Below are 144,179 nucleotides of genomic sequence, written 5' to 3'. Positions count from 1 at the left end.
CTATCTAGACGGATATCATGACAACGGCCTAGAGAAACACGCTTTCGAATTTTACGGCTGCTTTTTCCACGGGTGTACAACATGTTACAAGGCCCATGATTTGAATCCTTTGACCCGTAAACTGTATGGAGAAATGTATACAGATAGTTTAGCTAAGATAGATGCTTTAAAAGCCACGTACGGCCTCGACACAACTGTGATGTGGGAACATGACTGGAAAAAATTGAAAGATACAGACGTACAACTTCAATCTTTCCTTAAACAATACCCGTACAGTCTGACAGAGGAATGTTTTGATCCTAGAGATGCTTTGTACGGAGGACGCACATCCGCTATTAGATTACGTTACACAACCACAGCCGATGAGTCAATATCGTATAACGATGTGTGCTCTTTATATCCCCACGTTATGCGAAGTTCAGAGTATTTCTACCCTACAGGCCACCCAGTTATTATACGCAGTGATTTCAAGGACCTAAACACTTATTTTGGACTGATCAAAGCAACTGTAATTCCTCCGAGGGGATTATACTTTCCGGTACTCCCTTATAGAGGAAACGGTAAACTCCTATTCCCATTGTGTCGAACGTGCGCTCTCGCAAACAATCAGGATAGTGATTGTCTCCACACTGATGTAGAACGCTCGTTAACAGGTGTATGGATTACCCCAGAGTTAAACAAAGCTATAGAGCTAGGCTATCGCGTAGCAGAAATCCACCAAGTATGGGATTTCCCTGAACGTAGTAACGATATCTTTGGCTCGTATGTTAAAGCTTTCTTGAAGGGCAAGACCGAAGCGAGCGGTTACCCCTCTGACGTGATCACAGAGGTTGATAAAGATAGATATATAGCTGAATACCATAGCCGCGAAGGGATACTGTTAGATAAGGCCTCAATCATATCGAACCCCGCAAAAAGGTGTCTGTTCAAATTGATGTTGAATTCTTTTTGGGGTAAATTTGCTCAACGCTCTAATTTAACAAACACTGTATTGTTAAGAGACCCTGCAGAGTTCTTCAAACTGTTATTCTCTGAAGAATATGATGTCAAGTACTTTTCATTCCTTAATGATGACGTAGCATTAGTACAGTGGTGTTATACGGAGTGTCATCTTCTCAGTCAAAGAAATACCAATATTTTCATAGCATCCTTTGTGACAGGCTACGGTCGTATGCATCTGTATAGCTATCTGCATAAACTTGGCGAAAATGTTTTATATCATGACACTGATAGTGTGATTTATAAGACAGATAAGGATGGTGAGAGTTTACCCTTAGGTTCCTATCTAGGCGAGCTGACTAGCGAGCTACGACCGGGCAAATCTATCATCGATTGGGTAACTTGTGGACCCAAATCATACGCCTATCGTACAAACCAAGATAATGTTGTCTTGAAAGCTAAGGGGATAACCCAGACTTATGATAGCTGCAGAACGGTTTCATTTGGGTCTATGTGTAATTTAGTTGAACATTATCTAAAACGTGACCCTTCATCCCCCGACCAGATCCTCTTTGCACCCCAGTTCAATATAAACAGATGTAAAAAAGATGTATCTCTTTCTAACGCCAACATCTTGAAGAAGGTCAGTGTTATGGTTTGTAACCGACCCCAATCGCACAACACAAGACAGGTATGAGAGTAAGCCAAGAACTGGGCATTTATTGAAAACAACAGAAAACGGCACTGTCCCTTTAAGGGAGAACACAAATTACAGGAAAACATGAACTTGGGAAAATAGGCACAGTGCCTTTAAGAGGCAAGCTGGCTAAGGGGAAGGCTAAGGGAAGGCTAACGGACTGGGCCAGGGCAAGGGACAAGGCAGGAAACAGGGAGGACTAGGAGGACTGGACAGGGAGGACTAGGAGGACTGGACAAGGAGGACTAGGAGGACTAGAAGGACTGGACAGGGAGGACTAGGAGGACTAGAGAGGGGAAACAGGGACAGAGGCCCGCGGAGGCGGGCTGGGGACAGGGAGGACTAGGAGGACTAGAAGGACTGGACAGGGAGGACTAGGAGGACTGGACAAGGAGGACTAGGAGGACTAGAAGGACTGGACAGGGAGGACTAGGAGGACTAGATAGGGGAACCAGGGACAGAGGCCCGCGGAGGCGGGCTGGGGACAGGGATAGAGAAAACAGGGTAAGGCCTTGGAACAGGGCGAGGGCTGGAGCTGCTTACAGGGAGGAGTAGGAGCGCGCAGGCTAGACGTCTGGAGGAGAGCGCATCTGGTGCGGAGGTCTGAGTGGTGCGCGTCTGCTTGGAGTACGCGCCGGTACGGAGGGCGCATCTGGCGCGGAGGTCTGAGTGGTGCGCGTCTGCTTGGAGTACGCGCCGGTACGGAGAGCGCATCTGGCGTGGAGGTCTGAGAGGTGCGCGTCTGCTTGGAGTACGCGCCGGTACGGAGAGCGCATCTGGCTCGGAGGTCTGGATGCGCGTCTGGATGCGCGTCTGGAGTGAAGAGCGCGTCTGGCTCGGAGGTCTGGATGCGCGTCTGGATGCGCGTCTGGAGTGAAGAGCGCGTCTGGCTCGGAGGTCTGGATGCGCGTCTGGATGCGCGTCTGGAGTGAAGAGCGCGTCTGGCTCGGAGGTCTGGATGCGCGTCTGGATGCGCGTCTGGAGTGAAGAGCGCGTCTGGCTCGGAGGTCTGGATGCGCGTCTGGATGCGCGTCTGGAGTGAAGAGCGCGTCTGGCTCGGAGGTCTGGAGTGGAACACTGGAATACCTCCCGTAGAGGTTTAGAGAGCGCAGTTCAGTGTCTCCCTCCAGGCAAAAGGCGACAGGAGGCGAAGGCTTGAGCGCATCTCACGCCGGAGATAAAACAGCATACAGACAGAAACAGAAACTCCCGTAGGAGCCTACAGACAGAGAACCTCCCGAAGGAGTTTGGTGATAGAGATATGATACGGAACGACCCGACCAGGACTGAGGGGAAGAGCGAGGTCTTAAAGCCCACAGGGGCACTAATTAGAATACACATCAGGTGCGTGAAGGTAATTGATACTTGAACTAGAAGAGTGTGTTCGGCACGAACCAATCAAACAGATAATGACAGATAGTCCAAGGGTGTGGCTGCTAAAGAGCAGACGAGACTAAACGAACGCGAGGGTGGGGGCTGGAGAGGTGAGGAAACAGGGAATTAAGGTCCAGGGAAGAGGCGAACCTCACAGTCAGAGTGGTTTACGATAAAAGAAGGTTATACTCTGACGGTACGACGAAACCTTTTGAGTATTGAGTGAAAAAAAAATTGAGTTTACAGCAGAATATGATTTTGATCCCCGTTTAGAGCTCCCAATGTCCACAATTATAGCGGGTCCAAGTGGTTGTGGGAAGACCTATCTTGTACAGAAAATATTAGAAAATTGTAATGAATCTTTGTCAAATGTACCAGATAATATTGTATGGATTTATGATTGCTATCAAACAATGTATGCTGAACTGTTGAAGACAATAAAAATCACTTTTGTCAAAGGGTTGCCAGAATCATTTAACGATGAGACACTATTCCCTAGCAGTATGAATCACCTAATTATCCTAGATGATATGGTTTTTTCAGCGGGTGAACATCTTGAAGTGGCCAACATTTTTACCCAATACAGACATCATAGGAATATGAGCGTCATAATGCTTACACAAAATCTATTTCAACAGGGTAAACATAACCGTACAATTAGTCTTAACGCAAGCTACTTGATTTTATTTAAAAACCCTAGAGATAGATTACAACTTTCGGTATTAGCTGGTCAAATGTACCCCGGTGAGCGCTCTATTCTACTGGACAGCTTCAAAGAGGCCACACGGCATCCGTATTCTTATCTATTAATAGATTTGCGACCGCACTGCCCTGACCAGTTGAGACTTAGGCCCCGTTTAGACGGAAACGCTAGCAGGTGAATCCGCAAAAATATTTTTGCTGATGTGCCTTTCGTTTATACGGAAACGGCGTTTTTACGGGGTGAAACCGCAAAAAAGTGAGACTACCTTCCAGGGTGGAATTCCTAGAAACGCAAAAGCTTTGCGATCTCGTCTAAACTATCAAAACGTATAAATCTGTTAAAACGATGACGAAAGGGTTGTCACGGCTCTGGTCGCGCGTACTGCTTACGTCACAGGTAGCAGGTATGCGCCAGTAGCCGAGACGTAAACAAAGCAAGTATGTCTGACTTATATCAACGGAGATCACCTGAAGGCTACATTGGCAGTACTTTTAACCCTTTCACTGCCACACGACAGAAGGTTAACCCTTACTATCACACAACCGGCTGTCGTGTGGCAGTGAAACGGTTAAATACACAAGAATCTGTCCCGCGGCGTGACTGGACCCTCTGTCTGTGAGTGACTCTGCTTTGGTGCAATCACATTCCCCATCCACAGTCTGCGAATCAGAGGCAGAGTAGGGCGGGTCTTCACAGCACGTCATGTGACATATGCGCCAATCGTGTGACAGTGGGGCTCCGTCGTCCTGAGTCGTTACAGCGTTGTCTGCATGCAGAATTCCATCCCAAAACGCTCGTCTAAACGTAAAATTTAAAGTGAAACCGCAAGATGACTTTTGCGGTTTCTGTTCACAAAACGCTCGTCTAAACGGGGCCTTAGAACCGGTCTAACACCTCAGGAAGGACCTCCAGTGGTGTACATAAAAAAATAAGGATCATGTCTTGTCGCATACGGGGTCATATGGATGTATTGAAGGCTTTATATAACAATCCTCCCATCATTCGAAAGCAGATGTTAACTAGGGCTTCACCAGATCTGTTGAGATGTGTGTGTGAGATAGCATTAAATGTCTTGAAAGGTGTTATTCCCCTTAAAAGCGTCCACATACATAAACTGAGAAGAAAAAAGAAGATCCTAAAGCTCTTGGCTGATAACAAAGTTAATCTGTCAAAGAAGAGAAAAAAGCGTATGCAGACTGGGGACGTTTTTTTTTCTACCATTACTCAGCGTAGCCATTCCATTTTTAACGTCTTTATTCACACAAAAAAAACTAATAATGACCAGCATGCAAAAAATTATCCTAATTCCTAAGAGTCAATGGAATCCTGTCTCCTCAAACAGGATGACAACTCCTATTAATATCACAGAGAAAGCGTCAGATAAATTACATACAGGAATGTATAATATTCTGAACGATATTACAGATAAAGAGGAACAGGTGTTGCCTCCAATTGACACCAATGCATCGCGATTACATAATCCAGCTGTCTATGCATCGGATTCGGATAAGGCTAAGAAAATGAATATTCTTCTACATCGTTATCTAGGTTTACTCAGACAAAAAGAACATGTTACCCCCAAAGTTTTACCTATGGATACACCGATAGAAGCGGCAGAGGTCAGAACCCCACAAGATATTGACCAATTAGTCTCTGCACTCCCCGTTAGAAGTAAAATAAAAGCACGCATGATTATGCAACAATAAAAAATTAAACCCACGGAATCATGGAATCTTAAAGGCGAGTTTATTCGCGACGGTATCCCCATAAAAGGATCGCATATGCTTGATTACTTAAAAGCGTTGACTACTACCTCTAAACATTCTGCACCAGGTCCTGGTTATGATGTTTTTCTACAAACCTTATCGGAGGTTAATATACCCCTATCCTATATTTGTAATAAAGATGCACGTTCCTCTTTGAATGCTCTAAAGACCCGCACAGGATTTTAAGAAGGAGACATGAATTCGCCTTCTGAAAATCTTTCCACTCAAAGAAAAAGGAGACGGAATAATGAACCGAATACAGATTGGCTCAGTTTGTGAAATGCATTAATGTTTTGTATTTTTTTAAATAAAAAACAACAACAAAGAAATACTTTCAACATGTGTGTTTTATTATATTTGTTACATACATTCATTTAACATTCTTAAACTACAACAATAATGAAATACTTTCAACATGTGTGTTTTATTATATTTGTTACATACGTTCATTTAACATTCTTAAACTACAGCACGCTTGTCTATGGATACCTCTGCATTTTAATATACATTTCTTATATTTTAAGACAAATTTACTGACTAGGAATACATTTTAGACTTTCTCTTTTTTTTTAACTTACATTTTTTTATTATCAGTTTTTTTATTTACAAACAAATCATCCACATACAATAATACAATTGGCGGTCAAAATAAGTCAACGACTTATAAACGACAGTACAATACAATTCGATAGATAAGAACTAAAAGATATAGCTGATAGTAGAAAAATGTATATCAAAATCGAATGACGAGTTGACCTAAAATAAATTCACTAAAGGGGAAAAGGAAAAAACAAAACAAAACAAAAACAAAGAAAAAAGATAACAATAAAAAAATACAAAAAAAGAAAAAGAAAAAAAGTGACATTGGTTCTTCATCGTTTATTTTCGTTTCGATTTTTCTTCTTGTCTCCTTTTCACTCTCCTGTGATGTTGTTTCTTTTTTTCCTATACTCTTCCCACTTCTCCCATTTTGACTCAAACCTCTCGTCTTGTAGCCTCAGCCTATGTGTGATTCTCTCCATTTCCTGTATCCCACCCACTATCTCTGTCCATTGTTCCCTCGTCGGTGCTTCTACTCTATACCAGTGGTTCCCAAAGTCGGGGTCGCGACCCAAAGGTGGGCCGCGAGCAGCCACGGATGGGCCGCGAGATGATTTAAAAAAAATATAAAAAAAATAAAAAAAAACATTTTTTTTATTTATTTTTTTTTTATTTTTTTTATTAAATTTTTTTTGTCAGGCCACTGAACTTAGAAGCAGGCCAGGACAGTGTTTCTAGTTGTATTCTAAAATTCTATTCTATTGTATTCTAAAATGTGACTATATGGTTTTATATTAACTAAATAAATAAACAAAAACGAAAAATCTACTTATTTCAACGAACATTTCAAACTAAATAACAGATTATGCACATAAAACGCTGAAAACAACCGAAGCAACAATAGTATTTTAATGAGGCTATTATTATTATCATTATTATTTTGCAACAAGTTAGCCCTCTCATAAATAGCACATATAAATGAATAACTAACTTGAACTAACTTAATAGGATTGAAGTGATATTTGGCTTAAAAATTCGGTCGCAAAAAAAAATAAAAAGCCAGACGATGTGCATTGGGCCGCGGCTCTCTGACGCCTTATTTTCTGGGCCCCGGCCTGAAAAGTTTGGGAACCCCTGCTCTATACCACATTTTGTCAGTGCTTTCTTGGCTGCTACTAGTAATATCTTAATCAAGTATATGTCTTTCCCCTGAATTCCTTCCTGTGTTAAGTTCCCTAAATACAATACTTGTCCTGTCTGGGGTATTTCATATCCTACTATTTCATTTATTATCCCTCCTATCTCTTCCCAATAGTTCTTTATTATCTGACACCCCCAAAATATGTGTGTGTGGTTTGCTATTTCCTGTCCACATTTTCTCCAGCATGGTTTCTGTGTTGGTGTATAGTTGCCCTGTATTTCTGGTGTTATAAAAAATCAAATTATGTTTTTCCACCCAAACTCCCTCCATATCCTTGACCCTGTGGTTGTGTGTTGTATCTTACTGTTATACCATTCTTCTTCTGTTATCTCCGTTTCTAATTCATTCTCCCACTTTTCCTTTATATATTTGGTTGTGATGTCCTTGCTGTCCATTATTGCCTGATATAGTGCTGATATCCCCCCCCCTTCCTTCCTTCGTATGCTTTTACCATTATCTTAATTATCCCATTCTGATCTTTGTCTTTGTCTAGTTTTATTTCCTTGTTGTAGTAGTCCCTAATCTGTAAATATCTAAAGTGGTCGCTATGTTCTAGACCGAATCTTTCTTTCAATTTTTGTAGAGTCTGGATCTCCCCTCCTTCTGTCATTGTACATATTGCTGTTCTATATGAGTTATGGCTTCGCTCAGCACCTGTCTGCATATATCTCGCTTCAGCGTATATACACTGAATACATTTCAAAATGTACCTTTACATGCCAGCATTCATCTGGCCACACCCCCATCCGCTTACCTACATAAGCAGGGGTGGGGCCACACACTCATCTCCTTCTCAAATTTCATCCACAAGCTACGTGCTGCTCACATGCCCACTTGACGTGGAGAAAAATATTTAGTCTGAGGAAAGGAAGAACAAGGAGATACGTTGACATCATATCTTTATTTTCTCTCTCACTATTTTCGAGAAAATACAGCGATATTGTCTTCATCACTGGAGTGTCTGGAAGATGATGATCATTCTAAACCTCCACCGTTTTTTTCGTATTAGGGGCTCGCGTCGCTAATATACTCCCCAAACTGCAGTCCTCCTTTGCTGCAGCTGGATGGGTTTGACCCTCCTGCTATGCAGCTGGACTGTGGAAGTCTGTTGTGAGGGACTGGTTGGTTTTCAAGCCTGGGTGAGTAATGTTTGCTTGCGAGCACCACTTGTCTGTTAGTGCTATGGGGGCTAGCTGACAATTTTTACGAAAGCCGGCCCCAGATTAGGGTCCTCTGTTCAGCCTCTTAGGCGACAGCGGGGGATCTTGGTCTGAACCACATTATAGTCAACTAGTGGGCCGCGACCAGGAACTGGTGGTCCCAGGATTCTCTGGACGAGCGGATGCTTCTCTGTCCCGTGCAGGCCCCAACTTTCATATACAAATGAGAGTATACCCTAACGAGGAAATGTGGGCATGGATGTTCGTTATCGGAAGATCCATGTTCAAGTCGGCTGCAGCCCAGATGGGACTTGTGCTGGCTCCGCCGGATGTCTGGTAAAATCACCGTTGTAAACTGTGTTGACATCTCTTTTTCTCTTCTCTCTTAAAGGATGCTTAGCTTGCGTGCTAGTTGTGGCCTACCTCTTAGCCAGTCAGCTGTTAGCTGCGGCGCTAGCCTGTTGTGTCACTAGGCTAGGAAACGTTAGCTTGGTGCTATCAGTCGAGAGCGGCTGTTAGCTTGATGCTACACTGTTGAACATTGCTATGACTATAACATGCCTTAAAACACTCTGACTACGACGTCATCTTTGACAGAGGATGTTAGTCGAACCTACACCGGGAGCCCTGCCAGCGAGGACTGCGTCAACATGGGGAACCGTAGCGGCTGGGTGGCGCAGACGGGGCGTCGTCGACACAGGAATGCTGTGTTCAACGTCGGTGCCCCGTTAGCCAGATTGCAGTTCGCCTGCGCTCAGGGTAGGAAAGGTCCCGACCGGACCTTAAACACTTCTTCTTCCTTCCCTTCTAAATGTTTTGTAATAACGATGTTTTCCAAAACGGGTGTTGCTGCAATACATTTAGGATACGACGCGTGTTGTGTGTGAATTGTCTTGTCACTGGTATAGCTTCTCTCTCCATACAAATCGGGTTGTTGTTTTACATGTGTAAAAATTATCTGGTTAGTTGTGTTGAGAACATCATGTGTGTTCAGGTACCGTGAACTCACAACTAAGGGGGTTAATTAACCTATAAAGCTATGCTTAGTGACATATGAGTGAAGAATGAATTCTTTTCTCAGCCTGTAATGACAATGAACAGTGTGTTCACATATTAACAGGGTTACCTGTTCAACTGGGCCGTATCAAGGGTAAGGTAGGAGGGGTGTTCCCCCCGGTTCCCTGGGGCTTCCCCACCCTCCTCTCAGACATGTTGTTTACAATATATTGTGTCACTGTGTTTGTGGGGATACGATGTAACCCTTAGCTTAGTTGCTGGGGTTGTGCTAACCGCTTGAGAAACTATATTTTCCTAAAGAAAAGATTGTTTGGTCGCTTTTCGTGTGTGCTTAGCAAGGCCTGTGGCCGATACTAATAGAGGATTCTGTATTCTCTCGTTATGAAAAACGGCGTTCCTCTGTAGCAAGAGTGTACTTGCCATTTTTTGTGGTGATAAAGGGTTTTGTGTGTCTTGTGATCTACAAGTGGGTTAGGTTGGCCACAGAAGCACATGTGTAAGTCTGGTACCGGAGCTCTTAAGGGGGCCCTCTCTATTCTGTGTTTTTTCCTTAGTAAAAATCAGATAGCAGGTTAGCACATGAGCTGTGTGAAGCTGTTAGACACTTCATGTAGTGGGGTCGTAAAAGGGGTGCACTGGTAATCCTTCCCTCCCCTTTTTGATGGGCAGGGGTTAAAACCTCCTGTCCTTCAAGGTTCCTGTCACGTTGCTGTTCGGCACGTTACAGGGTAAGAGGGGGGGGGGGGGGGGGGGGGAGTTTCCTGGTCCCACGCCCTGGAAGATTGGGCGTGTGCACCGCAGAAATTCCCCCGCCATTGTGGAATAATATAATTCCCTCATGTAAAGACATTCCCCTCCCCTTTGTCCCCTATCCTGTGTTCCCCCCCCCCACCCAATTGACCTATCAAATGGGACCCCCTCCTCCCCCTTTTAACTATATAATGCTCCTCCCAACAACGTTCCAGGTCGCTTTACCTGGGTCATTTCAGCTGATCACCTGGGGAGAGCCCCTCAGCCATTCTCTCTATGTACTATGTATATTTCTATCTGTTTGGTTAATAAACCTTTGTTATTAACTGAACCTCGGTTGACTGAGAACATTCTTCTTCAGGATATCCACGAATATCCCACAATTGGCGTCACGAAAAGACATTCCCCTTCCCTTTGTCCCCTATCCTGTGTTTCCCCCCCCACCCAATTGACCTATCAAATGGGACCCCCTCCTCCCCCTTTTAACTATATAATGCTCCTCCCAACAACGTTCCAGGTCGCTTTACCTGGGTCATTTCAGCTGATCACCTGGGGAGAGCCCCTCAGCCATTCTCTCTATGTACTATGTATATTTCTATCTGTTTGGTTAATAAACCTTTGTTATTAACTGAACCTCGGTTGACTGAGAACATTCTTCTTCAGGATATCCACGAATATCCCACAATTGGCGTCTACGAACTTGTGACGGACTCTTTGCGTCCCCCCGGCGTGCTGTATTGTTTCATCTATACAGAGAAAAGTGAGTATAATAGACTGGTCGACCAAAATGTATGGCAAGGAATTAAAACCTTCCCGCTTTTCTCTGTGCCAGGTGAATGTTACAGAATGTTGTCAAATATTGAGATCATGGCTGAGTAAGAATAATGTGCATTAATATATCTGATCTGTATTGAGAATCGTTACCGGGGAAACGCATGTACCCGGGTCCTTATCAGGCGGTTCTGAGAGGATTTGCGGGGTTGTAGTGCTATTCCCGGATCGAGCTGGTGCAGACCAAAAGCTAAGGCACACAATAAGGTTGTTGGATTGCTAACCCTAGCCTAGCTGATGCAGGCTAAAATATAGGCAACAAGGCAAGAAACGTGGGTTTATTAGACGTGATATCCTTGGAAAACGCTACTCTGTTAGAAACGTTCTGTGATTCCTCTGCAAAGAGGCGGGAAGTAGGACCGAGAAGCTGATAGAATCATAATTAGATTTACCAGAGTAACGTTGCAATATTCATAGTTCAAACTAAGCCCACAATCTCTTCCATTCCTGAAAACGATGTATTCGGATTAGGTGAACCAATTGATCATATAGATAGCGGGAAGCTGACTATGCGACGTCCCGGTGTAGTACGCCATACTATATTAAACGGGACATTAGTCGCGGGTTGAAGAGACCGAGAGTGTGATTAAACGGTATATTCAAATCTAATATATATCGAAGTTCAGGTTCGGTCGTTATGCGTTAATAACGGTGTATAGTGTATATCGAGGGTAATCAAGCCTTGTCGCAGCAGATGCTGGTCGATTAAACGAACAGCGATCCAATACAATCAGGTATACAAACACGTTAACTTATATGTATTATTGTTTGTTTGTCTGTTTAAGTCTTGTTTGTATGTGCACAGTATTAGAACCCGCCGCGGTGCTTTATTGAGTTAAGAACCGGCTGATATCGCGCAGAGCATTGGGAGACGAGTTAACATTATACAGGGAATAACATTGGGGTGCAACTCTCGCGACGTGCTAGGGAAGTGACGTCCGGTTGGGAATTGTAGGTTTATCGTTTCTGTTTGTTTACGTTTCACATATGCACAGGCGCGTTCATTCGGTTACAAAACGCTGGTTTTAGGTGAATTCCAAGCTATTGAGAGCTCGCGGAAGAGTACTGCATGGATTGCAAAGCGTTATTTCCAAGGCGAATGGGAACGCGTGAACGTCGCTTGGAGCGATGACGTCATACAAATGTGCGCCATGAAGTTATGATTTTGATATGAAGCTATCCATGGGCGAACATAAAGTTTAATATGCCCGAGGCGAAGGGTGTATGAAACCCACGTGTAGTATCTGTTATTAATAAAGGTTATTTAATAACTGAACTAAACTATGAAGACGATGTCAGCACAACAACTTTTTCCGGTGAGTATGAAAATCCTAAATATAGATGCATGACACAACTATCATCTCAGTTACAATAAATTACAACTATCTCAGATCACTTGAGTGTTTATGCTGCTTTAATGTACAAGTGTTTATGTTGCTTTAATGTACACGTTATAAGTCACATAAAGCTAGTTTTAAATATGATTCTAATCAATTGGATAGATTTGATCTAAAAGCTAAAGAAAGAATAACAACCTTTCTTTAGAGATAATGAATAAATGCAGATAATGTTTAGATGAGGCCAAATCATGCCTCTTTTCCACAGTAACATTGATGAGTGAGATGATGAAATAGAGAAGGACTAGCTAATGTTTGTTGAGCACACAGGCAGTCAAAGAGGATTCACCCAGACGAAAAGAAAAGAGTGGGAAATTAACATGTTTTTGTGATTACAGACAACCAAGAGATCTGGCTCTGGGTCAAGATGCAGAATGGGGTGTAAACACAAATTGTATCACAAAAGACGGAAACTCCAATGATTTGCATCTGAACACAGACATAACACAGACTGAGTGATAATCTACATTTGAACACAAAACAGTTTGGAGCTAAAGGGAAATCAATTGACCGTTCAAAACAAATCTACATCATGTAAATTGTGAGACGATAGAAGACACTATTCAGAAAACCGCAGGGCAGGAGACAGACAAAGCTATGCAACAGCCTGCACTCTGACCACACAAAGTATCATGATTAGATTTACCACACAAAAGGACTTGACTTAGCACCATGAGCTCTACAGAAACCAAGAACACTAAAGTATCGCTTTAGATGCAGATTTTCTCTTTGTTTACCACCGAGACTCACCTGACTGGATAACAACAGGGAACCACAAAATGCATCGAATGAAATGTTTTAAACCACACATGCCCCCTTCATTTAATTAACATGAATCAGACACAGGTGATGAATCTGCAGTCATGAAAGGCTACCATATTTCCCATACTAACAGAATAACTAACCAGTTGTTTTCATCTCTCTCTTTTCAAGAAGGCACACAAATTAGAGATATGATTTCTGAATAAAATCAGACAAAGTAGAAATGCCCAAAATGAAAGATTAATGATGAAAATAACATAACTTGCATGCTATCTCCTCCTTCTATCCTCTGCTTATAAACCACTAAATCCTTCTCTTTCAAGTACTTTCCATGACTGCAAATATCAAAACCACCAAATTGGAGCACAATTATCAACACGTACAAGATGTACATTTACATTGGTCATTTAACTGACACTTTTATCCAAAGCGACTCACAGGTTCTGTGCGACAGGACATCAGGAAGGGCACAACTCTATCAGCTGAGTAACAATGTTCATCAAAGTGTTGAGTGATACAGTGTAGGGTAGTTTATTAGGACAAGTGCATGACAGTAAGGTTAGTTAGGGTTAGATTTATTTGTATCAGTTGGAAGCAGGATAATCATTTACACAATGATTATCAAAATGCACAAGGTGTATTAGAGGTAATTAAATTAATGCTACTTAAGAGTAGACGAGAAAATGAATGGATGTATTTCATGCTAAATTAACTGGCTGCCTAGATTTTTATGTTTTTTCCCCATGCTAATATGATGAGCCACACTAAAGGTGAGAGGAAAGCCAGAGAAGTTGTGACGAGGTAAGTATCCTGAAGTACACCCACCGCACGCATCCTGAGGTAAGATCAACTTCAATTTAACATCACAGACTATGAAGATAAAGAGCTATTTTGTCTGATTCAAGACTTTGGCCATTCATTTACAATTTTATTTAAAGCCTAATGCTGTAAGATCTAGTTAGATACAAGATCTGATAGATTATAGTGAATATGACCTTCTTGGCATAAGGACTCACTGCTAATGCAATTGGCTTGCATTTCCTATTTTCAATTAAGCGATTTATTTACAATGAATTGAATTAACCCCAAAATGATTTTCCTCTTTAGCAGAAAGGCGTTGAATCATTTATGTGAGGAGTTTAATAAAAGGCAATTTTATCATCCTCAGATCACAAATTGGTGAGAGGACAGGACGAGTGAGACGACGCGTGACCTGAACCACGAACGACGGCGGGACCAGGCAAGGAGGAACACAACCCAGAGACCAGGGCGACCCATGGCAACAGAGGGCCACGAGGGACGCCGCCAAAGAGCTACGGACACAACCTGAGAGAGCGTCCTACTGACTGGCCGCTACACCGGCAAACCCTCGCCCTCCATCAAGTGGTACCGCAATGACGAGGAGTGGACAGCGAAGCCAACACAACACGTTCAAGAATGCCCTACAGCCATGTCTCTAGGCCTGATGAAGGTCAAGCGTGAGCACAGTGGCAGAACATGAGACATCAACAGAGACCTGTGGACCAAGAGGCATCCTAACATACATTGTCCACCTCGTTATGTATTTTTATTAAGTTTATAGAACCAGTTGGTTTGTTCCAAGACACCAAGTTTTGTTTTGACCATTGATAGTATGCACCACAGAACAATGCATAACGATTATCATAATCACCTTTTATATCAGTTTTTTTATACAAACCACTAGGTTGACGGTTTTTACATGTTTTTAATGGTCTGCAAAGACAATTGTCCTTATACATTAGCCAAAAGGTTAATGCTTATTTGTAAATCCTATTCCTGATAATTATGCACACAATTTTGTGTTTTCACCCTGTGCACTCTGACCACACAGAGACAATGTTCACATGTATTTAATTGGGTTATTACTATGTCTGTATGTACAACCATGATCTTAGCTTCCATAGATATTATCATGAAGACACATAGTTACCACTTAAATGTCTGAGTCACGACATGAACGACCGAAGGTATGCCAGATATATGCACAGCTATAGCTTCTAATGAGTATATTAATTGTTGTTTTATATCAGAGTTGAGGACCACTCATTGATATAGGTATTTGAGTGGCTAAATCAGACCATTATTAATAAAAGAAAAGGGTGATATTCCCACATCCCACATCTCTGATATCAAAATAACAAAGACTTTAGTCCAGTCAATCATGTCATGAATCACGTATGTTACATCGGTCCCATTCTTTTACCATATCTATTCACTCGTCAATATTTTACCTGTTCCAAATAATCCTGGTATAATATATATTAACCTCACCCAACTTATGAAGAGAAAAGTGAGTAACTGTGGAATAATATAATGATTCCCCAACTCTCATGTAAAGACATTCCCCTCCCCTGATAGTATACATTAATCTCACCCACATTATAATAGAGAAAAGTGAGTAACTGTGGAATAATATAATGCCCTCATGTAAAGACATTCCCCTCCCCTTTGTCCCCTATCCTGTGTTCCCCCCCCCCCCCACCCAATTGACCTATCAAATGGGACCCCCTCCTCCCCCTTTTAACTATATAATGCTCCTCCCAACAACGTTCCAGGTCGCTTTACCTGGGTCATTTCAGCTGATCACCTGGGGAGAGCCCCTCAGCCATTCTCTCTATGTACTATGTATATTTCTATCTGTTTGGTTAATAAACCTTTGTTATTAACTGAACCTCGGTTGACTGAGAACATTCTTCTTCAGGATATCCACGAATATCCCACACCATAGTGTACATCACTCTGTTGGTAAGACTTCCGTGAGTTGTTCAGGTCCATATGATGGATCTGTTTCAGGGAGTTGTCAGAGCTCCTCCTCACAAAGCTCCTAACTCATACTCGAGTTAGGACTCTCCTTCCCTGTGAGGGAGCCTCCTCAGAGTTCAGAGCCTCCTCCTCAGATTGTCAAGGTGAGTAGAACTTCAAAAAGGAGTCCTGCTCTATTGTGTGTGTATTCGATTCAATTCGATTATTGAGTGTGTATTGGTTCAGTGCCTCCTCCTCAGAGAGCCCTAACCCAAAAACTTTACATAGCTCAATGTTGCAATATATTCTTTTCAATCTATACAGCTCGCGTGGGAAGTCTCTCTGGGGATTTCCGTCTCCTCCCTATGGGAGGGTGGTGGGATGTAAAAATGTAAAAAAAATTTACCCTCAGCTGCGTCACAAGAGATTCATGTCAGTCTGTGTTCTTTCTTTTTTGAATAAAAAGAGGAAGGTACATGAAGTACGACGGCTCCGTGTCGTTCTCCCAGGCGACTTGGAGGAACAATGTTTGGTGTCTTGCTAGACTATCCATTGATGTGTTTGGGTCTCGACGCATACATAGTGCTGGCTCAGGTGTGTTTCTGTTACAGAATCACACAGGGGCTAAATGCGCCTTGGTTGCTTGTTAAAACAGCGTTTTTATAGGGCAACTGGGATGGAGTTTTGTCTCTTCCGAGCGCCAGTTTACTAGGTTGTCTCGATGAATTCTCATTCATATCTGGGGGATGTTAACGGAATAGATCAAAACATAGGTAGAGGGGTCTCACGCCTTTGGGGTGGGCCACTGAGCGCGGTCCAAATGGGGACCGTCTGGGTGGCGCCCTCTTTTCATGTTTTAGATCGACACGCATACCTACCCCCTCTTCTGGAGTGGGCATGTCGGCGTGGTTAGGACATGGGACAGGTCTGGTCGCGCTGGTCCAGGTCAGTTAACCCGTTGTCCACCGGGGATGCAGATCTGCTGTTCTGGTACCCTGAGGGACTTGTGCTTTTTTCGGGGGGAAAAATGCCGGGTCGGTCTGGGTGTCACAGGGTTAGGCGCTATGGAGACCCTTTGTTGGGTACATGTTGTACTCTGCACTATCGTAATGGCTTACGGCCATACCAACCTGTACACGCCCGATCTCGTCCGATCTCGGACGCTGCGCAGATTCGGTCCTGGTTAGTACTTGGTTGGGAGACCGCCTGGGAATACCAAGTGCGGTGTGCTTAGGGCTGGTTCTCCATTCTTTTCGCTCCTTTCTCACGCGTGGCGAAGAGGGGGCTGTTGGGGTGGTCTTGGACCTCCTCTGGTAACCCTGTGCTTCCCGTGCCGCCGGGCCCGGTCCGAAGTAAAGTTTTGTTGATACCGTAGGCCTGGGATAACCCTTTTTTGAAAACTGAAACACTTGTACTGCGGTATAGCCAGTGTATGCCTGCAGGTGTGTTTTGGAGTTTTTTCTTGAGGGGTTATAAGAACAACCACCGTCGGTACCAAGAGGGTGGTTGATTCCCTGGTGTGTTGGAGCAGTGTCAACTCCCGGGTTACCCGGTTGAGTGTGCCCCTGCACGTTCATGACGTCTGCCAATCATGTCAGCCTTCTCTGCCTCGACCCCTCTGGGTGTTTTTTTTTTAATGGAGGCTTTGTCATGCAACAACGCCAGCATATGACCCTTCCGCCGGGGGGGCTGTTTTCAGCTGACTCCTTTGGCGCCTGTCTCGTCCGCAGTGCTCCAGGCTCAGGTTACAGCCTGTTGCCTGGTTTCCCCGGTGCGCTGCCTGCTTCCGTTGGTTAACCTTTTTGTGTGCTTACGGCCATGCTGACTGCCTGTTCTGCAGGGTCAGTGTGCCAGGTGGTGTGCTATTGGGGGGAAAGGGCCCGCTCTTGGAGGGGCCTTATCCGAATACGCTGGCGATGTGGGGGGCGGTGTCACTAAGTGACCACCTAGTGGGGTCTTGATGCCTGGCGTCATTGACCTCTCCGGGCCCCCGTTTTCCAGGGGATCCAGTCCCTTCAGTGGGTCTGGGTCTTCCTTCGCGCTCCGCTGCTACGGCCTTGCCACAGGGTTGGGTTTGCTCCTGACCCCGTGATTTCTGGGGGCAGTAACGAGGTTGTTCCTTCCGTTCGTTCCCGGGTGGCATGCGGGTTGTGCGTGTGTGTAGTCGTGGGGTCAAGCCACGGTCTGCTCACCCTGTGCGATGAGTTGCTTGAGTGCCTCTTCGCACGGTCGGATCCGTCGCCCTCCCATGAACCTCCAATAGGGGGGGTATCCTCCATTAGGGAGGGTCGGGGTGGCTCGGTCCTCCCCGGTCTGATGGTTGTGGGGGGCCTCAGCGGGGTGTATTGGTCGGGCTATGGCTCCCGCTCATCCCCTGTTATGCAGACAGGTGCTGAGCGAAGCCATAACGCTATAGAACAAAGGGTTATGTATATAACCCAGTTCTATGAGTTATGGTGCGCTCAGCACCTGGACGCCGCTCTGGCCCTTGATTTTTCATTGTGGTGAAATTTGTTGCGAAGGAGATGAGTGTGTGGCCCCACCCCTGCTTATGTAGGTAAGCGGATGGGGGTGTGGCCAGATGAATGCTGGCATGTAAAGGTACATTTTGAAATGTATTCAGTGTATATACGCTGAAGCGAGATATATGCAGACAGGTGCTGAGCGCACCATAACTCATAGAACTGGGTTATATACATAACCCTTCGTTATGCCCCCCCTCTCCCATCTTTTGAACCCATGATCTTCTTTCCCTGGTTTAAATTTGTTGTCGTGCGTTATCCATCTCAGTATCTTGGTTTCTTTTTCTAGCTTGTATTTCTTTACTATCTTGTTCCATATATTTATAGTGAATTTGGTAATTGGGTCTATTAGTTGTTCCTTTCTTCTGTATAGTTCCCTGTCTCCTATTAGTGCCTGCACTTTGAGTCCCTCATTTTTTGTTTCTATGTCTTTCCATTTGGCTTCATAATTCTTGTTGCACCAACATGTTACTATTATCAGCTGTGCTAAGTAGTAATCTTCTAAACTAGGTATTGCCATTCCTCCTTTCTCCTTTGGTAATTGTAGAGTCACATATCTTATCCTTGGCCTTTTCCCCCCCCATATGAATCTTGATATCTGTTTATTCCATTCCCTGAACTGGCTTTGTGGTATTAATATAGGTAGAGCCTGAAATAGGTATAGTAACCTTGGTAATATATTCATCTTTATAATTTCGATCCTTGAGCTAAAGTCTAGAGGCATTACTGTCCATCTTTCTAGGTCTCGTTTGATTTTCTGATTAATCTGTGTATAGTTTGCATCATATAGTCCCTCCACCCCTCTTGTAATATTCACTCCTAGGTATCTGATCCTGTCCATATCCCATTTAATCTTGTATTTGTCTTTGATCTCTGTCGTTGGGGTGTAGTTCAATGTTAAGGTCTGTGTCTTTGTTACGTTAAGTCTATATCTTGAGCAATATCCATATTCTGTCAGTAAATCCATCAGTGTCGGGAAGCTTGTGTCTGGTTGTCTCATATATACTATCACATCATCTGCGAACAGTCCTAATTTATGTTCTGTTCCCCTTATCTCCACCCCTTTGATGTCCTCGGTCTGTCTAATTAGTTGAGCCAGTGGTTCGATGAATATATCGAAGAGCGTCGGCGAAAGACAACAGCCCTGTCTTGTAGCCCTCTCTAGTTTGATCCGGTCCGTCAAGTTGCCATTTACTTTAATCCTTGCCGTTGGTTCTTGATATAATGCCCTAATTGTTTTCATCACGTTTTTGTCTAGTCCAAATTTCTCTAATACTTTATATAGGAATATCCAGCTTACACTGTCGAATGCTTTTTCTGCATCCAGGCTAACTAGTACTGCACTTCCTCCTTCTTTTTGTATCTCCTCTACTATCTGCACTGTCTTTCTTATGTTGTCCTGTGTTTTTCTTCCTTTAATGAATCCGGTCTGGTCTTCGTCTATAATATCTGGCATAAATGTCTCAAATCTTTTGGATATTATCGATGTATACATCTTGTAATCTACATTAAGTATGGACACTGGTCTGAAGCTACTACATAGTTCCTTATCCTTCCCTTCCTTTGGAATCGTAGTAATTATGGCTTCTTTCCATGAGGGTGGCATTGTTCCTTTTTTCATTGTGTGTCTAAATGCTGCCTCTAATATGGGCCTCAGTTCCTGTCTACATGTTTTGTAAAATTCCGAAGGGAATCCGTTGCTACCTGGTGACTTATTGTTCTTTGCTTTACTGATCGCATTTCCCACTTCCTGTTCTGTTATCGCTGCATTTAATATTTTGTTCTGTTCCTTTCCTATCGATGGTAAATCAAATTTTTCTAAGAATGTCTCTATCTCTTCTTCTCCTGCCGCTTTCGGTTGTGTGTATAGTGTCTTATAGTATTCTACAAATGTCTATTTCAGCTGGTTCTCTTAGTAACCTGTTTGTGTTTGTGTCTTTTATTGTGTGTGTTGTATTTAGTTTCTGTTGTATTCTGATTCGTCTAGCTAAGAGTCTGGTCGCTCTCGTTCCTCCTTCATAGTATGTCTGTTTCACATATCTAGCCTTTTTCTCAATTTCTGTCAGTAATTCTTTGTTTATCTTTTCTCTAACGTCTTTTACTTCCCTAAGTGTCTCTTGGTTCTTTGAGTTTTGGTGTTTTTTCTCTAATTTTTTCAGTTTCTTTACTAAGTTCTGGTATGTCTCTATTCTGGCCCTCTTGAGTAGTGCTGCCTTTGCTATAAATTTTCCTCGTATTACTACCTTCATTGCATCTCATAGAATGTTTGGATCTACCTCTCCGTTATCATTTTCCTCTCTGTATCTTATTATGTCTTCTTTTACTTCGTCTACTAAGCCTTTGTTATTCAATAGACCTACGTTCAGTCTCCAGACTGTGTTTCTCCGTCTACTTTTCAGATTTACTGTCAGATATGTTGTGCTGTGATCTGATATGTCTGTTACCCCTATTCTACAATCTACTACTCTGTATCTGTCCCCTGTTGTCATGAGGAAGTAATCTATCCTTGAATATGTTGTGTGTGGATGTGAATAATGTGTGTATTCCCTGTCTAGTGTGTCTCATTTGTATATTCATATATTTGCTAATGTGTGTTCTCCATCTCTTTGTGCTTGTCGTGTCCATGTCGTAATTCAATACTACGTTGAAGTCTCCTGTACAGATTAAAACGCCTTCCTCTTCCATTGCTATAATATCAAAGATTGTTTCAAATAGGTATTTCTCACTGTCTCACTGGGGGTGCATATATATTCAATAATGTTACCATTTGGCCTTCCATTTTCCCCTTGGCCATTACATATCTCCCCTCTTTATCTCTCACTTCTTTAATCAATTAAAACTTCACTGCATTCTTAATCAATATAGCTACTCCTCTCCTAAGGTTCTGTTTAAAAGAACTATAAAACATATTCTCGTATCCGAATCTCTTCAGTTTTTCATGTTTGTTACGAAGGATCAGATTAAACCGAATATATATATTTATTTATGGATATATATTGAATAGTATTTGTATATCATTTGATATCCCTTGTATATTCCTTGTACATATACACAGAATATCCCTTTAGCCTACTATAGCCCATAATAGTTCATTCTCTTATTGGACAAAAGGACCAGGCGCCAGGGGACCAGCCCCTGACGTCAAGTTCAAAGGTACCGACGAGACATGTCCGTACTAGCCCCGGCTCCGCTCAGGGATACGGCTACCGAAAGGAGAGTGGCACTATTTGTTCACCGTGCATATAAATATGGCGCAAGTAAATGTAGAAGTTCTCTTATCCCTTAGTCCTTTACCCTTCTACCCAACTAAGTAACAGAACGTGAAGCCTCACCCACGATACCGCGTGCGGTGTAGTATGGCCTGTTTGGCCTTAGAATAGCATCGAGACCTCGTGCGAATTAATAGCTGAATTGTCAGAGTTTGGCACTGTACCGTCGAGTGCGACGTATTTCTATTAAGTAATAATAGTCTATCGTGTATGGTGCATCGTGCGGTTAGAGTTCTAAAGTGACCAGCATCTCCAACGCTTCCTCGTGTTATCTAGAGTCTTATCCAGGCTGGGGCCGACCACACATGGCGCTTTCTTCCGAGGAGATCTAGGCGAGGACCGAGGGACATGTACACTGGATTACCTACCCGACGACTGCTGAGCCCTATGCGGCTGGAATATATTTGCTTTGGTACTGTGATTTGTGGAGCGGATAATCGCCGACGCCTGTGAGTGTTGGATTTACCCCCGAGAGGAGTCAAGTTGAGTCGGCGCTCAGAGAGACTGAGGTCGCCTAGCTTCTTCTTCACTGTGGAGCTACAGCCTACAAGAGAACCAAGGTGTATTCATCTGCGGATCAAGAGTCTACTGCACTGTCTTCTGTACTTGAAGTCTCCCTAGATATCGTTGACCAGACGGTCTACTACCGACGGCTCTCCTACCCCCCCTACCGGCTTACAACCGGGAGGACCCCTTCCAAGAATATCCTGCTATATCATTAAGAGTACCATAGATCTAATTCCCTAAGAGCCAGGTTGTATACTTGCTTCCTGCGTAACCAGAGATTGGACATTCAGTGTTGATTTGCCTACGAGTACTCATTTGCCTTACAAGTGCATTCAAATCATAAATGTAATAGTAACTATTATATGTACCTTTTGCTATATATTAAATATTTGATTATTACCTTTGTGTGGACCCGATTTCATTGTGGGAAAGTGTTCATCATATTTAGATATCGTGTACTGTATGGCCAGTAGTTAAAGTACATAAAGCGGTAGTGGTTTAATGATACCATACTTATCAATACAGTCAGGGAATTGTACCCCTCAGTTACAATTGGTCCTTCGAGCCGGAGGGTAATTAGTGTAATATTAATATAGTGGTATTAATATTGAAATGGCCTATGATGAACACTCCACGAAACGGTCCTCCTAAAAGTAGAACGCCCGCAGCGTAGACGACAGCCACCTCAGTACTTAGAGGATTACGCTGCCAGTATACTACCTAGCCTTCTACAAACGGTAAACGCGGTAAAAGTAGAAAGTAAAATTATGTCCGACCCTATCAACCAGGATACCCCGACCACAGAGGCCCTAGTGGGTTCTAATGTAACTGACCAAGCTCACGGTGGGGACCAGGAGGGAACTGACACGACTTTACCCCCCGCCAAGACCGAAGAAGTAGTCCCCGAAGAGCTCCGGGAGGAAGACAACCCTCCAGAGATGGAACTCTGCACGGAACAAGATGAGGAGAGCGCCGAGGAGATAGAGCTCCAGGACTCCCCGCAGGGGAACGCATCCCCAACGGGTACTGCCAGGAGCGGATCACCTCAACCAGCGTCTTCCCCCAGCGAGGCAGAGAGGATGCTGGCACAGGCGTTCCTCGCCAGCCTAGCAGCCTCTACGGAGCGCGATCGACTCCAAGCACAGACGCTTAGCGAGCGCGAACAACTCCAGGTACAGACGCTTAGCGAGCGCGAACGCCTCCAAGCGCAGCAACGGGGCGACGAAGAGCGCATACGTCTGGAGATGAGACGCCTTCAGACGGAAGAGAATATGGCAAGAGACCGGGCCGACACCCAGCGTGCCGCTGCCGGTGCCCAAAGAGAAGCAGATCTCACCAAGCGCGAAGCCGAGCGCGACAGACTACAAGCCGAGCGCGACAGACTACAAGCGCAGCTAATGGAGCAGCTGATCACCAGGGCAACACCCCCTCCCTCCACAAGGGGTTCCAGGGCCTCGTCAAGACACGGGTCAAGGGCACCCTCCCCTAACCGATTAAGCGACCCTGAGCCCGACCACCAGAGAGCCTACACCCCCCTCCGAACTCCTTCCCCGACCGGTCCAAGTGAGACCCAGCTACAAGGAAGGAACGGCGGACACCGCGGAGAGGCTAAATAGACGACTACAGGATCTAGAAGACCTGGCAGAGGAAGAAGAGGGAGAAGAGGAGAGTCAAGCCCGACAGCAGCACATTACTCCACAGGACCAGGAGGTCCAGTACAGCCCAGGCTATACCCCCGCGGCTCTGCGCTACAGACCCCCGACTCTATTCACGGGTGAGCATGACGCACGACCAGTCCCGAGGAATAGTACCTGGACCAGCGGGCCATGGTACCCTGCCGGTACCAGCCCACCGAGAGGCGTAAGAGGAGACTCGCCCAGGAGGCCTCTCTTCCAACGCTCACCGATGTGCCAGCCATCCACGGCATCATACATTGGCACACCGACGTTTCCAGACTTCACCCATGAGAACCGAGCACAGTACACGGAGCTACGGATGTGCTTAGAGACAATGATGGTGGATGTAGCTGATGAACGCCACAAGTATGCTATCCTATTGAAGCACCTGAAAGTGCCCAGAGCGCACAACATAGCGCTGGCCTATGCCACCTCTATTACCCCATACACAGCGGCTCTAGCAGCACTAGACCAAAGATATGGACGTATATGGGATTACGTAATACAAGAGATAAGGCATATTGACCGCCTACCCCCAGCAACAGACAATCGCTCACTAGACGACCTGTCTATCAAAGTACAATCCCTGGTAGGGATGCTGGGGGCGCAACGAGAAAAGGGTATGCACGAACTATACGCAAACTCGAACGTCGAGAGGATTTTAGAGAAGCTGCCGCCCGCCCGACAGGAGCGCTTCAGGCGGCAAAGAGACCACCGTGATCCTAACGGTCCCGAGCCATCCCTCCTAGACCTAGCCGACTTCCTGGCGAGAGAAGTCAGCAGCCTACGGTTGGATACGTTCGTGCGGAGCACACCAAGCTCCAGAGAGGGACCTAGGAGAGCAAACGATGGCCGAAGATCGGTGACTGTCATGCACCAATCAGAATCAGTACCGAGCAGCAAGAACCACAGTACCCCCTCGATGAAAGAGAAGTGGAAGATGGTGTGCCCGTACTGCGAAAAGGAACACTGGTTGTCACAATGTGACCTGTTCAAGAAGATGACTGCTGAAGAAGTGAGTCAATGGATAAAGTCCAACAGGCGCTGTTACCGATGTGCGCGCAGTCACATGGCAGCCGAGTGCCGCCTCAAGAAGAGGTGTAGTCGGTGTGACGGAGCCCACCTAGATGTCCTACACAACAGTAACAGAAGAAAGCATGCACCATCCAGCAGCACAAAGGCAAGTGTTATGTACATTGACCCCGCTAGCAGCAGCGGCGCCCAGGTGCTCTTAAAGGTGGTCCGCGTAACACTGAGTTACCAAGATAAGGTCATGGACACTTACGCCGTCCTTGATGACGGGTCAGAGAAGACCCTTCTCCTCGCGTCCGCTGCGGCCCAGCTGGGGCTGCGGGGGAGCGAGAACCAGATGACGATTCGGACAATAAGAAGAGATCTAAAGACGATAAAGGGCGAGAATGTCTCCTTCACTATCGCAGCAAGCGGGCAGCCCGAGAGACGGTATAGGATTACTAATGCTTTCACCAGCCAAGAAATAGGACTATCGCAGTACACCTACCCCATCGCCAAGCTGATGGATAAATATGTGCACCTGCGTCAACTCCCTATCCCGCTCATAGACGGTGCCACCCCGACCCTGCTGATAGGCTCCGACCATGCAGACCTCATAGTCCCGATAGACCGGGTCCATACAGGACCCAGAGGTTGTCCTGCAGCAGTCGAGACCCGCCTAGGATGGACATTAAAAGGCCCCCTCGCCAAGTCTCTTAACCGAACAGCAGCCACTAGCTGCCTCCACTCCAGAGCGACAGAAGAAGACGCCACTCTCCTGCAGCATGTCGAGAGGCTATGGACACTAGAGACAATGCCCTTTAAGAACGAAAAGAAAGACATTCGTTCTAAGGAAGATATTTACGCTATAGCCCTCCTCGAGCAAGGGACAAAGAGAGTCACAGTCAACGGAGTGATGAGATACGCAACTCCACTCCTGAGGCGAGAGGGAATGCCCACCTTTCACGCCACAAAAGAGGCAACGGAGCGGTATCTATTGAACACAGAGCGGCGCCTAGCCAAAGACCCCGCTCAAGAGGCTGTGTACCGCGCTGAGATTAACAAGCGAATCACAGCGGGACACATAAAGAAAATTGACTGGCGACGTCGTGCGCTGCTCCGCGCCTCCCTGATCAAAGGCGGCTTTGATCTCAGGCAGTGGGCCAGCAGCGACCCGCAAGTACTGCGCAGCCTCTCCTCCGAGGACAAGGCAGCGAGCAGCGACACCTGGATGGCGACCATCCCAGGAGAAGCCCAAGAAATGACACTAGGACTAGTCTGGCGCTTCAAAACAGACTCGCTCCATTATAGACACAAACCCCTGACCAAGGAGCAGGGAAGGTCGACGGCAATACCGACCACCAGACGGAGTGTATACAGAACACTCGCCAGACAATATGACCCGTTGGGATGTATTCTACCTTACACCACCAGGGCAAAGATGATTGTAAGAGCGCTATGGGACAAGGACCAGGGCTGGGACGATCCCATACCCGAACACCTTGCATCCACATGGAGAGAGTGGGAGACGGAACTCCGCTCACTCCCAGGTGTTAATATACGCCGCAGCTACTTCCCACCCACAGTGAGGCCAGAGACATGCAAGATCGACCTGCACGTATTCAGCGACGCCTCCGAAGTAGCCTACGGTTCGGTGGCCTACTTGTGTGCCCGAGAGGAGGGAGGAGAAATACATACTGCTTTCATCCTGGCTCGTTCAAGAATAGCCCCACGAAAGCAACAATCTATCCCGCGTCTAGAGCTCTGCGCAGCCCTAGCAGGAGCGCAGCTCGCCATGTTAATCCAACGTGAACTCACCATCCCGGTGCAAAGAACAATCTTGTGGTCAGACTCCACGACCGTACTCACATGGATCCGGTCTGATTCGTGCAGATACAAGGTCTTCGTGGGAGTCAGTCACCGAGATTCAAGAGTTAACAGAAGTAGCGAGCTGGAGGTATGTGGACACCAAACACAACCCAGCTGACGTCATCACCCGGGGAATGTCCCTGGATGACCTCACCCGTCACAACCTCTACAGTGACGGGCCAGAGTTCCTCAAGCTCCCGGAAGAAGAGTGGCCTACACCCACCCCACGGGAGGCGAGTAAAGAGGAGGCCGAAAACAAGAAACCTATGTTCTGTGGATTGAACACACTCGTCTCCACAGACCCCGACATAGACGTTTGCCTCACCCTACAGAGTGCGCAGCTAAAGACATTTCTGTGGCACCACCCAGAGGTTCAGCCCACGACTGACATTTCAGCCGCTGACTACGAAGAAGCAGAACTTCTTCTACTACAACGAGCCCAGAGAGACTCGTTCCCCGATGAGCTAGCCTGTCTACAGGGAGCAAAGCCCGTCCCATCAGACAGACTCATTCCTTATGGCCTTCCGAAGATTCACATCACGGAAAGGAAAACCGTCTACATTATTGTCTGATCACGGGACAAACTTCAAAGGCGGAGAAAGAGAGCTGAGAGAGAGCTTCCAAGCTATGGGCCCAGAACTTAAGACCCACCTCGCTCCATCCCAGATTGACTTCCAGTTTAATCCCCCGAACGCACCTCACTTCGGTGGAACTTGGGAACGAGAAGTACGTTCCATAAAGACAGCCCTGTACGCCGTGCTTGGGGCCCAGACCGTAGCGGAAGAAGTCTTAATGACAGTCCTCACGGAGATCGAGGGAGTATTGAACTCAAAGCCCCTCGGTTACGTCTCAAGTGATGTAGCAGATGTCGACCCAGTCACCCCCAACACACTCTTGATGGGGCGGCTGGACCCCGCGCTACCCCAGACAATGTACAGGCCTGAAGAAGCGAACGGCCGAAGAATGTGGAGGTACAGTCAAGTACTGGCTGACAAGTTTTGGAACAGCTTCCTACTCCACTACCTACCGTCTCTACAGACCCGCCAGAAATGGGTGAAAGAGAGAGACAATTTGACAGAAGGAACAGTCGTCATGATTATCGACCAGTCACTACCCCAAGCTATGTGGCCGGCTGGCCGCGTAAGCAAAGTGATCACCGGTGCCGATGGAAATGTCCGAGCAGCTGAAGTGCTCGTCCAAGGGCGGACCTACACCCGACCCGTGGCGAGGCTAATAGAACTGCCAAGGCTCCCTGATACTATCGATGACGACCATGACCCCATGACTTTGTGAACTGACTGACCCTCACAGCGGACATTGAGTAGTGGACAGTGCGGTTAATCTGTCTCTGCTTAGCTAATTAGGTGGGACTAATTAGGGGGCGGCTGTTACGAAGGATCAGATTAAACCGAATATATATATTTATTTATGGATATATATTGAATAGTATTTGTATATCGTTTGATATCCCTTGTATATTCCTTGTACATATACACGGAATATCCCTTTAGCCTACTATAGCCCATAATAGTTCATTCTCTTATTGGACAAAAGGACCAGGCGCCAGGGGACCAGCCCCTGACGTCAAGTTCAAAGGTACCGACGAGACATGTCCGTACTAGCCCCGGCTCCGCTCAGGGATACGGCTACCGAAAGGAGAGTGGCACTATTTGTTCACCGTGCATATAAATATGCCGCAAGTAAATGTAGAAGTTCTCTTATCCCTTAGTCCTTTACCCTTCTACCCAACTAAGTAACAGAACGTGAAGCCTCACCCACGATACCGCGTGCGGTGTAGTATGGCCTGTTTGGCCTTAGAATAGCATCGAGACCTCGTGCGAATTAATAGCTGAATTGTCAGAGTTTGGCACTGTACCGTCGAGTGCGACGTATTTCTATTAAGTAATAATAGTCTATCGTGTATGGTGCATCGTGCGGTTAGAGTTCTAAAGTGACCAGCATCTCCAACGCTTCCTCATGTTATCTAGAGTCTTATCCAGGCTGGGGCCGACCACACATGGCGCTTTCTTCCGAGGAGATCTAGGCGAGGACCGAGGGACATGTACACTGGATTACCTACCCGACGACTGCTGAGCCCTATGCGGCTGGAATATATTTGCTTTGGTACTGTGATTTGTGGAGCGGATAATCGCCGACGCCTGTGAGTGTTGGATTTACCCCCGAGAGGAGTCAAGTTGAGTCGGCGCTCAGAGAGACTGAGGTCGCCTAGCTTCTTCTTCACTGTGGAGCTACAGCCTACAAGAGAACCAAGGTGTATTCATCTGCGGATCAAGAGTCTACTGCACTGTCTTCTGTACTTGAAGTCTCCCTAGATATCGTTGACCAGACGGTCTACTACCGACGGCTCTCCTACCCCCCCTACCGGCTTACAACCGGGAGGACCCCTTCCAAGAATATCCTGCTATATCATTAAGAGTACCATAGATCTAATTCCCTAAGAGCCAGGTTGTATACTTGCTTCCTGCGTAACCAGAGATTGGACATTCAGTGTTGATTTGCCTACGAGTACTCATTTGCCTTACAAGTGCATTCAAATCATAAATGTAATAGTAACTATTATATGTACCTTTTGCTATATATTAAATATTTGATTATTACCTTTGTGTGGACCCGATTTCATTGTGGGAAAGTGTTCATCATATTTAGATATCGTGTACTGTATGGCCAGTAGTTAAAGTACATAAAGCGGTAGTGGTTTAATGATACCATACTTATCAATACAGTCAGGGAATTGTACCCCTCAGTTACAATGTTCTTGTTGTATTAGATGGGTTTCTTGTAGAAAAATAACCTGTGCCTCCTCTTTTCTAAGCTTCGTCATCACCTTACTCCTTTTGATTGGATTATTCATTCCATTAACATTCAGCGACATCATCTTAATACCTTTAATTTGTGTCATCTTTCCATTCGAAATGATCTCCCGTTCTACCCATGTCACATAAAATAATATTTGTAGTTGTAGCCACTGCTAACTCTACTCGACTTACATTCAAAGAACTATAATAAACATGTACAACATTCACAAAGTTTGACAATTCCATGGTGTCAGAGGTAATTATTTTCTTTCCTCTATCCCCTGCTGGGGGGTGGGGAGAAAAGGCTCTCCTAGTGAGAGGGCTCGCCCTAGTGGCTAAAAAAGAAAGCTCACCATGTAAGTCCAGCATTGTCTGTGTGCTGCCCTGTCCTTGAGCTCCCGGTAATATGGATTTTATTTTATTTTATATATATAAAAAAAAAAATAGATTTTTTACCGTTACGCATACTGCCCTTCCAACTGAAAAATGTCAGGATAGAATCAAAATATTAGGTAAAGAGAGAGAGATGCCCCATATTCCATTGCAGTTTGCATGGCCTCCTCACCGTGCCTCTCCGCGGACCTATATATTTTAAGCATAGCGTGGGTGGTGATGATGATGATGATAGAAACCGCTGTGGCGCATACAGTTGAATGCTGGTATTACACTCATTGAGGGACACGAAGAAGTCAAGTCCGATGGGATTTGGGAATCTCAAATACAAATCGGGATTGGAATAAAAAATTTATTTATATTAAACAATACAGAATATACAGCACTTCTTGGGGTCTGTAGGGTAAGCACTTATTCCCTCCTCCCTGAACATTTATGGAGATGTATGGGCCTTTTAAGTCAGTGATAAAAGTGTCTTTCAAGGTGTGAGCTCCTGCACTGATTATTATAGTTCAATATTCAATATTTGATCACCAAAACCCCCCAAAAAGCATAAAAAGGGGGCCCCCCGCCAGAAAAGGGCCCTTAAAATCGTGCTTGCACGCTACGCGCGCTCGGTTAATATATACACACAAGTGTAGTACCCTTTTCAGCCTTTGAGCACCTGCCCCTCTAAAGTCCTGTGCACGTCCCTGCACAGACGACATACCTGTATACAATTTGGAACACACAACCACAGCTTGTAAGGTACAAAACAGCATTGGGTTATCTCCTGTTCAGACACAACATGTTCCATGTTAGTGAGCTGTTATTTAACACAACAGCTATCTTAGCATGCTAATCGTTTTTTGTATCCATGAACCAAGCAATTCCATGAACCAAAATATTAAACGAGTGTTACTAGACAATAAATATGAAACACAAGTGCATATTTGGCCACTAACAGGGTTTTTGATGAAGCACAGATAATGTTAATTAAGTATTCTAAGTCTGAGCAGACAGAAAACCATCTTACCATCAGCAAGGTATTCATGTGTGCTGAGGACCCACAATGCAACACAACAATTTCAAAGTAAAATGCATCACATACAAAACAAAATAAAATATAAATAGCCATGGCTGTGTCCCAAGTTTAACATAATTGAACTATAATAAAGTATTTGTTAAAGGATAACTCCAACATTTTGGGAAATTAGCTTATTTAACATCTTCCCTGGAGTTAGACAAGAAGATACATACCTTTTTTGTCTCTGTGCGTGCATTTAGCTTAGGGAACAGACGCTCCGTTAGCATAGCTTAGCTTCATCACTGGAAGTGAGGCGGGACAGTACCCCGACGTTCCCTACAGGTTTGTTGATATTCTCATTCCTTCAAAGGATCTGAACCGATTGAAGTTTATGGATACCATGACTTAAAATCCTCTTACCTTGACGATTAAAAGCCTCCCCAATTTAGAAAACAGTAATCCAATGGCTGGTATTGATAATATACTACTAACTAGTGGACGCTCGGAGCTAACCGGAGCTAACGCAGAACAGGATGTGTAAAGCAAATATAATTACTTCCTTTCTGGGGTTTTCAAAATAAAAGTGCGACGTTTATAGCAGCGGAAAACGTTTATTTTGTACATTATCTAACATTAACACGAACCTAAACTAACTTTAGGTTAGTTGTAACGTTAGTTTAGGTTCGTGTTAACGTTAGATAATGTACAAAATAAATGTTTTCCGCTGCTATAGACATTGCTCTTTTATTTTGAAACCCCCCAGAAAGGAAGTCATTGCTCTCGTTATCTGCTTGAGTGTCCGGTTGCTGGGTAGCTCCGTTAGCGTGCAGTATATCAATACCAGCCATTGGATTACTGTTTTCTAAATTGGGGAGGCTTTTAATCGTCAAGGTAAGAGGATTTTAAGTCATGGTATCCATAAACTTCAATCGGTTCAGATCCTTTGAAGGAATGAGAATATCAACAAACCTGTAGGGAACGTCGGGGTACTGTCCCGCCTCACTTCCAGTGATGAAGCTAAGCTATGCTAACGGAGCGTCTGTTCCCTAAGCTAAATGCACGCACAGAGACAAAAAAGGTATGTATCTTCTTGTCTAACTCCAGGGAAGATGTTAAATAAGCTAATTTCCCAAAATGTTGGAGTTATCCTTTAACACGGTGTTACATACACCCACCTTAAATTATGGTAAACTCTTGTACAAATATCAAGAGTCATCAAACCAAACAAAAAACAATATCTTAACCACTCAAAAAAATGAATGAAACCAGAGCGCTGACATATTACACAGTCAATACAAAATTATCCCATAGGGAGTGCAAAAGAATAGGGTGGTACCAAACCCCACACTTCTCACAGACCAATAGAAGATGCCGTTTAGACCTCCTGAACATCTCTTCTCACCTAGCTCTCATTGCACACTTAACAAAAATGACATAAACCACTCCCTCAATCAAGGCTTATCAGAAACATAGACTTCAAAGAAAAACTGAAAAAAAAACTCTTGGTCATTTAGACCACAAACATGCTCCTGAGGAGATTCAAAACAGAACCCGAAACAGGTGAGGTATCCTCAACCTCTTGTGTCAACATCTCACAAATCAATCTGTTAGGAGGTCTGACATGTCTCCCAAACCTGGTAGTGACCGCACCAGTTTGACCTGCACTTAAACTCTGAGGCTGTTTAGAAACAACAGTATCCTGGTTAACATCCTCTGACAGATCTAAGTGAGACACACTGACTGAGTCTGGATCAGGTGAGCGAGCTACAATGACAGGGGAAGGGGCTGTCTCAGGAGCTGCACTGACAGGGGCTGAATCAGGGATAGGGACTGCACCGGCGAGGACAGGGTCAGAGGAAGGGACTTCATTTGTAAGGACAGGTTCGGGGGAGGGGACTGCATTGGTAGGGACAGGTTCGGGGGAGGGGACTGCATTTGTAAGGACAGGTTCGGGGGAGGGGACTGCATTGGTAGGGACAGGTTCGGGGAAGGGGACTGCATTTGTAAGGACAGGTTTGGGGGAGGGGACTGCATTTGTAAGGACAGGTTTGGGGGAGGGGACTGCATTGATAGGGACAGGTTCGGGGGAGGGGACTGCATTGGTAGGGACAGGTTCGGGGAAGGGGACTGCATTTGTAAGGACAGGTTCGGGGGAGGGGACTGCATTTGTAAGGACAGGTTCGGGGAAGGGGACTGCATTTGTAAGGACAGGTTCGGGGGAAGGGACTGCATTGGTAGGGACAGGTTCAGATCCATCAGGTGTATCGGCCAAGTCACCAGGTAGGGAATCACCTCCTGCAGCTATGGATATAACATCATCCACATCACTCCCATCAACAGGGTCCTCAATCTCAGGAGTATTCATGAGCCAGTCCATAGTCTGGACATTACGATCCACACCGCCAACTGCCACTGACTCCTGGCCACTTCCATCAGCCACAACACTAAGATCCGATCCCACAAGGGAGACTGGAGTCTCATCCTCATCCAAGTTAAGGAAGTGGACTGGGAGAAGAAGGTTCCTGTGCACAACTTTCTCCTTGCCAGTTTGGGTGTCTTTTATCCTGTACACGTTGATGTCAGGCCTCACTGACACAACATCATAAGGAGCTGAGTCCCATCTGTCAGAGAGCTTCCTCTTGCCTTTCTCACCACGAGTGGCCAGCAACACACGATCACCCACAGCCAACGAAGAGCCTTTGACTCGACGGTTGTAGAGTCTGGCATGATGTGCTTGTTCTTGGAGGCTGTGTCTTCGGGCAATCTCTGCGGCTGCACACAAGTCTTGCTTCAAGCGAGTAACAAACTCATTACGGCTGACTACCTTGTCATCCCGGTGGACATGTTGGAACATGATGTCAATGGGGAGGCGTGGGACTCGCCCGAACATCAGGAAGAAGGGGGCAAAGCCAGTGGTCTCGTGCACGGTACAGTTGTAGCAGAAGGTCAATGTCAGCAGCATCTGTGGCCATCTGGCTTTTGCAGTAGGGGGCAGGACTCTCACCATGTTCCCCAGTGTCCTGTTGAAACGTTCTACAACACCATTACCCATTGGGTGGTATGGGGTGGTGCGTGACTTGTGAACTCCCGCCATCTCTAGAAGTTCTTTCATAAGCTTGCTCCCGACGTTGGCACCCTGGTCTGAGTGTATTCTTTGGGGAAAGCCATAAATACAAAAGAAGTCATCCCACAACCGCTGGGAAACTTGTTTCGCAGACTGATTTCGGCAGGGAAAGGCATGTGCCATTTTGGAGAAGTGGTCTGTTACTACCAAGACATCAACTGTCTTCTTGTCAGTCAGTTCGGCAGACCAGAAATCGATACACACCAATTCCATTGGTGCAGATGTCTGAATGTTCTCAAGGGGTGCACGGGCCTCAGGCTCAGGTGTTTTGCCAACAACACATCTCTCACATCGGCGTACATGCCTGGCCATGTCGTTTTCCATTCCAATCCAGAAGAACCGTTCCCTGGCAAGGGAGAGGGTTTGTGCACGGCCCTGATGACCAGCATTATCGTGGACGCCGAGGAGAACTTGATGCTTGAGGCTATCTGGCACAACAAACTGAAAGAGCTTCTTGTCAAGTCTGAAGTCTTTTTTCACCCTGTACAGGATCCCATCTTGTACCCGCAGCTTCTTCCAGTGTCTGAGGAGCTTGGTGACACAGCCAGGTTCAGACGCTGTTTCCCGCCTGGTAGCTCTCCTATGCCGCTGCATATAGAACATGACTCGGCTTATTGTGGCATCCTGCTCCTGAAGACTCAAGATACGGCTCTGGGGAATAACAGTGGAAGCGTCTTCTCCAGGTAACTGGGGCAACGGTGGACTAGCACCGAGCAGACTGGTCATTCCACTGTCACTATGGGCAATCAGCACCGCTGACACCTCTTCAGGGCTGATGGAGCCCTCCACAGATTGAGAGACAGCTTCAGCATCTGAATCAGATGATCCTGGTTCCACTTCTAGAACAGCTTGACAGTTGTTTGTCAGCCAGAAGGCGTCCTGTACTGTACCTCTGACAACACCATTGACTTCATCCAACAGTGCAATGTAAGGCTCTTTCATCAGACGGTGACTGATACATGACTGAACGAATGGCTCACGGCTGAGCCCATCGGCGACAATGTTCTTAACACCTGGGACATACTTCAGATCAAAGTCGAAAGCTGCAAGCTTAGCCACCCATCTTTGTTCACATGCATCCAAGCGAGGCTTCGTTAGGATGTAGGACAGCGGGTTGTTATCTGTCCAGGCAGTAAAGTGTCTCCCCTTCAGCCAGTGGCCAAACTTTTCACAAATGGCCCACTTCAACGCCAGAAATTCCAGCCTGTGCGCTGGGTAGTTCATCTGTGACCGGGACAGTGTCTTGCTAGCGAAGGCGACAGGTCGAGCGATCGTTTCACCTGGTGGCACTTGAGACAGGACGGCACCAATGCCATCGAATGACGCATCGACAGCAAGAATGAAGGGCTCACTGAAGTCAGGGTGGGTTAAGGTGACACCATAGGCTAGTTCACTCTTCAGAGTCTGGAATGAGTCTTTGCATGAGTCAGTCCAGTCGCTCGCCGTAAGCACTGGTGGAGCCGATAATCGTTTCTTGCCCATCCTGCTCTTCATGGTCTTACGCTGCACCTGCCTTCCAGAGAGGAGCCTGAACAAGGGCTTAGCTTTTGCAGAGCAATCAGCAATGAAGTGCTGATAATAGAAAATTAGGCCCAGGAAGGACCTTATCTTCTTCCAGGAAGGAGTGACGCCATCGCTCTCCATCAGATCAGCCTCTCCCACATCCGTGATGGCCCTCATCTTGTCAGGATCCTTCATCACCCCATCTCCACAGATGACATGTCCCAGAAACTTTACTGACCTCCGCAAGAGATGACACTTCTTGGGGGCTAGCTTGAGCTTATGATTCCTCAGGCGGGAGAACCCCATCTCCAGACGCTCAAGAGCCAGCTGCTCGGTGGGGGCAAAGACCATCAGGTCATCAAGATAACAGAGCAGACTGGTGAAGTTCTGATCCCCGAAGATTGACATCATCATTCGCATGAATGTTGCAGGACTGTTGGACAGACCTTGCGGCATCCTGTTGTACTCGTGGAGGCCGAAGGGTGAAGAGAAGGCTGTGTACTTCTTGTGCTCCTCATAGAGGGGTACATTATAGAAGCCAGACGTTAAGTCCATGGTGGAGAAGAAGACATTTCCTCCAAGCGCAGCAAGAGTATCTGCCTGGTGAGGCAGTGGATGCGCGTCTTTCACAGTCTTTGCATTGAGGCTCCTGAAGTCAGTACAGATGCGGAGACTGCCATCTTTTTTCCACACTAAGACCAGAGGCGATGCGTACTCACTGTGTGATTTTCGGATAATGCCCCTCTCCTCCATGTCATTGAGAGCAGTCCTTAGCATCTCGTACTGGCTGGGCGGTACCCGACGATAGGGTAGGCGAAACGGCCTCTCATCCACAAGGCTTATCTTGTGGACAAAGTCTGTAGCCTCCCCACAGTCCATCTTGTCTCTTGAGAAGACACACTCGTAGCTCTCAACAAGTCGCAGCAGTCTGTCTTTCCACAGGTCTGACACCTCACAGGCATTCAGGTCCAGGTCCTGCAGTCCCAGCATGTTCAGAGCATCTTCCACCTGTTCAGGAGACCTTGTTGCCACTGGATGCTGTGAGACACTCTGCATATTGATAGAGATCTTATCAGGTGGGGACAACTCCTCGACTGCAACACACAGGGAGACATCCGCAATCTTGCTGTTCCTCTTCAGGGTCACTGTCTTAGTGCTAGGATTTATCAACTTCACGGGCACCCACCTGTTCCCCCACAGGGGTGATATGACACGGCCCACCAACACATTCCTGGGCCTGGATCTTGACTGGGTGCAGTCAACAATTACTGTGCTTCCCACTGATATGGGTGCAGAAGCAGGCAGCTTGCCCCAAACAAGGTGTTCACACAACGGCTCAAGTGTGACACTCTGTCTCAGCTTTACAGTGCCGATGTTGTCTGGCATGGGACCTCCCTTCCACTTCTCAGAGTTGGATAGCAGGGACAAGAACTGGTAGCACTCACCATCTGCAACATCAACTGGTGAAGCTAAGAGACTCCAGTAGTTATCAGAACTCTTCATCTGACGTATAAGCACCTTAATGGCATTGCTGCCGACAATCATGACGTCTGTTTGCCCAGGGATGACCAACGTTGGGATAAGCAGCTTGAAACCGTAGATGGTCACTTCCAAATCATAGACTGCTGTTGGAGTGACACAGTGACCCCCAGCACCAATTACAACAATGTCATCAGCAGGACTTCTCTTAGTGTCAGGGCATCGTTGCATAAGGCGCGCTGCAGCAGCCTCACTCCATGAGCATGCCATGGAGCCGCTGTCAATCGTGGCTTTCAGATCGACTTTACCAGCAGCACGGACATCAGTATAGAACAAGCTGTCAGCTCTCTGAAGCCTGTGTGTCAACTGGAATATGGCAGTCTTCCCAGAGGGTGTGACAGGACCGAGAGAGTCATACAAGGATTCTAAATCATCGTCATCACAGTAGGGAGGGTCACTATCATGATCCACACTGTCCCTCATTAAGTGTGGATCTTTCAGTTTCCCGGCTGCTGACTGTAGTTTGGCACCGTGCTATTAGGGCAATCACGTCTGGAATGGTCTGGTGAGTGGCATTGGAAGCAGAGCCTACAGTCACGGCAGTGGGTGAATGCAGAATGTGCAGCGTCTTGACAAACAGAACAAGGCATGTTATTCAAACCTTCAACCCTGGGGAACTGTGGGCCAGACTGTCTGGTTGAATCTGGAACAGGTCTTTGCCGGAGCACCTTCTCCAGCATGCTGATAAGGCGGTTCAGGGCATCAGGGTCCGTGGCCTGCGGCTGCAGTGGGCTCGGCCCCTCAGCATGGAGCACAGTGGCAGGGACAGCAGCAAGAGCATTTACTGACACTCTTTCCTTGGGAGCTCTGCTTGTCGTCGACGATATCTCAGAATGGTACTCATTCAGAATATCTTGAACTTCATGAGCTGACCACCTGTCTATTGTTTTTGACCTGAAGGTCATAGCAAGCTCAGTGGAGGGGCAGTTCTTTACAAACATACGTGTCACTTCAGTGCCAGGGCTGTCTAGTGTCTTGCCTTGTTCCTTCAGACGCTCAGTGGCTAGGTCAACAGCACGGTTCAGCCTGAGCCAGTAGTCAAATGCATCTTCACCCTTCTCAGGAAGAGTGGTGTAGAAGTCTGCTAATGGGAGCGATGAGCATGTGGCAGAATCAAGGTGCTTCCGCAGAAGGCCATAAATGGCGTCAGGGTTGCGGGTGATGTCGATATCACTGTTCCTGGTTCCAAACCTGACGACATCCTTGGCTTTGCCTCTGAGGTGTGTGAGAATCTCCTCTGCCTGTTCCTCAGATTGCAATTGTCCCCTCTTAATGAAACTCCTCATGAGCTCCTCCCACTCCTGTATGGAAACAGAGTCTGAGCTGTCTCCTCTGAAGCAGGGTGGCTCCTTCAGCTTCCGGTGGGACACATATTGCCAATGGGAATCAAATGCATTCGTAGCAGACACCTTGGCATGGGTAGGTGGAGGGGCAGCACTGTGCAAAGGGGTACTGACGAATAGATTGGCATGGTTAGATGGAGAGGTAGCACTGTGTAAAGGGGCATTAACAAGCACATTGGCATGGGTAGGTGGAGGGGCAGCACTGTGAAAAGGGGTACTGACAGATGGACTGAGATGGGAAATAATCTCCTGTGCTACTCGCTGACTGACCTGCTGAATCAATACATCACCCATCTGACTCACAATACTGGCAGCAATGACATCAGGGGTAGGGACAGGGGAGCCTGTGCTTTGGCTAACTGGGGCAGGGCAATCTGTGTGTTGGCTGGCTGGGGTAGGGGCACCTGTGCTTTGGCTGGCTGGGGTGGGGAAATCTGTGCTTTGCCTGGGGGCAGGGAAACCTGTGTGTTGGCTGGCTGGGGTAGGGGCACCTGTGCTTTGGCTGGCTGGGGTGGGGGCACTTGTGCTCTGGCTGGGGGGAGGGGCAACATCTGTACTGAACAAAGGGGCCCCTGATGTACCCTGGATACCCAACATCACAATACCACCCCTGTAACTGAGGGGTACAATTCCCTGACTGTATTGAGAGTATGGTATTATTAAACCACTACTTAGTTATGTACTTTAATTACTGGCCATACAGTACACAGTATATCTGGTGAACACCCACACAAGAATACGGCTTAACAAAGAAAGTTATATTTAGAAGTATTTATTATTAGAGCAGCAACAATAGGTTACAATATTGAGAATTATGAATTGCGCTTATATGGCGAAGAACACTTAAGTAGGTCAAGAGCGTAAGTCCATGAGCATATTAAGATGGGTATAACTGACGCCACCTGTAGCATAAGAATTACATAAGGCACACTCGTAGTCAGCTGGAGATACTAAGGGGTTCCCTCCGGTTGTAAGCCAGCAGGGGAGAGGAATGGTCGGGAGCAAAGTCTGGATCAACGAGGAATCAATAAGCTCCAGCTACGGGAGGCGGTACATGTACTCCCCTTGATCGGCAAACAAAGCAGCAGCTATAATCCAAGTATGCTCGACAGCATGGATGAAAGCCAGCCAGCCTCTTCCTAGAGACGGGCTCGAGTGATGCTCCTCACGGGTAGATCCCACACAGCAGTGGGGTAGACGGTTCTCTGCTCCAGCAGCCACAGTACCAAAGCAATATAATCCAGCCGGAAAAGGCTCTGCATTCGCCGGTGTAGATTCTCCTGTGCACTATACTTCACACTTAACTAGGTCGAACTTGACGTTATTTCACTAAACTCTGACACTTTTACTATCCTATTCGCACATGTTATAAGTGCTCTATTTAGACGCAAAGTTGCTCACTTCACTTGGTCGTTGACTCGTGATGTAGGCTTCAACTTTGGGATAAGACGATACGTTACTTTGAACGAATGATGAACTGAATGAACTGAACTAAGTGCTGCTGTATCCACCTGCGCCGTATTTATACGTAAGGTGAATTATCTAGTGCCAACCTCAGTTCTGTCTCGTATTACTGCGCAAACCTGGACATGTTGAGACATGTCTTGGCGGTGGCTTTGAACTCGCCATTGGGGGTATGGTCGTTGGCGCCTAGGGGTCGCTGTCCAATAGGAGAACGAATATTATGGTCTGGTTTGTACCTAGGTAAAGGGATATTCCGTGTATATATGCAAAGAATATACAAGGGATGTCAAACGATATACAAATATTATACAGGGTATCTCAAGTAATAAATATATATATTTGGTTTAATCTGACCCTTTGTAACAGCCGCCTCCTAATTAGTCCGCACCTAATTAGATAAGCAGAGACAGATTAACCGTCTTGTCCACTACTCAATGTCCGTTGTGAGGAGTAGGGCAATTCACAAAGTCAGTGGGTCATGATCGTCAGCAAGGGAGTCAGGGAGCCTTGGCAACTCTATCAGCCTCGCCACGGGTCGGGTGTATGTCCGTCCCTGGACAAGAACTTCTGCCGCTCTGACCTTTCCGTCGGCACCAGTGATCACTTTGCTTACGCGGCCGGCCGGCCACGCAGCTCGGGGTAGTGACTGGTCTATGATCATGACGATTGTGTCCACTTTTAAGTTGTCCCTGTCCTTGACCCGCTTCTGACGGGCTGGACGGGATGGAGGGGGGCTTAGGAGGAAGCGGGCCTGAGACTGGTTGATCTGTGCTTGGCTGTGCCTCCACATCCTCCGTCTGTTTCTCTTGTTTGGTCTGTACCCCGTCTGAGGAGGGGCCGGTTCCGGCCGCCCAATCAAGGAGTCGCTTGGGGTGCTGGGTTCGAGGTCAGCTACGTCTGGAGCGCAGCTGAGGGGGGTGGAGTTCGGAACTCCCTCTTGTGCCCACGGTTCTCTCACAGGCCTCTCGCCTAATGTCAATAGCCTCTCAACGGGCTGTACGAGAGAGTGGCCGGTGTCGCTCACCTTTGTGTGCAGGCAGCGTGTAGACGTGGGTTTACTGTCAAGTCCGTAGAGGGGGCCCTGGAGCGTCCACCCCAGTCGGGTCTGAACCGCGACTGGGCATCCTTTGGGTCCGATGTGGGCCGCCTCAATTGGGAGAATGAGGTCCGCGTGGTCGGAGCCTATGAGCAGGGTCGGTGTGGCGCCGTCGATAAGCGGTATAGGTAGTCTGCGTAGGTGCACGTACTTCGCCATCAGCTGTGGGATGGGGTAGGTGTACTGTGACAGGCCTATGTCGTGGCTGGTGAAGACGTTGGTAATACTATACTGCTTCTCGGGCTGGTCCACCGCTGCTATCTTGAAGGAGACATTTTCACCCTTTATGGTCTTCTGGTCTCTTCTGATGGTACGTATTGTCATTGTTCCTTTGGCACCCCGCAGACCCAGCTGGGCTGCGGCGGAAGCGAGGAGGAGAGTCTTTTCAGACCCATCGTCTAGGACGGCGTAAGTGTCCAGGACCTTGTCCTCGTAGCTCAGGATCACTCTGACCACTTTGATGAGCACTCGGGGGTTCCCGCTATGCTGGTCTATATGGAGCACTCCTGTTGGTCGGTTGCCTTGGATCTTCTGGAGTGGTGCCGACTCGCGGTCGTCCGAGTAGCACCGTGACTCCCAGTGTCTGCTGTAGCAGTCGGTACACCAGGGGGCGGTCTGGTGGATCTTCGGTACTGGTGCCACCGCCTCGGCCTGGTACATTACCGTGACGGGCCCACTTTGTTGTCCTGGCGGACGCCTATTGATGTCATGCAGGACCTCCAAGTGGGCGCCGCCGCACCTGCTGCACTTCTTCTTCAAACGGCACTCAGCTGCCATATGGCTGCTCGCGCAGCGGAAGCAGCGGCGGTGGTCTTTGATCCACTGACTCACCTCGTCCGTGGTCAGCTTCTTGAAATTGTCACATTGATACAGCCGATGTTCCCCTTCACAGTACTGGCATTCAATCTTCCACTCCTCTTTCGTCGAGGGGGTGTTGTGGTTCTTGTGCTGCGGTACTGATTCGGCTTGGTGCATAACGGTCACCGACCGGCGGTTATCATCAGATCTCCGAGGTCCATCTCTTGGGCTTGGTCCACTCCACACGAACGTATCCAGTCGTAGGCTGCTGACTTCTCTCGCGAGGAAGTCGGCCAGGTCTAGGAGGGATGGCTCGGGACCGTCGGGATCACGGTGGTCTCTCTGCCGCCGAAAGCGCTCTTGGCGGGCTGGAGGGAGCTTCTCTAATATCCGTTCTACATTAGAGTTAGCATACAGTTCATGTATCCCCTTTTCCCTTTGGGACCCCAGCATCCCTACCAGGGATTGTACCTTGATAGAGAGGTCATCCAATGCTCTATTGTCTTTGGCTGGGGGGAGACGGTCAATATTCCTTATCTCTTGTATCACGTAGTCCCATATGCGTCCATAACGCTGGTCGAGGGCTACTAGAGCCGCGGTGTATGGGGTACTTGAGTTGGAATATGCCAGCGCTATATTATGCGCTCTGGGCACCTTGAGGTGCTTGAGGAGGATAGCATATTTGTACGACTCATCAGGGACGTCGGACATCATAGTCTCCAAGCACATCCGTAATTCCGTGTACTGTGCTCTGTCCTCGCGCGTAAAGTCTGGGAACGTCGGTGTGCCAAGGTACGATGCCATGGATGGCTGGCACATCGGTGAGCGTTGGGGAAGAGGCCTCCTGGGCAAGTCTCCCCGTACGTGTTGTCGTGGGTTGGTACTTGGTGGGTACCAGAGGCCGGGTACCCAGGTGCTGTTCCTCGGTGCTGACTGTACGTGAAACTCACCCGTGAGTTGGGTCGGGGGTTTGTAGTGCAGTGGCTCGGGGCTGACGTCGGGGCTGTACTGGGCCTCCTGGTCCAGAGTACGTTGCTGCTGGTCGGGGCTGTACTGGGCCTCCTGGTCCAGAGTACGTTGCTGCTGGTGGGCTGGACATTCCTCCTCTTCCTCTTCCTCTTCTAGGGCCTGGAGTCTTCTAGTCAGTCTCTCGGCGACGTAGGCCGGTTCTTCCCGGTGGCTGGGTCTCGTGTGGACCGGTCGGGGAGGGGGGTCGGAGACGTAGACAGGATCCTCCTGTTGGCGGGGTCCCGGGTCGCTTGGTCGGGTAGGGGAATGTGCCCTAGACCCTTGTCGTGATGATCTCCGGGAGCTCCGTGCGGAGAGAGGGGGTGTCGCCATGGCAATCAATTGTTCTACCATCTGCGCCTGCAGCCGGTCGCGCTCTGCTTCGCGCTGGGTATGGGCGGCGTCGCGCTGTGCATCGGCAGCGTCGCGCTGTGCTTCGCGCTGGGTATTGGCGGCTGTGCGTTGGCGGCGGCGCGCTGTGCATTGGCGCTGGCATGGGCGGCGTCGCGCTGTGCATTGGCGGCGGCGCACTGTGCATCGGCGCTGGCATGGGCGGCGTCGCGCTGTGCATTGGCGGCGGCGCGCTGTGCCTCGGCGCGGCCTCTTTCAATGTTCTCTTCCGTCTGAAGGCGTCTGGTCTCCAGTCTTATGCGGTCGTCTTCACTCCTGGAAGCGCTCTCGCTCGGTTGCAGCGTGTTCGCGCTCACTGAGGGCTTGCGCTTGGAGTTGCGCGTGAAGGCGCTCTCGTTGGTCTGCAGCTTGTTCGCGCTCGCTCGTCTGTTGCGCTTGAAGTCGATCGCGTTCACCCTGAAGTCGATCGCGTTCGGTGGAGGCTGCCAGGGTGGCGATGAATGCCTGCGCCAGCATCTTGTCCGCTTCGCTGGGGGAAGACACCGACGGAGGTGATCGGCTTCTGGCAGTGCTCGTTGGAGATCTGTTCTCTGGGCGCGCCTCGAGGTCCGTCTCCTGGGCGTGCTTCTCTTCTGGTAGTGGGTCGGGTTCTGTCCCTGGAGCGCTTTCTTTATCCTGGAGCTCTCCGGGGACCGTCCCGTTGACGTTGTCTGGGGGTATAGTCATGTCATGTCCCCCCTGGTCCCCCCCGTGGGCTTGGTCAGTTTCGTTAGAACCCACTGGGGTCTCTACTGGCAGGGTCGTCTGGTCGGTAGGATTTGACATGCTTTGACTATCCGCTTTATTTATTTTATCCGCATTTAACGTCTTTATAAAGCTAGGTATTAGACTGACAGCGTATGCCTCTAGATAGGGAGGTGGCTGACGTCTGCGCTGCGGGCGTTCTAGCTCTGGAGAGCTGCTTGGGGAGTGTTCACCGCTGGCCATGGTTAATATCAATATTATATTTAGATATTACACTGATACCCTCCGGCTCGAAGGACCAATTGTAACTGAGGGGTACAATTCCCTGACTGTATTGAGAGTATGGTATTATTAAACCACTACTTAGTTATGTACTTTAATTACTGGCCATACAGTACACGGTATATCTGGTGAACACCCACACAAGAATACGGCTTAACAAAGAAAGTTATATTTAGAAGTATTTATTATTAGAGCAGCAACAATAGGTTACAATATTGAGAATTATGAATTGCGCTTATATGGCGAAGAACACTTAAGTAGGTCAAGAGCGTAAGTCCATGAGCATATTAAGATGGGTATAACTGACGCCACCTGTAGCATAAGAATTACATAAGGCACACTCGTAGTCAGCTGGAGATACTAAGGGGTTCCCTCTGGTTGTAAGCCAGCAGGGGAGAGGAATGGTCGGGAGCAAAGTCTGGATCAACGAGGAATCAATAAGCTCCAGCTACGGGAGGCGGTACATGTACTCCCCTTGATCGGCAAACAAAGCAGCAGCTATAATCCAAGTATTCTCGACAGCATGGATGAAAGCCAGCCAGCCTCTTCCTAGAGACGGGCTCGAGTGATGCTCCTCACGGGTAGATCCCACACAGCAGTGGGGTAGACGGTTCTCTGCTCCAGCAGCCACAGTACCAAAGCAATATAATCCAGCCGGAAAAGGCTCTGCATTCGCCGGTGTAGATTCTCCTGTGCACTATACTTCACACTTAACTAGGTCGAACTTGACGTTATTTCACTAAACTCTGACACTTTTACTATCCTATTCGCACATGTTATAAGTGCTCTATTTAGACGCAAAGTTGCTCACTTCACTTGGTCGTTGACTCGTGATGTAGGCTTCAACTTTGGGATAAGACGATACGTTACTTTGAACGAATGATGAACTGAATGAACTGAACTAAGTGCTGCTGTATCCACCTGCGCCGTATTTATACGTAAGGTGAATTATCTAGTGCCAACCTCAGTTCTGTCTCGTATTACTGCGCAAACCTGGACATGTTGAGACATGTCTTGGCGGTGGCTTTGAACTCGCCATTGGGGGTATGGTCGTTGGCGCCTAGGGGTCGCTGTCCAATAGGAGAACGAATATTATGGTCTGGTTTGTACCTAGGTAAAGGGATATTCCGTGTATATATGCAAAGAATATACAAGGGATGTCAAACGATATACAAATATTATACAGGGTATCTCAAGTAATAAATATATATATTTGGTTTAATCTGACCCTTTGTAACAACCCCCCTGAACAGGACTGTCAAACTGTAAAAACTGCCTAAAACCTCTACCTCTGCCAACCCCAAAAGGAGTTACAAAAGATCCCCCCTGAGATTCACTCATGTTAAACAATCAAGTGAACAGCATACAATATCATTAAAGAAAATACAAAAAGTATCCACAAAGGGCTTGCACGGATAATTGGTAGAACCAAAAATATTCCTCAATCTGACCACTAGTACTGTATCAGAGCAACACATCCACCTGACTTCATGTACTGTAGACGAACAGCAGCAGCAGAACAGTTCCCGGATCGCTCTGTAGCATCCACAGCTCAACAGAAGAGTCTCGAGTCACGGCACCAATGTGACCTCTCCTATTCTGTCCTGCCTGTTGTCTCATCCAGAATCGACACGGAATCAGGTGCTGGAGCAGTAGAGTGTGGTTTTATTCTGTACACAATTTGGAACACACAACCAGGGGTGTAGCTCCAGATTCTGGGCCCCATGAAAGAATGTATTTGTAGGTCCCCAGTGAATGCGAGCGCGCGCAAGCGCGTGAGCGGAATTATTTTTTGGCCATTTTTTTATTGATGAAAACGCATAATATGGTTTTTACCTATACATTCGGATCAGCAGTTCAGCACCTGCACTGTTGGTGGGTGAGCCTAGTAAAGGATGTCGCATTGCGTTCATCTTCAATGAATGGACCAATGCAATAGTCTACCAAAGCCCCCCCTCTCTCTCTATATATCTCACACACACACACACACACATACACACACACACACACACACTTCAGAAACAAACATAGTATCAATGAGAGCATCAATAATACACCTGAGTGATGTCTAGTAAAAAAAGTTTTTTTTTTTTTTTGGGGGGGGGGGGGGGCCCTTGGAATCATCCTAAGCTACCCCCCCCCCCCCCAGCTACGCCCTGACACAACCACAGCTTGTAAGGTAGAAAACAGCATTGGGTCATCTCCATCAGCAAGGTATTCATGTGTGCTGACAGACTTGGATCAAACATGGATCATATAGTGGAATTATTTTAACACAGTCTGATAGAAATACAAATAATAACAATAAAACATTTACTTATAAAATACATGTAACTTCAAATAAGAAAATACAGTACACAACATTACAAAATATCATAATAACCTCTTCCCTCTAAAGCCCCATTTTTCATATAACAAAAGGCAGCAGGAACATCACTGTCGCCCTGCTGGAATAAATGCTGAATTGCAGGTAGGTCTGCATAAGTATTTACTGTGCAAAATAATAACCAAAACCAGATAAACAATATTACACAGACGACATACCTGTATACAATTTGGAACACACAACCACAGCTTGTAAGGTACAAAACAGCATTGGGTCATCTCCTGTTCAGACACAACATGTTCCATGTTAGTGAGCTGTTATTTAACACAACAGCTAGCTTAGCATGCTAATCGTTTTTTGTATCCATGAACCAAGCAATTCCATGAACCAAAATATAAAACGAGTGTTACTAGACAATAAATATGAAACACAAGTGCATATTTGGCCACTAAAAGGGTTTTTGATGAAGCACAGATAATGTTAATTAAGTATTCTAAGTCTGAGCAGACAGAAAACCATCTTACCATCAGCAAGGTATTCATGTGTGCTGAGGACCCACAATGCAACACAACAATTTCAAAGTAAAATGCATCACATACAAAACAAAATAAAATATAAATAGCCATGGCTGTGTCCCAAGTTTAACATAATTGAACTATAATAAAGTATTTGTTAACACTGTTACACATATATATATATACACACATATATATATATATTAAACTAGATAAGACTCGTGCACATCTGGTTGGACCCCGACTGGAGGTGCAGGTCAGCGCAAGAGAGATAAATAAACTAAAAGGAGAAAACCTTCAAGGGAAAGAAGGGACCGCACACTCCACAGGACTCGTTTTTGCTTATTTATTGTTTGCACAACGCGTTTCGCTGTCGCTTCCTCAGGTGCTAGGTGATAGCACCTGAGGAAGCGACAGCGAAACGCGTTGTGCAAACAATAAATAAGCAAAAACGAGTCCTGTGGAGTGTGCGGTCCCTTCTTTCCCTTGAAGGTTTTCTCCTTTTAGTTTATATATATATATATATATATATATATATATATATATATATATATATACATACACACACATACACATACACAATCTGTCCAACGTGTGTTTTTCTCTCTGTCAGTCATTTTCAGAGACATAGAATCAGTCATTTTCATGTCCACATTCCCCCCTCTCTTCGTCCCGGCGTCCTCTCTCCATCCCGATTTATGTCCCTCGCTGCCTCTTGTACGCTGCTGTAGGTTTTGGTGCCTTCCTGCCAGTACACTTTCAGAGCGGTCATCGGTGATTGGAACCGAATCCCTTTTTCTTTTAGAATCTTTTTTATTTCCGCGTAACTTCTGCGTTTTGCAGCCACCTCCGCTGCATAGTCGTGGTCAAAGGATATTCTCTGTCTCAGTGCTTGTATCCTATGTGCCCTCTGTATTCCCATATCGGTGTGTTCTGACAGTGACATGTCCAGTTTCTCTCGGATTAGGCTTTCCATATATTTGGACATCGAGGCTCCTTCTAGCCCTTCTTTCAGACCCCACACTCTTATATTGTTTCTTCTTGATCTCCCCTCCAAGTCAGTTAACTTCTCTCTCATCTTCCCTTGTTCCTCGAGAGTCTCCATTAGAATCTTTTGTACGTCTCTGTACTCCATTCTTCAGTCTCGGCCGTTCTCTCTTCCAACGCCACTGTGTCTTTCTCCTGTTTCAGCAGTAGCGGCTCGCCACTGGTGGCGCTATGGGCGCCGACCCACCTGTTAAATGAGAGAATAAGAAAAAAAAAAAACTTTTTTGTTTTTTGTTTTATAGCCCTATAAATAATATAAACATGTTTAAAATGAATAATATTTACTCGTTTTAAGTATGTTTGTATTTCCAATGCACAATATAACGTTATTATCTAAATAAAAAAAACAGCGTTTTCATGGGCAGGAAGTGACGTTTTTTTTTATTTTTTCGTATTTCACGCCCGGGCAAGAAGCGATAGCGCTCTGACTGCGCGTCACAGTTTGATCGCTGTCTCCGTCACAGCCAATCAGTGCATACGGCGTTGTGCGTTGAAATATGACTATTATGTTGGAATCCGAGCGCTATTTGAAGCGGTCTAGCCCAGCCGCGTGAACTTCCGTGAAGAATTTTCCATAGCCGCATTTCGTGGAGACGCTCTCTGATTGGCCGACGCGATGCCAGTTTTTTTCCATAGCCGCATTTCTCGGGTTGGTTTACAGAGAGCAGTTCAGTTGACTCGTCAACAACAACAGCAAGTAACTACACTGAGGCTAAGCTTAGGCACTCTTTCAAAGTTGGTTAAGGTTAGAGTTTGTCTTAGAGCATGGCGATAGAACGCCAGGTAGTTTGCAGGCTGTTCGAGGCGGACATGGACAAATGCACAGCTCTTCACTCACACAGCTTGCAAGCTATAATATGGATGCAGTCATGGAGGGACATGTATGGACAATGGATGGACATCAACACAGGCTGGATGGAGTGGATATACTTTATCAACAACAACAAGCCAACAACAAGGTAGATTAGCGATCTTAACTCTAGTTTAATACATGATACGTTGTCTACTGATGCCGCATAATGTAACGTTACAGTACTGCTAGCTGTTAGCTCCGTTAGCCGGCCACTTTTATAATTCCTGCATGGAAACGGAGTAAAGTTAACGTTTAAACGTTATGTCGAGGTCATACAATACTACAGTCGACATAAGGTTAACGTTACCCCGTTTCCATGAAGTGTTTAAATAGCAGCAATCTTGTTGAAAATGTAACTTTACTAGTAAAATGCTCTCGCTCTCTCGCTCTCTCTCTCTCTCTCTCTCTCTCTCTCTCTCTCTCTCTCTCTCTCTCTCTCTCTCTCTAATTTCGCTGCATGTGGGACATAACCACTCAGACAATGAATGGTAACTTGTTTAAAATAACGAGCTTTACAAATGTGTTTATTATTGAATGGTTCTGACATCATCTGAGAGAGAGTGAGAGAGAGAGAGAGCGAGAGAGAGAGAGAGAGAGAGAGAGAGAGAGAGAGCTGTGCGTGTTTGTGTTGCTGCTGATGCATAATGAATGAATGGTGAGTTGTTTAAAATGACAACATACATTTAAACGTTATGTCAAGGTCATACAATACTACAGTCGACATAAGGTTAACGTTACCCCGTTTCCATGAAGTGTTTAAATAGCAGCAATCTTGTTGAAAATGTAACTACTAAAATGCTCTCTGATGCTGCTGATGCATAATGAATGAATGGTGAGTTGTTTAAAATGACAACATACATGTGTTAATTATTTGATTTGATTGATCCGAGAGACAGAGAGATCGTCTATGTTTGAATGAATGAATGAGAACTTTATTAACAGATTGCAGAATGGGTACAATACAGTACGGCTCAATACACACAATTGTTAAGGGGATGCAGACCAGAGAAAGACGTTTGTCTTGTTTACATCAGGGTCCCAGATTTTCGATTCATATCGATAGTTTAATAGCTAGCCTTGGCTCGTTTAACAATATGCAAAATATGTGTACAGCCCTGTACTCATACTGAAGTTATTCTTGGTATATAATAGGTCTGATTGTGTAACGAATCGATTCCACGTCGCGCTGTGTGTGAGAGAGAGAAGGAGAGAGGGAGAGATCTGCCTGTGTTTGTAGACGGGCGAGTTTTGTTTCTAACTTTTCTATTTATATATTGTGTTTCAAGTTGTGAATTAGAGTCTAGACTATACTTTATTTGACTGGTTGTGTGTTGTTGTAGTAACAGCTGAGCGACTCGTTCATAAGACTCGTTCATCGAATCGCTCACGTCTGGCAATGAGTGTTGCGTGGTACTGTACTGTACATGTTTGCATTTTGCAAAATGTTTGGTATAGCGCCCCCTAGTGGCGAAACCCACCGGCCGCCACTGTGTTTCAGCAACTTTTCGTCAATTGACTCAAGTCTCTTATTTATTTCTTCTTTGAGTTCGTCTTGTCCTTTCTTTACTTCTTCTCTGAGTCTGTCTATACTTTTCTGTATGCTTTGCGTGTTCGCTTCGTTTACCGTCACGATCTATATGACAAATTCATCAAGGAAAAAAGAAATTTTAACAACTAAATGACCATATCCATCACAAATGTTTAGAAATGATAGGCTGTTGTAAAACTAATTCTGATTGTTCTAAGGAGGACCAACAACATACCGGAACAGAAGTGGAGATTGATGCAAATTTGTGTTCCTCTGAGATTCGTGTGAGGGGTTACACGACAAGTGATTGGGGAAAATCCAGGGTTTTCCAATTGGACAATGGAGATAAAAGCTAAGGCTGTGTCGTTATGTTGAAATAAATTGCAAATCTCTCTAGGTTCTATTAGTATAGAGACGCCCGACATTCCATGAGTAAAAGATTAATGGAATAAAGAGGCAAGTGGCGCTGACATTTAAGTGCAGGTGTTTTTCTTTCTTTCTCGACAGGTGTTCTGCGAGGACAGATGAAGTTCTGACGGTTCCAACACCAACCGGGGAAAAGTGGCTACTGAAAGCCTTGGGGTATTGTATGAAAGATAAGAAGATTTTCAATTCCTGTCTGCACCGATAAAATCTAAAAGTGTGAGGGAATTTACCTCAAGTTGATAGATAAGGTAGACACAGAGAAACTTGTTTTTTCAAACGGTAATATTGCAGGAGTGGTTGAATGTGTGAGATTGTCGAGTGTGAGGAAAGTTCACCTTGGTGAAACTTTGTTAGAAGTAACTGAAAGTGTAGATGAGATACTAATAATAACAAGTGTTGACAATCGGTCTATTTCAATAACCAGTAATATAACATTAGAAGTGGAAAAGAAGCGGCCAAAAATATTCAGGCCTTTGCAAAAACTTAAATTGAAGAATAAAAACAAAAAGGCCGAAACAGGGCCTATAGGTGGAGAGAGCCGACAACCTTTGCAGACACTTCCCAGATAGGATTTACCAGTGACGTAGACCAATTGATTTGGATATGACAGACTCCCCTCATGTGACGAGCGTGGTAAAGAGACTTGAAGTGATGACGTTGACTCCAACACAGGGGGTCATTGAGGAGAGACAAACAGAGACAACTGTTCTAATCCATCCAGTATCCGTCGAACCAGAGTCGACGGTGCCATTCCAGACTGTAGAAGCCACTTTAGGTAGCTACAAAAAGACAAAGAAACAGAGGAAGGCTGCATTTTTACAGCAGTCAGAGGGGGCCCACCCTGGCCTTGCGGCTGGAACAGAGACTGGACAGGGGTTGGGATCGCAGATGGAGTGGCCAATACTAAGCGATCCAGAGCCATGGGGCCATGGGACCGACGACGGGTATGGGAAAATACATGAACAGTTTTCTCAGCCCACAAGTTCCCTTTGTCCAGATTTTCCCCAACACCAGAGCCAGAACGAGAGGAGAGGCCCAGTGACAGGGAGCCAGACAGCCAGCGCCAGGGTGGAGGAAGAGAGGCTAACGTGCCTCTCTCCAGAACGACAGAGAGCATTCGTGGAAGCGTTCGAACGACGTGAGACAGTCCGTAGAGACCTGGTGGTGAAGCAATTGGCTATCGACCAAGCCGCGCACGGGATGGAAGTACTAAAGCAAGAACTGGCTAAACAGAATGAACTGATGAGTGATGTGATTTTGGAAATAATGTTTCGAGCTGCAGAACGTGGGCTCCGTGATCAAAATATGCCACATGCTCCGTTACCTGAACGAGGAGCTGAGCAGCGAGGGCATGGTGATGGATACCACAGGAGGGGTGAGTTTCCAGGTCCCTCCCAAAGACAGGCCCGAGGGGGAGAAAGACGTACCGTGGACTTTGTAGGCCGCCCAGCAATGAGGAGCCAGGTGGCAGCGGCAGAAAAGGACAGGTATGTGCATCTCCCCACACTAAAGCAGGACCGGCCCAGGGAAACGCCCGGAGGGGACCGGAGAGGTGTGAGCCTGTCGGGGACGGTGACACGTGACACTAAAGGACGCCTGTCGAGGACTGTGAGACGTGACACTGAGGGACAACAGAGGCCTCCGAGAGAATGCTGGAATTTGTGGCCAATTAGGACATATGGCCAGGAACTGTGGTCAAGGGTATTGACCCCAAGAACAGAGAGGGAACTACGGGGGTCAAGGGACCATGAGAGGAGGAGGCCGTAGAGCATACGGCCGAGAGCAAGGACAGAACCTGGGCCCGGATAATCAAATTGGGAGGTGTCAGCTGTCAGAGTCGAACTTGGGGGAGGGAACAATAGTGGGTCATTATCAAACCAATTGCGAGGTGGTGTCTGCAGAGGCCACAGGCTGAAAGGAACGATGAGGAAATGCACAGGAGACGCTATGACGCTCAGGAAAATAGAAATAGATATTAAATCATGAGACTGAATAAAAAAAATTAAAAAAAAAAAGTACGAAATTAAAAGGAAATAAAAAAGGAAGATGTATATATAGATAATTAGGATGGTTAGATTATGTGTGCAAGTTACTAAAACGGCTGTGAAAGACTAACATTGGGAAGTGAAGTAACTAGCAATGCATGACTAATCATATTAACAAAATTTGGTGGTTTAAAACAAGATAATGGAACATTATAGTATTATACAGTGGAATAAAATGGTACTACTTCAGTAGCGATCAGTAGTAATTATCCATGCTCGATCAATGATTAGATTGGTCAAAGGGTGGACTGCACGATTAAGAAAAAAGAAATTATATTGATAGATAGAAATTAACAATCATGAAATGAAGATACATATATATTATTTTGTTTCTTTTTCTTTCCTAGGATTTTAGAGGGGGTATTAATACCTCCAGATGGAAGTTTGATTATGAAAAAAAAAAAGAAAAAAGAATTGTGAGTTGTGTTGCGTGATATGACAATCATGTTTAAGTTTTTGTTTTCGATTCTTTTCTTTTCCTTTCTCTTTCTTTTTCTTAGATCCTGGCGGGCTGAGAGACGTACTCTCGTCGGTCAGGGTACAGGTTGGTGGAGTGACACAGCGGGACTGATAGAAGAGTCTGTATAATGAGCTGGAAACGAAGTGTGGATGAGAGCTAATTCATAATTCTGTTTTCCGCTCATTAAGAGTCCAGATGTAGAATCTGGGAGGTTGTGTCACATTTTGGTGTGTAGGGTTGGGGAAACAAGGTTCTCTGTACATAGCCGAGCTCTGATAATTTTGGTCGCCATTGGCCAAATAGTTTTAATGTAAGGTGTGGACATGTGTAATTGATAATTGTCTTATGGGGGACTCTGACAGCTTGTAAAGGGCTGGCAGAGTGTGTGAAAGATGTAGGATTAAGGGAAATATGGTTTGTGACCACTCGTATAGGAATTGTTGGTGAAGGCTGTCAGAGCTGAGCTGTCCGGACCGAGAACTGTCTGGAGAGAAGGTATGATTGCGAAATGATATTCCACTCTCAAAGGGGGGTGGAGTATATGTTGTGTTAAAATTTGAGACATTGGTCTAGTAAAAAGTACAGCACAAAGAAATGAGAGAAATGCGATTTAATTGAATACTAACATAATAGAAGCCATGAAAAATATAGATAAATGATTTGGAAAAGAAAAAGTTGTCAACTCAGAACAATAACAAGTGTCTGAGGGAGGAAACATTTTGGAATTCTCAATCAATTGTTGTGAGTACCAAAGCGATATATACTCACTGCAGGATACGGATGGGAGATTGGTTTGTCAGCATTCATCAAAGTGTGGTGCGAGGGAAACCAGGGATTGCATCGGTACTGACGATCCGAGACACTGGCTAGTGTCTTCCCAGCGATTCCGTGGGGGACCATAACACTGCGGGTACCAAGAGATCCAGGAGAAGCCTAACTCTCAAGCGTTGAGAGTTCCGGCCAACGCAGTGACCGAGTCCTGAGGATTCGGAGGGGAAACGAGAGAGGCCAAACGCCAGGCAGTCTACGGGAGAGGACAGTCTTCTCATCTGACCTGCGCCGGCGGTCAACTGTCCGGATGTCATCGAACGAGGGGATTGGTCCCTTATCAAGTACCAGGCGGAGGGTGGAGAGAACCACAACCTCTCCCACTATTCCGATGGTCGACGGGGGTCGAGCCAACGACGACTGTAGGAGACAGCACAACCTCCTCAACATCCATGACATCGCCAGAGGGGAGGTCTCATCACCCCCCCTGAGATTGAGGGAAGAGCTCATGGTTCAACTGAACAGGCCATACAGCAGGGGGTCATGCCCCTATTGAGTGACAGCTCGAGGCGACGAGGCCTCGACAGAAGAAGGGGAGGGATCAGAGGTCAACAGGCGGCCTTTGATTCCACCTCCCTGCTAGAAACCAAAGTTGTTGGTGGCATTAAAAGTGAGATCAGCAGATTCAATCTGCACCGTCTCTGAGAAATAAGAACGGGGGTGGGCAGGTCAAAAACGGTGAACATTGACCCCCCTTTCCCTGTTCAAAGTCAGAAGTTGACACCCCTGAATGAAAACCAGTGGAAATGTATCCTGGTAAATGAATTCTGATAAATATCAGAATGGGGTGAACAGGTATTAAAGACTGGACAGTGAATGAAATTGAACTGATAATAAAAATGTTTGAGTGGTATAGTTATAGGTAGAAAAATATGTAGAAAAATTATGTTTTTTCGATTTTTTAGGATAAGAGTGTGGTTTGCAGTGTGTATTTTTACCCAGGTGTGGTTGTGGTAATATTGCCTTGGAATTTCATAATTAATATGTGTGAATAAATTAGAGAACCATACTGCAAAAAGGAATGTGTGCCCTTTCAACAGTAGAGGGTGTTTTAAGTGATACTGGTGTTACAGAAATAGTCAATAAACCCCCACTAACAAATGTACTCAGAACAAAGAGACAAAAGTCACACCTACTGTGACCAGATTACCGCAGAGGACAGCTGGTCTAACCAGAGACCTCATACTGGCTCTGACATTATAAGACAGGACAATCTATTAATCAACTGTTTAGTATCAAAAGGTCTCATATGATGTCTGGTATCAGTCTTAGAAAGCACTGACTGTACTTGGATGATATTAGACATCTATAGCCATATAGAAGGAATGTTAAAGTTATATATTATTCATTTAAGAGGAGATTTCTGTTGGGACAGACCCATCAGGAAGACAATGACGGGGGCCACTAGCGGCCCCTCTGGGTATTGAGTCAAGATCCACACAGGAGATCAAAGGGGGGGGCAGCCGGCCTCCCCCAGAGAAACCCAGAGGTGGGGGCAACCACATGATTGGATCAACTGTAATAGTGCTATTTTGGCTAGACATGATAGGATATAAGGAAGAGACAAATTGTAATTCGGGAGCTCTCAGACCGGGACCACCACAGGGGGTCTGGGGGCTCCACCGCTTCGTCCACCCAGAGACTACTGTGAGCTGATGCATTTTATGTGAGTAAATCATGGGAAAACACCATTTGTTGTTTAAAGTTTAGTGTAAATCCTTAATATCTGAAACCAGATTTACTCATGTATAAATGTGTACAGCATAGTCAAGGTATGTTCAAATTATGTTAACCAAGTGACTGTTTGATGTGCAGTATTTAGGTTTGAGATGCAAACCTGATTGTTGATTCCTGTACACAGCAGCCATGTTGATGTTTTCTGATAAATCCTTTGTTCTATTCACCTTGGACTCCTGGCTCTGATCAAATAAATCAGCTGAGTTGAACTACAATTCTGGTTTGTCTGGCCTACACGTTTTATTCCTCATCTGCTAAGTCAGAATGAGGAGACCAACAATTCTATCAGTATGAATCTTTCCTCCTCCTTCCAGATAGTCAATCTCATTGTATTGTGCTACAATAACCTCAAATTATTGTAGAAAGTCTGTGGGAATTTACTACATGGTTTAAAATGTTTTATTTTTTATCCAGGTAGTGGAAACAGTAAGCAGGGGTTATGATCTATATTTAGCATATTATACTGGCTAATTGGCGATAGTTAGTCTCTATCGAAGTGTGGATTGTCGTAAATTATGCTAATTAAGCTCATAAAATGGGTTGAGAAATGTCCCTAAAGATTGCTATGTACAAAAGGAATGCTTTACACTTTTAGACTGTAACAAAAAGTGATTAGTAGGTTGGCAATCAAAAATATTGATGACCTGGATTTGAATAAGGTAACTTAGTTCATAGTGGGTGTCTACAGAGACTGATTGACATTGTGCTCACAACAGAGGTCGATTTACATACAGGGGTTTTGGCCAACAGCTAAAACAATGAGCTGGGCACATCACATAACTCTGTTATCTGTGGGGTCTCTAGTGACACACAGAAATAGGCAGCTGGAACATAGGAGGGCCTAGTTTCAGGATTACAGAAGAACTCATACTTTAAAATTAATGTTTATATCCTGAATGAAGCTTCAAGTTAAATTGCAAATTTTACTGTTATGTTGGACTGATGATGCTGAACAGAAAAATATGAAATATGCTGTGTTTATGACAGAGAATCATCGAGGTTACAATCAAGCCTTTTCTATAAACCAAACTGGAGAATACCCAACGTGCTGAGTAATAGCTGTTTAAAATAGATATAGATCTAAGCTAAAAGAATAATTATAAAACTATGAAACTGGGCTTGATGGTAACAGATGGTGATTCTCATCTCATATAAAGATTCTACTAGTTAAAAGTAATATGTCTGTTTAGAAAATCAATCTCAAATCAACTAGATATATCTTGAAGCTTAAATACTAAAAGGTATTAAGTTTAGTTTAGGCTATTCAACTCTCTGACTTTAAAAAAAGGCGTAAGTCAGTTGGTCTGTTTGGAAACCACCCACTTTCAAATACCAACTGTGAAAGCTTGCGATTGGATGAGACCATATGTGTGATGTCACTTGGTGACGTCACGCCGAGATTTCTCCCCCATTGATAAAAGGGAGCGCTGGGAACAGAGAAACAGAACACACCACCCCAGCGGTAGACGACGGCAAACGAGAACAGACGGAGGAACTCATCACCATAGCAACGAATCAAACAACAAAAGACATTGAAGAAGGAACTTCCTGGTTTCTCCAGACAACAAAGAACTCAAGTTAGCTAGATAGATTTAACGCTGTTTTGAACACCATTTATTTGGATATAGACTCTCAACAAAGACTCAACTTTGTTGGACATTTCAAACCTTTTAATATAGAAATACATTGTGTTTTATATGCAATAAATGCAACACTTTAGATGAGAGCTCTGCATTCTGCCTGATGATTCTTCCATCACCGTACTATTCTCCTATGGGTAATGCAGCAAGCAACTTAGATACAGAACAACAGCAGAGTACTGTACTGTTAAGATAATACTATACTTCATGGGACAAGCTGAATTATGGTTACCACAGTGACATAATTGCTAAACGTGTTTAGTCCCTTGTTTGAGCCGAATCTGGGTTGAACATGATTCGTGGAACTCCCTCTGGTGTTGTGGTCGTGGTATTCACTGACCTTTGGGAAGTATTTCGACATGATGTACATGGGTACCTTAGTGGTGTAGTGTATCTTGTAGACCAGGCCCATTGCAAGTTTCTGTACTCTGTCGTCTACTCTAACCCATCCTAGGTTGTCAAAAGGGCAGGGGTGAGATGGGTTTTAGGAGTAAGGTCAAGCAGTAGTCTGACCAGTTTATTTTGTGATGTTTGTAATCTTGTTTTTAGTGCCTTGAGGTGCTTTGGTACCATGAGGTGCAAGCATAGTCGTAGTACCCTTGAATGAGTGCTCCTGTTAGAGTCTTCAGGGTATTCTTGTTGACCAGAGAGGAGATCCGGTACAAGAATCTTGTTCGTTGGTTGACTTCTTTGATTACATTGGTTGCCATTTTGTCACAGGAAATATTTGCCTCTAGGATGGAACCCAGGTATGTAATTTCATCTTTCCTTGTGACAATATTGTCACCCACTGTAACAGAGAAGCCGTTGGCCTTGCTGAGTTTGTTATTTGATCCGAAGAGAATAGACTCTGTTTTATCCAGGTGTAATGATAGTTTGTTATCAACGAGCCAGGTGCAGATTCTGCCGAGTTCAGAGCTGAGGGCTTTTTTAACCTGTAACTTGTTCCTGTCAGAGACCAGCAGGGCTGAGTCATCCACGAACAGGAACAAGTTGCAGTCACAAGCTGATGACATGTAATGTGCATAAATTAGGAACAGTAGCGGTCCTAGTATGCTTCCTTGTGGAACACCACAGCTCACTGGGAGGGGGGGATAGTGTACCGTTTACCTCCACCATCTGTTCTCTCCCCTCCAGGTAGGATTGCATCCAGCTCACTGATAAACTATCAAAACCAATCGCTTTTAGTTTGTCAATCAGAATGGAGTGATTGACAGTGTCGAAAGCCTTTTGGAGGTCCTCTTGTTTGATGTGGTCGTTCAAATAGAGAAGGCATGTGTCAGTGGAGTGGGATGTTCTGAAGCCAGATTGGAATTCGTATTAGCTTTTCCCCCTGCCAGGTACTTTTCGACCTGTTCGTAGACAATTTCTTCCATGACTTTCGAGATGGAGGTAAGAATAGAAACAGGGCGGTAGTTGCATGGGTCTAATTTGCTGCCTTTTTTGTGCAGGGGGGTCACTCTCGCAATTTTGAAGTCTTTGGGGACGTGTCCCTGTTTTATGGAGAGGTTTATTATGCGGCTGCTGAGTCTCTGAGGAATTTGGAGGGGATATTGTCATGGCCAGTGGCCTTGTTAGGTTGATTGTTGTACAGAACTTGTAAGTCACTTTGGATAAAAGCGTTCAGCTAAATGAAAAGTATTCAGTAAATGTAGGCCAGTAATACAGTGCTTTTCCAGTGTTTTACCTACTCTTCCACTGCACAGAAATTAGGCATTTTCTTTTGAAAGTGATTACCACTGGTTACAGGCAGCCATACCGGAAGAAAGAGAACAAGGCCTCTATTATTACTGCAGCCCCTCCATCAGTGGCATCTAGGGGTGGAACGGTACGCATTCAAACCGTGTACCGAACAATACACACATGCCCCGAACCGTGGAGGTCGTACCGAACGGTACGCATTCGGGGCATGTGTGTATTCGGTTATATAACGTTATGTTAGCTACGAGCTAACTAACTTTAGCCACAAGCTAACTAATGTTAGCCGCAAGCTAACCGTGGAAACGCTCACAGAGAAGTGACTCCACAACACCAGTTCGATTAGTGGGGAAGGGGGGTATATTGACGAGTTAATACTTTGACAAATGTTGCCTATATTTTTCAGTCAGTTCGGTCTTTGTGTGCCAAACATTATTAAAGGTAAACTTCTTTTTTTACCAAATAAATGAGAAGCATGTTTAAATCAGCAATGCCTCCCCTCTTGCTGTACCAAAATCTCTCCTATAGCTCTAACCGTCACTGTCAAAATAATGTGCCTGATGTCAAATGGCCTCATTCTTTCAGTTTTTGCATGACTACGTCCTTGAGAATAACTGAAAAGTTGGATTATTTTTAGGCTATATATCTTATGTTGATGTACATGGTATTTTTGGAGTGTTACATTTAAAAAAAAATTAAAAACAACGTATACCCAACCGAACCGAAAACCGTAAACCTAAAACCGTGATATGAACCGAACCGTCGATTTTGTGAACCGTTCCACCCCTAGTGGCATCCTATTTAGAATGCTCATATCATTGATTCTCTTGCTGAAGTCAAGGTGCCTATTGCTTCTGGAGAAAATCTTTGGATCCTCTACTTAATTTCAATCCCAATCGGTGTCATTGATTTTAGCCACATCACAGTACACCTGGGCACATCCGGTAATATATGGGATGGGTCATAAAAAAACGAAATTACTTTGCAGGGATCAGTCGACTTTTGTAATGCATTATTTTTTATGCAGGTTATAGAGAACGTCATTGGTGGAACCATGTTACTGAAAAGAAATGTTCAATATCAGCCACTAGGAGGGAATATTGTCCACTTGAGCGTAAGTTCCATGGAAGTGTGCCAGATGCCAGTGAGAATTATAAAAATGTTCACCCGTCATCTATTCTAGGATTTGAGAATATGGGCACATGCCGAATATTTGGTTATTTGTTTAGACCACCCATCGACTAATATGAAAAAGTGAACTTAAGATATGATAAGATATTCCTTTATTGATCCCCTTGGAGAAATGCGGGTGTTATAGCAGCATAGAGAGGAGGTACAGGTATGGGCAGGGCAATAGAAGAAAGACATAGGGCTGTCTTAAATACTTCGAAGCTTCGAAGCTTCGTTCGATGGCACAAGCTTCGAACATTAAAAAAAAATCGAAGTAAAAAAAAAAAATTCTTTTTTCAAAAATCTTTTTCTTCAATTTTTTTTTTACTTCGATTTGTGTGTGTGTGTGGGTGTGTGTGTGTGTGTGTGTGTGTGCGTGTGTGTGTGTGTGAGAACTACCCATCCCAGTTAGGACAGCCGAATCCCGTCCAATCTTTCACCGTCGACTAAAGACTCACTTCTTCAACCATTATCTGAAATGATTAAAAAAAAAGAAAAAAAATCTAACCGTGACTAACCTTACTGTCATGCACTTTTCCTAATAAACTAACCTACACTGTAACACGCAACACTTTGATAAACATTGTTACTCAGCTGATAGAGTTGTACCCTTCTTGCTGTCTTGTCGTACAGAACTTGTAAGTCGCTTTGGATAAAAGCGTCAGCTAAATGACTAAATGTAAAAATGTAAATGTGTGTGTGTGTGTGTGTGTGTGTGTGTGTGTGTGTGTGTGTGTGTGTGTGTGTGTGTGTGTGTGTGTGTGTGTGTGTGTGTGTGTGTGTGTGTGTGTGTGTGTGTGTGTGTGTGTGTGTGTGTGTGTGTGTGTGTGTGTGTGTGTGTGTGCGCGCGCGCGCATGGGGCCATTGGGTGGGGCCGGGGGACAAATACACTGGAGGAAAGTAACCCAGCTCAGCACTGCCCAAATTATATCATCACTATTGCCTGTTTGAAGGATATCATCCTCAAATACATATACACCTACATGCCTTGTAGAATTACACACATAAGAAAGAAAGATACTGGGATGAATAAACAAAATAGGAAATAAAATTTAGATAAGGTGCTACTGAGATGTTTTGGTGAGTTCTTTGTTTTTTTGTGGAAGTTGCCCTTCTTAAAAATGCATGAACATTCACTGATAATTGGTCTGTAGTGGAGTCTACAAGGTCTACATTGCCGGACCATGTAGAATCCGGACCTTGTAGACTGACATAATTCTGTGCATAGTTTAGTCTACACAGGCCATATTTCAAATAATCAAAATCTTACTTCATTCATCTTAAACATTCTTGATTTGGGGGATTGGTAGTTCCCATGAAATCTGAAGTTGTTCAAACGACAACAGCGATCCACCTTGAATTAAATCACACAGCCGAGTGAAACCTTGTTGGCTCAGTCACGAAAGGGGCTACTTAATTAATTAATCCAACCCACTTTATTTATAGAGCACATTTAAAAACAATAAAGTTTATGAAAGTGCTGTACAAGTCCCACAACATAAGATAAAAAAAAAAAAAAAAAAAATCGAAGCTTCGAATTACAATCGAAACTCGGCCCCGAAGCTTCGATTGCCAAAAAAAGCTTCGAAGGTCAGCCCTAGAAAGACATAAATATAGGCAATAAAATGTCATCTGAATATAAAAATATGAGAGAAATAAACAGTGTAAACTTGTGCACATCCCTAGTAATATCTACTAGTACTTAGTAATATTATCAACCTATAATAGCTTAAATCCACACAGAATGGCCTCTACAGTAACAGATGTCGCAGAGTAACCATCACCCCTGATGAGCTGCTGCAGGACGAGTCAAAATGGAAAGTAAAGGAAGGAACGTCTTTATTTGCAAAGATAATAATAATAATAATTTAGGACCTGCTCCGAGGTCATCAATTGGCACACATGCGATGCATGCATGCAATTCGTATCTGCGATTAACCCATCCCGTCGTCCTTCCCCCCCAAGGGCAGCCGGGAGCAGACAGGCGTCAACGTGAGCCGCGCCAGGGGACCAATCCAAGTGCTCCTGTCCGTCTTCGTCAAGGACGCCACAGCGTTTAGCGATCTTGTTGTTGTGCATGTTTTTCCATTGGGTTTATCTTATCGGGGGGGAAACCCTTGCGAGCACGGGGAGAACATGCAAACCCCACACAGAAAGGCCTGGGAGATACCCCACCTGGGTAACTGGCATCATGGAAACCTGGTCCCCAAGCGGGAATCGAACCCTGGACCTTCTTGCTGTGAGGCGACAGTGTTAACCACTACACCACCGTGCCGCAGATCATCTCCTGTCAGAAGCAGTGTTGCCTCTCAGTGGTCCAAGAGAATGTCAGAGCCATGTCCACATCCTTGTAGTCTCATTCTATATGACCACCTGGGAGAAAACACTCTTTTGTTTCTTGTCCTTCATAGTCGAGCCAAATGACTTCTGGTAACTCTCGGCACAGTTGTGTTTCTTGAGTTGCCTGGAGTCAGAAAAGCCCTTTTTGCACCTGTCACAGGAGTATAGTTTGACTCCAGTGTGGATCCGCATGTGGGATTTGAGCTGGTTGGACTGGCTAAACCGCCTACTACAGACCTGGCACTCGTAAGGCTTCTCACCCTTGTGGAGTCGTGCGTGTCGGTAGAAGTTATTGCGGCTCCGGAAGGCCCTTCCACACTGATCACATTTGTACGTTTTTTCTCCTGTGTGCATAGTCTCGTGGCTCTTCAGATGACACAGCAAGATGAACCTCTTCCCGCACATGTTACAACTATGGGGCTTCTCTCCAGAATGATGTCGCAGGTGGTAGACAAACGTACACTTGCGGTGGAACGACTTGCTGCACAGGGTGCAGCTAAAACCTTGGTGTTCACGAGAAAGTGTTTTCAAAGAATAGGGTTTGTTGTAGCTTTTTGCCGATATGGCGCCTTTCCTCTGCCATCCGGCTCCCAACTCTCTGCCGTTGTGCACCATCTGCTGGTGCTTTAGCAGGACAGAGTTGTAGAAGAAGGTCTTCCCACACAGGTCGCACATGAATGGCTTGGTTGCGCCGTGAACCAGCATGTGAGACTTGAGCGATGAGTTGCTCGAGAACTTTTCCTCGCAAACCTTGCAGCCAAATGGTGTTTCTCCCGTGTGAAGCCAGAGGTGCCTCTCCAGGTTGGTCTTGAGTCCGAAACTGATTCTGCACAGGTGACAGACAAACGGCTTCTCTCCTGTGTGGACGATCCTGTGTTGCACCAACGCACACTTGAACTTGAACGTCTTGCCGCATTCGGTGCATGTGAAAGGCCGCTCGTCCGAATGCACTTTCTTGTGAGAGAACAGGTGAGCGGCAGTCCTAAGGCTATTGCCGCACGTGGGGCAGGTGAAGCGTCTCTCGCCGGTATTTATGTCAATGCAATTGGTGACATGTGTTTGTGATTTAAGTTTAGTCAGAATCCCCTCACAGTCTGTGTTCCGATCTTAAAGAGGAGGCAGGGGCGGACCTTCCTACAGGCGATATAGGCGGTCGCCTAGAGCGCCACCCAGAGGGGGGCGCAAAAAAAAAAAAAAAAAATTAAAAAAATTTTTTAATTTTTTTTAATTTTTTTTTTCTCTGTGCAGTTTTGGCACCCCCCCTCTATATCTGCAACCATTATTTTTACATTTTTACAAAAAAAATTACAAAAAATTCTAACATAAGGGAAAATGAGCCAAAAATCTAAAACGGTCGGTCGGTCTGAGCCTCAGCTTTAGGTGTTCACAGTCAGAACATGCTAGAGCGCTGTGCATTGATGGGTATCGGTCAAGTGTTTATAGAATTGAGCGTTGAGGAAAGAAAGACTAACGTTAGAGAACTATGAAGAGGCAAAAGCGGCGCAGTGGTGAATCTCGCCTAGGGCGCCAAATGTGCTAGGTCCGCCCCTGAGAGGAGGGACCATGATAGCACCCCCACATTAAAACATATCTTCAAATGCATGGCTCATAACAGCTAGGCTATACATATTTAGAAGCATGTAATGAAAAAAAATTAATAACAATCATATTTCTAGAATTTATTGAATTTGTGTTTTACTTTTCCGAGGTTAAGATTTCCCTCCCAAAATTACGTTGTGCAGCTTTAACCCGTTCAGGCCTGCGTTTGTTTGAATGTTCTCCCAGAATTCTATATTGGCATTCTAGAACTCCCCCCATAGCTTTCAATGGCCAGTAGCCATTGTTACATCGTCGCTGTTCAGTTCTGACAGTTGTACATCTGAGATGATAGACCTGAATGACCTGGTCTCACCTCTCTGCCTGCTGGACTGGTCTCCGGTCTCTGGACTCTGGTTTCTGGTCTGCTTCACCAGTACCTGTCAGAGAGGTCCAGATGTTATTATCCACACAGGGAAATATAATGCCACTTTCAGACCACACAAAATTAACATATTTCTGTCGAATCACATCTTCAAACCTACAAATCACACCTTCATATAAACTTTTTGTGCATGTGTCCTCTCTCTCTCCCTCTGAATGTTTATGTAGTTCTCTCTTCCAGTATGGCTGCCTGTAACCATTGCTAACTACTTTTGAAAGAAAATTCTTCCATTTCTGTGCAGTGGGTAGGTAAAACACTGGAAATGCATGGTATTACTGTTTCAGCACTATGACTTGTTTACAAGATCCAGTAATAAGCAGTGATGCCAGTACCCAGACCGGAGATGGGATGTGCACTCGCGCACGCACACACACACGCACACAGCCACACACACATGTTTACGCTTATAGCTGATTTTAGAATAGCTTCAGCATGAAGTTAAATCAACTATCCAGTTCGTTTTATAGTGTAATTTGGCTACTTGAGTGTGAGAGAGAGAGATTCCTGTTACGCGCGACTTGCGGAGTACGCACTGAGTCCGTTGTCTCAGAATGGATGGAGTGCCTGAGCAGTGAACAGCTGCGACCTTATATGGCCTGGCCTGATGACGTCTCATGATGACCTGTCTGAGCAGCCAATCATGATTTATGACATTATGCACTTTCAATAAAGCATTATTTTAAAAAATAAACTGTTGTCATTCTTATGTTGTGGCAGCAGCAGGGGGGACGGCGACGACTTAGTAACCTAGTTACTTTCAAAGTAACTAAGTTACTTTGATAATCGAGTAATCAGTAAAGTAACTAGATAACTTTTTAAAGGAGTAATCAGATTACTTTTACAAGTAATCTGTAGCATCACTGGTAATAAGACATCAAATGATTGCAATTTTGTTGATATATTTCTCATATTATTATTATTGCAACCACTGTTGCACTTGCACATTGCAACCACTGTTGCACTTGCACATAGCAACCATTGGTTCTCATTCTCGAACAGACATATGTAAAACTTACCAAGGAATTCCTTCGTAACTCGATTTACGTACTTATTCGGCATTCTCGAACAGCTTCGTATTGTAAATTCTTTGTAGGATTTACGTTCTCGAAAAAGCAGTTGTAAATCAGACAGACCGGTGTGCACCCGTGGTTTCAACAGCTTTCTCTGGGAACATTGCCGATACTACAGACATCCGTGGAATTAAATAATTATAATGATAATTAATACAACAATATTTATATCATTAATAATTACGTTTTGCATTTATAGTCCTGACTCACACACTGCAAACTAAATAAGAACTAAACCGATCGCCGCAGATATAGCTACTGTATAGTGGAATATACTGTATTAATATGCCATATACTGTCTTCTTCTCTATATTATTTATTGTTGGATTGAAAAATCTACGCCCGCTTGCCTCAACGACTACCGCCCTGTAGCTCTCACCTCCATAGCCATGAAGTGCTTTGAGAAGCTAGTGAAAGGCTACATCTGTTCCTCCCTCCCCATCAACCTGGACCCCCTGCAATTTGCATACCGCCCCAACAGGTCCACGGAGGACGCCATAGCCCATGTGCTGCACACAGCAGCATCACACCTGGACAAGACATTTACATTTGGATTCATTGAGACCCAGAATTCTTGCTGTAGATATTTCATGGTAAATTACATCGAGATATGTAAGAAACCAAACTTTACGGCAGGGGGTCCATTTACATCATGCAAAACCCCAACACCACATTGCCTCATCTGCTCAAGTTGATTGAGGACTTTGGTGATTTATCGGGATTTAAGATAAATTGGCCGAAGTCGGCTTTCCTTCCACTTAACACCCCTGCAAAAAAAGATACAACCCTCCCAGGACAGATACCGATGGTAAAACATTTCAGATGCTTGGGAGTGGAAATATTCCCTACCATAAGACAAACGGTGAAGCACAACTACACAAAAATCCAAAACAAAATCAAAGACGACCTTGATAGATGGGCAAAACTTAAAAACACAGTACAAGCACGGATATCAATAGTTAAGATGGATGTACTACCTAAAATCAACTTCTTCAGTTCAATGCTACCGTTACCCCCTCCAGAGGGTTACTGGAAAAGATTACACTCCTCCACATACAAATTTATTTGGAATAACAAACCACCACGTATAAAAAGATCCACCGCACAGAGAAATAAAGCAGATGGTGGCATGGCATTTCCAGATTTTTTCCTATATTTTAAGGCGTACACATTAAGTCCATTGACAACATGGTTTGACTCCCAAGCATTAGCATCCTGGAGAAAAATAGAAGAAAACATAGTAGCCCCACATAGACTGAAGGACATAGCATACACTAAACTACCAATCAAGCACTGTGAACGAAAATTTGGCCCCATAATTACTCATGCAATCCGGATATGGCGTGAATCAAAAAAAAATAATCCTAACCCACAAAAATGGCACAATCATACTCCCTTATTCAATAACAATGCACTCTTAATTGGAAAACGACCTATAAGATTCCCTATATGGGAAGAGCAAGGCATACACTCATTAGGGGATGTTTTTAACAAACAGGGTTTTTGTAGTGATAAAGAAATACGCAAAAAATTTAATCTCACCAAGTCCACATGGCTTTTTCACAAACAGTTAGAGCTATGTTTGAAGTCTCACGGTGTTCCATTAGACAGACCAATTGAACACCACAGATACCACAAATTCTTCTACGCAAGAGAGACATCGAGAGGTTTTGTTTCAGAATTGTATCATCAATTACTAACGTCCTCGTATGAAACCCTCCAACTTGACTCTGTCTGGAGGAGGGATATACCAGACCTGGAAAATGACTTTGATTGGCAAGGAGCCTGGGCAAATGTCCGACTTACATCAAGGAACCCGGATCATCAACAAATCAATCTTAACTATATTCACAGGACATACTTGACTCCTATAAGACTGTGCCGAATGGGGCTTAAACAAGATTCCAAATGCACCCAATGTGCAAATGGGGACGAAGGGACATTTATGCACATGTATTGGGACTGCTCACCAGTTAAGGCATTCTGGAAAGATGTGACCCAACAAATATCAAAACTCGTATCTTGGAATATACCTGTACACCCCTCGGTATTATTATTGAATGATGTTTTTGAGTTTGCAGTGAATCCACAGCTAAAGAGATTGGTTTTATCGGGTATCACAGTAGCCAAAAAGCTGATCGCATCACGCTGGTTTCAACCGGAAAAAATGTGCCGTAAAGTTTGGTTTCTTACATATCTCGATGTAATTTACCATGAAATATCTACAGCAAGAATTCTGGGTCTCAATGAATCCAAAATGTCAATGTGGTTAGAAGTGGTGGAGAGAATAAAAGCTAGCTTATAATGATAGTGTCTGGTTAGGTGCGAGGGATAGTGGAGGTACTTCTCAAGGTGGGGTCCGGGAGGGGGGGGTTCGAGCTGAGCATATGTGTGTAGGTTTTTTTTAGATAACAGGTATTAGGGGTATATCTTATATAGGACAACTAACTAAAATGTGATCTCATTGGATGTGCCCTGACAATTAATGCTTGTATATCTTATCGTGTGTTGTCATGTTTGTTTATATGTTTGTTTAAAAAAAAAAACAAAAAAAATACAAAAAAAAAAAAAAAAAAAAAATTATAATTTTTTTTTGGCTTCCCCTGTTATTTTACCCACGCCACGCCACTGCATGTTAAACCCAGATTCGGCTCAAACAAGGGACTAAACACGTTTCGCAATTATGCCACATCAATGTGGAACGCCCTGCCTAAAGCTGTAAAGGAATGTGAATCACTACCCACTTTCAAAAACACTCTCAAAGAACACCTACAGGAGACTGCTATTCGAAACTGGCCCCTACAAATGTCCTAACCCAGTTGTACAGTAAATTACCAAGTATGGCTTTGTCAGTATTGTACAGTGTCCCCCACCCACCCCTACCCAACCCCCCCCCCCCCCCCCCCCCACATCCAATGTACAGTTCCCCCACCGACCCAACCCCAGCCCACCTACCCTTTTTGTATCACAAACAGTACTGTATTTGCAAATCTGGTATGTCATAAATGTATAGATGTAGCAGTACTGTCTATCTGTATGTCGTGTGTGTCATATATGTTATGATGAATTGAAAATGGGGGACCCTGATGTAAACAAGACGAAAGTCTTTCTCTGGTCTGCATCCCCTTAACAATTGTATGTATTGAGCTGTACTGTACTGTACCCATTCTGCAATCTGTTAATAAAGTTTTCAATCAATCAATCAACCTTAACCAACTAACCCTAACCCTAACCCTAACCTTAACCCTAACCTTAACCAACTTCGAAAGAGAGCGACTTCGAAAGAGTCGCCAAGCTTAAGGCGAGACACTGCAGGTGAATAGGCAAATATACTTTTTTTGTTGATTTTGAGATTTTGTTATATTTTGCTTCCTAAACATGTCTTCTATGAAACTAATGACAATAAAACGTCAATAACACACATTTAGTTGTTTATTTTACTTCATTTTGCCTTATTGCATCCATAAATGTGCACATATTTAATGGGGAAGTGCCTCATTTGCATATATAAACATAAATTTCAGAAAACTTGCAATATATTTTTTCTTAGTTTATATGTACATAAAAAACTGGGAAAGTTTCATAGTGATATCTATTTAAATATTTTTTGCATCAGGGTCCCCCACTTTCAATTCATCATAACATATATGACATACATGACATACAGATAGACAGTACTGCTACATACATTTATGACATATCAGATTTGCAAATACAGTACTGTTTGTGATACAAAAGTGTCCAGAAAAAGAGTGTACATTTGGCGTAGAAACTGTACATTGGAGGAGGTTGGGTGGGTGGGTGAGGGCTGTACATTGGAGGTGGGGGGGGGGGGGGGGTTGGGTAGGGGACACACACACATTTTACACTGTACATTGGAATACTGACAAAGCCTTACTTGGTCATTTACTGTACAACTAGGTTAGGACATTTGTAGGGGCCAGTTTCGAATTGCAGTCTCACATAGGTGTTTTTTGAGAGTGTTTTTGAAAGTGGGTAGTGATTCACATTCCTTTACAGCTTTAGGTAGGGCGTTCCACATTGATGTGGCATAATTGCGAAATGTGTTTAGTCCCTTGTTTGAGCCGAATCTGGGTTTTACATGATTTGTGGAGCTCCCTCTGGTGTTGTGATCGTGGTATTCACTGACCTTTGGGAAGTATTTTGAGTACATGGGTACCTTGGTCGCGTAGTGTATCTTGTAGACCAGGCCCATTGCAAGTTGCTGTACTCTGTCGTCTACTCTAAGCCATCCTAGGTTGTCAAAGTGGGCAGGGGTGAGGTGGGTTCTAGGAGTCAGGTCAAGCAGTAGTCTGACTAGCTTGTTTTGAGATGTTTGTAATTTGTTTTTTAGTGCCTTTGAGGTGCTTTGGTACCATGAGGTGCAAGCATAGTCGTAGTACCCTTGAATGAGTGCTCCTGCTAGAGTCTTCAGGGTATTCTTGTTTACCAGAGAGGAGATCCGGTACAAGAATCGCGTTCGTTGGTTGACTTTTTTTATTACATTGGATGCCATTTTGTCAAAGGAAAGATTAGCCTCTAGGATGGAACCCAGGTAGGTAATTTCATCTTTCCTTGTGATAATATTGTCACCCACTGTAACCGAGAAGCCGTCGGTCTTGCTGAGTTTGTTATTTGAACCGAAGAGAATGGACTCTGTTTTGCCCATGTGTAATGATAGTTTGTTGTCGGCGAGCCATATGCAGATTTTGCCTAGTTCCGAGCTGAGGGCTTTTTCAACCTGTAACTTGTTATTGTCAGAGACCAGCAGGGCTGAGTCGTCCGCAAACAGGAACAAGTTGCAGTCACAAGCTGACGACATGTCATTTGCATAAATTAGGAATAGTAGCGGTCCTAGTATGCTTCCTTGTGGAACACCACAGCTCAATGTGAGGGGGGGGGATAGGGTACCGTTTACCTCCACCATCTGTTCCCTCCCCTCCAGGTAGGATTGTATCCAGCTCACTGATTTTTCCGCGAGGTACTTTTCGATCTGTTCGTATACTATTTTTTCCATGACTTTCGAGATGGATGTAAGGATAGAAACAGGGCGGTAGTTGCCCGGGTCTAATTTGCTGCCCTTTTTGTGCAGGGGTGTTACTCTCACAATTTTGAAGTCCTTGGGGACGTGTCCCTGTTTTATGGAGAGGTTTATTATGTGTGTGATGACTGGGGTGATGGCTGCTGCTGAGTCTCTGAGGAATTTGGAGGGGATGTTGTCATGGCCAGTGGCCTTGTTTGGTTGGAGGGCGCTCAGTTTTTTGAGTACCTCATCTGTAGTTACCATTTCCAGTTTGAAGTCGTCTTTGTGGACGCCTAGGTTCTTGTAGTATGCTTTGGGTTGGGTACATTGGATTGGGTAGGTGGGGGGGGACTGTACATTGGAGGTGGTTGGTGGGTGGGGGGTGGCGGGGGGGGTTGGGTAGGAGTGGGGGGGGGGGGGGGGTTGGGTAGGAGGGGTGGGTGGGGGACACTGTACAACTATACAAACAAAACTGTACATTGGAATATTGACAAGACCATACTTGGTAATTTACTGTACATTGGAGGGGGTTGTGTTAGGACATTTACAGGGGCCAGTTTCGAATTGCAGTCTCCCGTAGGTGTTTTTTGAGAGTGTTTTTGAAAGTGGGTAGTGATTCACATTCCTTTACAGCTTTGGGTAGGGCGTTCCACATTGATGTGGCATAATTGCGAAACGTGTTTAGTCCCTTGTTTGAGCCGAATCTGGGTTTTACATGATTTGTGGAGCTCCCTCTGGTGTTGTGATCGTGGTATTCACTGACCTTTGGGAAGTATTTTGACATGTACATGGGTACCTTGGTCGCGTAGTGTATCTTGTAGACCAGGCCCATTGCAAGTTGCTGTACTCTGTCGTCTACTCTAAGCCATCCTAGGTTGTCAAAGTGGGCAGGGGTGAGGTGGGTTCTAGGAGTCAGGTCAAGCAGTAGTCTGACTAGCTTGTTTTGAGATGTTTGTAATTTGTTTTTTAGTGCCTTTGAGGTGCTTTGGTACCATGAGGTGCAAGCATAGTCGTAGTACCCTTGAATGAGTGCTCCTGCTAGAGTCTTCAGGGTATTCTTGTTTACCAGAGAGGAGATCCGGTACAAGAATCGCGTTCGTTGGTTGACTTTTTTTATTACATTGGATGCCATTTTGTCAAAGGAAAGATTAGCCTCTAGGATGGAACCCAGGTAGGTAATTTCATCTTTCCTTGTGATAATATTGTCACCCACTGTAACCGAGAAGCCATCGGTCTTGCTGAGTTTGTTATTTGAACCGAAGAGAATGGACTCTGTTTTGCCCATGTGTAATGATAGTTTGTTGTCGGCGAGCCATATGCAGATTTTGCCTAGTTCCGAGCTGAGGGCTTTTTCAACCTGTAACTTGTTATTGTCAGAGACCAGCAGGGCTGAGTCGTCCGCAAACAGGAACAAGTTGCAGTCACAAGCTGACGACATGTCATTTGCATAAATTAGGAATAGTAGCGGTCCTAGTATGCTTCCTTGTGGAACACCACAGCTCAATGTGAGGGGGGGGGATAGGGTACCGTTTACCTCCACCATCTGTTCCCTCCCCTCCAGGTAGGATTGTATCCAGCTCACTGATTTTTCCGCGAGGTACTTTTCGATTGATTGATTGATTGATTGAAAAGTTTATTAACAGATTGCAGAATGGGTACAGTACAGTACATCTCAATACATACAATTGTTAAGGGGATGCAGACCAGAGAAAGACTTTCGTCTTGTTTCCACCAGGGTCCCCCATTTTCAATTCATCATAACATATATGACATACATGACATACAGATAGACAGTACTGCTACATCTATACATTTATGACATATCAGATTTGCAAATACAGTACTGTTTGTGATACAAAAGTGTCCAGAAAAGGAGTGTATATACATTTGGCGTAGAAACTGTACATTGGAGGAGGTTGGTGGGGTGGGGTTGGGTGAGGGCTGTACATTGGAGGTGGGGGGGGGGGGGGGGGGGGGGGTTGGGTAGGGGACACACACACATTTTACACTGTACATTGGAATGTTGACAAAGCCTTACTTGGTCATTTACTGTACAACTAGGTTAGGACATTTGTAGGGGCCAGTTTCGAATTGCAGTCTCACGTAGGTGTTTTTTGAGAGTGTTTTTGAAGGTGGGTAGTGATTCACATTCCTTTACAGCTTTAGGCAGGGCGTTCCACATTGATGTGGCATAATTGCGAAACGTGTTTAGTCCCTTGTTTGAGCCGAATCTGGGTTTTACATGATTTGTGGAGCTCCCTCTGGTGTTGTGATCGTGGTATTCACTGACCTTTGGGAAGTATTTTGACATGTACATGGGTACCTTGGTCGCGTAGTGTATCTTGTAGACCAGGCCCATTGCAAGTTGCTGTACTCTGTCGTCTACTCTAAGCCATCCTAGGTTGTCAAAGTGGGCAGGGGTGAGGTGGGTTCTAGGAGTCAGGTCAAGTAGTAGTCTGACTAGCTTGTTTTGAGATGTTTGTAATTTGTTTTTTAGTGCCTTTGAGGTGCTTTGGTACCATGAGGTGCAAGCATAGTCGTAGTACCCTTGAATGAGTGCTCCTGCTAGAGTCTTCAGGGTATTCTTGTTTACCAGAGAGGAGATCCGGTACAAGAATCGCGTTCGTTGGTTGACTTTTTTTATTACATTGGATGCCATTTTGTCACAGGAAAGATTAGCCTCTAGGATGGAACCCAGGTAGGTAATTTCATCTTTCCTTGTGACAATATTGTCACCCACTGTAACCGAGAAGTCGTCAGTCTTGCTGAGTTTGTTATTTGAACCGAAGAGAATGGACTCTGTTTTGCCCATGTGTAATGATAGTTTGTTGTCGGCGAGCCATATGCAGATTTTGCCTAGTTCCGAGCTGAGGGCTTTTTCAACCTGTAACTTGTTCTTGTCAGAGACCAGCAGGGCTGAGTCGTCCGCAAACAGGAACAAGTTGCAGTCACAAGCTGACGACATGTCATTTGCATAAATTAGGAATAGTAGCGGTCCTAGTATGCTTCCTTGTGGAACACCACAGCTCACTGTGAGGGGGGGGGATAGGGTACCGTTTACTTCCACCATCTGTTCCCTCCCCTCCAGGTAGGATTGTATCCAGCTCACTGATAAACTATCAAAACCAATTGCTTTTAGCTTGTCAATCAGAATGGTGTGATTGACAGTGTCGAAGGCCTTTTGTAGGTCCAGCATGACCATGCCGCAGTATTTGCCCGCGTCCACCTCTTGTTTGATGTGGTCGTTCAAGTAGAGAAGGCATGTGTCAGTGGAGTGGGATGTTCTGAAGCCAGATTGGAATTCGTAGATTAGATTTTTTTCCGCGAGGTATTTTTCGATCTGTTCGTATACTATTTTTTCCATGACTTTCGAGATGGATGTAAGGATAGAAACAGGGCGGTAGTTACCCGGGTCTAATTTGCTGCCCTTTTTGTGCAGGGGTGTTACTCTCGCAATTTTGAAGTCCTTGGGGACGTGTCCCTGTTTTATGGAGAGGTTTATTATGTGTGTGATGACTGGGGTGATGGCTGCTGCTGAGTCTCTGAGGAATTTGGAGGGGATGTTGTCATGGCCAGTGGCCTTGTTTGGTTGGAGGGCGCTCAGTTTTTTGAGTACCTCATCTGTAGTTACTATTTCCAGTTTGAAGTCGTCTTTGTGGACGCCTAGGTTCATGTAGTATGCTACTATGTGTTCTACCCCATACTGCCCTGAGTGGGAGGGTAGTTTGTTTACCAGTGTTGTGGCTATGTTTGTGAAGAAAGTGTTTAAGTAATTGGCTACATCCAGCTTGTCTGTGATGAGCGTGTTGTCCGTCTTTATGTTTATGTTTGAGAACCTGGTTTTGAGTTTTTTACTGCAGCCTAGTTGATTGTTGAGTAATTTCCAAAGTTCACGTGGTTTATTTTTGTTTTCCTCGGTTTTGTCATTGATGAAATTTTTTTTTGCAGTTTTGATCATGGAGTTTACGTCATTTCTTAGTCTGTTTCTTTCTAGTTTGAGTTCAGTCACGTGGTCTTGGAGTTCACTGCTCGTGCTTTTGGTAAGCTTTGACTGACTTTTACGAAACTCAGAGCATTTTTTGTCTCTGGCTTTCATAGCGGTCAGTATTTCAGTGTGCATCCATGGCTCAGCGCGATTTTTTACCCTGGTGGTTCTTAGGGGGGCCATTTTGTTTAGTATTGATGAAAATTTGGTTTTGAAGCCAAGCCAAGTTTCTTCAACCAGTGTACCATTGAGTTCATCTGACCAGTCCAGACTCTCCAGTTCAAGGTTAAAGGCCTCGCTAGAGTAGGTTTTGAGGTCTCTAGATGTGACTGTTTTGTGACAGCCAGCCTTTAGTTTTAGCTTTTTGCGGGTACAGAATATCATGTAATGATCACTTAACCCGCATGCTATAACCCCTTTACTGGAGATCTTGGACTTGTCAGAGGTCAGTATGAGGTCAATGGTAGTCTGAGTTGATTCACATATCCTTGTGGGTTGGGTGATTAGTTGGCTGAGGCCGTGCAGATCACAAAACCTATTGAAGGATTTGAAGACGGGTGCATTTTTTTGTTGCATATCCGTGTTCCAATCCCCAATAAGAATTTTTTCCGCATCCTCAGCTCCAGCTAAGCACACATCCAGAGTATCATAAAAACCAGTCTGTTCTGGTGGTCTATAGATTGTGCCTATTAGTACTGATTTTGCCCTTTCAAATAAGATTTCAATCCATACAGTTTCAATCTCGTCATGGTTAAGGTCAGTACGGTTGCTGAATTTGGTATCTTTGTGTATATACACACAGACACCACCTCCATACTGGTTCCTATCCCTCCTGATGATTGAATAGTCCTCGATTTCTATCTCTGGATCCTGAACAGATGAGTCAAGTTTTGTTTCTGTGAAACATAATATATTTGCCTTACCGTTTAGAAACAAATGTCTGATTTCAGCCAATTTCGGTTTCAAGCTGTTTATGTTTAAGTGAAATATGTGAAGTCCATTTGAGTTTGTTATTTCATTAATGTCGTCTAGTTCAAATTGTTTTTCCACTGTGGTGTGTGGTTGATCTTGTGGCGGTAGGTGGGGAGGGGGGGATGGGGTCCTGTGTTCATTGATGTTAGGAGGGGGGGTGGGGATGATCCTTTGTCCTCTGCTGGTGTATTTGGTCGGTGTGAAAGCCCGCGACGTGGGGGGGGGGGGGCTGGTTGCTGTCCTCAGATGTGTCTGGAGGCCCTCCGTTGTGGGGGAGGGGGGGTGGATCGGTTAGTCTAGCTGTCCTGGCGGGGCTAGCCGAGTCAAACGGCGGGTCCCTGGTGCTCCCGTCCCGCGCTGATATGAGTCCCCTGATTGCAAGCTCTCTCCCTCTTGCATCTCGGCTCCTCTGCTTGGGCTTCGGTGAGGGGATGTCGCCGCCTGCTGGTCGGTTGGTGCATCCGCTGGCCATTGTGTCCTGGGCCGGCGACGGTGTGGAGATGCATGCTATTGACGGTGTGAGGATGAGCCGTTGATTCTTCGCCTGTTGGCGCGTTAAAACAGGTCCTGGGTTCTGATGAATGTCTCCAGACAGGAGCAAATACAATAAAAACATCGATTTTCTACCAAACTTGCCTGTCGGGGGTAGTCTCTTTCTTTCGGGATTCGCCGTCAACAGTCTGTGAATAGTTGCCGCTCCAATAGCCGGATGTTTACTCTCCGAGCCATTTAACAGGTAAAAGTCACAATGGGACTGTAGATTTGCGCGTTTGTTGCCTTCCACCGCCGTTTCCTGACGATTCTGTGCTGAATTCAGGCACACGTCTGTAATCCAAAGTATGGCGAGCAAGAAATGCATAAATATTCCTGTATATCTTCTTTTTGCTGATTTTTGTTGTTGGTTTCCATGGGAACAGCAAGAGCTGGATATTCTGCGACCGTTCATGTCGAGAGCCGGAAGGATGATCGATCTGTTCGTATACTATTTTTTCCATGACTTTCGAGATGGATGTAAGGATAGAAACAGGGCGGTAGTTGCCCGGGTCTAATTTGCTGCCCTTTTTGTGCAGGGGTGTTACTCTCACAATTTTGAAGTCCTTGGGGACGTGTCCCTGTTTTATGGAGAGGTTTATTATGTGTGTGATGACTGGGGTGATGGCTGCTGCTGAGTCTCTGAGGAATTTGGAGGGGATGTTGTCATGGCCAGTGGCCTTGTTTGGTTGGAGGGCGCTCAGTTTTTTGAGTACCTCATCTGTAGTTACCATTTCCAGTTTGAAGTCGTCTTTGTGGACGCCTAGGTTCTTGTAGTATGCTTTGGGTTGGGTACATTGGATTGGGTAGGTGGGGGGCAGGCACGTGCACACATAGAGGCCAAGGGGTGCTTGAGCACCTGCCTTTTTGAGCCTCGTCAAAAAAGTGCCCTTTTTAAATAATTTTTTTTTCTTTTTCTTTTTTTTACGCATATAGACTGCCCTTCCAACTGAAAAATGTCAGGATAGAATCAAAATATTAGGTAAAGAGAGAGAGATGCCCCATATTCCATTGCAGTTTGCACGGCCTCCTCACCGTGCCTCTCCGCGGACCTATATATTTTATGCATAGCGTGGGTGGTGATGATGGTGGTGATGATGATAGAAACCGCTGTGGCGCATACAGTTGAATGCTGGTATTACACTCATTGAGGGACACGAAGAAGTCAAGTCCGATGGGATTTGGGAATCTCAAATACAAATCGGGATTGGAATAAAAAATGCATTTATATTAAACGATACAGAATATACAGCACTTCTTGGGGTCTGTAGGGTAAGCACTTATTCCCTCCCCCCTGAACATTTATGGAGATGTATGGGCCTTTTAAGTCAGTGATAAAAGTGTCTTTCAAGGATAAGTGAGCTCCTGCACTGATTATTATAGTTCAATATTCAATATTTGATCACCAAAACCCCCCAAAAAAGCATAAAAAGGGGGCCCCCGCCTGAAAAGGGCCCTTAAAAATCGCACGCTCGGTTAATATATACACACAAGTGTAGTGCCCTTTTCAGCCTTTGAGCACCTGCCCCTCTAAAGTCCTGTGCACGTCCCTGGTGGGGGGGGGGACTGTACATTGGAGGTGGTTGGTGGGGGGGGGGGTGGGGGGGGGGGGGGGGGGGGTTGGGTAGGAGTGGGGGGGGGGGGGGGTTGGGTAGGAGGGGTGGGTGGGGGACACTGTACAACTATACAAACAAAACTGTACATTGGAATATTGACAAGACCATACTTGGTAATTTACTGTACATTGGAGGGGGTTGTGTTAGGACATTTACAGGGGCCAGTTTCGAATTGCAGTCTCCCGTAGGTGTTTTTTGAGAGTGTTTTTGAAAGTGGGTAGTGATTCACATTCCTTTACAGCTTTGGGTAGGGCGTTCCACATTGATGTGGCATAATTGCGAAACGTGTTTAGTATATGTATAATGTATATGTTTATTATTCCGAATAGATCTACACGAGCTTATAGCCTATAATACGTGACATTTGAAGCAGGCACTACTGCTGTTGTAATTGTCTGGTAATAGCTGTTTCGAGTGTTTATTATTGGGTTGTTGTCGCAGACTTCCTATATATACCCAGTTAAATCTGTCTTCATATCTCACGCCCCAAAGGCGATAGCGATGGGGGCGTACGCGTGTGCGTCAGTGGCCAATCACAGCGCAAAACGGGAACCCGGAAACACAACTGCGTTGGTAAAAGCATACACGCGTTCCGGAACCACCGGTGGGCGGAGCTTGAGCGCTCTGTAGCCGAAAGCAACACGCAGCCGGGAAGGAAGTAAATTCGCTGGTAGTAAATGCAGAGAGCAAAGAGCGTCTTCAAATATCTTTTATCACTATGGATTAACATTTCCGCTGCGGTTTGGTGTCGCTGATAACTAGCGAGGCAACATTTCGAAATGATGTCCTCCTCGACCAGGAGCGGCGACATCATCCACCTGAACGTGGGAGGAAAGAGGTGAAACCCCATAGCTCGACTAGCTAACACTAGCTACCATGGGCTAGGATAGTTAGCAGCACATCTCACTTGCTTCAGACAAGGGGTCTGATTGATTGATTGATTGAAAAGTTTATTAACAGATTGCAGAATGGGTACAGTACAGTACAGCTCAATACATACAATTGTTAAGAGGATGCAGACCTGAGAAAGACTTTCGTCTTGTTTCCATCAGGGTCCCCCATTTTCAATTCATCATATGACACACATGACATACAGATAGACAGTACTGCTACATCTATACATTTATGACATACCAGATTTTCAAATACAGTACTGTTTGTGATACTAAAAAAATCCAGAAGAAGAGTATATACATTTGACATAGAAACTGTGCATTGGGGGAGGTTGGGTAGGTGGGGTGGGGCTGTACATTGGAGGTGGGGGGGGGGGGGGGGGGGGGACACTGTACATTGGAATACTGACATACATTTGACATGGAAACTGTACATTGGAGGAGGTTGGGTAGGTGTTGGGTTGGGTGGGGCTGTACATTGGAATACTGACAAAGCCATGCTTGGTCTTTATTGTACAACTGGGTTAGGACATTTGTAGGGGCCAGTTTTGAATTGCAGTCTCCCGTAGGTGTTCTTTGAGAGTGTTTTTGAAGGTGGGTAGTGATTTACATTCCTTTACAGCTTTGGGTAGGGCGTTCCACATTGTTGTGGCATAATTGCGAAACGTGTTTAGTCCCTTGTTTGTGCCGAATCTGGGTTTTACATGATTTGTGGAGCTCCCTCTGGTGTTGTGATCGTGGTATTCACTGACCTTTGGGAAGTATTTTGACATGTACATGGGTACCTTGGTCGTGTAGTGTATCTTGTAGACCAGGCCCATTGCAAGTTGCTGTACTCTGTCGTCTACTCTAAGCCATCCTAGGTTGGCAAAGTGTGCAGGGGTGAGGTGGGTTCTAGGAGTCAGGTCAAGCAGTAGTCTGACTAGTTTGTTTTGAGATGTTTGTAATTTGGTTTTTAGTGCCTTTGAGGTGCTTTGGTACCATGAGGTGCAAGCATAGTCGTAGTACCCTTGAATGAGTGCTCCTGCCAGAGTCTTCAGGGTATTCTTGTTTACCAGGGAGGAGATCCGGTACAAGAATCGAGTTCGTTGATTGACTTTTTTTATTACATTGGATGCCATTTTGTCACAGGAAAGATTAGCCTCTAGGATGGAACCCAGGTAGGTAATTTCATCTTTCCTTGTGACAATATTGTCACCCACTGTAACTGAGAAGCCGTCTGTTTTGCTGAGTTTGTTATTTGAACCGAAGAGAATGGACTCTGTTTTGCCCATGTGTAATGATAGTTTGTTGTCGGCGAGCCATATGCAGATTTTGCCTAGTTCCGAGCTGAGGGTTTTTTCAACCTGTAATTTGTTCTTGTCAGAGACCAGCAGGGCTGAGTCGTCCGCAAACAGGAACAAGTTGCAGTCACAAGCTGACGACATGTCATTTGCATAAATTAGGAACAGTAGTGGTCCTAGTATGCTTCCTTGTGGAACACCACAGTTCACTGTGAGGGGGGGGGATAGGGTACCGTTTACCTCCACCATCTGTTCTCTCCCCTCCAGGTAGGATTGTATCCAGCTCACTGATAAACTATCAAAACCAATTGCTTTTAGCTTGTCAATCAGAATGGTGTGATTGACAGTGTCGAAGGCCTTTTGTAGGTCTAGCATGACCATGCCGCAGTATTTGCCCGCGTCCACCTCTTGCTTGATGTGGTCGTTCAAATAGAGAAGGCATGTGTCAGTGGAGTGGGATGTTCTGAAGCCAGATTGGAATTCGTAGATTAGATTTTTATCCGTAAGGTACTTTTCGACCTGTTCGTATACTATTTTTTCCATGACTTTCGAGATGGATGTAAGGATAGAAACAGGGCGGTAGTTGCCTGGGTCTAATTTGCTGCCCTTTTTGTGCAGGGGTGTTACTCTCGCTATTTTGAAGTCCTTGGGGACGTGTCCCTGTTTTATGGAGAGGTTTATTATGTGTGTGATGACTGGGGTGATGGCGGCTGCTGAGTCTCTGAGGAATTTGGAGGGGATGTTGTCATGGCCAGTGGCCTTGTTCGGTTGGAGGGCGCTCAGTTTATTGAGTACCTCATCTGTAGTTACCATTTCCAGTTTGAAATCGTCTTTGTGGACGCCTAGGTTCTTGTAGTATGCTACTATGTGTTCTACCCCATACTGCCCTGAGTGGGAGGGTAGTTTGTTTACCAGTGTTGTGGCTATGTTTGTGAAGAAAGTGTTTAAGTAATTGGCTACATCCACCTCTACGTCTCATCGTAGAGGTGTAGACTAGCTGAGTTGAAACGTTTATTTTTCAAAAGTAGCCCCGTTTTCCCATCTTCTAATGCCATGGCCAAACTGCTTGCTCCTCGACTAATGCTAATTTTAGCTAAGGTTGGCCACTGTCTGAAACTAACATTGTAACTTCTAACATCATTGCAGTGGTTTCTGAATTCTGGCTTGTAGGGAGATGTAGCCCCTTCCGTGACTGCGATGTGCAAGCCAGGGGCTTTTGAATCCAAAAGCCCCTGGCTTGCACATCGCAGTCACGGAAGGGGCTAATGGAGATGTAGCGTTGATGTGCTTGGGTTGAGGTTATCACAGAACAGCCTTGATAACTGATCATTTGTTAGGTTCATATTATTGTGGTTATATAGTGTGTGGATGTGTTCTATAGGTTCATATAATTGTTTACACTGTGGATGTGTTCTATAGGTTCATATTATTATTGTTTACAGTGTGGATTTGTTCTATGTATAGGTTCAGATTATTATTGTTTACACTGGATGTGTTCTATAGGTTCATATTATTATTGTCTACACTGTGGATGTGTTCTATAGGTTCATATAATTGTTTACACTGTGGATGTGTTCTATAGGTTCAGATTATTATTGTCTACACTGTGGATGTGTTCTATAGGTTCATATTATTGTCTACACTGTGGATGTGTTCTATAGGTTCATATTATTGTCTACACTGGATGTGTTCTATAGGTTCATATTGTTTACACTGGATGTGTTCTATAGGTTCATATTATTGTTTACACTGTGGATGTGTTCTATAGGTTCATATTATTGTTTACACTGTGGATGTGTTCTATAGGTTCATATTATTGTTTACACTGTGGATGTGTTCTATAGGTTCATATTATTATTGTCTACACTGTGGATGTGTTCTATAGGTTCATATTATTGTTTACAATGTGGATGTGCTCTATAGATTCAGATTACTATTGGTTATGGCGTGGATGTGTTCTATAGGTTCATATTATTGTTTACAGTGTGGATGTGTTCTATAGGTTCATATTATTGTTTACACTGTGGATGTGTTCTATAGGTTCATATTATTGTTTACACTGTGGATGTGTTCTATAGGTTCATATTATTGTTTACAATGTGGATGTGCTCTATAGATTCAGATTACTATTGGTTATGGCGTGGATGTGTTCTATAGGTTCAGATTATTATTGTTTTCTGTGTGAATGTGTTCTATAGGTTCAGCACCTCCAGACAGACGCTGACCTGGGTTCCTGACTCCTTCTTCTCAAGGTTGGTGGGACTGAGAGCTCTCTCTCTCTCTCTCTCTCTCTCTCTCTCTCTTTCTCTCTCTCTCTCTCTCTCTCTCTCTCTCTCTCACCCATTTATTGCTAATGGAGGATACTCTTTTGTCCGCTTTGATGTTAGTTTGTTCTGCCTTTCTGTGGTCATAAAATTAGTCTCTGTTTGACTGTTCTGTTCTATGGTCTTATTAATGTCCCTGTGTGACTTCTGTTGTTATATGGTCTTATTAATGTCTGTGACTGCTGCTGTTCTATGGTCGTATTAATGTATTTGTGTGACTGTTCTATGGTCGTATTAATGTCTTTGTGTGACTGTTGTTGTTGTTCTATGTTTTTATTAATGTCTGTGTGACTGTTTCTCTGGTCTTATTAATGTCTCTGTGTGACTGTGTGTCTATCGTCTTATTAATGTCCCTGTGTGACTGTGTTTTGTTCCCCTCCAGCTTGCTGAGTGGAAGGATCTCAACCCTGAAGGATGAAACTGGAGCTGTACGTAGACTGTGTGTGTGAGAGTGAGTGAGTGAGTGAAGCCCCTTTCAGACATGCACTAGACTCCTTAACTGCACATGAATTGGAGGGGCTGTATGTCTGAACGCAAATATTACAATTATTCCATGCACCCTAGTCTTAAGTCTGCGTAATTACTAGAGATGTTCCGATACCATTTTTTCCTTCCCAATCCGATTCCGATACCGATACTGATCCGATACCAGTGCATACATAAAAAAGAAATTTATATCATAGAAATTATAAAACTTTTATTTTTTTACAGCTACAGATACTGTTTTATATTATACTGTTTTTAAGTAATAACTAGAAAGTAATGGTATTTATTCAACAACAGATGATTGTATAGATTAGTATTAGTATCATTAATTGACAACTATGCTCAATGAGTTCACCCACGGAATGGTTGTTGGTACATTGGTTCCGCACGGACGTTCTACGTTGTTGCACTTCCTATCCAGGCTGCTAGCAGAGGTTATTAGCTCCTAGCAGAGGATCTGGCTAGTAGTAATGTGTATGTTGTGATTTTTAATGGACAATAAATATTCAACATTCTCTTTTGAGACTCCGCCTCAGACTCTTATCATTTGGCACTAAAAGCTAAACATTGTCACCGGTATGGCTGTCCGCATTATGTCATTAATTGTCGATCAGTGACGACACAGGTTAGCCACGTTAACGTGAGCTAGGTTAGCTAGCGTAAGCTACCGGTAGATGGAAAGAATGTAACGTTACTGGTGAAAAAGTGATTTACCTTGGAATACTCCTTTGCCAACTTGCTGTACTTTCCTTGCAGGTCTGCAGCCATTATTGCTGGATTATGAATAGTCCCAATTTTAGCCAAGGTAACGTTAAGCTAAAACTAGCTCTTCAGCTAATGCTAAATAACACCAGCAAGCTCCCTGTCACACCACTCTGTCGGGACGATGGAATTTAAGAAAGTATCTGCTGTTAAAATGACAAACAGCATTGACACTTTAATTCACGGTCGATTAAAAACACGTTTGTTTTATAACACTCAGTCTCAGCAGGAGGATACCGCACGTGTTGTTGATAAATTACGTCATATGGTATCGGAGCAAAGAATTAGAGGGTACTCGCCGATACCGATACCAGCATTTTAGGCAGTATCGGAGGCATTTCCGATACTGGTATCGGTATCGGAACAACTCTGGTAATTACAACCCACCCTCATGTCCAAACACAAGCAGATCATTGTTTGCAGTTTTCACACACAGAGCAAACGGCATATTGATTAATATAAACTAACCATGTTCCATTTACATTTAGTCATTTAGCTGACGCTTTTATCCAAAGCGACTTACAAGTTCTGTACGACAAGCCATCAGGAAGGGCACAACTCTATCAGCTGAGTAACAATGTTCATCAAAGTGTTGAGTGCTACAGTGTAGGTTAGTTTATTAGGACAAGTGTATGACAGTAAGGTTAGTTAGGGTTAGACTTAAAAAAAAAATTATTTCAGATAATGGTTGAAGAAGTGCGTCTTTAGTCGACGGTGAAAGATTGGACGAGTTTCGGCTGTCCTAACTGGAGGGCAGTTTGTTCCATCATTGTGGGGCAAGGACTGAGAATAGGCGACTTCTCTTTGATGACCCTCCCAGAGCTTGGATAGGAGTAGATCTGAGGCGGCCAGAAGATGCAGAGCGTAGGGGTCTTGAGGGTGTGTAGTTAGAGACCATTGACCGGAGGTAGGCGGGAGCGGTTCCCTTTGCCGCACGGTATGCCAGGTCGAGGGCCTTGAAGCGTAATCGTGCGGCAATGGGAAGCCAGTGCTGGTCCCTAAGAAGTGGGGTGACATGGGCCAACTTCGGTAGGTTTGAGATCAGGCGGGCCGCTGCGTTCTGAATGAGTTGAAGAGGCTTGGTGGCAGTGGCCGGGAGGCCAGCAACTTGCAAGCAGTGCGTTGCAGTAGTCGAGGTGGGAGATGACTGTTGATTGGACGAGGAGTTGGGTGGCTTCTTTTGTCAGGAATATGCAGATCCTTCTGACGTTGCTCAGGAGGAATCTGCAGGTTCTGGTTGTCGCTGCAATGTTAGCAGAGAAGTTCAACTGGTCGTCGAGGACAACACCAAGGTTCTTGGCGGTCGGGGGCGTGGTCGGTCACAGCTGCATTCTCGACTGTGATGGAGAGGTCCATACACAATGATGTTGATTATTATTTATATTTAAATAATAATTATATTTATTATTAAAACACATGGGTTGTGGATGAAATTTGTATCTTATTTTCATTCTCTTCAACTTCATTCCTGACCAAGGACAAGACACAAGGTGTTTGTCTCGTCAAGATTTGAGTGAGTTTGCGAGGTGCGTCCAATATGTTCCAAAAGTGACAATGTGGAGGCACGTAGTACTTTGGAGACTGTAGCAACGTCATACATTTATATAAAATGTGTTCTTCTCAGTGTTTTAGCCTGCATGAAACGATTATTAAGTGGTCATAGTTTGTTAAATATGTCAGCCTTTGCTCAATAATGCTTTGAAACTGGAGATTTCTTGCTCCACTGTCTGACTTAGGATGAAAGATGTGAAATGCTGTTTGCTCATCATTTAAAAACGAACAGAATGAGTAATGAACAGATGAGTAATACAAACATTTTGGATTTATTGTAAATAACTTATATCCTGTTTCACGGCGTAAAATCCTATTTTTTCACTGTACGGAATACCGTTGACCCTTATTTCATTTAATTTCAAACCTTTATTTTAACTTGAAAACAGTTGAGGTTGAGGCGGCTAGGTGGTGCAGTGGGCAAGGCGCTCACCACCAATGCAGGAGACGCTTGGTTCGAGCCCAGCTCTCCACATTGCCATCAGCTTGGCTGGTCGTTCATACTTGTCCGAGGTAAGCGACAGTTGTGATTGGAGGATCAAGAAAAGAGGGCAGGGTTTGAGATAGGGCCATTGGCAGTATTAGGGGGTGGGAAGCTGATGGGTGGGGATCGGACGTTGTGGACAGCGACTCCTACAGGTCGGTTGGTGTGCCTGCGCAGCAGAATCAGGAAGCGACGGGGGCGGCGTGCCCTCCAAAAACGCAGACCCCCGATGCTGAGAGATTGCGCTGTGCAGGTGAAAAGATGCGACGGCTGCTTCCTCGAGTACCGGAGGGGACACGTGATGTAAGGCTTCGTCCACATTGCAGCCGGCTTGTGGGAGGCATGGCCTAACAACGTTCGAGACAGGGGAGGGTAGAATTGGACGATACGAAATTGGGATGGGAGAAAAATAGAAAATGGGAGAAAAGGTAGATAAAAAAAAAACAGTTGAGGTTGCCCTCATTTGCAAGATGTCGAGTTACATGCCAGTTAAATTCACATTTAAAATTATGATCTTCCGTACACAGGCAGAGGAGCACATGTGTCCCAACACATCTGCCATGGACAATTGCACGCAGTGTGCTACATGTCCGAAAAGGCTACTCCAGGCAATGATGCACCTGATTCTCAGCACATTGTCCCGAGAGGGCTTTAATGTCTCTCTGTAGATCTGTGTGTTAATGTTATTACGCTGTCTCTCTGTAAATCTGTGTATTAATGTTATTACTCTGTCTCTCTGTAGATCTTTATAGATAGGGACCCGTCTCTGTTCACTCCCATCCTCAACTTCCTGCGGACCAAAGAGCTCTACCCGCGATCCGTCAATGTGCACATGCTCATGCACGAGGCAGAGTTCTACGGCATCACCCCGCTGGGTAAGGCATTTTACATTTAGTCATTTAGCAGACGCTTTTATCCAAAGCACAAGTCAGCAGGAAGGGTACAACTCTGGCAGCTAATGCTAAGCTAAGGCTGGTTCTAAAGGAAAAGACGATTCACTCTCTCTCTCTTGGCGGCTGTATGTAGTACTGCTTTCTTTGTGGGATGAATCCACCGGCTGTCTAAAAGATGTTAATCGGGCCATCACACGCTTGTCTCATCACTGGGACAATGGGCATGGTTTAGAAATACAATGACCCTAGGCCTCGCAGCTGAATGGACAGCCTCACACATGTGAATGGTAGGTGTAAAGCCTGTCACAAAAAACAACTGGCCTCATTCATGAAATGTTCTGCCACAAATATGTTCTTAAACACTCATGTTCACCCTCACTCCCTGTTTTTAAAAGAAAACTAAAAGAGGCTTTAATAACCACCATATAGAGGCTTTAATAACCACCCATACTAATGGTGTTTGTTTTCACTTTATTTACTTTTGTATTTCTGGCTGATTGGTTCATTTAAATCCTTGCATTTTGTCCACTTCATATATTGTGTTGTTTTGCTGTTTCTTTCTATTTGATTATTATTTCCCCCCCATTTCGTATGATTTAAATTTTTAAAGGGGACATGCATTGCTATTCCTTTCACTATTTGGGCAACTTTACACAATTCCTGTGAGTCTATGGAACACATCCGTAAAGTTATTTTCCAAAAAAATCAATTGTTTTATATTTTTAATCAAGTACTATAAAGCAACATTTTTCCACTTCAAGATTTCAAGCTGTTTTGTGCTGGGCTCCGCCCATAAGCGCTTTGAGTGACAGTCACCCACAGTCTGCGACTGGCAGAGCGAGAGAGAGATAGAAAGATTGAGGGGGATACTAATTAATTTCGCCGCGGGGGGGGGGGGCATAATCCCACGGGACAATGCATTGGTACATTTGAAAGCAAGGTTGGAAGAGTGTTTGTTTATTATAGTCAGAGATACTATTATTTACATTAGTTGCCACGTTAGTTGGTAGAAATACAAGTCCCAGAATGCCTTGCACCTAGTAACCTAGTAACCAGCTGTGTCCATTTAGAGTGATTGAGTGGCCGACTGCAGAGAGCGTTTTTTGTGAATGAAACTGATGAGAACTGCAATGTAACATGCGCCGAAAGTTTCTATATAAAGTACAGCGTATTGGAACCCGACGTATTGGACAATCTATTATTTTGGAAAGTAGTTATTCTACACTAGGTTGGTATAAATTGAGTAGGCAACAGAGTTCAGAGTCATACAGTATGGGTAACAGAGCCTAGGGTCAGGGCAATGGAGTTCAGAGTTTATATGCGGGGGAGGGGGGGGGGGGGGGCTGTCAACGTAGTACTGAGTTCAGAGAGATGACGGCTGAGGGAAAGAAGCTGTTCCTGAGTCTGCTTGACTTGGGGCGGAGGTTCCTATAGCATCTCCCGGAGGGGAGGAGGGCGAACAGTCCATGATTGGGATGAGAGGTGTCCTTGACAATGCTGCATGCCTTCCTCAGACACCGTTTGTGATGGTGAAGAAACCTTTTTTTAACCATGAACAAATTACTACACTTATGTTGTGGAATATTTTAAATGAGCCAAACAGTTAAACTGTAGAAAGTCTATTTGTATTATATAAAAATATAGAACATAGTTTATTTCTGTGGCCACAGAGCTCAGTTTACAATCAGACACACAAACGTCTGACCAGAAAGTGAGGAAGAGCTTTGGTCAGACTTACAATAAATACATAGTTTGACATGACGTACATAAGATGCCCAGATATGACAAGAACGGTAAACAAAAATGCCCTAGTGAGAAAATTAAAACAAAAGATGGGGTTATGGACTTTATGTCTTCACATTAGAACTGGAGTCCAGGCCAAATGTCATATCTCCTAAACCTTGGCCGTTGTTATAAGAATACTGTTAAGACTTTCGCCCTAGTGTCTGAGCTGTAGCTAGTTAACCTATATTAACTAGTCAAGGCTATCGACATAGAATATGTATTTTAACACAGAACTATATGACATGATAATATTTTCCGATCACACTTACTTACGCCAGTTCTTCAGATTCTAACCCGTCTGGTTCTATGTCCCTGCAGTGCGTAAGCTCCAGTTGTGTGATGAGCTGGACCGCTCATCGTGTGGCAGCGTGCTCTTCAATGGATACCTCCCACCACCAGGTACTATACTATTATACTATACTGTACTATACTATATTATACTATTCTAGTATGTACTAAAGTATATACTATACTGTACTAAACTATACTATACTGTACTAAATTATACTACACTGTATTATACTGTACTATATTATACTATTCTAGTATGTACTAAAGTATATACTATACTGTACTAAACTATACTATACTGTACTAAATTATACTACTGTATTATACTGTACTATATTATACTATACTTTACCATACTATACTGTACTATATTATACTGTACTATATTATACTGTACTATATTATACTGTACTGTACTATTGTACTATATTATACTCTACTGTACTATACTATATCATACTATACTGTATTGTACTATATTATACTGTACTGTACTATGTTATATTATTCTTTTTATAATAAAACACAAAATACTTGTGCCCTACGGATAAGCGCACAATGAAGAAACCCAATCCCCTTACCAAACATCTATGCTACATACAGTATATGTGTGTGTGTGGGGAGGGGGGGGGGGGGTAGGATGTGAACCCGGTTTATGGTACATTTACATTTGCAGGTGCAGGAGGAAATGGTTAAAATGAGCGCTCCGGGTATTGACAATGGCGATGCTACATAGCCTGCCCTACCACATGGCCCCCAATGGCCACCACAACCCAACGTGTAGATAGATGGGCAGCGAGAGCCAACACAACCACAGGGTTATCAAGTGTAGATAGATACAGTGAGAGCCAACACAACCACAGGGTTATCAAGTGTAGATAGATACAGTGAGAGCCAGCACCTCACCAGGGTTATCAAGTGTAGATAGATACAGTGAGAGCCAGCACATCACCAGGGTTATCAAGTGTAGATAGATACAGTGAGAGCCAGCACATCACCAGGGTTATCAAGTGTAGATAGATAGACAGTGAGAGCCAGCACATCACCAGGGTTATCAAGTGTAGATAGATAGACAGTGAGAGCCAGCACATCACCAGGGTTATCAAGTGTAGATAGATACAGTGAGAGCCAGCACCTCACCAGGGTTATCAAGTGTGGATAGATAGACGGTGAGAGCCAGCACCTCACCAGGGTTATCAAGTGTAGATAGATACAGTGAGAGCCAGCACATCACCAGGGTTATCAAGTGTAGATAGATAGACGGTGAGAGCCAGCACATCACCAGGGTTATCAAGTGTAGATAGATAGACAGTGAGAGCCAGCACATCACCAGGGTTATCAAGTGTAGATAGATACAGTGAGAGCCAGCATATCACCAGGGTTATCAAGTGTAGATAGATAGACAGTGAGAGCCAGCACCTCACCAGGGTTATCAAGTGTAGATAGATAGACGGTGAGAGCCAGCACATCACCAGGGTTATCAAGTGTAGATAGATACAGTGAGAGCCAGCACATCACCAGGGTTATCAAGTGTAATCTTGTGTTTAAAAAAAATAGTGGCGTTAAAAGAATTGTTATTAAAAGAATAACTTTGACAGCCTTAGTAGATATATAGACAGTGAGAGCCAGCATATCACCAGGGTTATTCCCCAATCTCCATGCTTCAGCACTAGGGCTGTCCCCGACTAAGGATTTGGATGGTCGACTATGATTGGCCAAAATTTGCCGTTAGTAGACTATTGGTCAAAAAAAAAAAAAAAAAAGTATAATATTTAGAAAGGAGATGTATCGACTAATAGGGGTCAGCCCTAGTCAGCACCAGTCTCCTCTGTAGACCAGACCGACTAATTTAACAAGGCTAACGGAAGTGATACTGATTAAACCATGATTTTGTGAAAAGGAATTCGAATCACAGATTGCTTGATTTGAGCTACTCGTTTTATAATATACTATACTGCATTGTACTATACTATGTTATACTATACTGTATTACACTAAATTATACTATACTCTACTACACTATAATAAAATAATAATAAATTGTATTTGTATTGCAGTTTTCGTTCACTAGGATCCCAAAGTGCTACAGGGTTAAAACATAGTTAAAAAAAATACAAAATAATTTTTTTTTTTTTTTTTTTTTTTTAATTAATAGTTTGAAACACAAAACAGCTCAACATAAATACAGTACCATACAGACAAAACTAAACTCACAAACAATAAACAATACAATACAGTACAATACAGACAAAACAAAACTCACAAACGGTACAATACAGACAAAACATACTAACAAAATGGGGGGGGGTGGGGGGGGGTGCAGATCAAACACTCCTGCTTTCAGTCATAAGTATTCTCCAAATATGTCCTTATATAGATCCAGGGACCGTCCTCTCCATGGTCATGTTCAGTGAGCGTTGAGGCTGCTCGTTCCATTGTCAATAGGTCCATGAAATCCCTCATCCAGGTGTCCATACAGAAACAATTTGGCTTTTGGATCTTCCAGTTCATCATGATAGTACGCTTAACTGACATATGTGCTAGTGTAATGATGCGTTGCGTAAGTGCTGATTGTATACCAACTACCCCTATGCCCAAGAGGCAGACTTTTGGACATAAGGGTATCTTAACACTGAGAATAGAGGATAGTCTTAAAATGACCTTGTGCCAAAAACTCTTCACTGTGGGGCAATGCCACAACATGTGGATGAGTGTTCCTACCTCCCCACATCCATGCCAGCACAAATCTGAGATGGCTTGATCCATTTTTTTAATTTTACATGGTGTAATATAAGCTCGATGAACTACCTTTAATTGTATCATTTTATATCTTACACATTTTGATGATGTTGTTGTATTTTTTAAAACCGTCTCCCATTGTGGAGCAGTCAAGGAGACCTTCAAATCCCTCTCCCACTGCTGTTTAATGGAGGCCAGGCCATCTGATGAGCTAAGTGAGAGTAACCTATAGATCTTAGATACTGACCTCCTTTCTGAAGCGATCCTTCTTAGTTTGTCATCCAAATCCTTATGTATCCCCATATCTCTATTTTTCATGGATACTGATCTTACTACAGATCTCAACTGAAAGTACAACATGAATTCACTATCTCTTAAATTATACAGATCTTTCAATTCATTAAAAGGTATCGTCTCTCCATCCTTCACAATCTGTCCTAGTTGATGTATTCCTTTACCCTGCCATGAAGTATTTACTAGTGTGCTGCCCCCAGCCATTAACAGGGGGTTAGACCATATGGGGCATGAAGGTAAAGAGATCCCTTTGAAGGCTAGCCGTTTCTGTAGGGTTTTGATTATCTCACATGAAAATCTTATTATCGGGTTATCCATTTTAAAGTTAGGTTTGGGGTGAAACCATAATGATACCAAGGATACCGTCTTACTAAGTTCTGATAAAATATTCTCCTCAATCCATTTCCAACTGCCTATTTCGGTCTTGCATATGTAACCCCATGACAAGGGGAATCTGGCATTATAAGAGAGATAGTATGAGTAAACATCCGGAATACTAAGTCCACCGCTATTTCTTGGTCTCATCAATTTCTTGTAGCTGATTCTAGGTGTCTTCTCCCTCCATAAGAAACCTGTAAATAGCTTATTTATCTCTTTAAACCAATACGAGGGGAATTTGAGTGGAACAGCTGATATTAGAAATGATATTCTAGGTAAAATATTCATTTTTATTATCTCTGCTCTACCCCATAATGAAATGGGTAACACTGTCCATCTCTTAATATCCTCCCTAATTGTCTTCAAGAGGTGTGGACCATTAGAATCAAAAATCGTGTCTATAGGTGTCCGGATGTTTATTCCGAGGTATCTCATACCTTGTGATCTCCACTGTAAGGGGGCAGAACCAATATGTGAAGGATGGGTCAGGTTATTCAGAGGAATAGCTTCACTCTTATTAAAGTTCACCTTATATCCTGAAAACTCCCCAAATGCTTTAATCAGCTTCATCACCTGTGGGATTGATTGACAGGGTTGTGTTAGTGTTAATAGTACATCATCTGCATACAGATTAGCTTTAAAGTCATGCCCCCCAATATTGATGCCCGTGATTTTCTCCTCTGCTCGTATGGCACATGCCAGCGGTTCGAGGGCGAGGATGAAGAGTGATGGAGAAACCGGACAACCCTGTCGGGTGGACCTGAATAGCTGAAACGGTTGAGATATAATGCCATTTGTTTTAATTGAAGCTAGTGGTTTGTTGTAGAGCGCCATCACCCAATGTATGACCGTGGGTCCAAAACCGAATCTGGTAAGAACATAAAACAGATAGTGCCATTCTATTCTGTCGAAAGCTTTCTCAGCATCCAAGGATAAAGCTACCGCTGGTTGTTGTAGGTTGCCCGCTTTTGACATGACATGAAATAGTCTCCTCATATTATTAGAAACGTGGCGGCCTTTAATAAACCCTACTTGATCAAGGTGGATCAGTGAAGGCATGACTGTCTCTATGCGCATGGCCAGGATCTTAGCAAATAGCTTATAATCGCTGTTCAATAAACTTAAGGGACGATAATTACCCATTTGTGAGTGATCTTTATCAGGTTTAGGTAACAAAGAGATAGTAGCCTGGCACATACTCTGAGGCATGGATTGATGAACTATTATGTCATTGAATACTAGTGTAAGCAGTGGGGTTAGCCTGTGTTGAAACTGTTTGTAAAACTCTAAGGTGTATCCATCATTCCCTGGTGCTTTCCCTGTTGAAAGGAGGTTCATGGCAGATATGATTTCTGATTCTCTGATAGGACCCTCTAAATGCTCCCTTTCTACCTCTTGTAATGTGGGTAAGGATATGTCCTTAAAAAATATATCCATGTCTTCCTGTTTTTTAGATCCTTCTGACTGATAGAGTTTACTATAAAAATCACTGAAAGCTTTATTAATTTCTGTTTGTTCATAAATAACTGCACCTGTACTATCACATATAAATGGTATTGATTGGCGATTTTCTAATTGTTTTAATCTTAGTGCTAGCATCTTACCGGCTTTATCTCCTGATTCAAAATATTTCCTACTGAGTCTGAAAAGAGCAAACGCTGTCTCCTCATGTATAATTGATTGCAACTCTGTCTTAAGAATCAACATAGTATTTTTCAGTTGTATATTTCCAGGGTTAAGCATGTGTTGTGTTTCTACAGCCTTAAGTTCTAATATTAAGTTGTTTTTCTTCATTATCATTTTCTTCTTTCTGGCTGTAGAATAGCTAATAATCCACCCTCTGCAAGTTGCTTTGAATGCTTCCCACACCATTTGTATTGAAGGGACAGATTTTAGATTAATATTTATAAATTCAGTTATTCTCTCATTTATCAAAGATACAAACTCTTGATCTTTTAGCAAAGAGTTGTTAAATCTCCATTGTTTACTTTTGTGATTGTTTACAGAGAGAGCTAAGCGCACTGACATGGGGGCATGATCTGAGATTATAATATTATGGATGTTGCACTCTATCACATTCTCAACTGTACATTGTGAAAAAAGAAAGTAATCAATCCTTGAGTACGAATTATGAGCGTGTGAATAGAAAGTATATTCTCGGGCAAGAGAGTTTACTACCCGCCATATGTCTGTCAAAGCCAGAGATACCTGCAACTCATTGAGCGCTGCTGACAATGCACCATCTGATATGAGTGGGTGGCCCGATCTATCCACTGCCGGGTCACTAACTAGGTTGAGATCACCTCCTAAATAAATATGGTCTGCCGCAAAATGAGATAATGCCACACTCAATTTGGATAGAAATTCGGCCTGACCAATATTGGGTGCATAGACATTTACTAACGTGCATTTAGTATTTTGTAAAAAACCTGATAGAATGATAAACCTGCCATCCTTGTCAATAATTTTTTGAGATAGTCTAAACGTCAGTCGTTTTGCTATTAAAATACTGACGCCCCTAGATGCCCCGGTACCTGGTGCTGAGTAGGCCTGGCCTACCCATCTCTGTCTCAACTTAATAGAGTCCTCATCCTTCAAATGTGTCTCCTGCAACATCGCAACATCACAGTCCAGGGATTTCAAATGACTAATGACTTTATATCTCTTTGTTTTATTTGAAACCCCGTTTACATTCCAACTAATCATGTTAATTGTGGCCATCAAAAATTATATTGCGCTTTAGCTTGTTGAAAAGGTTGACAACAAAATAATTATTAATAATAATAATAATAATAATAAAATACAGAATAAAAATAGAACATAGTTAAAAACATACTATAAACAGTTCCTGTGATAGGCTAAATCAATTACAGTAGGCTAATAGATTAATAGTAAGGTGAAGCTTGTTGGATGAGCCTCTTCTATATCCCATAAACAACTAACTACCTAACAACTAATTAACTAACTTAACGAACACTACCGAACTACCAAGTAATAACTAAGACTACAATGCACAGACACCCTGATGTTTCTCTGCATGTGTACCTGTCTCCCAGTCTACCCAGCGAAGCGTCGTAACCGCCACAGTGTGGCAGGGCCTCAGTACATGGGCAGCCGGGCGGCGCCTCCAGAGAGAGTTCCTGTCAGACGCAGCAACACCATGCCTCCTAACCTGGGACACTCTGGCATGCTGGGACGCACAGAGGACAGGGTCAGCCCAGGTAAGGATACTCTGAGAAGCTGGTACGGGTCACAGAGGAGAGGGACAGCCCAGGTAGGACATTCTGGGACGGGTCACAGAGGACAGGGACAGCCCAGGTAGGACATTCTGGGATGGGTCACAGAGGACAGGGTCAGCCCAGGTAGGACATTCTGGGACGGGTCACAGAGGAGAGGGTCAGCCCAGGTAGGACATTCTGGGGCGGGTCACAGAGGAGAGGGTCAGCCCAGGTAGTACATTCTGGGTCGGGTCACTGAGGAGAGGGTCAGCCCAGGTAGGACATTCTAGGGCGGGTCACAGAGGAGAGGGACAGCCCAGGTAGGACATTCTGGGACGGGTCACAGAGGACAGGGACAGCCCAGGTAGGACATTCTGGGACGGGTCACAGAGGACAGGGTCAGCCCAGGTAGGACATTCTGGGATGGGTCACAGAGGAGAGGGTCAGCCCAGGTAGGACATTCTGGGACGGGTCACAGAGGAGAGGGTCAGCCCAGGTAGGACATTCTGGGGCGGGTCACAGAGGAGAGGGTCAGCCCAGGTAGGACATTCTGGGGCGGGTCACAGAGGAGAGGGTCAGCCCAGGTAGTACATTCTGGGTCGGGTCACTGAGGAGAGGATCAGCCCAGGTAGGACATTCTAGGGCGGGTCACAGAGGAGAGGGTCAGCCCAGGTAGGACATTCTGGGTCGGGTCACTGAGGAGAGGATCAGCCCAGGTAGGACATTCTAGGGCGGGTCACAGAGGAGAGGGTCAGCCCAGGTAGGACATTCTGGGGCGGGTCACAGAGGAGAGGGTCAGCCCAGGTAGGACATTCTGGGGCGGGTCACAGAGGAGAGGGTCAGCCCAGGTAGCACATTCTGGGGCGGGTCACAGAGGAGAGGGTCAGCCCAGGTAGGACATTCTGGGGCGGGTCACAGAGGAGAGGGTCAGCCCAGGTAGCACATTCTGGGACGGGTCACAGAGGAGAGGGTCAGCCCAGGTAGCACATTCTGGGACGGGTTACAGAGGAGAGGGTCAGCCCAGGTAGCACATTCTGGGACGGGTCACCGAGGAGATTCCGGTCACCGGCCGATCGATCGGCGCATCTCTACTGTGGTGGAACCGGACTCATCAATTATGGTCGTGGACGGATGGATCTTCATGATCAATATAGGTTTAATAGTGAGACACATAGTAAAAAAATACATGTAGGTTAAATGAGCTGGGCTAAGAGGAGTCCTTTCATCCCGGCCAGCTAGGACAACACTGAGGTTAGAGAAGGGGACACTGGCCTTAAGAGTAGAGAGCGGTGGGGGCTTGGCTCTCCCCATCTAGAAGAGTGATCTAAAAACCAAAAGATCATGGTCTGTGTTTCTTAACTTGTCGCTTTTACCACCTCTGTCTAGGGCTGCACGATTAATCGTTTTTTAATCGAAATCGCGATTTGGAATGATGCAATTATCAAATCGCCAAGCCTGCAATACATTTTTTTTTTTTTAACCATGAAGTCCCATTGAGATACAAGATCTCTTTAGACCTGGCCAAGATGACAGCAATAACATTTGCAATACATCACACAGCAATAAAATGTGCGATACATCACACAAGAACATAATAAATGTGCATGTATACAATACATCACATGTAAACACAAAGCAGAATAGTCTACATGATAGTAAAAGTGTATAATACAGGGTAATACAGTAATTTTGCAGTTGGGACCCGACTACAGAAAGCAGCAACATTCTTCCTGTAAATTTTTTTTTAAATATGTTATAATCGCATCGCAAATCGCAATCGCAATATCTGTCAGAATAATCGCAATTAGATTATTTCCCAAAATCGTGCAGCCCTACCTCTGTCCCACTCATGCATGTGTATCACACACACACACACGCATACACATGCAGTGATATGAGTGTTCTCTACCATGCATTTGTAATGTGTGTGTGTGTGTGTGTGTGTGTAGGCTTAGGTCAGTCTTTGGAGCCAGGCATGGTTCGGATCGTCTGTGGTCATCACAACTGGATTGCCGTGGCCTACGCTCAGTTTGTCGTCTGCTACAGGTAAACACTCACTATCCGTACAAGAGAACGTTCTGCTTAGTGGTGGGGGAAAATATCGATACATAGTAGTATCGCGATACTTTGTGGCGATACAGTATCGATACAAGGACGCCAAGTATCGATATTTTATTATTTATTATAAAAATAAATAAAAAATAAAGTGTATTTTTTTTGTATAAGGAAGTTGCATTGTTCATTTCAATACCTGTAATAGTACAGTAGTCCACACACATGCACACGTGTGCATTCAGTTAAGTTGGAATATGACTGTAATACAAACAGTTCAATTTGTCAGGTACATGCAACACAGATTACAGTGTTGACATCTGTCTGCTTGAGAAAATCCCATTTGCTGCAATAAAAATTATTGAAGTGAGATGAACAGACTGAAAACGTATTTTTTCAGGCTGTTATTGGATAGAGAGAGAGAGAGAATTTTTACACACACTTATACACGGTCCCGCCGGTCCCTCTATCTCCCTCTCGCTCGCTCGTTATCTGCCTCTCTGTCAAAACCCGTTTGAGGAAGTGTCGGGTTACACTATGCGCTACAACCACTGCAGATCAGCTACTTGCTACGTCGCATTGCGAGTCAAATCAGAACAGCTTAGTTGAGTGAGGGAAGATCTCGTGAACTCGAGACTAGACTGATGAGTCAATATGATAATTAATGACACAGGCCACATTGATATAATCCCCAATTGCTAGGATACAATGCTAAACACTGGAAAAGGCCATTTATAATGCATGGGACCTTTAACACATTGGGCGCTAGAGGTCGCTGTGGGCGTATGGCCGTGTGTGCCAGCAGTGTAATGAATGGGGGTACATGCCGGTGTTTGCAGTGCTAAAACTATATTAAATATTATAGCTATGGATCTAATAATATAGTCGATTGTCATTGAGTTTCTGCCGGTCAAGATGCAAAAAACAGATACTTTTTTCATCCATACATTCCTGTTTTTTACTGTGGTGAATATGAGTATAGTTTTAGAATAATTCTGTGTAATCCCAGGAAACGCCGCTAAACAGCGTTTTAGTGCATTTCGCTAGGAACTGTGCCATTCCTCGCTTGGATCAACAATCAATCTGAAATCAATGCTAGATTATCGGTATTATGTTTCATCATGCATGCATGAAAGGGTGGGGGGGGGGTTTCTATGCTTCGATCGTCACCAACGGCATATGTTGTGGTGTAACGTTACAGGACACACACGGATCACAATGAAGGCATGCTCGGATCAACGCAAGATTGATAACATATAGCACTTACCTTGACTATGATGTACTGCAAAAAGAATATTCCAATTATCTGATCGCCATTCCAAGTATTGATTGGTATCATGTTGCCAAGATAATCCACCAAAAGTACATGAATCCACGGTGCTTGATTCTCCCCAATCCATGTGTTATAAACGTTACTACTGCCCGAGTAGGAAAACCCGGACCGGACTTGTTAGATCAATGTATAGGCTGAGCCAGAGAGAATCCAAGGATGTGCAATACCGGCCGCAAGGCTTTAGGCAGCGGTATTGGACGTTTGCGATCTCTGACCCATTCCCAATGATAACATCAGGCTGGATGGATGGATTATGAATGGAAATATCGAATAAAAAATAACGATGAAAACACAACTTTTCTCGGGTTTGGCGGCCAACGTTCGGCGAGTTAACCTGACTTATCTCGGGTCTGGCGTCCAATGTGTTAATATCGCAATACTCAGCATATCACAATATATTTTGAATCTCAATACTATCGTATCGTGACTTAAGTATCGTGATAATATCCTATTGTGAGGCCTCTGGTGATTCCCACCCCTAGTTCTGCTACAGGTAAACGCTCACTATCAGTACAAGAGAACGTACTGCTATAGGTAAACACTAAACACTCACTAACGGTACAAGAGAATGTTCTGCTACAGGTAAACACTCACTATCAGTACAAGAGAATGTTCTGCTACAGGTAAACTCTCACTATCGGTAAAAGAGAATGTTCTGCTACAGGTAAACTCTCACTATCGGCACAAGAGAACGTTCTGCTACAGGTAAACACTCACTATCAGTACAAGAGAATGTTCTGCTACAGGTAAACACTCACTATCAGTACAAGAGAATGTTCTGCTACAGGTAAACTCTCACTATCGGTACAAGAGAATGTTCTGCTACAGGTAAACTCTCACTTATCAGCACAAGAGAACGTTCTGCTACAGGTAAACACTCACTATCAGCACAAGAGAACGTTCTGCTACAGGTAAACACTCACTATCAGCACAAGAGAACGTTCTGCTACAGGTAAACGCTCACTATCGGTACAAGAGAATGTTCTGCTACAGGTAAACGCTCACTATCAGCACAAGAGAACGTTCTGCTACAGGTAAATGCTCACTATCAGTACAAGAGAACGTTCTGCTACAGGTAAACGCTCACTATCGGTACAAGAGAACGTTCTGCTATAGGCAAACACTAAACACTCACTAACGGTACAAGAGAATGTTCTGCTACAGGTAAACACTCACTAACGGTACAAGAGAATGTTCTGCTACAGGTAAACGCTCACTATCGGCACAAGATAATGTTCTGCTACAGGTAAACGCTCACTATCAGTACAAGAGAATGTTCTGCTACAGGTAAATTCACTATCCGTACAAGAGAACGTTCTGCTATAGGTAAACACTAAACACTCACTAACGGTACAAGAGAATGTTCTGCTACAGGTAAACTCTCACCATCAGCACAAGAGAATGTTCTGCTACAGGTAAACTCTCACTAACGGTACAAGAGAATGTTCTGCTACAGGGAAACACTCACTAACGGTACAAGAGAATGTTCTGCTACAGGTAAACTCTCACTAACGGTACAAGAGAATGTTCTGCTACAGGTAAACACTCACTATCAGTACGAGAGAATGTTCTGCTACACTCACTATCTGTGTGTCTCCAGAGTAAAGGGGTGACAGCTACCTTTAACTCACTGTGTCTCCAAAAGTGAAGTAGTTGACAGGTAGCTAACTTTAACTCTCTGTGTCTCCAAAGTGAAGTAGTTGACAGGTAGCTAACTTTAACTATCTGTGTCTCCAGAGTGAAGGAGTCGACGGGATGGCAGCAGGTCTTCACCTCTCCTCGTCTGGACTGGGTGATTGACAGGGTGGCTCTCAACGCCAAGGTGATGGGCGGGTCGCTAGGCGACAACGACAAGATGGTGGCTGTCGCCGCAGGAACAGAAATTATCCTCTGGGCCATCTGCCCCGATGGCAATGGAAATGAGATTGGTGAATAATTGTATTATTATGATTATATTAGTATTATTGTCATCATCTGACTTGCTTGCCCTTTCAGCTATTAAAAGGTATCCTGTCCAGCTACTCCAGTTTGTTTAGACTGAGTTGGATTTCAGATGGTTCTACCCAGACTCTGCTGCTTACAGCTAATAGGTTATCTCTGGTTCTGACTGTCAATATCCTGTTTCCTGTAGGCGTGTTCAGTCTAAATGTTCCTGTGGAGGCTCTCTTCTTTGTTGGTAATCAGCTGATCGCCACCAGCCACACAGGGAAGGTGGGCGTGTGGAATGCCGTCACCAAACACTGGCAGGTAGGAAGACCTAGAATCCTCCTGTCTATAAAAGACGCAGCAATGAGTTGCAAGATACAGAGCTACGGATAAAAGAAAGAGGACATTGATTTCTGTACATCAGTCCTGGAGGGAAACAATGACCTCAATCAAATGGCCCTTTCTATTGGCTGGTCCATAACACTTTACTCATCTTCTGAACTCTATTTTGTAATTTTAGAGCTGACTTTACTGATCTGTTCTATATTGTGTCATTCCAGAACTATATTGTGTCATTCTAGAATTATATTGTGTCATTCTAGAAGTGGCTACTGATCTGTTTTATATTGTGGCATTATAGAACTATATTGCCATTCTAGAACTGACTACTGATCTGTTTTATATTGTGTTATTCTAGAGCTGACTACTGATCTGAAATATATTGTGTAGTTCTAGAATTATATTGTCATTCTAGAGCTGACTTTACTAATCTGTTCTATATTGTGTCATGTGTCAATGGAATTGTATTGTCATTCCAGAACTCACTTTTCTGATCTGATCTATATTGTGTTATTCTAGAACTGACTTTACTGATCTGTTCTATATTGTGTCATTCTAGAACTTACTTCTGATCTGTTCTATATTGTGTTGTTCCAGAACTGACTACTCATCTGATCTATATTGTGTCATTCTAGAACTCACTTTACTGATCTGTTCTTTATTTTGTTATTCTAGAACCGACTTTACTGATCTGTTCTATATTTTGTTATTCTAGAACCGACTTTACTGATCTGTTCTATATTGAGCTATTCTATAACTGACTACTGATCTGTTCAATATTGTGTCATTCTAGAACTCACTTTTCTGATCTGATCTATTGTGTCATTCTAGAACCAGGATGTGGTTCCTATCAACAGTTACGACACTGCCGGCTCCTTCCTCATCCTCGGCTGCAACAATGGATCCATCTATTACATTGGTAAGACCAGCGCAGTGTCTGTAAACCCCAGCAGTGAGGTTCAGTATCTAAACGTTATGATGGTTTAGTAGCAGTACAGTCTTTTCAGTACAGATGTTAAGTATCTTAACTTCATGGTGGTTGAGTAGCAGTATGGTCTTTTCAGCGTCTTTGTTACCTAGAAACAAAGGGTTAATAGATACATGAATGGACTCCTGAACACTGCTCTGTTCTCTGTTGTCTCCAGATGTCCAGAAGTTTCCTTTAAGGATGAAGGACAACGACCTACTGGTGACAGAACTGTACAGAGACCCAACTGAAGACGCCATCACTGCCCTCAGCGTCTACCTCACGCCCAAAACTAGTATGGTGGCCAATACCACTACTACTAACAATAGTAATAACACACAGCCCTGCTGCTTCTACTACTACTATTACTGCTTCTACTATTACTTCTACTACTGCTACTGCTTCTACTATTACTACTGCTGCTGCTGCTACTACTACTGCTGCTGCTACTACTGCTACTGCTGCTGCTACTACTGCTAATATTACTGCTTCTACTATTACTTCTACTACTGCTACTGCTTCTACTATTACTGCTGCGCTGCTACTACTGATGCTACTACTACTACTACTGCTGCTACTACTGCTACTACTACTACTGCTGCTACTATTACTGCTACTACTACTACTACTACTACTACTACTACTGCTACTACTACTACTGCTGCTACTATTACTGCTACTACTACTACTACTACTACTACTACTGCTGCTACTACTGCTGCTACTACTACTATTACTGCTGCTACTGCTGCTGCTACTACTGCTACTGCTATTACTGCTTCTACTATTACTGCTGCTGCTGCTACTGCTACTGCTATTACTGCTTCTACTATTACTGCTGCTACTACTACTACTACTGCTACTACTACTATTACTGCTGCTACTACTACTACTGCTGCTGCTGCTACTACTGCTAATATTACTGCTTCTACTATTACTTCTACTACTGCTACTGCTTTTACTATTACTGCTGCTGCTACTACTGATGCTACTACTACTACTACTGCTGCTACTACTACTGATGCTACTACTACTACTTCTACTATTACTGCTGCTGCTGCTACTACTGCTGCTGCTACTACTGCTTCTACTACTACTGCTACTACTACTACTACTACTGCTACTACTACTACTACTACTGCTACTACTACTGCTGCTACTACTGCTGCTACTACTATTACTGCTGCTACTACTACTACTACTTCTACTATTACTGCTGCTGCTGCTACTACTGCTACTGCTATTACTGCTTCTACTATTACTACTACTACTACTACTACTACTACTACTACTGTGACTAACTTTATTTAGGGATGGGCATGAGTAATGTTTTCCCAGATCGAGTACTTGCATCAATTAGTAGTAGTGCTTGATCAATTGTTTAGGGAAATCTATTTTTAGAATGCATCTTAAAGCACATGGCAGCAGCAATAACAAGATATTGAGCAGAAACACACACACACAAATTTTTTTGTACATAACAATGCACAGAAATATACCCCATGCTTAATTCATATTGTCAGTCAAAACAGTCAGTTACCATTTGTAATAATTACCTCCACTTTCTGCATCAGTTGTCTCCGCTCATGGAATGGCAGGTCCATATCAATAGTTTGAATGCTACGCAAAGTAGGCGACATGTTGTTGGTACAATTTGGAAATTCACAAACACAAACGCTGTTTTTATCTTTTGGATAATGCTAAGCTAACAAACTTTTTGCAGTAACGTGTGTACTATTCATGCTCCACAGCATTCAGCTTTCTGCAACAATCTCACACCGCATGAGATTTCAGAGTGATATTTCTGTTTCATTGGCACAAACAGGCACTTTTGGTGGATGTATTTTGTGGTAACCAAATAAAAAAAATTATTAATAAAATTAACTCAAAAAACAATTGAGTTCAGTTGAAACGATTACTCATGCCCATCCCTACTACTATTACTACTACTACTATTTCTACTACTGCTGCTACTACTACTACTATTTCTACTACTAATACTATTATTACTACTGCGGCTACTACTACTACTAGTACCGCTACTATTACTACTACTACTACTGCTACTACTACTATTTCTACTACTACTACTACTACTACTACTACTACTACTATTATCATACTACTACTGCTACTACTGTAGGGCTGAGCCCAAACGTTCAAACCTTTGTTCGTTACGTTGGCATTCAAATTCTAAATCAACATTCGAATTTTTTATTTCTTATAAACAATTTAAAAAAAAGAATAATTTTCTTTAAATAATTTTTTTCTATTCATTCTGTTTAAACTGGTGTTTTTCTTCACAGTTGCAGATAAAGATTAGGCTGTACTAATATTATATATATTATATAAACTGATATTAAGTTATATTCATTAAAGAAAGTTGATTTAATTGATTTAGTTGGGCTGGGGCTTCTCCCTGGGCTGGGTCTGGGTCTGGAAAGTTGATTTAATAAAATAAAAAAATACAAATTTAATCAGATTAATCACTTTATTCAAATTGAGGATTTAGTTTGAGAATATAAAAAAGAAAAAAAAAATATATATATATTTTATATTTTTTTTAACTAAAAACGAAGGTTCGAAAAACCCTGACGAAGTTCGAATCCCAAAAACAGACTTCGGGGACAGCCTTATACTACTGCTGCTGCTACTACTACTTATACTACTACCGCTACTATTATTATTACCACTACTATTACTGCTGCTGCTGCTGCTGCTGCTGCCGCTGCTACTACTACTACTACTACTACTACTACTACTACTACTACTACTACTACTACTACTACTACTACTAGTACTACTACTACTGCTACTAGTACTACTACTACTGCTACTAGGGGCGACGGTGGCTCAGACACTTAACCCCTAAATGCTCCCGATGAGCAGGTTGGCACCTTGCATGGTTGCCTCCACCGTCTGTGTGTGAATGAATGGGTGAATGTGAGCCTTTGGATAAAAGCGCTATATAAATGCAGTCCATTTATCATTTACCATTTACTAGGACTACTACTACTATTATTACTACTACTGCTGCTGATGCTGATGCTACTACTATTGCTACTACTATTACTACTACTACTGCTACTGCTGCTGATGCTACTACTATTGCTACTACTATTACTACTACTATTACTGCTGCTGCTGCTACTACTACTATTTCTACTATTACTACTGCTGCTACTACTACTACTTATACTACTACCGCTATTATTATTACTACTACTACTACTACTACTACTACTACTACTGCTACTAGGGGCGACAGTGGCTCAGGAGGTAGAGTGGTTGTCTGGTAATCAGAAGGTTCCTGGTTAGATTCTGGCTCCTCTTGGCAGTGTGTCGAAGTGTCCTTGAGCAAGACACTTAACCCCTAAATGCTCCTGATGAGCAGGTTGGCACCTTGCATGGTCGCCTCCACTGTCAGTGTGTGAATGTTTGAATGAATGGGTGAATGTGAGGCATAACCTGTAAAGCGCTTTGGATAAAAACGCTATATAAATGCAGTCCTCATTTTTTTCCCATTTACTAGGACTATTACTACTGCTACTACTGCTGCTACTACCACCTACTAATACTACTAATACCACCTACTACTACTACTGCTGCTACTAAATTTTTTTGTAGAAAATTACACCTCACAAAATTACACTGCAAAACGTGTATATTTTATATTTGCAGACTAGAGATTGAGAGGTATCAATATTTAGGCCTTTCTCTGGTAAGCTAATATGACATATTTGTTGTCTACAGATTGCTTGTGATCTCAAGTTTCATATGATACCATCATCTTCATGCTAGCTTAAATGCTTGCTTTGGTTAACCACAGCATTATTATTAGGGCCATGGGAGTAGCGGTAATACTTTTTTAGTACTATCTATTTAGTACTATGTACATCAAACAATAGACAGTACACTATACATATCACCATATACATTTAGTACTATGTACATCAAACAATAAACAGTACACTATACATATCACTATATACATTTAAATTAGTACTATGTGTACATCAAACAATAGACAGTACACTATACATATCACTATATACATTTAGTACTATGTAACTCAAACAATAGACAGTACACTATACATATCACTCCATACAATTAGTAATATGTACATCAAACTATATATAAATAGTTGGGTGGTAGTTGAACTACATTCACATCTCCGTAGCTTTTTCAGTAATGAACTACTTTGAGTCATGTAGTTTAGTTAGGTAGTCCCCTCCTTAAAACACGTCGGGCATTCCTAAGTGAGGATTGGCCTGTCCTCGTCTCTAAATCAAACACACCCACACTTTACTCAGTGTCAGTTCAGTTGTTGCTCTATGTAACTATATGAGATTCCAGACTCAGATTGTGATTATTTTCTGTGATGTACTTTCTTTAGTTTTTCTCCCAAAACTACCTGGTGCAGCTTTAACATTTCATGACTCCCATAAGTCACTGCCCCACATGTCGTGTACTTCCTGATCTTACTGGAGAAATCACTGAAGTATGTTTCCATTTTTGACCAAAACATAAAATGTTCTTAACCCATCTGGAGGCCCTATGCCTAATAATCTAATACTGATAATACTCTGATACCAGCTGATCTGGTTCCCTGTCTACAGGTGACAGCGGCAACTGGATTGAGATAGCGTACGGCACCAGTTCTGGGACGGTGCGGGTCATCGTCCAGCATCCGGAGACAGTCGGGTCGGGACCTCAGCTCTTTCAAACCTTTTCTGTCCACCGCAGCCCAGTCACCAAGATCATGCTGTCTGAGAAACACCTGATATCAGGTAGGTCTGGGTTTCATACAGGCTGTAGTAGAGAAACACCTGATATCAGGTAGGTCTGGGTTTCATACAGGCTGTAGTAGAGAAACACCTGATATCAGGTAGGTCTGGGTTTCATACAGGCTGTAGTAGAGAAACACCTGATATCAGGTAGGTCTGGGTTTCATACAGGCTGTAGTAGAGAAACACCTGATATCAGGTAGGTCTGGGTTTCATACAGGCTGTAGTAGAGAAACACCTGATATCAGGTAGGTCTGGGTTTCATACAGGCTGTAGTAGAGAAACACCTGATATCAGGTAGGTCTGGGTTTTATACAGGCTGTAGTAGAGAAGCACCTGATATCAGGTAGGGTTTCATACAGGCTGTAGTAGAGAAGCACCTGATATCAGGTAGGTCTGGGTTTCATACAGGCTGTAGTCACCAGGGAGTGGATTTGGGGGGTTGTAGGGTTAGGGGGTTGAAGGATAGAGTGGTTGTAGTGGGTGGGGTTAGGGCCCAGGGATTAAAGCGCTCCGTCCTACGATGGATTTCCATCAATTTGATTCCAAGTCGCAACGGATTTTCCATCAATTGGCTATCTGGTGTAACGGTCACAAATGTGCCTATTGTATTTCTGTGTTGTTATTTAGTTGCAGTGCCATGTTTGGTCACTAAGTGGCGCTCCATTGTTTGTACCTGATGTAGCTATACGTTTAATTTGATTTAACCTGAGCCAGTGACTTCTTCACTTCCTGTTCCACCTGACTTCCCACAGCAGTGTCAATCGTCAACTGGTTATAGCAGTGTCAATCGTCAACTGTTTTAGTTAGTTATCTAGTAACGATGTGGCTAGTGTTTGTGATCACCATTTATTGATATAGTTGTGTACATTGAATGAATGCCGTATGGTCATACTCCTCATTTTATATGTTGTTAATAATAAATGGGTATGTATGTACCAAATCCCCAAAACTACAACGTCTGGTAAGCTACTTGCTTAGCTATCCTTTCATGCTGACAAGTTGACGTCACACAGCCAGACACCGTTACACTGGTATAATATGATTTGTAGAGGCATACAATCTATTTTGATGTCGGTATTAGGTAGCCTATATAAATTATATATAATATATAGCCTACATATAGTAGGCCTTTATCGGCTACAACTATGCGACAGTGACTTGCGCATATAACGCATGGCACAGACACGGAGCCCTGCGAATCCTGCATACCGTAAACGAACTTGATCATTAATCTAACTGTTGTCCTTGTCCTACACTTATGAAAACATTAAATAATATTTATAGGCTATAGGCTATAGCCTAGCCTACCCTCGTTTGGCCATAATAGCCTATTCTCAAATGGCTATCAGCTGTGTGCTATCTCCTCGCTGATGGACCAGTAGCCTATATCATATCATATTCCTATGTCTCCAAGGAATCGTTGGGCTCTGGGGAAGAAGGGTTGGGAACCCCTGCTATAGCCTATCCTTTATAATGTTATAGGCTATTTTATTTAGAGTAGTCTATTTATGATTTTTGTCATAGCCGGTCGCAGTTATGCTGTGGCTGAGACAGATCGAGATTAATGAAGCTGCTAAGAGACTGCTAAGTGACAGCCACGATTGAAAAATAATGTACTTCCTTTCTTGACAATAGCCTATAACAACAATACGAGAGAGAGCATACAAGAACAATGAATCTCACTGCCATATGTAGCCTACGCCATGTGTAGCCTGCCTATGTGATCAATAAAAACTTGAATTCCATCACATCTGTGCGCAAGCTCACAAATAGGCACACAAGCCGACGTTATTAGGCCTAACTATATAGCCTACATCTATAAACGTCACACAAGCAAATGAACCTATACGAGTGTCTTAATGTGCAGCAAGCATTATAAATAGCTTGTTGAAATGGCCTAATCAAGATTGCAATCAAATCAAAGTTTGGATTTAGCCTGATTTATTTGATGAATTGAAAACAGTATTGATATTACGTAAAAGCAAACTGGCAATAGAAAATATGTTCAAAATAATCGAGTTCCCTTAAAACGCCAACGCTATTAAATAAAAGAAATATATACAGTGGAGGTTAAAATAAGAATATGACTTGGCCTGAAAAAAGGAGGAGAGTCAGGAGATTTTCTTTAGCTTTAATCCCTGGGTTAGGGGTTGTAGTGGGTGGAGGTAGGGGCCATAGTGGGTGGGGTTAGAGGGATGTAGTGGGTTAGGGTTAGGGGTTGTAGTGGGTGCAGGTAGGGGCCGTAGTGGGTGGGGTTAGAGGGATGTAGTGGGTTAGGGTTGTAATGGGTTATTTGAGGTTATTCGAGATTGAGGTGTTATTAGGGCTGACCTTCGAAGCTTTTTTTGGCAATCGAAGCTTCGGGGCCGAGCTTCGATTTTAATTCGAAGCTTCAAATCTTTTTTTTTTTTTTTTTTATCTTATGTTGTGGGACTTGTACAGCACTTTCATAAACGTTGTTTTTAAATGTGCTCTATAAATAAAGTGGGTTGGAGCCCCTTTCGTGACTGAGCCAACAAGGTTTCACTCTGCTGTGTGATTTAATTCAAGGTGGATCGCTGTTGTCGTTTGAACAACTTCAGATTTCATGGGAACTACCAATCCCCCAAATCAAGAATGTTTAAGATGAATGAAGTAAGATTTTGATTATTTGAAATATGGCCTGTGTAGACTAAACTATGCACAGAATTATGTCAGTCTACAAGGTCCGGATTCTACATGGTCCGGCAATGTAGACCTTGTAGACTCCACTACAGACCAATTATCAGTGAATGTTCATGCATTTTTAAGAAGGGCAACTTCCACAAAAAAACTAAGAACTCACCAAAACATCTCAGTAGCACCTTATCTAAATTTTATTTCCTATTTTGTTTATTCATCCCAGTATCTTTCTTTCTTATGTGTGGAATTCTACAAGGCATGTAGGTGTATATGTATTTGAGGATGATATCCTTCAAACAGGCAATAGTGATGATATAATTTGGGCAGTGCTGAGCTGGGTTACTTTCCTCCAGTGTATTTGTCCCCCGGCCCCACCCAATGGCCCCATATATGCGCGCGCACACACACACACACACACACACACACACACACACACACACACACACACACACACACACACACACACACACACACACACACACACACACACACACACATACATACATTTACATTTAGTCATTTAGCTGACGCTTTTATCCAAAGCGACTTACAAGTTCTGTACGACAAGACAGCAAGAAGGGTACAACTCTATCAGCTGAGTAACAATGTTTATCAAAGTGTTGCGTGTTACAGTGTAGGTTAGTTTATTAGGAAAAGTGCATGACAGTAAGGTTAGTCACGGTTAGATTTTTTTTTTTTTTTTTTTTTTTTTTTTTTTTTTAATATATCATTTCAGATAGGGGAGCTCCAGTAGCTCACCGCGTACCTCGAACGCTATTTCGGCGTCGGGGACAACCGTGCGCGTCACGGATCTGGGGTACACGAGTTCGACTCCCGGACTCGCCGTATTTTCTCAGAGTGTCTTTCCCCCCATCTATACCCCATTCAACCTGTATCTGTCGGTCATACTTGACCAGAAAAAGCGATAAACGCGAAAAGAACCAGCTGACTGGTCAAAGTTTAAAAAAAAAAAAAATCATTTCAGATAATGGTTGAAGAAGTGAGTCTTTAGTCGACGGCGAAAGATTGGACGGGATTCGGCTGTCCTAACTGGGATGGGTAGTTCTCACACACACACACACACACACACATACACACACACAAATCGAAGTAAAAAAAAAAAAGGTGAAAAAAGAAATTTTGAAACGTTTTTTTTTTTTTTTTTTTTACTTCGATTTTTTTTTTAATGTTCGAAGCTTGTGCCATCGAACGAAGCTTCGAAGTATTTAAGACAGCCCTAATTACAGTACAGTTATACAGCTGAGAGTGTGAAGCTGCTCAGGGTTCTAGGAGTTCTAGCGATGGATATAGATCTAGAGGAGGGACTGCAGCTGGCTGTGTGAATGATGAGAGAGAGAACAGCAGCTCAGATGAACAAGTGACAAGTTCAGGCTTTATGTATGATTATCTGTTGGTGTGTTTATCTCTGTGTGTGTTTGTGTTGCAGTGTGTGCAGACAACAACCATGTGCGTACCTGGACGGTGACGCGGTTCAGAGGGATGATCTCCACCCAGCCTGGCTCCACCCCCCTCACCTCCTTCAAGATCCTCTCATTGGACGATGTTGACGGACATGCTGGCTGCAGTGCAGGCATAGAGATAGGTAACACAGACGCATGCACACGCACAGATAGTTCAGCTAACTAGTTGGGTGTCCATAGGTCTGAAAATAGAGAGTGATAGTTTAGCCTAAGTAACTAACTAGTTGTGTGTCTCACAGGTCCATGTGAAGACAGAGTGGTTCTAGTTTAACTAACTAACTAAAAACACATCAAAACTCTTCAATCAATATCAATTACTACTAGTATGTACTATGCTACTATGCCTATACTACTATCTACTATGCTCGCAGCTACTATACCTATACTAGTGAAGCACTCAAGTTCAACACTGCTAATATGAACAATACCACTTACCCCAGAAATGTACCCCTCCTGCTGACTTGTTGTACCCAATTTGTAAGTTGCTTTGGATAAAAGCATTCAGCTAAATTACTAAATGTAAATGTTATTTGTCTGAATTGTCTCATAGGTCCGTATGGAGAGAGGGATGAGCAGCAGGTGTTTATTCAGAGAGTGGTACCAGACACTGATAAGCTCTACGTTCGACTGTCCTCCAACGGGAAGAGGTGAGACTACAGTTCACGTTATTACCAGGCTGAAAAACTAAGCATGTCTCCGGTAAACACGAGAAAGAGGTCCTTCTGCACGATTGCATTTGGGAAAACAATAATTTTACTGATTTGTCAATGAAATGGACTTAGAATGTCTTTAGTGGAGGTCGGTCCTACTGGTAACAATTGCCTGTCAAGAGAGTTAAACAATCAACAATACAGCTGCCTGTTAGAGAATTAACCTGTTAAGCCCTAGCCATATTTTCAGAAAATCTGCCTAAAAGTACATACCCTAGTAAATGGAAGATTGCGCCACTTCTACAAGGTCCATTTGCATGTTCTTGTTATCTAGGGACGTCAGGGAATGTATTCCCAGTGTCAGAAATATTGTGTCTGTTACTATACTTGAGTAAATTTACCAAAAGTGAAAAATGTTGCTCATTCAACACCTTGAGATCAAGTGTACTAAATTTGTGACGTGAAATAAATCTCGGCCCGGTGCCGGGCCCATTGGGCTTAAGAGGTTTTACAACCAACACTACAGCTGCCTGTCAGAGTTAAACAGAACCACCACTACAGCTGCCTGTCAGAGTTAAACAGAACCACCACTACAGCTGCCTGTCAGAGTTAAACAGAACCACCACTACAGCTGCCTGTCAGAGTTAAACAGAACCACCACTACAGCTGCCTGTCAGAGTTAAACAGAACCACCACTACAGCTGCCTGTCAGAGTTAAACAGAACCACCACTACAGCTGCCTGTCAGAGTTAAACAGAACCACCACTACAGCTGCCTGTCAGAGTTAAACAGAACCACCACTACAGCTGCCTGTCAGAGTTAAACAGAACCAACGCTACAGCTGCCTGTCAGAGTTAAACAGAACCACCACTACAGCTGCCTGTCAGAGTTAAACAGAACCACCACTACAGCTGCCTGTCAGAGTTAAACAGAACCACCACTACAGCTGCCTGTCAGAGTTAAACAGAACCAACGCTACAGCTGCCTGTCAGAGTTAAACAGAACCACCACTACAGCTGCCTGTCAGAGTTAAACAGAACCAACGCTACAGCTGCCTGTCAGAGTTAAACAGAACCAACGCTACAGCTGCCTGTCAGAGTTAAACAGAACCACCACTACAGCTGCCTGTCAGAGTTAAACAGAACCACCACTACAGCTGCCTGTCAGAGTTAAACAGAACCACAACCACAGCTGCCTGTCAGAGTTAAACAGAACCACAACCACAGCTGCCTGTCAGAGTTAAACAGAACCACCACTACAGCTGCCTGTCAGAGTTAAACAGAACCAACACTACAGCTGCCTGTCAGAGTTAAACAGAACCACCACTACAGCTGCCTGTCAGAGTTAAACAGAACCACCACTACAGCTGCCTGTCAGAGTTAAACAGAACCACCGCTACAGCTGCCTGTCAGAGTTAAACAGAACCAACACTACAGCTGCCTGTCAGAGTTAAACAGAACCACCACTACAGCTGCCTGTCAGAGTTAAACAGAACCACCACTACAGCTGCCTGTCAGAGTTAAACAGAACCACCGCTACAGCTGCCTGTCAGAGTTAAACAGAACCAACACTACAGCTGCCTGTCAGAGTTAAACAGAACCACCACTACAGCTGCCTGTCAGAGAGTTAAACAGAACCAACACTATAGTCCTCTCTTGTGGAAGGAGAGAGTTGTCAGCATTTCATATCCACGATCACTGATTTAATTAAGAGAGGTCGTGCACAGAAAGTCTGTGTACAACATGGCTGCCTGTAATCGTTGGTAACCACTTTCAAAAGAAAATGCCTCATTTCTGTGCAGTGGTAGAGCAGGTAAAACACTGGAAAAGCATATTATTGTTCTACTGTCGCCTGTTTACAAGACGCCACATTATTACAAATTAGTGTGTTTACATCTAACCCTGTGTGTGTGTGTCTGTGTGTATGTAAATGTGTATATGTATGTATATGTGTGGTGTGTCAGGGTGTGTGAGGTGCGGTCAGTAGACGGTACGTCCATCACAGCCTTCATGGTTCATGAGTGTGAAGGCTCCAGTCGCATCGGCTCCCGGCCACGCCGCTACCTGTTCAGTGGCCACGGCAATGGCAGCATCCAGATGTGGGACCTGACCACCGCCATGGAGATTGCCGGCAAGGTCGACATCAGAGGTCAGAGGTTAAAACAACAACAGGGTTTTCCTAACCCTAACCTACCACTATGTACCTGATGTGATTGGTCGTTCCTTTTATCAGTGTGGCTGATATGGGTTATTGTGATTGGTTGTTTGCTAGCGCTGGGCGGGCCTACGGAGGAGGAGTTACTGGAGCTGTTGGATCAGTGTGACCTGGCTCTGACCAGAACCCCAGACAGCACCCCTAGAGCCTCCACCTGCAGGTATATACACACTAAACCCACCTCTAGAGCCTCCACCTGCTGGTATATACACACTAAACCCACCTCTAGAGCCTCCACCTGCTGTTATATACACACTAAACCCACCCCTAGAGCCTCCACCTGCAGGTATATACACACTAAACCCACCTCTAGAGCCTCCACCTGCAGGTATATACACACTAAACCCACCCCTAGAGCCTCCACCTGCAGGTATATACACACTAAACCCACCCCTAGAGCCTCCACCTGCAGGTATATACACACTAAACCCACCCCTAGAGCCTCCACCTGCTGGTATATACACACTAAACCCACCTCTAGAGCCTCCACCTGCAGGTATATACACACTAAACCCACCCCTAGAGCCTCCACCTGCAGGTATATACACACTAAACCCACCCCTAGAGCCTCCACCTGCAGGTATATACACACTAAACCCACCTCTAGAGCCTCCACCTGCAGGTATATACACACTAAACCCACCCCTAGAGCCTCCACCTGCAGGTATATACACACTAAACCCACCTCTAGAGCCTCCACCTGCAGGTATATACACACTAAACCCACCCCTAGAGCCTCCACCTGCAGGTATATACACACTAAACCCACCTCTAGAGCCTCCACCTGCAGGTATATACACACTAAACCCACCTCTAGAGCCTCCACCTGCTGGTATATACACACTAAACCCACCTCTAGAGCCTCCACCTGCAGGTATATACACACTAAACCCACCTCTAGAGCCTCCACCTGCAGGTATATACACACTAAACCCACCCTAGAGCCTCCACCTGCAGGTATATACACACTAAACCCACCTCTAGAGCCTCCACCTGCAGGTATATACACACTAAACCCACCCCTAGAGCCTCCACCTGCAGGTATATACACACTAAACCCACCTCTAGAGCCTCCACCTGCAGGTATATACACACTAAACCCACCTCTAGAGCCTCCACCTGCAGGTATATACACACTAAACCCACCTCTAGAGCCTCCACCTGCAGGTATATACACACTAAACCCACCTCTAGAGCCTCCACCTGCAGGTATATACACACTAAACCCACCTCTAGAGCCTCCACCTGCAGGTATATACACACTAAACCCACCCCTAGAGCCTCCACCTGCTGGTATATACACACTAAACCCACCCCTAGAGCCTCCACCTGCAGGTATATACACACTAAACCCACCCCTAGAGCCTCCACCTGCAGGTATATACACACTAAACCCACCTCTAGAGCCTCCACCTGCAGGTATATACACACTAAACCCACCTCTAGAGCCTCCACCTGCAGGTATATACACACTAAACCCACCCCTAGAGCCTCCACCTGCAGGTATATACACACTAAACCCACCTCTAGAGCCTCCACCTGCAGGTATATACACACTAAACCCACCTCTAGAGCCTCCACCTGCAGGTATATACACACTAAACCCACCTCTAGAGCCTCCACCTGCAGGTATATACACACTAAACCCACCTCTAGAGCCTCCACCTGCAGGTATATACACACTAAACCCACCCCTAGAGCCTCCACCTGCAGGTATATACACACTAAACCCACCCCTAGAGCCTCCACCTGCTGGTATATACACACTAAACCCACCTCTAGAGCCTCCACCTGCAGGTATATACACACTAAACCCACCCCTAGAGCCTCCACCTGCAGGTATATACACACTAAACCCACCTCTAGAGCCTCCACCTGCAGGTATATACACACTAAACCCACCTCTAGAGCCTCCACCTGCAGGTATATACACACTAAACCCACCTCTAGAGCCTCCACCTGCAGGTATATACACACTAAACCCACCTCTAGAGCCTCCACCTGCAGGTATATACACACTAAACCCACCTCTAGAGCCTCCACCTGCAGGTATATACACACTAAACCCACCCCTAGAGCCTCCACCTGCAGGTATATACACACTAAACCCACCTCTAGAGCCTCCACCTGCAGGTATATACACACTAAACCCACCTCTAGAGCCTCCACCTGCAGGTATATACACACTAAACCCACCTCTAGAGCCTCCACCTGCAGGTATATACACACTAAACCCACCTCTAGAGCCTCCACCTGCAGGTATATACACACTAAACCCACCTCTAGAGCCTCCACCTGCAGGTATATACACACTAAACCCACCCTAGAGCCTCCACCTGCAGGTATATACACACTAAACCCACCCCTAGAGCCTCCACCTGCAGGTATATACACACTAAACCCACCCCTAGAGCCTCCACCTGCAGGTATATACACACTAAACCCACCTCTAGAGCCTCCACCTGCAGGTATATACACACTAAACCCACCTCTAGAGCCTCCACCTGCAGGTATATACACACTAAACCCACCCCTAGAGCCTCCACCTGCAGGTATATACACACTAAACCCACCTCTAGAGCCTCCACCTGCAGGTATATACACACTAAACCCACCTCTAGAGCCTCCACCTGCAGGTATATACACACTAAACCCACCCCTAGAGCCTCCACCTGCAGGTATATACACACTAAACCCACCTCTAGAGCCTCCACCTGCAGGTATATACACACTAAACCCACCTCTAGAGCCTCCACCTGCTGGTATATACACACTAAACCCACCTCTAGAGCCTCCACCTGCAGGTATATACACACTAAACCCACCCCTAGAGCCTCCACCTGCAGGTATATACACACTAAACCCACCTCTAGAGCCTCCACCTGCAGGTATATACACACTAAACCCACCTCTAGAGCCTCCACCTGCAGGTATATACACACTAAACCCACCCCTAGAGCCTCCACCTGCAGGTATATACACACTAAACCCACCTCTAGAGCCTCCACCTGCAGGTATATACACACTAAACCCACCTCTAGAGCCTCCACCTGCAGGTATATACACACTAAACCCACCTCTAGAGCCTCCACCTGCAGGTATATACACACTAAACCCACCTCTAGAGCCTCCACCTGCAGGTATATACACACTAAACCCACCCCTAGAGCCTCCACCTGCAGGTATATACACACTAAACCCACCCCTAGAGCCTCCACCTGCAGGTATATACACACTAAACCCACCCCTAGAGCCTCCACCTGCAGGTATATACACACTAAACCCACCCCTAGAGCCTCCACCTGCAGGTATATACACACTAAACCCACCTCTAGAGCCTCCACCTGCAGGTATATACACACTAAACCCACCTCTAGAGCCTCCACCTGCAGGTATATACACACTAAACCCACCCCTAGAGCCTCCACCTGCAGGTATATACACACTAAACCCACCTCTAGAGCCTCCACCTGCAGGTATATACACACTAAACCCACCTCTAGAGCCTCCACCTGCAGGTATATACACACTAAACCCACCCTAGAGAACACACACACACAACAAATTGTATTTTTATCATCTCTCTCTGTATCTCCCTCTCTCTCTGTATCTCTCTCCCTCTCTCTCTCTTCCTCTCAGTCTCCACTCCCAGCTGACTGAGATCTCCAGGAGTGAGCGTATGTACAGTGGAGGAGGAGGAAGAGGAGGAGGAGGAGGAGGTCCATTCAGTGGCAGCCTTCCACGCCAGGCTCCTCCACCGGTTCCTCACGCCAAACCACACCGAGACGCGACCGTCCCGCCACAGACCCCTTCCCTGGTGACAGCCTCCCCTCACAGTCCCACCCTCACCCCACACAGCCCCGCCCCTGCCTCCCACAGCCCCACCCCTGCCTCCCACAGCCCCACCCCTGCCTCCCACAGCCCCGCCTCCAGCATGTGTCTAGCGGGCGGCCTCAGCCCCCGTCCCTCCAGGACCTTAGAGAGAGAGAGGGATCCTACCGGCTCTCTCCGTAGGGGCAGCTTCGTCGAGCGTTGCCAGGAATTGGCTAAGAACTCAGAGGGGGCAGGGAGCTCTGGGTTAGGTGTGGCAGTGGGGTCGGAGGGCGTGAGGCGTAGCCTGGCGGTGTGTAGCGAGTTAGAGGCCAGACTCGGCCTCCGGTCACCCTCCACCTTCTCCGTCTCGCCTGTCGGACACCTCGCGGTCGGCCTGCCTTCATCGTCATCATCTTCGTCATCGCCGCACCGCAGGGCCACGTTTACCTCCCATGTAAGCCCTGCCCCCGCAGAGGTTAGTCCGACCCGCTCGCAAACCCCCGCCTCACCGAGACGCTCCATCAGTTCACCGCCTGCCGACGTCCCGCCTTCTCCCGACAGCCCGGCCAATCAGGACAGCCTGCCCGGCGGCCCGGTGGCCGCTCCTAAACCTCCTATGAACGAGACAAGCTTCTGATCACGGTGACAAAGAGACAGGGCGGGTCTGACTGGGGGTTCAGGGGTGTGATGAAGAGAAGCCGGCTCCAGAGAGGAAGAGGAGGTCAGAACAGCCTGTTCACGTCTTGCCTTCAGGCCACTGGTTGAGTCACATGCCAGTCATCTGTCAGAGGGCTTTATATAGTCACTGTATAGGCCATGCCCACTTCTGCTGTTGTCTCTTTACTTCCTGTAGCTTGTGAGAAAGATGCTAATGTGGATGGACTGAATAACGATGCATCTATAAGCACCTCACTATCCTCATAACATAGACATCTGTAAAGGAATGGAACAAGGTGTTTTTCAGTCAAAACTGACAGATTTTAAAGGCTAATAACAATGTATCCCTTTCTAGATACAAGCTGTGACTCAATTCAGGGGCTGTATCCTTCGAAGGAGGCCATATCCGTCTGACGGAAATTCAGGAAAAGAAGGCTGCATCTGAAGGAGCCTTCGAAACGGGACAGCCTTGGTCTCGCCGATGTGGTGCAATTCAACGCATGCAGTCTTCAAATGTAGCCTTCGAAGGCTACAACCCCTGAATTGAGACACAGCTACAGTGTCACAGGCTCGGAGGAAGCTGACGGACAAAATGCAGGTAGCGTCCTTGTTGCCTAGAAACAGCAGGTGAATACAGGCTCTATAGTAACATACTAACCAACCACACTGTGATCTCAGAGGTCTCACATGATAGTCAAGTCCCAAGGAGTAGAACAACATGTGTGTTTAGTCACACAATGAATCTTCAGAAACACAAGCGGATTGGCTCAGACGTTCAATGGGCACTTAGCCAAAGAAAAATTCTGATTTATTTTGTCACATAATCTAACGTACCAAAAACTCTGTTTCACAGACATTCATTTAGTTTGACAGTTATTGAGAGTAAATCTGTTTTGAATTTGGCCACCAGTGATGTCATCTACATCATTTCATGAGGCTGTAATCAACAACACAAGGATTCAATGTCCCCGTTGACATCACTGGTGGTCATGTTCAAACTGTCAAACTAAGTTAATGTGTGCAAAACCGTTTAGAGTGTGCAACATAAATCAGCATTGTTTTTAGGTGAAGTGCCCCTTTTAAGATAGCTCATGTTAACCAAATTAGCCAGCCAATTATTGTAACTTGAATCGGAAGCAATTTTCCACCTTATAGGGAGGTGTAGTCTGACGTCACTTTGGACCGCCCACACGGTCCACCCGTTTAGGGATTTATCATTGGGAAAATGGATTATCGGCTATTGTAATAATAATTATGCCTCATGAACATTGGCAAGCTTTCCATTTTTACACAAAATGAGTTCCCTTCTATCACTAACATTATTGTCTTAAGCATTTTTGGTTGAAATAAAATTTGACGTAATTATTTTACAATTAATTGCGAATATTTTCATGTTGAGCTATAGATTGTGGATGAATATGCACAGAAAGGTACACCATGCAAATGTTCATGCTTTATTTATTTTAAACGAGACGATTTATAAATGGGCAATGGGGAAATACATTACGATTTCAAGCGAGGTGGACCGGCCGGAAACAACAATGACGTAACCACTACACCTCCCTATTGTTCTGTTTTGTCAGCTTGATATGATGTTACTGTCATAGCCTGGCTAGGATAGAGCAAAGGAAGGTTTTGCCAACAGTAGAAACAAAAGGCCTCAGACAAGGAAGGCATATAGGTCTGCTAGGAATTGATTGTTTTGATCAATCAATTTACTTGAAGTTGTCAAACATGGATTGAAATCATAGTTTGAATGTGTTACATTACCTGAAAGTACATAAACTCTCCTGTCTCCTTCTGAATGTACACTTATAATCACTCACCACCATGTGTTAAAGCAACAGGCCAACATTATGCTCTTACCGTCTTCTCCAGAGTCAGACAAGAAGATAGATACCAATAATAAAATAATAGCATGGATGTATATAGTGCCTTTCATGGGACCCAATGCCGCTTTACAAAGCAACAACAAGACAAAGAAAATATAAGCAGAAGAAATAATAATGATAAGGACAGGGAGACGACTAGAGGCCGTAGGCCTTCGTCAACAGGTGGGTTTTCAGGGCTGTCTTGAAGGAGTCCAGGGATGTGGCAGAGCAGATCTCAGCCGGGAGAGAGTTCTAGAGTCTGGGGGGCTGCCACGCTGAAGGCTCTGGCTCAGAACCCTGGCAGCTGAGTTCTTATACTTTCAGCAGAAAGCTATTCGGCTGCATGCTAGTCTATCTTAGCACAAATGAATGGAAGCGGACAGTACCGGAGGAAACCGGTATCTATCTTCTTGTCTGACTCTGGAGCGAGCATTTAACGTTGATAATAATGTGTTCAGGAATAGCTGTGTTGTGTTCAGGGTTATTTTTTCGGGGTTACCAACCTTTAAACACGGGGTTGTCTCTTGCTGTGTCCTGATAACATGGTTGGTGGAATGGAGGTCAATGTCATCATATCTTGTTAGTAGAACACATGCACAGAGGTACTCACACCACAACCAGCTCTTTACCAAGAGTAGAACATCAATGAATAGCCAGTTGCTGAAGCTAAAACTGACTAAATTAATTAATTAAATCTTTATTTAATCATGAAAGATCATTGAGAGCAAGTTCTCATTTACAGTACAATGATGTTGAGAGGTACAATACATAATACAAAAACAATATAGAAACAAGTCAATCAATTAAACAATTTAAATTAATTAAAACAACTACAGACTGGTTGACAGAATGGTTTGCTATTATACCTTTAAACTGACCAATGGATACTAAAATATTGAGTTTTAAGGTGCTGTGCAACGTGTTCCATGTGTGCACAGAAGCTAAAAGCAGATTTTCCTAATTTAGTGCAAACTCTGGGGACCTTAAATAGCTGTGTGTGTTTTCTATTCTGCTGAAGGTATTAAATCATGTCTGTTAAATGGATAAGACTATATTCATCACCAGGTTACTCTTCTATGCCATGCTCTTCCTCTGTTGGAACACTGTTGCCACTGAGAATGTGTCATAATCAAACAGTTCTATTATATAATATGGAAAAATATGTTCACCACCTCTTACATTCCTAGTGTAATATTCTGTTACTCCATTTTATGATAAACCAGCTTACTGGCATAAATTCTCTAGCATACAGAGAGCATGTTTTGTCTGGAACAACTAACAACCAACTCTCATAACAAAATATTAGGGACTAGTAGCCAGATGCAGCTTATCAGTGTTCATCCCACGCTGTTATGAGAATTGCCTGACTCTTCTTCCTGTGTGCAAAACCTTGATTTATTTTACTATAAGGCTGAAAGTATCCTTGGCCTCGGGGCTCACTTTGCAGATTGTCTTCCACTCTCTGTATAGAACTGAGACTATGGGGCGCCAGGGTGGCGCACTATGTAACGCACTTCAGTGCAACGCGGCCGTCCCAGGTTCGACTCCTGGACCCGGCGACATTTGCCAAATGTCTCCTCCCCATATCTTCTCCCATCCTTCCTCTCTGTCTATCCAATAAAGCAAAAAAGAACCATAAAAAAATAAGAACTGAGACTGTGCACAGAATAAACTATACTTTCCCCCCCCTATCCATTGACTCAATCTCAATTTCTGTAAGCTCACTGGACTTGGTAAAATAATTTTCCACAATAATTTGGCGCTGCGAGTAGGGTACAGAGGCTGACCATCAGGCGAACCCAAGGGCGGTGAAAGACGGCTTCCATGGGAGGACTCACCCCCCCCCCCCCCCCCGGCCTCTACCTCCGAGAAAGGTTTTTAGGAGACGAGAGGACCATGCCGAATGGAACGCATGGTTGTCACCTCTGGTACCCTGTGAATCTGCTGGTGGATAAAACCAGCCTGATTATCCGGTGAGCTGTTGAAATTCTGATTATGTCTAAAATTAAATAGGTCATAGAAACGGTCAGAACCATTTTTGTTCATATACTACCATGTGCTCACAGAGCTGCTCTGTTCTGTAAAGTAATTTAGAACTGAACATTGTAAAGTAACTCAGGAGCCTGTTTCAACCAAACCATGGGAGTGGGTGAAAGCACCATTTCCGCTGCGCAGATCAGAAGTGATACGGTCATGGTCAACTTTATTTATATAGCACATTTAAAACCAACCGAAGTTGTACCAAAGTGCTTCACAATATAACAGAGAAATACTAAAAAAAGAATACAATATAAAAACTGAGAAATACAAAAAAAATATATACAAAATACAGTATACACACAATCAGAAGCTGCAATACATTAAAACAATATAAAAAACTAAGAAATACAAAAAAAATACAGTATACACAAAATCAGAAGCTGCAATACATTAAAAATAGTGCTGTCAGGCGATTAAAAAAATGTATCTAATTAATTACAGGATTTTTTATTAATCGCATAACCATTTTATGCCTGATATTCTATAATCATATTTCAAATTGCATGTGTCCGGATGGAATAATTCAGTACTGTATCTGTTTAATCATCTTCCATCTATTAATTTGCTTAGATTTTTCAGGTCTGGTCAATTTGAGCATGGTGTTATTCACAGTCAAAGATAAATTATTGATATTCTCATTTGGTTTACAATTACAATTTACTCAAAATAAAATGTTCAATCAATCATTGAATTGATTGATTGAATGAACATTTTATTAACAGATTGCAGAATGGGTACAATATAGTATGGCTCAATACACACAATTGTTAAGGGGATGCAGACCAGAGAAAGACTTTCATCTTGTTTACATCAGGGTCCCCCATTTTCAATTCATAATGAATTGTAAGTAAGGGTGCAACTTGCACCGTGCAATCCATTCTTTGTGGATCTAGCCCACAGTATTTCTGACACTGGGAATACATTCCCTGAGATCCATAGATGTCCCTAGAATCTGATAACAAGAACATGCAAATGGACCATATTAAAAAAAAGTCTGTAAATGTGTATTCTACGTTCTTAATGAGATAAAAAAAAATGTAAAAATAATTAATTTTGAGTAAATTTTCATAACGTGATAATTTGCTGTGTAATGAATTAATCCAATTAACGTGATAAACTGACAGCCCTAATTAAAAACAATCACGACACGACCATGGAATATATGGCTTACTAAGCCTCAAAACGCCAAAGAAAATAGGTGAGTCTTTAGCTGAGCCTTAAAATTTTCTAGGGTCTGAGCAGACCTAATTTGTAGTGGAAGACTGTTCCACAGTTTAGGGGCAGCCACTGCAAAGGCTCGGTCACATTTTGTTTTTTGCCTAGACCTTGGGACATCTAAAAGTAATTTGTAATAACGTTTGAAGGAAAGGTATCACGTTTCCAGTGTGTCGTTTTCTTCTGAGTCGGGTGCATTTACGGGGTGGAACAGTGTTACAGCCAGTACGGGGAAGTTCGACTTCCAAGTAAGATAAACAACACAACGCAGAAACTTCACGGAACCACAGGTGACGAGTTGATTACTGGCTGATAACCCTGAAAATCCAACAACATCATGGGCCATAATTTCAGTCATCTCGTTTAGGATATCATGGGATAGCCACTTGCTCTCCTTATGAGCCAGCCATTGATTGATTGATTGATTGAAAAGTTTATTAACAGATTGCAGAATGGGTACAGTACAGCTCAATACATACAATTGTTAAGGGGATGCAGACCAGAGAAAGACTTTCGTCTTGTTTACATCAGGGTCCCCCATTTTCAATTCATCATAACATATGACATAGACATACAGATAGACAGTACTGCTACATCTATACATTTATATTTATGACATATCAGATTTGCAAATACAGTACTGTTTGTGATACAAAAGTGTCCAGAAAAAGAGTGTATATACATTTGACATAGAAACTGTACATTGGAGGAGGTTGGGTGGGTGGGTGGGGGCTGTACGTGGGGGGGGGGGGGGTAGGGGGGACACACACACTGTACATTGGAATACTGACAAAGCCATACTTGGTCATTTACTGTACAACTGGGTTAGGACATTTGTAGGGGCCAGTTTTGAATTGCAGTCTCCTGTAGGTGTTTTTTGAGAGTGTTTTTGAAAGTGGGTATAGTGATTCACATTCCTTTACAGCTTTGGATAGGGCGTTCCACATTGATGTGGCATAATTGCGAAACGTGTTTAGTCCCTTGTTTGAGCCGAATCTGGGTTTAACATGATTTGTGCAGCTCTCTCTGGTGTTGTGATCATGGTATTTTGACATGTACATGGGTACCTTGGTCGCGTAGTGTATCTTGTAGACCAGGCCCATTGCAAGTTGCTGTACTCTGTCGTCTACTCTAAGCCATCCTAGGTTGTCAAAGTGGGCAGGGGTGAGGTGGGTTCTAGGAGTCAGGTCAAGCAGTAGTCTGACTAGCTTGTTTTGAGATGTTTGTAATTTGTTTTTTAGTGCCTTTGAGGTGCTTTGGTACCATGAGGTGCAAGCATAGTCGTAGTACCCTTGAATGAGTGCTCCTGCTAGAGTCTTCAGGGTATTCTTGTTTACCAGAGAGGAGATCCGGTACAAGAATCGAGTTCGTTGGTTGACTTTTTTTTATTACATTGGATGCCATTTTGTCACAGGAAAGATTAGCCTCTAGGATGGAACCCAGGTAGGTAATTTCATCTTTCCTTGTGACAATATTGTCACCCACTGTAACCGAGAAGCCGTCGGTCTTGCTGAGTTTGTTATTTGAACCGAAGAGAATGGACTCTGTTTTGCCCATGTGTAATGATAGTTTGTTGTCGGCGAGCCATATGCAGATTTTGCCTAGTTCCGAGCTGAGGGCTTTTTCAACCTGTAACTTGTTCTTGTCAGAGACCAGCAGGGCTGAGTCGTCCGCAAACAGGAACAAGTTGCAGTCACAAGCTGACGACATGTCATTTGCATAAATTAGGAATAGTAGCGGTCCTAGTATGCTTCCTTGTGGAACACCACAGCTCACTGTGAGGGGGGGGGGGGATAGGGTACCGTTTACCTCCACCATCTGTTCTCTCCCCTCCAGGTAGGATTGTATCCAGCTCACTGATAGACTATCAAAACCAATTGCTTTTAGCTTGTCAATCAGAATGGTGTGATTGACAGTGTCGAAGGCCTTTTGTAGGTCCAGCATGACCATGCCGCAGTATTTGCCCGCATCCACCTCTTGTTTGATGTGGTCGTTCAAATAGAGAAGGCATGTGTCAGTGGAGTGGGATGTTCTGAAGCCAGATTGGAATTCTGTAACTATCATGATATCTTGAGCATGCAAGTTTAGCAACTGGATCAAATAAGGCTAAGTATATGGAAAAGAATGATGATTCTGACAGTGTAAAACATTTGGAATACTGGGGTAATAAATGTGTTGTTTTTCCACAGGGGATCATTTTCATTGAAAATGTTAAACCAACTGAGACTGAATGGGAAAAGATAGTTGGTACTGATGATGAAAGAAAGTACAGACACACTCACAACAGCTATCCCCCACCTGTACCTATCTATCCCTCTCTCTCCCCCTATAGGCTGTATGGGGAAGGCTGTATCGTTTCATCCCGTTCCCACCTCGGCGAATTACACAATTTTCACTCTGGGTGAAAGATATATTGGTGTAGATTTAGGAACAAAAAGTTCTCCATTGACAAAATAGCCCATTTTGCGCAATCATAATTTTAAAGTCTTGATTAGATCTTTCCTCACGAACGGATATTTTGTCCGTTTTATTTGACGCAATTGGTGCGAGTTCGGTCAGGTATCTTGCACTCGACCAATAGCAGCTCTCTATGACATCTCCTTAGCAAATGATCTCAATTCCTTCTATGCGAGGTTTGAGGCTGTGAATAACAACACCAGCCTACAAACCACGGCAATGGGGGGGGGGGGGGGTCTGCTGATGGAGACTCAGTGTTCAGAGCATGAGGTGAGGCGGACCTTTAAAAAAGTGAATATCAGGAAGGCAGCAGGACCGGATGGCATCCCCGGCCGCGTCCTAAAAGTCTGTGCCGACCAACTGGCCCCGGTATTCACTGACATCTTCAACCTGTCCTTGGAACAGGCTGTCATCCCCACCTGTCTGAAGAAGTCCACCATCATCCCTGTACCCAAAAAATCTACGCCCGCTTGCCTCAACGACTACCGCCCTGTAGCCCTCACCTCCATAGCCATGAAGTGCTTTGAGAAGCTAGTGAAGGGCTACATCTGTTCCTCCCTCCCCATCAACCTGGACCCCCTGCAATTTGCATATCGCCCCAACAGGTCCACGGAGGACGCCATAGCCCATGTGCTGCACACAGCAGCATCACACCTGGACAAGAGGCAGGGGAACTATGTGAGAATGCTGTTCATCGACTACAGCTCAGCATTCAATACCATAGTCCCCTCCAAACTCATAGCCAAGCTCAGGGACCTGGGCTTGAACTATGACCTCTGCCAGTGGGTCTTGGACTTCCTGACGGGCAGACCCCAGGTGGTAAGAGCAGGCAACTGCACCTCCTCATCCATCACGCTCAACATAGGGGCCCCCCAGGGCTGTGTTCTGAGCCCCCTCCTCTACTCCCTGTACACACATGACTGCGTGGCACAGCGGAACAACAACACAATCATCAAATTTGCTGATGACACAGTAGTGGTGGGCCTGATCTCTGCCAACGACGAGAGGGCCTACCTGGAAGAGGTAGAGAATCTGTCACAGTGGTGTCAGGAGAACTGCCTCTCCCTGAACGTCAGCAAAACAAAAGAGATGATTGTGGACTTCAGGAGGTCAGGGGTCAAGGACTACAGCCCCCTCAGCATCGACGGGGCACCGGTTGAGAGAGTGAACAGTTTCAAGTACCTCGGAGCCCACATATCCGAGGACTTGACATGGACCACACACATTGACAGTGTTGTGAAGAAGGCACGACAACGCCTCTACTTCCTCAGGCGCCTAAGGAAGTTCCAAGTCAGTCAGAAGATCCTTAGGAACTTCTACTCATGTACAATAGAGAGCATCCTGACTGGCAACATCACCTCCTGGTTTGGGAATAGCACTGCACAAGACCGTAGCAGACTACAAAGAGTGACACGTTCAGCCGAACGCACAATTGGAGGGGGGCTTCCCACCCTCCAGAACATTTACAACAAGCGGTGCAGGGGGAAGGCTAAGAGAATCATCAAGGACTCCAGCCACCCGAACAACTGCCTCTTTGAACTGCTGCGGTCAGGCAAGCGATACCGGAGTCTTAAGGCGAGCACAGAAAGACTCAGAAGAAGCTTCTATCCCCAGGCCATCAGGCTGCTAAACGAACAATAAACACTATGCAACAACCATCAAATGCACACAGCACACACACCCACACGCACACACTCACTTAAACAAACAACACACTGCAGCACCCACTCTCCACACTTTAGATCACACAAACACTTAATATTTTTTGATAAAGGATTTGCACTACAACTCGTACACCTACTGTAAATTGTACCTAAATTGCACCTCATCCCATTTCTGCCTTGCACTATATAGTATTGTATATTAGTACACTGCATAGTATATTGTATATTATGGTAACTCAGTTACGTCTATTCTGCATCGAACATTGTACATATGTCTATACTGAACACTGTGACCTCATTTTTTTACTTCTAATTTACATGCTATACTATGTTATTTTATTTCATACTTATCTTGTCTTGCACAGTCTCTGGAGCGTAACAGTAAGAAGCATTTTGTATAAAAGTATTCTGTACTTCTGTATGACAAAAGAAACTTGAAACTTGTTGCGAGGTCATGACATTTATGACATACACGACATACAGATATACAAATATATATCATGACAAAAATCGATCTCTAAACAATGTTTGTATGTCTCCACAATGGTATGATTCTGGCCTGGTAGGTTAAGCCACCGTTCAACGCAGTTTCTATATCTATCCCACCGTGTCTGTGTAAAATCTTGTACACGTTCTTTCTGAACGGACGTGAGATGCATATAAAAAAAATTATAAACCTTTTTGCGAACTTTAGAAGGTGTTTTCTGTCCATTCTATTCCGTAACGTTAGAGTGCGGATGCAATTTCTTTGTTGACACCAGATCAACCAATAGCAGCCCTCTTTGTTGTGAGGACCTCGCAACAAAGAGAGCTGCTATTGGTCGAGTGCAAGATACGTGACCGAACTCGCACCAATTGTGTCAAATAAAACTCTGCTGTGACAAAATATCCGTTCGCGAGGAAAGATCTAGTCCCGACTTTAAAATTATGATTGCGCAAAATGGGCTATTTTGTCAATGGAGAACTTTTTGTTCCTAAATCTACACCAATATATCTTTCACCCAGAGTGAAAATTGTGTAATTCGCCGAGGTGGGAACGAGAATAGTTTTCTAACCACTTCTCAGCCTTCACCATATGGCCTATTGAGCCCAAACGTTTGGACCTTCGTTCGTTACGTTGGCATTCAAATTCGAAATCAACATTCGAAATTTTTTTAATAATTTTTTTTTATATATATTTTTTGTATGTGTCTATTCATTCTGTTATATATATATAACAGAATATATATATTTTGAATTATATATATTTTTTTATTATTTTCTTTAATTAAAAACGAAGGTTTGAACGTCCGTTCGAAAAACTGACGAAGTTCGAATCCCAAAAACAGGCTTCGGGGACAGCCTTATCTCTCCCAACTGTACCTATCTCTCCCTCTCTCTCCCATCTGTACCTATCTATCCCTCTCTCCCCCACCTGTACCTATCTATCCCCCTCTCCCCCACCTGTACCTATCTATCCCTCTCTCCCCCACCTGTACCTATCTATCCCCCTCTCCCCCAGCTGTACCTATCTATCCCTCTCTCTCCCCCAGCTGTACCTATCTATCCCTCTCTCTCCCCCAGCTGTACCTATCTATCCCCCTCTCTCCCCCAGCTGTACCTATCTATCCCTCTCTCTCTCCCAGCTGTACCTATCTATCCCCCTCTCTCCCAGCTGTATATCTATCCCTCTCTCTCCCCCAGCTGTACCTATCTATCCCTCTCTCTCCCCCAGCTGTATATCTATCCCCCTCTCTCCCAGCTGTACCTATCTATCCCTCTCTCTCCCCCAGCTGTACCTATCTATCCCTCTCTCTCCCCCAGCTGTACCTATCTATCCCTCTCTCTCCCCCACCTGTACCTATCTAGCCCTCTCTCCCCCACCTGTACCTATCTATCCCTCTCTCTCCCCCAGCTGTACCTATCTATCCCTCTCTCTCCCCCAGCTGTACCTATCTATCCCTCTCTCTCCCCCAGCTGTACCTATCTATCCCTCTCTCTCCCCCAGCTGTACCTATCTATCCCTCTCTCTCCCCCAGCTGTACCTATCTATCCCTCTCTCTCCCCCAGCTGCTGTACCTATCTATCCCTCTCTCTCTCCCAGCTGTACCTATCTCATTTACATTTAGTCATTTAGCTGACGCTTTTATCCAAAGCGGCACAACTCTATCAGCTGAGTAACAATGTTCATCAAAGTGTTGAGTGCTACAGTGTAGGTTAGTTTATTAGGACAAGTGCATGACAGTAAGGTTAGTTAGGGTTAGATATATATTTTTATTTTATTTAATTTTTTTAATTTGTATTTTTTTTAGATAAATCTATCTATATCTATCCCTCTCTCTCCCCCAGCTGTACCTATCTATCCCTCTTTGTCGCTTCTAAAGGTGGACTCTGATCTCCTATCCATGCCCGCCGGCCCCACTGCTCCAGAACCAGGTGCAGCCGACCCCACCCAGCAGCCAGGAGCTCCACTACCGCAGCTACAAACACCACCACCCAGCTATGGGACAGTTCCAGATGGGACAGCAACCTTATCGAATATCTTTGTGATAAACACATGACATGCAAACCAGTGAAACCACGCTGAACAAAGATACAAAGAGGGAAAAGCCAAGGCCAAGAAATCTAACCGACAGTTCCAGCAATCCCAACTCAAAGCTGTCACCAACCTCACTGAAGGCACCGCTGCCATTCACCACCAAGCCTTTAACCAATCCTCTACTGGCAGAGGAGGAGACGGTGAGGGAGGCTGGGACAGACGACAGTTCCAGCAACCTTAATTTCAAGTTTTGTTTTATTTGTCACATGTGGTACATGTACATTATAGTGAAATGCTTGGTTATGTATGACCCTCCTGCATTGTGCTTCATACAGTAAAACAGTGGCTAGAGTCCTTGATTATTCTCTTAGCCTTGGTGCTCAAACTTTTTTGCCTTATATTTCCACTCTGTGGGGAGGGCAGTTGGCTGTGCAAAGCAAATTTAGTTATCTGACACAGTAAAAAAAAAAAATCTCTGATTCATTTGTCTTTTTTTTCTGCTTTTTTTATTTGAACATTTATCCTGGAGATATTGTCTGACTGGAAAACACATTTAAGAGCAATGCAATGCAAGAGCTTTAGGAAAGTTTTCAGAAGACACACTGGATTAATAATAATAATTAATTATTATTATTAATAATAATAATTATTCATAATAATTATTATTATTAATAATTTTTTATTAATAATTATATATACACACAAGTTGTCAGAAGACACGCTTCTAAAAGTGGATTGAAACTTCCTGTTAGGATGTGGCCAAGCGGTGGAAAAATAGAGTCTGAGGCAGATTCTCATCACTCAGTGGTTTGTTTTTATTTTCTCTTCTCTTTTCAACGAGAAAAAAGTGCAGACCATTGGCTTTACCTCCTGCGTCAATTCCATTAGCGCGCTGTAGTTGGAAGGATGTACAGTGCTCTGGGCTCCTGTTCCTGCATGCGAGACCTGTTTGAATGTCAGAAGCGTTAGATGTGCCGTCGTAGCACTGTCCTCTACATTTACTGATTGGCAGTGAGAATCTCACCAGAACGGCTTTTAACAGCTGAAAAAGTGTGTCTGCTGTTGTTTTTGATGTCTTATAAAATCCAACAAAGAGTTCCTCTGGCTCCAGATTTTCAGTCACAAAACGGAAGCAGACAAACACCTTCTCTTTGAACGTAATGTCGGCTCATCCATAATCACAGAGAAAAACTCAGCTGACTTTATTTTAGCTTTAGCTTTCTCAGCACATTGAAGGAAATCGATGATTTGCATTTGGTTTACAACCTATATAGATATTAGTTTTAACTTTGTATTGTGTGTTAGACTCTTCAGAGAGACAGAGTGCAGGGTGTGGGAGTAGCAGCCAGCCGCACCAAGGTCATGGAGGGGAGGGAACAGGGAACAGATGGTGGAGGTAAACGGTACCCTATCCCCCCCCCTCACAGTGAGCTGTGGTGTTCCACAAGGAAGCATACTAGGACCGCTACTATTCCTAATTTATGCAAATGACATATCATCAGCTTGTGACTGCAACTTGTTCCTGTTTGCGGACGACTCAGCCCTGCTGGTCTCTGACAAGAACAAGTTACAGGTTGAAAAAGCCCTCAGCTCGGAACTAGGCAAAATCTGCATATGGCTCGCCGACAACAAACTATCATTACACATGGGCAAAACAGAGTCCATTCTCTTCGGTTCAAATAACAAACTCAGCAAGACCGACGGCTTCTCGGTTACAGTGGGTGACAATATTATCACAAGGAAAGATGAAATTACCTACCTGGGTTCCATCCTAGAGGCTAATCTTTCCTGTGACAAAATGGCATCCAATGTAATCAAAAAAGTCAACCAACGAACGCGATTCTTGTACCGGATCTCCTCTCTGGTAAACAAGAATACCCTGAAGACTCTAGCAGGAGCACTTGTGGTAGATTTCCCACCAAACTGTATTATTGTACTGTACACCATGGATCGCAGAATGGCGAAAATACCGACAGGTAAAATACATTCACTATTTTTCCTTGCTCCTCTACCTCTATGAACAAAAGAAACGAGACGCATCGCTGATTTGAAAACGCAGCTGCTTGGCTCAAGACTCCTAAAAGGGGTGTTGAAGCAGGCAGCTGCTGATTGAGTGAGAGATAGTGTCTCGTTTGAACTTCCTGGGAAAGTCAATAAACATGGGTGATTTTACAACCCAGGGCTCTAGGCAAATGGTCCAACCAAATTGAATACAAAGAAACTGCCTTGAGAGACGCCAGACAGTCTCTTCTGAAACAAAGGACCAGTTGATCAAAGAAAAGACCATTTGAATCCACTTCGTGACCTAAATCAGTTCAAAACGTCACGGTAGTGAGTTAGCCAATGAGAGCTGAGAATAAGTGTTCTCCAATAGGAACGCTCGAAGCGAGTTTTGGAAACGCCCGCTTGCCGTAAAATTAGAGGCGGAGCCTAAATTGGATATAACCAAAACTCCTCGCCAGGAGAGACACAGAACCAACCCAGAGACCCAGGAAGCAACAAACACACCCTTTTTCTCCACTAGAACCCAGCGAGGAGAAGAGATCGACGCAGCAGATCGAAGCCGAGACGCGAGAATGTTTATAGACAAGCTTTTTTATTGAGAATTTAGTCTGAATTTCTACGATCCTCCGGCATATTGGATGCATCTCGTAGGTTCATTGCACATATTTCTTTTGTAACATCTGATTGAAATCCATTTTCATTAAAAGCGGGTTCTTTTCAAACTGCTCAGATCTCGCTTCATTTCAAACGGCAGCGCCGTATTTTCTCTCTGGGTAAGCAGTAACCAGGTTAAAACAGTGGTTATCTGCATTTGGCAAAGAGTGGCAATTCCAAGAGCTTGTAAAAAGGTTTAAATCACAACGCAGAAGTAGTAGTAGGGAATTTAAGCTGGGAATCCACTTCATTGTGGTGCCGTAGCCAAGAATCAGAGCGCTCGTTTTGTCATCACAACAAAGAAAAGTTATTTTTTTTTCTCTCTTCGCTTTCTTCACGACGGTCAACGGGGGAATCAATTGATCGATCGATCGTCTTCAAGTGACTAGGAGGTTGCTAAGAGGTGAGTGTGATGATATATTTGGGGGCTCTATTCGAACCAACGAGGGGGTTGCTAAAGATATGACTGTAAAGAGATATTGAATTGAATGTTCTGACTGAAGGAGGCGGCTCTAGGTTCAGTGTGCGTTGTATGTCCTGAAGCAGGGTTTTAAGCACACCGTGCATCGTATGTCCTGAAGCAGGGTTTTAAGCACGCCGTGCGTGGTACATTTTAAAGTAAAATTTTAGCACAATAGACGGGGCGCCGCTGGCAGTCGGAACATTCAAGAAGGTAAGGGAGTAAGTAGGAAACATGTCTAGATTTGTGCTCAAGGTAAAAACCAAGGTAAACAAGTGTGCGTCGTATGTCTTAGAGTAAGGGCTTAAGCACACCGTGCGTCGTATTTTCTAAAGTAGAGATTGAGCACAAATAGGTCTAGTTTAACCTTGGGCACGGCGGGCGTGTTAAATTTAGACGGCGTTAGGCTGTAACATAAGATAGTACTTAATGGGGAGTCGATTGAAAAGCTATAAAAAGCAATATAGTAAACTTAAACACTGTCTAAAGTACGGAGGGTAAAATATGCCCAGTGGTTGTTGACGGGATGTGGAGTTATGCCGCGCGCGTCAGGGACCATAATAATCGTCAGGGACCATAATAATAATGTTGCAAGCTATGGTTAAACATTTGTTGGTGTATGATGTTTGTGTATGAGTGAAAGGACTTATGGTTATGATTGAACGTTGTGTGATATATATGGATTAGATCTGTAAATTGGCACTTAAAATATGACTGAGGACGGTTTTTTAATATTAGATATGGTACGTGGAGGCGAGCGCCTCGTCCATTGAGTCACTCAACTGCTAGTAAAAGGGAGGGGCGCGTGCATGCTCGTGCTGGACAGAGCGCGTTCTCGTCAGAACTCGTGCGTATCGTAGCGCGCGGCTAGGCTACAAACAATAGCTCGTCGTGGCTCGCTTAGCTACATGCTACAAACAATAGCTCGTCGTGGCTCGCTTAGCTACATGCTACAAACGATAGCTCGTCGTGGCTCGCTTGGGGGGTTTAATACTGTATGTTGTGAATGGGGCGATATTGCAGTGTAACTGAATGGTCGTTTGTGGTGAATGAGCTGTGTGAGTTGCGGTGTGGGCTAATGTTTACAATGGTATTGGCTGAAAGCTTGAACGGATGCAGGATGAGTGATGAGTGAGTAGGCCGTATGAGAGGGCGCGCATGCGCACTTGTGAGAAAGAACATTGTGTGTGAGGCGTGTGAGACTGAAATTAATTATGATGTGGTTAATAGTGCACTAGGTGGCGTCAGAGTCAACCTGGGAGACGCGGCCGTTTTAAAGTGGAGTGTACGGTGTGATGTGGTTGGTGCTGCGCTGGGTGGCGGTAGAGGCATTGGACTCCCGTCCTGAGCAGCGTGTCATGTGTGGCTATAGTGTGGTTGGATGTGTGTAATGCCCCTCTCTCTCTCTCCCTCTTCCTCTCTCTCTCTTTCTCTCTCTCTCTCTCTTTCTCCCACACGCACCATTCTCTCTCTCTCTTTCTCTCCCCTCCCCTTCCTCTCCCCTACCCTTCCTCCTCTCTCGAGCTCCTCCCCTTCCTCCTCTCTCTAGCTCCTCCCCTTCCTCCTCTCTCTACCCCCCTCCCCTTCCTCCTCCTCCCCTTCCTCCTCTCTCTCTAGCTCTTCCCCTTCCTCCTCTCTCTAGCCCCTCCCCTTCCTCCTCTCTCTACCCCCCTCCCCTTCCTCCTCCTTCCCTTCCCTCCTCTCTCTAGCTCCTCCCCTTCCTCCTCTCTCTACCCCCCTCCCCTTCCTCCTCCTCCCCTTCCTCCTCTCTCTCTAGCTCTTCCCCTTCCTCCTCTCTCTAGCTCCTCCCCTTCCTCCTCTCTATAGCCCCTCCCCTTCCTCCTCTCTCTACCCCCCTCCCCTTCCTCCTCCTTCCCTTCCTCCTCTCTCTAGCTCCTCCCCTTCCTCCTCTCTCTACCCCCCTCCCCTTCCTCCTCCTCCCCTTCCCCCTCCCCTTCCTCCTCCTCCCCTTCCTCCTCTCTCTCTAGCTCTTCCCCTTCCTCCTCTCTCTAGCTCCTCCCCTTCCTCCTCTCTCTAGCCCCTCCCCTTCCTCCTCTCTCTACCCCCCTCCCCTTCCCCTCCTCCTTCCCTTCCTCCTCTCTCTAGCTCCTCCCTTCCTCCTCTCTCTACCCCCCTCCCCTTCCTCCTCCTCCCCTTCCTCCTCTCTCTAGCTCCTCCCCCTTCCTCCTCTCTCTAGCTCCTCCCCTTCCTCCTCTCTCTACCCCCCCTCCCCTTCCTCCTCCTCCCCTTCCTCCTCTCTCTCTAGCTCTTCCCTCCTCCTCTCCTCTCTCTAGCTCTCTCCCTTCCTCCTCTCTCTAGCCTCCTCCCCTTCCTCCTCTCCTCTACCCCCCTCCCCTTCTCCCCCCCTCCCCTTCCTCCTCTCTCTAGCTCTTCCCTTCCTCCTCTCTCTACCCTCCTCCCCTTCCTCCTCTCTCTACCCCCTCCCCTTCCTCCTCCTCCCCTTCCTCCTCTCTCTAGCTCTTCCCCTTCCTCCTCTCTCTACCCCCTCCCCTTCCTCCTCCCTTCCCTTCCTCCTCTCTCTAGCTCCTCCCCTTCCTCCTCTCTCTAGCTCCTCCCCTTCCTCCTCTCTCTAGCTCCTCCCCTTCCTCCTCTCTCTAGCTCCTCCCCTTCCTCCTCTCTCTAGCTCCTCCCCTTCCTCCTCTTTCTCTCCCCTCCCCTCCTCTCTCTCCCTTCCTTTTCCTCTCTCCTCTCCCCTCTTCCTCTCTCCCTCTCTCTCTCCCCTCTCTCTCTCTCTCCCTCCTCCTCTCTCCTCTCTCTCTCTCTCCCCTCTTCCTCTCTCTCCCTTCTCTCCCCCCTCTCCCGCTCTCACCCACTGAGCTCTCGCACACTGAGTTCTCACACACTGAGCTCTCCCTCTCTCCCCCCTCTCTCTCTCTCTCCTCCCCCCTTTCTTTTTTTATCTCTTCTCTGACTTTCTTTCTTTTCTCTCTTTCTCCCTCCTTCTCCATAGGAGACGTTTGGGCAGTGCGGAGTATGGCATATTGTGTAATGTGTTTTATGGTTTGGAACAGGTCTGTTCGGGACTGCGTGCCCCCCCCCCCCACTTCCCTGATGTTCCTTCAAACCCCCTCCCCCCCCCCCTCTCTTGATTTTCCTTTGAACCCCCCCCCCCCCCCCACTTCCCTGATGTTCCTTCAAACCCCCCCCCCCCCCCTCTCTTGATTTTCCTTTTGAACCCCCCCCCCCCCCCCCCACACTTCCCTGATGTTCCTTCAAACCCCCCCCCCCCCACTTCCCTGATGTTCCTTCAAACCCCCCCCCCCACTTCCCTGATGTTCCTTCAAACCCCCCCCCCCTCCTTTTCTCTTTCTCCCTCCTCTCTCCCGTTTCCCCCCCCCCCCCCCACTCCATCCTTTGCCCCACTTGCTGTGCCTCTCTCCACCCTCCCCCCTCTTCCTTCTGAAGACCGACATGGGGTTACATGTTTTCCCTCTGGCCTGGTTCTCTCTTGGCCGGTTGGCGGTTACGTTGCGGCCTTTTTTACATGTCCTGGTGTTGTGTTTAGGTTGGGGTCTTCATGTCAGTAGACTGAGGGTATGTTCGGTTATAAAGTTGTGTTGTTGTTTGTGGGGATTGCAGGACATATTAGGATACGCGCCGGTGACGGAGGGAGGAAGAGGAGGACGGAACAGACAAACATGGTTCCTGGTTTGAGTGACAGTAGTAGGCGGGTGCTTCGGGGGTGTGCCGTGGCAATGATTTGGTTGTGTGTGTTGATCGGTACTATAATGTATGATCCATATCTGCGACCTGAACAGCCAGAGGTGGTGATAGTGGGTAGGAGGTCGCAGCCAGACCATCACGGTAATCTGTTTTTGGGGATGGCGAGGACTGTGGCTAAGGCAGCCAATAGGTCGGATTGTTACGTGTGTGGCTTGGCCCCGCTAGCAGGCGACGCAGGTCTTCCCTTGATTGCACACCCCTTAACGAAGTGTCATGCCAATGTGTTGAGGGACGAGCCTCTGCTCGGCCTATGCGACGGGGTGGGTCATGATAGGATGTTGAGGTATTTGGGCCGGGAACAGGGGTCGAATAAGGCAGTAGGTTATGGGGGTCTGAAGGACACTAGCCCCATTCCAGTGGCGTTTAGGGCGGCTGGGTTTGAGATGTGCGTAGAGGGGAAGTCAGGTGGTAAGGACGTGGGATATTTGGACGGCTGCAGGGGTGAGAGTGGAGTATGGGGTAAGAATTCGGAGGCGCCGGCCCCTAGGGGGGCGTTTTGGATTTGTGGTGAGTATGCGTACGCGGCGTTGCCTATTAAGTGGAGGGGTAGGTGTGCGTTGGGGTATTTGGTGCCAGCTATGAGGGTGTCAGATGTTTTGCCGACGATTCCCAAGTCAAGGAGGAGGAGGATGATGGATGCGGACCACTTTTTCAGGGTGGCGTTTCCCTGGTGGGGGACGTATGCAAACATGGGTGAACTGGACCATCTAGCTCGCGTGTTTGAGGATATGACGGCTACGACCGCGAGAGGTATGGCCCTGGAGAATCAAGAGTTATGGTCCTTAAGACTGATGGAGCTGCAGTCAAGGACGGGTTTAGACTTCCTGTTGGCGAGTTCGGGTGGCACGTGTGCATTGATTGGTCAGGAATGCTGCACATTTGTCCCAGAAAATGACATGGGCATACAGGAGGTTATAGAGCATTTGAAGAATATTACTAGGGAGATGCAGCCCACGCGGGAGGACTCGTGGGAGGGCTGGGGTCAAGGTTTGATGGGATATATAGGATGGACAATTGCTAAGTATTTGCTGTGTGCTGTGGTGATGTTTGCGGTTATAGTAGTTTGTGTGAATGTTATCAGGGTGTGTGTGACGTACGTGTTCAAGACTCTCGGCGCGGCTGGTTCTGCGTCTGGGGACCCACACCGCTCGGTTGCACCTGCGTATGCGATGATGGTGATAAAGGATGGCGCGGAGGGTGGCAGGGTAGGTGTGGGCGTTCCGATAAAGCCGTGGTGCCCGGCGTCCGCGCTGGCGACTATTCTCTGATCTGGGTGGTGGACATTCAGGGTTGGGGAGTGGGAGGGCCGGGGCGTGCGTGTGGGTGTGAGGCGGGGGACGTTCCTGGACGACCGTGCGTTGCAGTTGACAGGATAGGGTTGTGTGTACAATTGTGTTTTTTTCCCCATAGTAGGTACGTTTGGAGTGACTGTATGATGTGGGGCGGTGTACCCGGGGTTCGGTGTTGGGTCTGGTCGGCTATGCATGGCCGTCCGGCAGGGCACTGGACTCTGGGGATACTGGCCTGAAGGATGGGAGAGGTTGCCGGGATGCTGTCTGCTGTGTACCTGTGGTGAGGTGGGTTTAGGCCACTGTGGAGGGGCTGTCAAGGTCTCTTCAGTAAACAGGGTCGACACCTCACGGCGTGCGTGGCGCGGCGTCTGTGGCATTCTTTAGATTACCTCTGGGGGACACGTGTCTGGGTGACAGGTGTCCCCTGGGGGGTGTGGTACTGAATAATGAAAAAGAATGTGAAAAAATGAATGCAACTATATTAATCACGATGTTTTTGTTTTCCGAGGGGTATCAGAATTGGAGCAGAATCAAGCGGAAGTAAAGGAGAGCGGAAATTCGAAACATAGGAACCCAGTGTGTTGACAGAGATCGAACGAGAAGAAAAACAGGGAGTAGAAACGGGTGGTATCACACACATGTATCAATTACAATTGTCTCATGTATAAGAGTGTATGAGGAAAGTAAAAAAGATACTCGTACAGTGAATGATAGGAACCTCTCAGGAATTTGATTAAAAAGACAGAGTAAAGTACAAGTCCGGTTGATAAATTAACAAGAACTGTTGTCATTGTGTGCTCTGATCTACAGCAGTTCGATTGGACACGCGGAACACCACAAATCAGGTAAGAATAGGAATTTCAACTGAACAAGGGACAGAAGAGAATAGGAAGGGTCCACAGTGTCACTATTGGCTGTCCGAGCAGGAGATAGTCACAAAAGCATAGACACCTACACTTAGATAGGGATTACACAAGCTATTGTTCTGCCTGTTGCCATTGTTACAAGATAAAAGAGACAAGAGAAAAATGGGGCGAAAACGAGACAATCTAAACGCATATAAAAAGATAAAAGACAAAACCGACGCAGGTAAGTCGACTGTAATTGGGTGGATGGAAGAAAGTCCAGTACAAATTATTGCAAATGAACACGACACGACAAAAGGTAACAAATATTATTTGAGAAAAGCAAGTTATGTATCAGGAAGATGGAATGATAGATGGAAGGAAGGGAAACGTTGGCCAGTCGATGGTTCTTTTGATTTGGAGTTAATAGCTAAAATAGGAACACTAATTGAGGCATACACCTATCAGGGTAACGAGGAGGAAAAAGCAAAAAAAAGGTTGCAAGAGACAACCTTTTTAAAAGCTTATAGACGGGAAGGTGAGAAAAGGGAAAATGAAAGGAAGGCCGTTGCAAATGGCAATGATGCAGACAAACCAGTAGAGGGGGTAGTCCAGGTCACCAGAACTCCCCAGGCCCCTGAGACGACACCTGTCACCGCCCAAAGTGCGGTGCAGTTAGCCTCACCCAACCCAGCCTCCTATCTTATGGCCCAACAGGAAAGAATTGAGGAAGCTTTAGCACCCCCGCCATATGCCAGTGAGAAGGGGGAGCCAATATATCCCATCCTACCTTTATTAGAGATGATAAGCCCTTACCAGTTGACAGATGATCTGGGGAACCTAGAGAAGGGACAAGCAAAGACATCTATTCAGCTGACAGCTAGGCAACCAGATAGGTCAGACTGGAATTGGTCAGACAGAGAGGGTGTGGACGCCTCACGGCGACCAGACAGGTCAGCCCAGACTGGGTCAGGCAGAGAGTATGCAACCACCCCACGACCAAGGGATAGGATAGAAGAGCAGACAGAGCGAACAAGAGTGATACAAGCAGCTGAGAGAAAGAATAAGGAAGGCTATGAGGCAATGTTAAAAGAGAAAGAGTGGGAAAAGAAAGAGTGGGAAAGGGTGAAGAAGGCCCACGGTCAGCCTCAGAGAGAGTATAACCCCCAGAGAGACTACCAGAGAGAGCCTGTCCACCAGCTGGAGCACCCCCAAAGCTCCCCAACTCCTACGCCCCGTACTATATATCGAGAGCCCATTCCCCCCCAGCAGTTTACCTCCCCCCAACCCCAGGCCCACAAGGGGGTAGCACCTGGCAGTCACAAGATTGGTCTCACAATACCACCACTTGTGACTATAGATGCAGTAGGTGAGGAGCTGGAGACTATCGACATCGTCATTGTGTAAAAGCAATCAATACGGACCAAGAATGGGAACTTGAACCACAAGACCTTGACGGTAAAACCGGGGCGTCGCAACTGTTACACGAAGGCGAAGTGAAGGCGGCGCTAACCCCAAACGATGGGGAAGACCCGGATGATTATGGCGAGCCAGACCGAGGGGGCCACGATTGGCCACCAGTAGAAGATGAAGGTTTTTTACAGGAACCAGACAGAGGAGAAGATTATGAATTGGAACATAATAATTTCTCCTCTGTGGACTTGGAGAAGGTACCAGAAGAGCCAGAGGAACCAGTGCTTAGCACAAGCCCGGAACAAGATACTCGACCAAAACGAGTCATCCAGAAGCCTAAACGGTATACATAGGCGAAAGAAGGGATAGTGTAACTGATAGGCCTTGGAGAGGGCGTGTACATATTAATTTTTCATTTTTCATTAGCTGAGCTCTCTCCTTTTTTAGAAATGTTTAGATAGTAAATGCAATGTAAGGTATTTTCTTTCAGAGTGAATTGCACAAAACAGACACATTTGGATAAAAAACACATAAAGTATAGTCTAAACCTGGTAATTGGTACGATCATCTTTTTGTATAAAGGGACGGACCTAGACTGAAGTGAAATTGATATAACTGATACATTGTATATAACCTGCAAATGAGTGGAAATTGTTAAACGGTGTGAGTGAATAGAGAACTGTGTGAATAAAAATGGGTCCATAGTCGGTCAGTGGAGGAGGGAGTAATGTGGGTGTTGAAAGCAAATGATACTAACAAATATGGAAAATGAGTCAGAAGGATTCTGGAAAGGTTTGGCTCTGAGGTAATTAGGTTAAACAGTAAGGTTAAGGTAATTGTAAACAGTTTGTTTGAGAAATTACTAACAAGTATCTTGGGGATCATTAATCCCCAAACCGGGGAAACTGTGGTAGATTTCCCACCAAACTGTATTATTGTACTGTACACCATGGATCGCAGAATGGCGAAAACACCGACAGGTAAAATACATTCACTATTTTTCCTTGCTCCTCTACCTCTATGAACAAAAGAAACGAGACGCATCGCTGATTTGAAAACGCAGCTGCTTGGCTCAAGACTCCTAAAAGGGGTGTTGAAGCAGGCAGCTGCTGATTGAGTGAGAGATAGTGTCTCGTTTGAACTTCCTGGGAAAGTCAATAAACATGGGTGATTTTACAACCCAGGGCTCTAGGCAAATGGTCCAACCAAATTGAATACAAAGAAACTGCCTTGAGAGACGCCAGACAGTCTCTTCTGAAACAAAGGACCAGTTGATCAAAGAAAAGACCATTTGAATCCACTTCGTGACCTAAATCAGTTCAAAACGTCACGGTAGTGAGTTAGCCAATGAGAGCTGAGAATAAGTGTTCTCCAATAGGAACGCTCGAGGCGAGTTTTGGAAACGCCCGCTTGCCGTAAAATTAGAGGCGGAGCCTAAATTGGATATAACCAAAACTCCTCGCCAGGAGAGACACAGAACCAACCCAGAGACCCAGGAAGCAACAAACACACCCTTTTTCTCCACTAGAACCCAGCGAGGAGAAGAGATCGACGCAGCAGATCGAAGCCGAGACGCGAGAATGTTTATAGACAAGCTTTTTTATTGAGAATTTAGTCTGAATTTCTACGATCCTCCGGCATATTGGATGCATCTCGTAGGTTCATTGCACATATTTCTTTTGTAACATCTGATTGAAATCCATTTTCATTAAAAACGGGTTCTTTTCAAACTGCTCAGATCTCGCTTCATTTCAAACGGCAGCGCCGTATTTTCTCTCTGGGTAAGCAGTAACCAGGTTAAAACAGTGGTTATCTGCATTTGGCAAAGAGTGGCAATTCCAAGAGCTTGTAAAAAGGTTTAAATCACAACGCAGAAGTAGTAGTAGGGAATTTAAGCTGGGAATCCACTTCACACTCATTCAAGGGTACTACGACTATGCTTGCACCTCATGGTACCAAAGCACCTCAAAGGCACTAAAAAACAAATTACAAACATCTCAAAACAAGCTAGTCAGACTACTGCTTGACCTGACTCCTAGAACCCACCTCACCCCTGCCCACTTTGACAACCTAGGATGGCTTAGAGTAGACGACAGAGTACAGCAACTTGCAATGGGCCTGGTCTACAAGATACACTATGCGACCAAGGTACCCATGTACATGTCAAAATACTTTCCAAAGGTCAGTGAATACCACGATCACAACACCAGAGGGAGCTCCACAAATCATGTAAAACCCAGATTCGGCTCAAACAAGGGACTAAACACGTTTAGCAATTATGCCACATCAATGTGGAACGCCCTACCTAAAGCTGTAAAGGAATGTGAATCACTACCCACTTTCAAAAAACACCTACGTGAGGCTGCAATTCGAAACTGGCCCCTACAAATGTCCTAACCTAGTTGTACAGTAAATGACCAAGTAAGGCTTTGTCAGTATTCCAATGTACAGTGTAAAATGTGTGTGTGTCCCCTACCCAACCCCCCCCCCCCCCCACCTCCAATGTACAGCCCTCACCCACCCACCCAACCCCACCCCACCCACCCAACCTCCTCCAATGTACAGTTTCTACGCCAAATGTATATACACTCTTTTTCTGGACACTTTTGTATCACAAACAGTACTGTATTTGCAAATCTGATATGTCATATATGTTATGATGAATTGAAAATGGGGGACCCTGATGTAAACAAGACGAAAGTCTTTCTCTGGTCTGCATCCCCTTAACAATTGTATGTATTGAGCTGTACTGTACTGTACCCATTCTGCAATCTGTTAATAAACTTTTCAATCAATCAATCGGCTGAGGTGCTTGAGAAGCCGTTGCTATGGTGATGAGATATAGGGTGGGGCATTTTGAACCATAGTTTGATTTGGGTCAGAGGTGCCACCGCCGTTGCCATATTAACCGCCATGAGAGAGAGAGAGAGTTCGACATTGCGAGACTTGAAGACGGTAAGCTGTGAGTTCTTCAGAAGACTAACCAGACTAGGACACGAAGCTGACACGTAGGGACGTTGACAGAGAGACAGGAGAAATCCCTTTCACCCTCCGATAGCCGGAGAGGGGGTTCCCACGAGATTGCTAGCTTCGGCTAACAGGGAAGGCTTTTGGCTAACCACTAGGCCTCAACCATCATTGAGCTAATAGCAGGAGAGACCGGTAGAATTAAGGAATTCAATAGACTTTTCAAAGACTTTCAGAACTGTTTCCATCTTGAGGATATGTTTATGGAATAAACATAACGTTTGAAGGAAAGGTATCACGTTTCCAGTGTGTCGTTTTCTTCTGAGTCGGATGCATTTACGGCGTGGAACAGTGTTACAGCCAGTACGGGGAAGGTCGACTTCCAAGTAAGATAAACAACACAACGCAGAAACTTCACGGAACCACAGGTGACGAGTTGATTACTGGCTGATAACCCTGAAAATCCAACAACATCATGGGCCATAATTTCAGTCATCTCGTTTAGGATATCATGGGATAGCCACTTGCTCTCCTTACGAGCCAGCCATGACTGTAACTATCATGATATCTTGAGCATGCAAGTTTAGCAACTGGATCAAATTGGACTCCTCGTCTGTTTTCCTCGAATGGCCAATCCCTGACATAAAATATATTGGATGGAGGATAGAATACCCAACAAAGCTATTCTCGCATCAGCCATCTGCTTTTGTTTACCGACAAATAGAAGCGCCAACATTATGCTTGAATCTCATTGGC

The 144,179-nt window shown here is 44.7% G+C and overlaps 1 protein-coding gene across 1 annotated transcript; it reads left to right on the top strand.

The window, feature by feature from the left end:
* Positions 1–78,669: 78,669 nt before the first annotated feature.
* shkbp1 (SH3KBP1 binding protein 1) lies at positions 78,670–120,079 on the top strand. The gene is made up of 17 exons (XM_084335019.1): positions 78,670–78,850; positions 82,387–82,440; positions 82,895–82,940; positions 86,538–86,670; positions 88,792–88,872; positions 95,232–95,396; positions 97,343–97,439; positions 100,516–100,706; positions 100,910–101,025; positions 101,875–101,962; positions 102,189–102,305; positions 106,633–106,803; positions 110,912–111,067; positions 111,496–111,592; positions 113,559–113,743; positions 113,867–113,969; positions 117,449–120,079. The coding sequence occupies exons 1-17, from the start codon at positions 78,792–78,794 to the stop codon at positions 118,257–118,259; spliced, it is 2,670 nt and encodes an 889-aa protein (XP_084191145.1). The 5' UTR covers positions 78,670–78,791; the 3' UTR covers positions 118,260–120,079.
* The last annotated feature ends 24,100 nt before the right edge of the window (positions 120,080–144,179 follow it).

The sequence above is a fragment of the Notolepis coatsorum genome (assembly GCF_963971535.1).
Source record: "Notolepis coatsorum genome assembly, chromosome: 1".
NCBI classification, from domain to species: Eukaryota; Metazoa; Chordata; class Actinopteri; order Aulopiformes; family Paralepididae; genus Notolepis; species Notolepis coatsorum.
This window is presented reverse-complemented; position numbering and strand designations above follow the sequence as displayed.

Bases quoted from the DNA above. Each gene is read 5' to 3' on its own strand.
- shkbp1 (XM_084335019.1), top strand. From the start codon at position 78,792: ATGATGTCCTCCTCGACCAGGAGCGGCGACATCATCCACCTGAACGTG. The intron at 88,873-95,231 runs GTACTATACTAT...CCTGTCTCCCAG, and splicing joins TGGATACCTCCCACCACCAG to TCTACCCAGCGAAGCGTCGT. The intron at 101,026-101,874 runs GTAGGAAGACCT...GTGTCATTCTAG, and splicing joins CCGTCACCAAACACTGGCAG to AACCAGGATGTGGTTCCTAT.